The sequence below is a fragment of the Sarcophilus harrisii genome, chromosome 1 (genome assembly GCF_902635505.1).
Source record: "Sarcophilus harrisii chromosome 1, mSarHar1.11, whole genome shotgun sequence".
Taxonomy (NCBI): domain Eukaryota; kingdom Metazoa; phylum Chordata; class Mammalia; order Dasyuromorphia; family Dasyuridae; genus Sarcophilus; species Sarcophilus harrisii.
The window spans coordinates 270,735,566-270,852,624 of record NC_045426.1 but is presented as its reverse complement, the minus strand read 5'-3'; the positions used below and the strand labels follow the sequence as shown (position 1 = coordinate 270,852,624).

Below are 117,059 nucleotides of genomic sequence, written 5' to 3'. Positions count from 1 at the left end.
ATGAACCCTTCTCAGAGTTATGTTTTTTTTTAAATTCATAATTGAAAATACTAAATTTTAGTTAGAGGTTAACAAAAATAAATTTTTACCCAAATTCATAGACGCCTCAAAAATCTATCCACAGACTTGTTGGGGACCGGTAGACCCCAAGTTAAAAACCTCAGTTTAGTTCCAACTTAGCATCCCTGATTTAGACCAGTTTAGTTGCGTCCTATTTGATCCATCCCCTTAACTAAACAACTATTTACCTATTATTACCTATACCTGAAGGATCCTGATATGTCCCCAGTCCAGCATTGCTTAATCTGGTCTTGGCTGCATTCCCAGTTTGACAGGAATTGTGCCCAAAGTCACTTTGGTACCAATTTTTGGTTCTGACTTTTTCATCTGGCTGTAAAAGAATATGTATATAACCATATGTAATATACATGTGTACAGAGAATAAAAATTATACTTCTGCAATCTCAGTGATGACAGTTTGTGGGGATCCACTGATCCTGGACTAAACATGACATTGTGAGCATACACACGGGAGTCTAAAGTCTAGCCTGTGTCCCGGAACTCTCCTCTGAGTATTTAATCCCTGTGCCTCTGTGACAATAAGCAAATGAAGGATGGGTAAAATTTTGAAGGGAGTATAAATATTTCTACCTTATTTGCAAAAGACTGAAATATGTGCAGAGTCTTGGGAGGGCATATAAGAAGTTTGTGTGTGTGTGTGTGTGTTGTCCACATAAGTAATCATACTAAAAAATTACTGAGGATCATAATTTGAAAATTCCACTATAAATAGAGAGAATTTAATCATTGCCAGCCACGTCTCTTTCCTCTATCAATAATCTAATAGAAAGGAAACAGCCATCACTGCTGCTCTCATAGCTGAGCATCAATGGGCACATTAGGTGCCATGTCAAACCCTCATCTCTTTGGCTAATGATGAAAAGGGCAGAAAATAGGGGCACACTCATGGAATCTTCTGAGACCACGAGCACACAGCACTTAGTCATCTTAGTCACCACTGGGGCTGAGCTAGTGTAGCACGTTTTAGTTCTTCCTCTATTCACTACTAGAGTACAGAGAGAGCTAACCTTGAAAGCATGAAGGTTCAAATCTGGATCGAGACCTCACTTCTGACATACAAACTACATAACCCTGACCCTCATCTGACTTAACCTCTCAGGGCTCTAGACCAGGGCTTCTTAAACTTTTTCCACTCATGACCCCTCTTCCTTCGAGAAATTTTTAGGTGACCCTAGGTATATAAGTATGTAGAATAGGTATACAAATGAAACATTTACTGATAATAAATCATAATTTCACTATGAGATCCCATATAGGGTAGCAGACCATAGATTAAGAAGCTGGGCTGTAGGTAATAATCTAAGAATAGAAGGTACTGGGGCACTAGATGGCACAGTGGATAGAGCCCTGGAGGCAGGAGGACCTAAATTCAAACCTGGCTTCAGACTAATGTCTTACAAAAAATAAAAGACAAGATGTTGGTCCTCTATTAGAGGGGGTTCCTCATTTGGGATTCCTATATGCCAGTGAAATTACAGATCTTCTATCCTTTTTTACTGGATTTGGGAATAAACTGTAAGTTTATGAGCGCTAAAAATGAGTTCCCTAACACCCCCACAAAATAGTTAGGGGGTTATTCATTTTTGCTACTTAGGTGATGCAGTATTAGGAGTAATGGATCAAAAAGGATTGGAAAGGAAAATCAAGAGGCTTCACAAGAATAGTATTTGTTCCCTTCTCAACTACAGAATATGAAGGTTGAAGGGTTTCCCAGCTCTGCTCAAGTGCAATAGAGTGAAGATTTCACTTGAGAAGATTTCATGGAGTTATCCCCCAGATGACTTAAGCTTACTACTACATTGTTAGTTTGGCAAGTTACCTCAAATTCTCTGAATCCTTGAAATGTGTAACATTATCAAGTGAGGTTCTGCTTCTTTGGGGTTGGGATCTGGAATAATTAGAGAAGATGCCATGTTTTCTGGTGGCATAAACTTATGTCTAACCAATGTGTTATACCAGATTTGGCAAACTCCTGGTCATAAATTTTGTCCTCAAGGAAAGGATTTCCATTCTGATCTGATGCAACTATATAGAGATAGGGAGAGGAGAGGAAAAACAGCAGCATTTTCTGGGAGTTCTAAGGTAGAACAGGAATAGAGACACGGGCAAAAAGGCAAGGAGTGACCTCTGGGCTAGGCTTCCATTAACATTGTAGGGTTAGAGGTTACATAACCACCTCAAAAAATAGCAACACAAATGTCACTCAAGGAGCAAAGCTACCAGAAGTCTTCACATAACAAGATTTGAGCAGGAATTGTTGATGACTCAAAAGGAAGAAGAAAAAGAAAATAGGATCATTAAAGCACATTTTTAAATGCACAAAAGAGAACAACGATTGAAAAAAAAATCACAAACAAGTTGGATAGTTTGGAAAGTGATGTATTGAATTTATTACATATGTTAAAAGAAAAGCAGGTTATACATAACAGAACTTTGCAATTTCATGCATAATTTAATTTTTCCCATTTTACTATGTACACTGTATATGAAAATGCTTGTTTTATTTGGTATGTGCTAAGTTCAGAATAAAAACAAAGAGAAAGAAAAAAAATCTAATGACTCCATGAATATTTAAAAGGGTTATCCATCTGGTTGTGAATTATATCAGGGCTGTTTTAGGTCTATTCCTGAGAGAGCTGAGAGGAGGGAAGCTTACCTACTTCCCATCCCATCTACCATTCAGCCATGAATGCACATAGCAGATAAAGGCAACCAGAGTGTAAGGTTGGGTCTGCCTTTTTCTGTTTGTTCCTTTCTGATCTTAAAGAGTAAATTAGTCTATCCTGATACGGATGTATCTTGGAATAACCTTGTGAGTTTAAGACATTCAGAGTTAATGGTCAGAGTTCAGGAATCTATCACGCTAACTTCCACTACTTTAAAAGATGACCTTCACCAAGAGGATAGAGCCATAACCAGTGGTTGTTTGAACAGTGCACAACTAAGGTGAAAAGTAACAATCACTTTTCAGCAATCCCAGAAACTACTTTACATTTTGATAATGAGATTTAAGAGCTTCCAGAGAGATGGAAACAGTAATTATACTATACTATATGGGTGATACTATACTATATAGGCTACTGAACACTATTTTTTTTGATCAATGCAGTAATAATGATAATTATTATAATGAGTCTGAATCTTTTATGCTGTTTAGTATTTCCTTTGCATATAGGTAATAAAAATCTGTCCCATACTGAGTACCTTTTTGTTCTACCTTTAGGAGAACCTCTGAACATGAGCCTGAATTTAAGCCTTAAGCAATTTTTCACTGTTAGTATGTGGTATGGAATTGTAATGAGTAAAAAGAATGTGAAAAAAAGAGGAGCACAACCTGTCCTATCAAAAATCAAATTCCTCCAGGACTGAAGCTATTCCAGATTAATGTCTCAGCCCCTTAGGGAAGAATGAGTGCAGCATTCCTGCCTTCCAGGCACAGCAATGATTGTTGTTACCCTAAAACAGCAACATAAATGTCATCAGTAGATCAAACCTGTTGAAAGTCTCACAAAACAGTAAAAAAAAATTAACCAAAAATAATGATATCATAAAAAACTGAGCTTTAGCTTCAGGGTCCAGCCTAGATTGCTGAGTAATAACCCACATTTATGGGTGCTAATGTCCCAGGCCCTGTGCTAATTAGGGCTTTTACAGATATATTCTCATTTGATCCTCACAAATACTCTGGAAATGAGTTGCTGAAGCAAACTGATGTTAAGTTTGCCCAGAATCACAGAACTACCTAAGACAGGCAGGTACTTGCTGATTCAAGGCCCAGTGCTCTATCTACTGCACCATTTAGCTGCCTAAAGATATCAAAGAAGTGGTATTCCACAATTTCTCTCCTTCTTCTAAACAGGGGTCCTCAAACTACAGCCCGTGGGCCAGATGCGGCAGCTGAGGACGTTTGTCCCCCTCACCCAGGGCTATGAAGTTTCTTTATTTAAAGGCCCACAAAAAGTTTTTGTTTTTACTATATAGTCCAGCCCTCCAACAGTCTGAGGGACAGTGAACTGGGCCCCTATTTAAAAACTTTGAGGACCCCTGCAACTTCTATAAAAAGTCTACCCAATGTGGTGGGCAGCCTTCCTCTAGATACTTCACCAATGCAGCATATAGGCCATTTATCCATTATCCTTCACTCTTTTTAGATGACCAGCCCCCTTTCCTATTCTGGCAGTGTGGTGTGATACATTGGGCCTGGAAATAAGCAGACCAAATCCCACCTCAGAAATTTATTGGCTCTGTGATCCTAGGCAAGTTATTTCATTTCTGTCTCAGTTTCCTCAATTGTAAATGGGGAATAATATAGCACCCAATTCAGAGGGCTACTGTGAGAATCACTGTGAATTTTGAGAAGGTAATATTTGCAAAGCACTCTACAAGGTGCCTAGCACATATTAGGTGCTTAATATGTGTGTGTGTGTGTGTGGGTTATGTATGTACATACATATATGTGTATATGTTCAAAACTAATCCACACAGTGGCCTTTTCTAAAAGATGTGCATTTGTATTCAGATAGGAGAAATAGCAAATTCTTCTAACACTTTTTATACTAATATATTATTTTACTGTGATCCAGGTAATCTTCATTTATGATTTCTTAATATACAATATCAAGACTTCTTTTTCACACTTGTTTTTGTTTGGTTTTTGTTTTAATAATATTTTATTTTTCCAAATGCATGTAAAGACAGTTTCCAACATTCATCTTTGTAAAATCTTATGTTCCAAATTTTTCTCCCTCTCCTCCCCCCCAATACAACAAAATTAAACATTTACATTTGTTTTTTAAAACTTTGAGTTCCAGATTTTCTCCCATCTTCTCCACCCTCCACTCCTCACTGAGAAGTCACATGGAAACATTTTCCATACAAGTCAAAAAAATCAGTTTCCGGGGTGAGTTGTTCTTGATATCAAATGTCTTATATTCAATTTTTTCCAATTTTTTGATTATGTTCTAATATTTCTGACTGATAGTTCTTATAGAAACATTGATTTGTTCATCTATTTTTGTTATTAATAAGTCCATTCCTTAGGTAAAGTTTGCCATTTTTTCCCAAGCTATTGTCCTTTGAATTATTTCCTCTTAATTTTTTTTCTTTTATCTCTTGTATTGTTTTAAGGTATTCAGGTAATCCAGGTGGAAAATTCATTTTTTTTTCTTTGAGTCTCTGGTTTCAATTATTATAGAATTACTCACAGGATTCCTAGGCTTACAATTCCACAGGATTTTTTTTATAGTGGTTATAGTGGTCTCTCCAGCTTTAGTTTCAGAATTGGAGCTTTGTAACTACCCTGAGGCATTATTAGAGGGCTTCCTCTCAACCATAGAGTTTTATAGGCTGTAAGCTTCTCTGGCCCTTCACTTTTGCAGAAGGCTCTTTCTTTTTTTTCTTCTCAGGCTGGCTGATCTCTTGTGTAGTTTTAGGCAGAAGTAAATTACAATAGTTTTTCATCATATTTCCTGAGCAGTATTTGGTTTGGTGAGAACTTAAGGGTTTTACCAGACTTGGGCAGGTCATGGCCACAAATCTTCCCTCTTCCTTTCGGAGCCAAATTTCTTGAGGGGAAGGAGGAGAGAAGATGCAAGCAAATTTCTTTTTCTTTTTTAGCATCCTCATTTTTGTATTTTATTTTTCCAAATACATGCAAAAATAGTTTTTAACATTCATTTTTGCAAAATTTTATGTTCCAACTTTTTCTCCCTCTCTCCTCCACATTAAGCAATCCAATATAGATTAAACATGTGCAATTCTTCTAAACACATTTCCAAATTCATCATGTTGTTCAAGAAAAATCAGATCAAAACGAAAAACATAAGAAACAAACTAAAAAAAAAAAAAAAAAACAAGCAAACAAACAACAAAAAGGTGAAAATGCTATGCTCTGATCCATATTCAGTCTCCATAGTTCTGGATGCAGATAGCACTTTCCATCACAATTCTATGGGAATTGCCTTGAATCACCTCATTGTTGAAAAAAAGCCATATCTTGTTGCTGTGTGCAATATTCTCTTGGTTCTATTAAGTCTCTCCATTTTCTAAGAACTCAAGAGTTCCTTTTTAAACTTTGACCCCAATACCTCTCAGAAATTAACTATCATTCACTCATTTAATTCATGTCTGACTCTTTGTGACCCCACTTAGGGTTTTCTTGGCAAAGATTACTGGATCAATTTGCCATTTCCGCCTCTAGCTTATCTCCTATAGGAAGAAACTGGGGCAATCTGGCTAAATGACTTACTTGCTTTGGGTCACATAGTTAGTGTCTAAGGGTGGATTTGAAGTCAGGTCATCCTGACTCCAGTGTTATTTACCTTCCATATTAAGTAGTTTGGTAAGAATGATATAAAAAGGATTTCAAAGCAGGATATTGCTTAGGAACTGATAGTTGAATAAATGAGGCATTAAGGTTTATTATGTATAAAGCCCTGGGAATACAAATAGAAAAGTAAGGAGATATACAAACTCTCAAGAAGCTCATGCTCTAATCAGAGAGCCAATATTTGTGGAAGTTGCACATCAGCTGCAAATCAAATAAAAAGGTCCCATAGTCCCTAGCGGACAGCAGCAAAGCAAATAAGGTTATTTCCAGTTTCTGATGTTGAAATACTTAACAACGCCAAGGACTCTGGTGAGGAGAACTTTCTTTTCTGTGTCTTCGGTGGCTGAGCCTGTAATATCTGCAGGAGCACTTGCCAAGGACATCTCCACAACATCTTCCTAGGATGACGATAACTAGGCTGGTAGCAGTTCTTCCCAAGGCTTTTGGGTTCAGGGTCCTGGGTTGTCTCCAAGACGGTGTGAGAGGAGATCATGGTCAAGGTGGTGGTAATAGTTTAACTTGTCTGGCACATACAGCACCTCTCTGTGTGTGTGTGTCTCTCTGTCTCTGTCTCTCTCAATCTCTCTGTGTGTGTTTCTATCTCTCTCTGTGTGTCTCTGTGTCTCTGTCTCTCTCTGTGTCTCTGTCTCTGTCTCTCAATCTCTCTGTGTGTCTCTGTCTCTCTCTCTGTCTTTCTCTGTGTGTCTCTCTGTCTCTGTCTCTCTCAATCTCTCTGTGTCTCTGTCTGTCTCTCTTTGTGTCTCTCAATCTCTCTGTGTCTCTGTGTGTCTCTCTGTCTCTGTGTGTGTCTCTGTCTCTCTCTGTGTCTCTCTGTCTCTCTCTCTGTCTCTCTCAATCTCTCTGTGTGTGTCTCTGTCTCTCTCTGTGTGTCTCTCTGTCTCTCTCTCTCTGTCTCTCTCAATCTCTCTGTGTGTGTCTCTGTCTCTCTCTGTCTCTCTTTGCTTCACTCAGGTTGACTTCCCTGCCCTGGGAGCTGCAGTTGGTAGACAGTTAAGGAAAAACTACTAAAGCACTCTCCTGACATTTTTTTATTTGTAGCTTAGAGAAAAGAAGAAACCTTCAGTATACTTCCATAATCATCATGTCCTGCCCTCTAAGGGATACCCTCCAGACCTAGACTCTCTGCTCTTTTCCTCCCTCTAAGCAATTCCTTAATGACCTCATCAGTCATTTTTTTTCATTAAATTATAGTCCCTATTCAAATAACTCCCAATTCTATATATCCAGCTCTAACCTTCCTTAGTCCCAATCCTGCTTCACTGTAGGCACACGCACCTACATGTCCCACTGGCATCTCAACACATTAAAACGGAGCTCATTTTCCCCAGGGAATCACTCCTTCCTCAAACTTCTCCATTTCTGCTGAGTGCACCACAATTCTTTCCCTTCACTCCAGATGGTAATCTCTGAATGTCCCCATCGCCCAATTTCAGTCAGTTGCCAAAGCGTGCAAATCCTGCCTCCGCGCTCTCCCTCAGCTGTACTTTCCCACCGTACGCGTCGCTGGCGCTGGGCGGCACATCTTGCCCCAAGTATTGCAACAGCCTGCAAGCCGGCCCCGCAGCTTCGTTTCTCTCTTCGAAGCACCCCCCCCTCCCCCCCAAGCTGCCGGATAACCTTTCTGAGGCGCGGCTCCGCCCGCCGTCTCTTAGGCTCTGGTGATCCCAGCCCTTCATTCGGGCTCGCTTGTTAACGGGCCGCTCCGCATGTCGGTCGTTGCGCTCGGGCGAGCGCAGAACGTTAGCGCCAGCTCCCAGGAGCCACTGAGGAAACTGGGGTTCGAGCCATAGAATTTCCACCCGAGACTTCCTATGAGACTGACAGGAGTTTGTCTCCTCCACTAAGGTCCCTTTAAGGTTTGTTTTGTTAGCTTCCTGTCTCTGCGCTCCCCGCACTCGCAATTTAACAGGTCATCGATGGGGTTGGGTCCCGGTCCTGGCGCGCTCAGCGTCCGGGAGCCTTTCTGACCGTAGCGACAGAAAAAAGATGGGGCCAAAAAGCAGCGTCTGGGGACCCGATGCCTGCATCTCCCGGCCCTACGGTCATCCCTTACCCGATCCCAAGCCCATACAAGTGAGCCTGCAAAGGAAGAGTTAGAGATTTCCGTGCTGCGGGGTTCGCAGGCGTGGAGAGAGGGCAAAGAGGGGAACACTCTCAAGCAGAAAACAGTAAGTGCGCAAGATTGGGGGTTAAGAGATTGCGTTCTCCGCAAAAATCCGGCGAAAAATCTCGGCTTCTGGCAGCGGTGGGATTCGAACCCACGCCATCGAAATGACTGGAGCCTAAATCCAGCGCCTTAGACCACTCGGCCACGCTACCGCCCTCTTAAGAACGCTGCTGTGAAATTATATGAAGATGACGAAGTTCAAGCCACGCCCCCCCCCAGCAGGTAGTCATAGGTCCGTGAATTCCGGGTTGCTTTCTCTTTACCCTGAACCACAAAGGAAGAACCCCGGAAGAAGTCCCCGGAGGCTGTGAACAATTTTGCTCACAGCGGTGACCTCTGTTAATTTTTAACCACTGCTGTAGAAACCACAGGGATAATAGCCCCGAATCACTAAAGAAAATTAAATAAGACATATTAGTACTATAAAGTGTGCGTACGGGGAAACATCGATTTAATCTCAAATGTTCATTTTTTTTTTAATCCTTTCGTGAGCACACTAACTTTGCCTTGGCCAGCAGGTGGCACTGCTGCTTCACTGCTGGCGCGAATGATGGAGGAGCCACGTGGGAGGCGAAATCCTAGAGGGCTTCCAGCGACCCCTCCCTCGCTCGCGCCTGCGCTCTGTGCACCGCCAAAACCCTCATCCAAAACTCTAGAGATGCCGCCACGTGCCGGGGAAGCCACGTGTCGTCACTCCCCTCCCAGGGCGGGAGGAAAGGCGTAATGTGGGACGACCCCCGCACCCTGTAGACCCTCCTCCCGCAGCGTTCCTTACCAAAGAGACCCAGGAGAGGGATTTCCGTGTGAGAGGATTTCCGGGCCTTGACTCCCCAAGGTCTCGTCTCTCTCCGCCTTGCACAGGCCGACCAGCTCACATCTGCTTACATGCGCGCGCGCGCGCGCGCACACGCACGGTCTCCACGTGGCGCCACGGGATTCCCCAGCCTTGTTTGCGGGAGACGCCCATTAACAGCTTTCACATCTGGCTCTCCCACGGGAAGTGGGGTAAAGCGCTCAGGCCCGCCTCTGAGCAAAGATGGAAGCCCCGACACCTCAAAGCGGGGTTTCCCAACAAAACCTAGACTAATTCGCTGTGTTCTTTATCGATCTTTTTTGCGCCCCGGACCCCTTAGGAAATCTGAAGTTTGTTCACCCCCTATCAGAATACTGTTTCTAAAGGATGAAACAGGCTTACAAAGGAAACCAGTCTTTAAATACAGTGATGGAATATGAGATAAACCAGTTTTCTCCAGCTTGAGAACCCCAGTTTTTTTTAATAGCTTTTTATTTACAAGATAGATGCATGAGTAATTTTATAGCATTGAGTTCCAATTTTTCCCCTCCTTCCCCTTCCGTTCCCCCAGATGGCAGGTTGACCAATACATGTTAAATATATTAAAGTATACAATATATGTATACGTGTCCAAACCGTTATTTTGCTGTACAAAAAGAATCGGACTCTGAAATATTGTACAATTAGCCTGTGAAGGAAATCAAAAATGCAGGCGGGCAAAAATTGGGAATTCTATGTAACGACTCAGTCATCTCCCAGAGTTCTTTGCTGGGTGTAGCTGGTTCAGTTCATTACTGCTCCATTGGAACTGATTTGGAGAACCCCAGTTTTAAAGTGGGGTTCTTCTTTAAAGAAGAGACTGACCTTTCCCCAGACAATCTTTATTCTGATCATGTACTAGAACTAAATTTGCTTGCATCAGGAAATTTTCAAGCACCAACATCTGAATGCCCTAAAGCTCAGCAGTCAGTAGTTAGTCTGGTACGTGTGAAGACTTGCCTATTTCGGTTCATCTCTAAGGGGAAACAGGGTGGAGAATGTCTCTCTATTCCCAGGATGGGGTGGCTTCAGAAATCTGACAGTCAGGCATGCCCCTCCCAGGCTAGCAGGTAAATTCCAAAGCCCCACTTTACTTTTTTGGGAGGAAGACCTTCAGCAGGTTCTCTACCCACAGTTTAGTACATTTTGATTTGCAGAAGGCTAAGCTACATAATTTTCTCATCACCAGATTAGACCTACAATGTAGGAATTGTCTGTGCATATTTGTAAACTCCAGAGAAACCAATTTTTTTTTAAATGAAAGAAAAAGCAAATAGACCACTGATTATTACCAACTAAACTAGTATTCTTTTTACTAGAAGGATTCTTTTCTGAAAAGAATGCTTGGCAGTAAAAATGCCACTTCTTGCTAACTTTCAGAGAAAGAAACATGGTAAACTGCTGGACAGGGTCACTGAGCTGTTTGGACAGAAAGCTAAAGGGAGATCTGACCCAGAAAATGGACAGTTATCTTCACCAACATTTCTGAAGCCCACAAGTGTCTGGATCAAAGGGGTAGTATTACTGTATTTATAACCAACAAACAGGTCAGATTTTATGACTTTCCAAGGGTGAGACTTCAGAGACAAATTATTTTCAATCTATCCCAGCCCCAAGCAAAAAGTAAGAAGTACAATATGTCTGCACATATATAATATATGTCAAATCACTTACTTTTTCAGTGGGAGGAGGAAGAAGGGATAACAGGAGAAACAAGAATTTGTAATTCAAAAATTTTAAAAACAAGTGCTACATGTTTGATGTATTGGATTACTACTTGCTGTCAAGGGATGGGTAGAGGGAAGGGAGGGAAAAAAATTAGAACATGATTTTGTAAGGGTGAATGTTGAAAATTATCCATGTATATATTTTGAGAATAAAAATCTTTAATTAAAAAAATTTTAAGTACTAAAATTTTTTATATATGATTGGGGGAGAATTATTTTTAAATTAAAAAAACCAAAAACCAAAACCTGAAAACAGTTGAATTTTAAAAAACAACTTCCTGAGGAAATCAAAGTTAAGACTTTTTAGATAAGGTTCAGGAGTACTGCTGTGCACACGCCTTCCCAACAGTCTGGGATGGGGACCAGATCTGGAATTTAGAGTTCATGGGACATAAAGCAGAAAAAGGGATTGACTCCTACCTGCATATCTAATGATTCTTCATCCTTAAAAGGGAGTAAGTTAATTATCTCAAGTACTAGGAAAAACATCTATACCTTCCCTTCATTTCTTGGGTCCAATTTGTATCTGCAGTAGCTGAAATTCTGGCAAGCCTGGACAGGTATGGATCAAGGGCTGTTGGGGGATGGATGAGGAACAGATTCACTCTATTGGCTAATCCTATTACTCAACGTAGGATGGGTCAGAATTAAAGAAATAGTATTGGGGAGTCTATAGGAAGATTTGAACACTGTGTGGCTCTTGGAAAGGGATAGAATTAAAGCTATCCCAAGGGTATGACAAATGAGACAATTACAAATATAAAAATTACTTCACTACCTCTCATCCCTACTGTGTGTGAGGGCCAGCTAGCTACAAGGTGATGGCAAACTATTAGGGGAAAGAAAAAAAAATCACATAATTTTAGATTTGGAAAATAGCTTAGAGATCTTTGAAAGTTTTCAGTTTCAGCCAAACTCCACAATCTGTAAAGTTTATTAAGCCAAGTACTGTGCTAGATTAAGTCAATAGAAGATTTACTAAGTACTTGCAATGTGTTAGGCACTGTTTTAAGCTTTGGAGATATGAAGGGCAAAAAACTTTTTCCTGCCCTCAAGGAACTCAAAATCTAACTCTCTGATGTGGGGATATAAATCCATTCAATTCCCTTTACAGAGAAGGAAATTGAGCCTCAGAGAGGCAGAATGGCTTGTCCCATGGTACACAGCACAACTTGTACTTAACTCCAGGTCTTCTAAATCCAATTACAACATTCTTTCCATTAAATTTTGTTGCTTCCCTAAGGACTGTCAGGATCACCTAGCTCAGAGGTTCTCAAAGTGTGGTCTGGAAACCCCTGGTGGTCTCTGAGAGGAGAGAGATAATAAAACTCAAAGATTTAAAAACAAATGTAAACAAAATTGTTTTACATGTAATTGGGAAAAATTAAAATATCAAATATTAAACTTATAAAAAAATTCAAAAAAACACATTATCTACTCTGAAGTCAGGGGATCTTAATCAGGAATATGTAAACTTTTTTCATAACATTTCAATAAATGTATTTCAATGTAATAGAAAAGCTAAGTCTATCATAGTTGATCATCACAGTTTTGTGTTACTATGTACAATGTTCTGCTCATTTCACTCAGCATCAGTTCATTTAAGTCTTTACAGGTTTTTTTGAAATCCATCTGCTGGTTATTTCATTATATTCATATGCCACAACTTGTTTAGTAATTTCCCAATTTCTCAATTTCTAATTCTTTGCCACCACACAAATACACAAAAGCTGCTATAAATCTTTTGTACAAAGAAATCATAAAAAATAGAAAAAGGCCCACATTTTTTATTATTTCTTTAGGATACAGAATTAGTAATAGTATTGAGGATCAAAAAGGATATACAGTTTTATAGTCTTATGGACATAGTTCTAAATTGCTCTCCAGATAGGCTGGATCATTCAAAACTCCAATTTTCCAATTTTCCCACATCATAGATAATCATCTTTGAATCAGGTTAATTCTTTCTTCCCAAAGTAACTTGGTAGCCCTTTGCTCCAAGGGCTCATCATATTAATATTAGACTTAATGTAGATACTTAGTCAATTTAGTTAACCAAAACTTCCAAAGTCAAGAGATCCACCAGCCTCAGTCCCTTTAGTAATTAGAATTGCACTCCCCACATTGGACAACTTTTCATTTTAATAAAAGCACCTCTGTGCTTATACCTCACACACAATAGGAAAATGTTATTTAATGAATTTCCTAGAAAAAGAAGAAAAGTTTTTGATTAGTGAAAAAAAATGAACCATTTGCAAAAAAAAAAAAAAAATTCACCCTGTAACTATAAACAGCCATATGGAAGAAATAACTCAAGTTATTAATAATGAAGGAAACACAAAGAACTCTGAGGTGTCTCCTCTATCCATCATATCTATTTTTGAGGATTTGTGATATGACTAATAAATTTTTAGTTGATCTATAAATTGTTCTAAAAAATTTCAGAGTTATCTAAAAAAAAAAAAAAGATATTAACTTGTCCATATCCTTTGATTGTACTACTGGGGGGGGGGGGGTTTAAGACAAAGAAAGGTTTATATATACAAATTTTTCACTGGGAACAAAGTTGGTGTCCATCAGTGAGGAATGTCTGAACAAACTTTGGAATATTATTACACTCTAAGAAATGATGAATAAAGGAATTCAGGGAAACAGGAAGATTTACAAAAATAGATGTAAGATCCAGCCATTCTGGAGAGTAGTTTGGAACTATGTTCAAAAAGTTAACAAACTGTGCATACCCTCTGATCCATCAGTGTTACTACTGGGCTTATATCCCAAAGAGATTTTAAAGAAGGGAAAGGGACCTGTATGTGCAAGAATGTTTGTGGCATTCCTCTTTGTAGTGGCCAGAAACTGGAAACTGAGTGGATGCCCATCAATTGGAGAATGGCTGAATAAATTGTAGTATATGAATATTATGGAATATTACTATTATTCTATAAGAAATGACCAGCAGGATGATTTCAGAAAGGCCAGGAGAGACTTACATGAACTGATGCTGAGTGAAATGAGCAGGACCAGAAGATCATTATATACTTCAACAACAATACTATATTGTAATGGGCTGAGGTTTGAGCTGATGCACTGAGGTCCCAAGTACATGAGGCTAGATAGTAATTGGGCTATACTCTATTAATATACATGATTGGATTAAGAATGGTCCCTGCCCACTCTCCTTGCAAGTCCTGATGTGTTGTATAGGAAATGACGATTTTGGTGGGTGGAGGCAGAGAGGGAAGAAGACAAGCTGGGGGAGATTGGGCTGAGTTCGAGACTCCGAGCTGCTGGTTGTGTGGCTGCTGGTCGAGCTAGCTTCTTGACTCAGTTGCACACATTGCTATCGCCGATTCTCTTCCACCTCCGATCCTTCTTCACTGAGAATAAAGACTGACGATTTTCCCCTAACCTGAATTCCTGTCTCGTGCTGATCTTAAAATATACGATCTTAACATTTGGCGCCCAACGGTGGGAACCAAGGACTGAAGAAGTCTCCGGTGACCAGGAACTTGGGTGAGTATTGTTAATAGACAAATAAGGAACTTATTTTCTTAAAAACTAAACCAGTAATTTTTTTTTTTGGCTAAAATGGGACAAATGCTAGCTAAAGACTCTCCATCCCCCCCCAACCCCACCCAAGAGTGGTGCTATGGAAAGCATGATTAAGCTGACAGAAATACATGGGTTACTTATAACTTGGGAACAGATAGCGAGATTTGTGGGTATATTAAACTGCATCTCCCCTTGGATCGTAGAGGAGGAGCAGACCTTTGAAACAAAGGAGAAGACCCAAGAAATATCGGGTGGTGCTGTTGCTGATTGTGCTCACCATTGAAAGAGCGTGGCAGTTATGGCGTTTGACTCATGGACATCAAAGATTGTCGGATTTCAAAACCCTCAGGAATCATTGGATTCTCTGAGACATAGGACTTGAAAACTCTCAGGAATCATTGGATTCTCTGAGACATAGGACTTGAAAACCCTCAGGAATCATTGGATTCTCTGAGACATAGGACTTGAAAACTCTCAGGAATCATTGGATTCTCTGAGACATAGGACTTGAAAACCCTCAGGAATCATTGGATTCTCTGAGACATAGGACTTGAAAACTCTCAGGAATCATTGGATTCTCTGAGACATAGGACTTGAAAACCCTCAGGAATCACTGGATTCTCTGAGAAATGATAAGACTGTTACAACACTTCAAAATCTGCTGGAATCATTGGATTCCCTAACACATAAAAAGACTTTCAGGACTTCAAAAACTCAGGGGGATCATTGGATTCCCTGACATGTGAAACAATGGACAATAGATTGGTTTTGGACTATCTCTTGGCTGCTGAAGAAGGTGTATGTGTGACTGTTGTTTACATACCCACCTTCTAGGACTTCTGGTGATCTTTTCCAACACCATGTTGATTTATATTGTTTGCTATTCCGCTACTTGTGTGTACAATTCATGTTTGTTACACCACATTGAGCCTGCACTGACTGAGGGGAGGGTCATCCCTAATAGCCTCTGCGTTATTGCTATGTGCTTGTGTAATACCTCCCATGCTGATGGGTTTGTGCATAATAAGACCCTTCAGCCCAGAAACCCGCTTAGCAACCTCCATTTCCCTTTGGTGCTTTTCATCTCCCTTCCTGAGATGTCAGGTAGGAGCGTGATCATCTCCTTTTAGTGCTTTCACCGCCTTTTCTGAGAAGTCAGGAGGCTGTGATCACCTCCTTTCGAGTGCTTTCACCTCCTTCCCTGAGAAGCTAGGGAGGCTGTGATCACCTCCCTTGGGGCTCTGACCTCCCTGAAGAGTCAGGGATGGCATGACCACCGGTGTTCTAAAATAAAAGAAAGCGGGAAATGTAATGGGCTGAGGTTTGAGCTGATGCACTGAGGTCCCAAGTACATGAGGCTAGATAGTAATTGGGCTATACTCTATTAATATACATGATTGGATTAAGAATGGTCCCTGCCCACTCTCCTTGCAAATCCTGATGTGTTGTATAGGAAATGACGATTTTGGTGGGTGGAGGCAGAGAGGGAAGAAGACAAGCTGGGGGAGATTGGGCTGAGTTCGAGACTCCGAGCTGCTGGTTGTGTGGCTGCTGGTCGAGCTAGCTTCTTGACTCAGTTGCACACATTGCTATCGCCGATTCTCTTCCACCTCCGATCCTTCTTCACTGAGAATAAAGACTGACGATTTTCCCCTAACCTGAATTCCTGTCTCGTGCTGATCTTAAAATATACGATCTTAACACTATATGATGACCAATTCTGATGGGCATGGCCTTCTTCAACAATGAGATGAACCAAATCAGTTCCAAGATAGCAGTAATGAACTGAACCAGTTACACCCAGCAAAAGAACTCTGGGAGATGACTAAGAACCATTACATAGAATTCCCAATCCCTCTATTTTTGTCCACCTGCATTTTTGATTTTCTTCACAGGCTAATTGTACACAATTTCAAAGTCCAATTCTTTTTGCACAGCAAAATAACTGTTTGGACGTGTATACATATATTGTATTTAACTTGTAGTTTAATATATTTAACATGTATTGGTCAACCTGCCATCTGGGGGAAGAGGTGGGGGGAAAGAAGAGAAAAGTTGGGACAAAAGGTTTTGCAGTTGTCAATGCTGAAAAATTACCCATGCATATATTTTGTAAATAAAAAGCTATAATAATAATAAAAAAAATAGATGTAAGGTGAAAAAAAGCAGAACTAAGAAAATAACATGTAAGGGTTCAGATAAAGAAATCAAGACATCCCACCTAATAGAGTTGTTGTAAGAATCAAATGAGATAATATATATAATGCACTTCATTTGTCAATCTCAAAGCCTGCATAAAATGCTAGTTATCATGGAGCTAAGATGCTAAGTCCTGATACTTTTATCAGGCAAGAACTCATCTTGATGGTTCACTTGTGATGAACCAGTCCTGGTTACCTCCCCTGACATGAGAAGAAGTCTGTTTGGAATGGAAGATTGATTGGCCAAGAGATTTAGTCCTGCTCTCTGGAGGTGTTAAGTGAGTGGAATCAGAGAGTTGAGAGCATGAGAGAGGAGAAAATGACCCAACTAAACTGCTGGGAAGAAATCAAATCCTGGGCTACAGCAGCGGCATTAGGCTCCACTCCATTGGCTGGAAGAGCTTCACAAATTTCATGAATTCATCAGTGGATTTGAAGGTTTTCCCCCCAGAGTCTTAACAATGTTTCTGGAATAAATGTTTAGCTAAGGACAGAGTAGATTTGATGAAGAAAAGCAGATTCATGACTCTACAAAGAACTTAGTAGAAAAACTATTCTATATCTGATTTGGATGTGGAAAATTCTCTTTGAGAGAAATTCTCTTTAGGTTTTCTTTGAGAATTTGGGGAAAAGGGCTTTTATCCCTTTGTCATATCAGCCCTCTAAGGTTGAGCCGAGTTTTATTTTCAATTATGCAGGTGGGAAAACATGTCAGTCTTTGGTACAGGGAAAAGCTATTTTGTGCTGACTACTTTTACTCTATCACCTTAATAAATATTCGTTTCTAAAAGCTAATTGTCTGAATATTTGATAATCATAACAGGAAACATACTGGTTGGGGTTCATAATCTATAGCAGGGATCATCAAATTATGGCCAGAGAGGTCAAAGGCCAGCAGTTTATTTTTGTCTAGCCTCTGAGCTAAAAACGATTTTTATAGGTTTAAATAAACTATTTTTAAAACCATTCTTAGCTTACCATGCAAAATGTGCAGAGGCTGGATTTGGTCCACAGGCCAAAGTTTGCCTACCTCTGAGCACATACATTAGAGTTATAGCTACCCTAGAAACCTAAAGAGATTTAAGACTCTTGAGACCTGATTTATTAGTGCTTTGGGGAATTGTTTTTTGTAACTATGCATATTTAATGCAATAATTTTGTTTTGGTATTCCTACTCTTCTCTTTCCTGGCCAAATGGCTAGGAAGGAAAATGAATATTTGCTTTATTGTTTCAGTCCTTTCAGACTTTTCACAACTCCATTTGGATTTTTCTTGCCATTTCATTCTCTGGCTCATTTTAGCGATGAGAAAACTGAGATTAATAGGGTTAATTGTCTAGTTTCTCACAGCTAGTAAATGTCTGAGGCCAAATTTCAGCTCAAAAATATGAATTTTCCTGACTTTCCACCTAGCACTATCCGTTGTGCCACCTAATACTTATTAGTGCCCTAATTATTGTGCCCTAAATACTTATTAATGTAACTTTTAAAAATAATAGTAAACTGCACCAAAATTTTGTCACAATTTTAAAAAGAAAATAGAACATAGGCAGTAACCTCTCCCCATTCAGTAGGAACGAAAGAACTTTTTTCCTCTTTTCCTCTATTCATTATAAAACAAAATGGATGTAACAAAAAAATTACGATTTTTCAAACAAAAGGACAAGATTTTCATTAGTCTTGTCTCTCCTTTTTTTAAAGTTTTTTTTTAAACTTTTAATAGCATTTTATTTTTCCAAATACTTACAAAGATAGTTTTCAATATTCACCTTTGCAAAACTTTGCGTTGCAAATTCATTGTGCCACCTAGTTGACCCAAAAGAAAGGGGGAGAAAGAACAGAAGGGAAATGAATCGTTGTCTTATGTCTTTAGTCTAGATGGGTTTCAGAAACACTGTGTCTTCCTTAATACAACTAGTATAAAATTCACCCACACTAACTTGGGTCCAGAGTTGGCATTGATGACCTCATGACTGCAGCTTCTCTGTCACTTCCATGGCAATCAGCCCTCTTCAGACACAATGATTTATAAATCCAAATTAGCCCCTCTGCCAGCATTTGAAGCAAACCTTCAAGAACTAAAGGGTGCTTGGGGATATGTGGGGTAATGGATATTTAAAGATTTCTATCCCAAACCATTAGGCACTCACCTGCTGTCTTGCTTTTGGAAACATCTGGAATTGGCCATATATCAGGATTTCATATACTATAGTGAGCATAGTTAAGCTTTTGTCCCTCTAGTGTAATGATCCTGCCAGAAGAAATTAGCATTTTCTTCAAAGTGTAATCTATTCATTCACTCAACACTAATGCATTAAAGTACTGCTAAGCATCGTGCTAGGTGCAGAGATAAAACAAAACAAACAAAAAGACAGCCCCTAATTCTAAACTCCAAGAAATTTCTATTCTGTTGATTGGAAAACAGTTAGATATGGTAATTACAAACTTTACAAAAAGTGGGGCAAAGTCCTAATTGGTAAGATGCAGAAAGGCCTTTTGTAAAAGGCTACATTTAATTTTATTCTTTTTTTTTTTTAATTAAAGCTTTGCATGGATAATGGATAAAGCTTTTGCATGGATAATTTTTCAACATTAACCCTTGCAAAACCTTGTGTTCCAATTTTTCTCCTCTCCCCCTCCCTCCCCATTCCCTAGATGACAAGTAATCTAATATATGTTAAATATGGTAAATATATATGTTATATCCAATATATGCATACATATTTATGCAATTATCTTTCTGCACAAGAAAAATCAAACCCAAAAGAAAAAAATGAGAAAGAAAATAAAATGCAAATAAACAACAAAAAGTGAAAATGCTGTGTTGTGACCTACACCCAGTTCCCATGGTCCTCTCTCTGGGTGTAGATAGCTCTCTCCATCACAAGATCATTGGAACTGGCCCAAATCATCTTATTGCTGAAAAGAGCTGCGTCCATCAGAATTGATCATTGTATAATCTTGTTGTGGTAGTTTACAATGATCTCCTGGTTCTGCTCATTTCACTGGGCATCAGTTCCTGTAAGTCTTTCCAGGCCTCTCAAATCATCCTCCTGCTTGTTTCTTATAGAATAATAATATTCCATAACATTCATATACTATAACTTATTCAGCCATTCCCCAATTGATGAACATCCATTCAGTTTCCACTTTCTAGCCACTACAAAAAAGGCTGCTACAAACATTTTTGCACATGTGGGTCCCTTTCCCTCCTTTAAGATCTCTTTGAGATAAAAGTCCAATAGAAAGGCTGCTGGATCAAAGGGTATGCATATTTTAATACCCCTTTAGACATAGTTCCAAATTGCTCTCCAGAAAACAATCAGTGTCCCAGTTTTCCCACATCCCCTCCAACATTCATCATTATTTTTTCCTGTCATCTTAGCCAATCTGACAAGTGTGTAGTGGTACCTCAGAGTTGTCTTAATTTGCATTTCTCTGATCAATAATGGTTGAGAACACTTTTTCATATGACTAGAAATGGTTTTAATTTCTTCATCTGAAAATTGTCTGTTCATATCCTTTGACCATTTATCATTTGGAGAATGGCTTGAATTCTTATAAATTAGAGTCAGTTCTCTATATGTTTTGGAAATGAGGCCTTTATCAGAACCTTTGAATGTAAAAATATTTTCCCAGTTTATTGCTTCCCTTCTAATCTTGTCTGCATTAGTTTTGTTTGTACAAAAACTTCTTAATATAATCAAAATTATCTTTGTTCAATAATGATTTCCAGTTCTTCTTTGGCCACATATTCCTTCCTTCTTCACAGATCTGAGAGGTAAACCATTCTTTGTTCTTCTATTTTGCTTATAATATCACTATTTATGTTTAAATCATAAACCCATTTTGACCTTATCTTGGTATATGGTGTTAGATGTGGGTCAATGCCTAGTTTCTGCCATACTAATTTCCAATTTTCCCAGCAGTTTTTGTCAAATAGTGAGTTTTTATCCCAAAAGCTGGAGTCTTTGGATTTGTCCACCACTAGATTACTATGGTCATTGACTATTGTGTCCTGTGAACCTAACTATTCCACTGATTAACTAGTCTATTTCTTAGCCAGTACCAAATGGCTTTGATGACCGCTATTTTGTAATATAGTTTTAGGTCTGGCACAACTAGGCCACTTTCATTTGCAATTTTTTCCATTAATTCTCTTGAAATTTTTGATCTTTTGTTCTTCTGGGTGAATTTTGTTATTATTTTTTCTAGATCTATGCTTAATTTTACTCTTAAAAGAAGCTAGGGATGACAAAACATCAGCTATCAGATGGAAAGCGTTCCAAGTGTGGGGGATTGACGCCTGGTACAAAAGGCTCATAAATGGCAGATAGAATATATTTGAGGTGGTTCAACTATCCCGTGTTGAGAGGGAAGTAGCGTGCAATAAACCTGGAAAAGTTGTCCGGGGCTAGGTTGTCTTATCAAAGGTATAAAAATTCATCAACCAAAAAACAACCCAGAAAAGCAAATATAGCCTTTAGGTTTTTAGCTCTAAGACTTTTACATCAGATAACTCACAGCCTTATCAGGGGACCTAATCTTCAGGGCCCACCTCTAAAGGGCCTAAGTGAATTCAAAGACACAAATTTATTAAGGTTGAGTAAAGAATTGTTTATAATGAGTCATGGCACAGATTCCCCCAGTGGCACTGGGCATTTGTTAATGCAATCTAGTAAACGTTTAGCACCTACTATGTGCCAGGAACAGTTACTAGATACAAAAAAGAGGCAAAAGATAGTCTCTGTCCTCCAGGAGCTTCCAGTCTAATCGGGGAGACAACAAGTAAGCAAATATTTATAAATCGAGCTATAAATAGGATAAACAGGAAATGATTAAAAGAAGGAAAGCGCTGAAATTAGGAGTTGGGGAAGGCTTCCTGGATAAAGCAAGATTTTAGTTGGGACTTAAAACAAGCCGGGGAAGTCGATAGTCGGAGCGGAGAAGCGAGGGAGTTGCATTAAAACAGAAAAAAGCCTGTAATTCCTAAGAAGGGAATGGTGTGCATTTTTGATTTCCTTCACAAGCTAATTGTACAATATTTCAGAGTCTGATTCTTTTTGTACAGCAAAATAACGGTTTGGTCATGTGTACTTATTGTCTATCTAATTTATATTTTAATGCATTTAACATCTACTGGTCATCCTGCCATCTGGGGGAGGGGGTGGGGGGGGGGTAAGAGGTGAAAAATTGGAACAAGAGGTTTGGCAATTGTTAATGCTGTAAAGTTACCCATGCATATAACCTGTAAATAAAAGGCTATTAAATAAAAAAAATAAAATAAAATAAGGAAGGGAATAGTGGAATTTCAGAGTGCCTGGGACAGGTTCCTGGAAGCGATCTTTTTTTTTTTTTTTTTTTTTTTTGCTCATTTATATATATATATATATATATATATATATATATTTTATTATAGTAACTTTTTATTGACAGAATCCATGCCTGGGTAATTTTTTTTAAACATTATCCCTTGCACTCACTTCTGTTCCGATTTTTCCCTCCCACCCTCCACCCCCTCCCCTAGATGGCAAGCAGTCCTATACATGTTGAATATGTGCTAGTATATCCTAGATACAATGTATCTGTGCAGATCCAAACAGTTTTCTTGTTGCACAGGGAGAATTGGATTCAGAAGGTAGAAGTAACCCGGGAAGAAAAACAGAAATGCACACAGTTTACACTGATTTCCCAGTGTTTTTTTTCTTTGGGTGTAGCTGAAGAGATCATTTTTAATAGCCCAAGTTGCATCCCTTTCCATCTTTCCCTCTTCTTCTCACTCAAAGTGCCCCCACACAAGCGAACCGCTGGCCGCTTTTACAATGCAACGTGAGCACCCTGAGGGGTTGAAAGAAACCGCGCCTCGGGGAATTCAGAGCACATTGGGTCGCTTTAGCTCGGGGTGGGGGAGGGGGCGTGAGCGGCATGGCTCCGCCCGGAACCCGTTGGCCCCGCCCCCGGAGGATCGGCCAATCCCGAGGCCGCGGTTCCTGAAGCTAGGCAGAAGAGCGGCGCCGCGGCGATCCCCTCCGAGGGTCCGTGCGCATGTGACAGCTCCCTCCCCGGGCGAGCCTCCCCGCGGTACCGCCCACGCTCCTGCTCCGGGACCAGGCTCGCGGCCAGGCAGTGTCGCTAGTACACCTCCCTCTCTCCCCGGAGCTCTGCACCAGCCGGCTCGGGCTCTCGATTCCAGCTCGGTCGCTGCGGCTTTCTCTCCGCTCCGGGGCTCGCGCCTTCCCGGGAACGCTCCGTCCCGGCCCTCGTGCTCCCCTCGCTCGCCGGCGCGAGCGCCCCGACCTCCCCCCCCCCCAGCTCCGAGACGTTTGGGGGGCCTACCTGCCGTGCACCCTGGAGCGCCCGGGCGAGAGAAGCCACAAACTCCTCTGCTTCCTGGCAGTCGTCCGGGGCTGCGGCGGCTGCTTGCCTGCGGAAGGTGCGTAGGCCTGACGGAAAAAGAGGGGCTCTGGGGGGGCCGGGGTTGCGGGGTGAGACCGAGGCGGTGGGGGACGCGAGACGAGCACCCCCGTGCGTTTCACTAGTGCGGACTCCGAGATTTCCGAGGCTGTCCTGTGCTCGTTTCTCCTCTTCCATAGAAGCCTCCAGCTTGGACCAAACCCGCAGGGGCGCCCTAACCCCCGGTGTGCGCTCCATCACGGAGGACAGACCGTTTCATTGTTCAGGCGCTTTCAGCCCGTTCTCGGCGTGTGCAAAATGCTGGCGTATCTCTCAGCGCTGTGTGTTGCCCATGTTTCAGAATGGAAATGCATTGAATCCGAGCGGAGGGAGGGGGGAGGGAGGGAGGGAGGGGGGAGAGGGGGGGGAAGGGAGGGCTCCTTTTTATCCCATCCTTACTCCCGTTCTCTACTCTTGTTTTGATTGCAGAGGGCTTAGTCGTAGCAATGACAGTGATAAATGAAAGTGTGCTTGGTCCGCTTAGCAGAATCCGGTGTCTGGAAAAAGAGGAATTCCAGGCAGGAACATCTGGCAGATACTAGTCTCCCACCCGTGGTTTCTAGCTTTTGTGGAGCCGCCCAAATCTGATAACAAGCGGACCCCCAAAGTTCCTTGAGTGATTCGGGCCAAAATATTTGTGTTTTTCTGAATGACCTGGGTAATAGACCGCGCATACCCATCATTCACTGCAATATTGGGTTCGGGGTGTTTTTTTTTTTTTTTTTTTTTTTGTATTTGTTATGTTTCCATGGAAATGCATTTTAAAAGGAGAAGGTGTTGGATCTGTGGAGGCGGCTAATGAGGTCATTAACATGCATGCTGGTTACCCAGTGAGAGGAGGATCCTGGGGCTGAGCTGGCATTGTTGCTGAAAATGACTTCCAAGTTGACAGCTGGGGGATTGCACTAGAGTAACGGTAGTCATAAATGGAGGCCTGAGGGAATTCTCTTGCGTCTGATTTGGGAGGGGGAGTTTAATCTTTGTGATGGGATTGATTGGTTTCTTGCCCCTGGAAGGAGACTCAAGGCCCTCACTTTGGTAGGGAAAAGTCCCAGATGCTTCACTTCCCTGAGCTTGAATCTCTTAGAACTGTTTCTATACTTTGGGTGTGAAAAAAGACAGAAGTGTTTGGAGGAGGGAAGATGAGCCCTGTTGCTCAGAACAATAGAGCTTATTCTGGTTGTTGTGAAGAAAGTGTTTTGTAAACTTTGAAAGTGTCACATCAGTGGAGCTTATTTATCAGTAAAATCAGGTTGTTGGAGTATGGACTTTGTCTTAAACATTTTTTTATATCATGCTTGTTAAATTCAAGACCTGGAAGGTTTCAGGGGCAACCAGAAAATGTTTACTGAATTAATCACTAAAGTCTTAGGGGTAGAAAGAGGCACTATCGCAGTGGCTTGCTTCCAGGACCAACAGAACATTCACACAAAGAAAGGCACCTTGGCATTGTGGAATCAGAAAATCTGGGTTGAGATCCAGCCACTGACCATTACTAACTTTTGGTTCATGGAGAGAGCTCTTAAATCTTTTTGCTTGTAGTGTCAGCATCTGTGAAATGGGGATAATCACAAGAGCAGTACCTCCCACACAGCACATGGTGAAGCTCAAACCAGATAATGTATGTAAAACTTTGTGCAAACTTCAAAGGGCTATGTAAGTATCTTATTAACAACAAAAGAAAAGTGCAATAAAAGAAAGACTATGTTAGGTCCCAGGTAACTGGTATTAATGGGATTTTAGAAGCAGCTGGGAATCCTTAGAAATCAATTTATAAAGAAACTGGGGCTTGACTAAGGGAAGATCTTGCCTGGAGTTGCACAAGTAGTAAGTGATAAGACTAAGATTCATTCCTGGAGTTTTTGACTCTTTCCCACTATATTTCATATTGTAAATATTTGACTGAGCTATATTCAGAAGTCCTGAGTGAGCAGGAGTGGGGGAGGGGAGAAAACTGGAAGGAAATGTGGCTGGATTCTAGCTAAATCTGGAAGGATAAGCCAGATCACTGGCTAGTGAGTATTCTTTGTATAAAATTAGGTGTGAAAATGGGAGGGTGTTTAGGGTTTTTAGAGAACTGTTGACTGGTTTGACTGGAGCTGATGGAATGATGTGATACATTGGAAATAATAAAAATTCACAACTACTTAGAAATTTTTAAAGTTTCCCAAATGCTTTCCTTATAACAGTGTTGTCAAGTAGGTAGTATAAATACCATCATCTCTGTTTTACAGATGAGCAAATTTTGTTTTTCACACGTCATATTTTCTTCCCAAACTCTTCTCTCTTCATTGAGCCATCTTATATAATAATTTTTTTTAAAGGAAGAATGGGGTGGGGCAATTGGCAAAAATGATTGATGCCTCAGAAAAGTCTAAAATATATGCACAGTACTAAAATACAAAGGGTTAGGAAAAGGGGTATAAAATAGGGTATTACCTTATTCTGCCACAAAGCAAATCGTTCCATTTTTTTTTCTGTCAAATGGGGAGATCAGGCTATATCTGCTCTAGGAGGAGCCCCTTCCAGCTCTAATTTTCTAAGATTGTTTTTGAAACTTTGTCCTCCTTTGTTGCTTCTTAACTTTCTAGGCTCAGCTCAGATCTCATCTCTTCCAGGAAACCTTTTTTAAAATTTTCTTTTATTATAGCTTTTTGTTAAAAAACATATGCATGGGTAATTTTTCAACATTGACCCTTGCAAAACCTTCTGTTCCAAACTTTCCCCTCGTTCCCTCCACCCTGTCCCCTAGAAGGCAGGTAGTCCAATACATGTTAAATATATTTAAAAATATGTTAAATCCAATATATGTATGCATATTTGCACAGTTATCATGCTGCACAAGACAAATCGGCTCTAGAAAGAATTTAAAATTTAAAAAAAAAACCTGAGAAGGAAAACAAAAATTCAAGCAAACAATAACAGAGTGAAAATGCTATGTTGTAGTCCACATTCAGTTCCCACGGTACTCTCTCTGGATGTAGATAGCTCTCTTCATTACTGAACAATTGGAACTGGTTTGAATCATCTCATTGTTGAAGAGAGCCACGTTCATCAGAATTGGGCCTTATATACTTTTGTTGTTGCCATGTATAATAATGATTTCCTGGTTCTGCTCATTTCACTTAGCATCAGTTCATGTAAGTGTCTCCTACCCTCTCTGAAATCTTTCTGTTGGTCATTTCTTCATTTCTTACAGAACAAAATAATAGGAATCCTTGCTTAATTTCTTATATTATAGATGATGGATTTAGAACTGGAGGAGACCTTAGAGGCCCTTGGGCAAATTTTCATCATTTTATAGATGAGTAAATTGTGGTACAAATGGATTAAGTGGCTTGCCTATGGTTAGACAGTAAATATCTGAGTAGTTCTTCATGTGTCCAGCTCTGGTGTCCCATCCACTATATCAGACTGCTTCCCCTTCCTTTACTTTCTAATTGTCAATGATCCCTCCTCAAATTGCCTATATATGTGTATGTGTGCATATGCATGTATATATACATATTTTTGTATAGTGTAGTGTATATTTATACATAGTCAGTTCCTTGAGTACAGGTGCTATTTTGTTTTTATCTTTGTTAAACACACCATGTAGCACAATGCCTAGCTTTTAACAAATATTTGTGAATTGTATTTGGTGTAGGAGAGTCCAGGAAAGAAGTTTGTGCTGTCATGTGAGTTAGCTTCGAAATTGGAGTGCAAGATGGTGCCTGGGTGGGGTGTGCATAATGAAGTCTGTTCATAGTCTACTTCCACAATCTTCTAAGTAGCTTATTTGCTTTTCTTCATGGTTATTTAACACAAACTGGCCTTTATTAGTCATCATCAAGTTATATAAGAGACTTTGTCCTGTTTACATGGGTATAGGAGAAGAGATCTCTTTGGGTTTTCTTGTCTAGTAGATGATACTCCTTTAGTCTGTTTCTTCTCCCTTTGCCACAACTTTCTGATCCTTTTTAGAAATTTAACCCCTATCAGAGTAGGAAACTTAGCATCGGGGAAGGAATTTTGGTCTCTGATCTTGTGGGCAGCAGAGAAAGACAACTAACAGTGACTGATGTGCAAGTATCATTAGTTACCTATCACCAGTAAAATAATAATAATAATAATAACAATAATAATAAAAAGTAAACTCTGACAACCTGAATGTACCAGTCTCTTCCTTTAAGAATATCAAATCCAAGTCTGGAGATTTTTGCAAACACACAGTTTCTAGGCAAAGAGAAAAAAGAATTCTCTGGAGTTTTCCACTGGAGAAGATCCTAGAAGAAAGATGCTTGCCTATCTTGGAGTAATGACTCACACTTCGATGATGCTTTAAAAATTTCCTGGCTTGAAATAAAATTACAGTCTCATAATCTTTTCTCTACTTCTGGTCTCTTTCGTGCTAGGGAGGATAGTACAGTCTTGGAAACTACTGAATGATTAGAGACTACACAACAAAGACTAGCCACAAATTAAGATGGAGGTGACCTTAGGGAACTGGCACTGGACCCAAGTTTCTGCATTTCAAGAGCATCTTGATTATAACTTTTCTTTCCCTAAAGGTTCCCTTGCATTTTTTTAGACCAATAAGTAACTGTGGTAAATTGAACTTCGATGGCAAAAGTTTATTGCAGCTAATAATAACTGACTTCTGGAGGGGAAAGTTATGTATAAAACAAGAAGTCTGAGATAGAACTTCATAATCCTTCATGTATACAAAAGTTTAAGTTTAAAAAAAATTAATTTTAAATGATGAAAAAGATTCCAAATGATAAAAAAAATTGTTACTGTTTTGTAAAAATGACTTTTTATGATTTAGTTATCTTTTCCTTCATGAATTTGTATTCTGTATTATTTGGTTAATGTATGTTTGTTTTTTATATTAATTCCTTATCTGTGTTTCTTTTAAATATAGTTTCTCTATCTCTCGATACTGTGAATTTTTATTTTTCTATCTGATAGCATTACTATAACTTCTGGTTTTCCTTAGGGGGAAAGGCGTAGGAGGGTTCAGAATCATTTTTAAGTGATTCTTATCTAGCTTTTCTCTATCTTGATACTGTGAATTTTTATTTTTCTGTTTGATAGTATGACTGTGACTTCTGCTTTTCCTTAGGGGGAAAGGAGTAGGAGGGTTCAGAATCATCTGATATATAGACAGCACTTTCTAGTCTCAGCTTCTCATTTCAAATTATACATGAATAAACTGACAATTATATATTATTTTAAAATTTACAAACACTTTACGGGTATTTTCATATGCAATCCTCATAACATCCTTATGAAGGAGTTAATACTACAAATTAGACTTTTAGCTTTGTCTTTCTTAACATCCAAAATACACTAGAAAGATTGAGTGCTTCCATCAATATGACTATTCTCAAAGACCTCCCATGCTTTGCAGTTTCAGTGTTAATGAAACAAATGGTGGTAGCATGTATTTAGTCAAAATTATTGATTGAGCCTATTTTTACTGGGGTTTCTTTGCACTTGGCAATCAGTATTTATTTAGTCCTGTGCCCAGGTGCTATGGAAGATAGGAGAGAAGGCCATCATAGGCTTTAAATAAACAAATATCATTAATCTGTGAGAGAGGCTGTGCTACTTGTATAATAGAAAGAATAGTGGATTCAATGGGGCTGAAGACCTGAGGTCAAATCCCACCTTACCTGAAGGGCTTTTTGGACCATATGCAAATCACATAATCTCTTAGAGCTACAATTTTCTTATCTCTAAAATGGAAATAAAACTACTTTTACTATCTACCTCACAGGCTTTGCAAAAAACTTTGCAATCTTACAATACCACATTTATGTAAAATTATTAATATCTTCCCAGAGGGTACAGAATAAACAAAAATAATTAAATACTAAATGGAAGGGCAGGAAGAATAAAGTAGAAGAAGTGAGACTGAAAGGAAGAGAAGGGTTCTGAGAGACATAAATGAAGAACGAATTTTGAGTCTTGTTTCGATGCCTAGAGCTAGAAGAAGAGAATAGCTGGTAGTCCTTTCAATTTGCTTGGGACAGAGAGTATAGTGCCTGAGGAGGAATGATATAAAATAATACTGGAAAGGTAGGTTGTAGAGGAGTTTAAATACTAAGCTGTAGAGGTTTGGTTTTTTTTTTAATAACTTTTTATTTACAAGATATATGCATGGATAATTTTTCAGCATTGACAATTGCAAAACCTTTTGTTCCAATTTTTCCCCTTCTTCCCCCAATCCCTCCCCCATATGGCAGGTAGACCAATACATGTTAAATATGTTAAAGTGTATGTTAAATACAATATATGTATACATATCCATACAGTTATTTTTAAGCTGTAGAGTTTTGTATTTTGTTCTAGAAGCAATAGGGAGCTACTGAAAATTTTTGAGCAGAGGTGTGACATGATAAAACCTGTGCTTTAGAAAGATCAATTTCACAGTCTCAATTCTGTTCCTAATTCTGGCCCCAACCACATGTTTAACCGTAAGTAAATAATGTCTCCTGGACTTTAATTTCCCCATCTGTCAAATTTGATGAATAATACTTGCCTTTACAGTCTTAAAAGAATGTTTTGAAGATATAATCATAAAATCATGCATGTGAAAGTCCTTTTTAGGAGTACCATGCCAAAGGAGGAGATGGCTTGGGGGGCAGGGAGGAACCAGAAGGAGGCTGATATAATGGGGGAAAGGGCCAAGACTTGGGAAACTTGGGTTGAAATCCCAACTTTGTGGACTTGGGCACGTTTTCACATCTCTCCACGGCTTAGTTTCCTTCTCTTTAACATTGAGAAATTGATAATAGCCTTGGCTATGTATCACAGGACTATGAGTCAATCAATTAGTATTTATTAAGTGCCTACTATGTACCAGGGACTGTGCCTAAACACTGTGAACACAAAGAAAGGTATAAAAGATAATCCATGCTTTCAAAGACCTCACAATTTCATGGATAATGCAGAAAGTCCATGTAACCTCAGAGGACTGTATGAATGTGAGTTATTATTGGTTTGTAAGGCAGCAGACCAGTTTGTGTTTTATGTGTGCACAAGAATGGCAAGGAGGAAAAAGGTAACCTTTGACTGGAGAATCCTGTTGCTTTCCACTAAATTAAACTAGGGTCATACCTGGACCAGCTTTAATTCCTACATTCTTCTGGTCACTCAGGTTCATTTCCTTGGAGTCATTTCTGACTCTTTCCTGTTCCTCTTCCCTCCTATCTAAACAAATGCTAAAACTTTTTTTTTGTTGTTCTTTTCTCTGCAACTTTTTTCATGTCTATCTCTCCCTAGTTTGTCTCTATTCATAAAGACAACATCTTATTTCAAACCCTCATCTTCCCTTGTTTGGTGCTGCAATGGGCATTTAATTAGTTCTTCAGGGAAAAGGACCCATATGTGCAAAAATGTTTGTAGCACCTCTTTGTGGCAACAAAAAATTGGAAAATGAGTAGATGCTCATCAGTTGGGGAATGACTGAATGAGCTGTGGTATATAAAGGTAATGGAATATTATTGCTCTATAAAAATATGATGAACAGGATGATTTTGGAAAGGTCTGCAGAGGTTAACATAGATTGATGCTGAACAAAACAAGCAGAACCAGGAATACATTGTATACAAGGCAAAATTATAAGACTTGGTTCTTCTCAGTGATTCAAGTAAAATATGTCCTCTGCATCCACAAAAAGAACTATGGACATTGAATGTAAATCAACACATGCTTTGTTTACTTCTTTTTTCTCTTTTCCCCCCCCCCCTGTACCATGGTTTTCCCCTTTTGTACTGATTTTTTTCTTCCAACATGATTCATAAAGCAACATGTATTAAAAGTAAATAAAATTTTTTAAAAGATTAAACTCTTAGTAAATAAAGTCCTTCCTCTCTCTAATCCATCTTTCAACCAATTATCAAATTAATATTCCTAAAAAGACACTTCCTGCAACTCAGAAAATTTTTTATTTCAATTTTATGTTCATTTTCAAATTATTTCCTTTCCCTTTATCTAATATTACAAATATTAATAGTTATGCAAAATAAGTTTCTCAAGAAAGAAGGAGAAGAGAGGAAAGAAGAGGGGAGGGGAGGGAAGCCCATCAATTTTTCATCAGGAGTCTGTAGAGATATGGTTGGTCGTCGGCTTACTCAGATCTTCAATGGCTCTTTGTTTCCTCTGGGACAAAGTACAGAATCCTTAGCTTGACATTTAAGGTCCTTCATAGTCTGGCTCCTACCTAACCCTTCAATCAAACTTACATGACATCCAACATGCCTTTGTACAAGTGGTCCCTCATATCTGGAATGCCCTCCTCACCTGCTTTTTTTAAAAGCATAGTTCAGGTCCACCTTCTACTTGAGGCCCTTCTTGATTCTTTCAATTATTAAGGCTTTTTCCCTTTTATTGAAATCACTTTCAATCAAGCTTGGAAAGACTTACATGAACCAATGCAAAGTGAAGTGAGCAGAACCAGGGAAACACTGTATATAGTAAAAACAACATTATATGATGATCAGCAATAAGCAACTTAGCTAGTCTTAGCAATACAGTGATCCAAGACAATTCCAAAGAGCTCATGATGAAAAATACTATTTACTTTCAGAGAAGGAACTGAAGAATCTAAATGCAGATTGAAGCATATTATTTTACTTCCCTTTTTAAAAAATTTTGATCTGTTTTTTTTTACAACATGACTAATATGGAAATATATTTTACATGATTGTACATATATAATATATATCAACTTACTTGCTAACCTCATAGGGAGGTAGGAAGTGAGGATGAGAGGGAAAATATATGGAACTCAATTTTTTAATGAATGCATTAAAATTATCTTTATATGTAATTGGAAAAAAATAAATCGCTATTAAGAAAATAAGAAATGATTTTCAATCAATATATTTTGTACAGACAATTAATTAAACATCCATGTCCACTCCCCTTCCTAGAATGTGAGTTCCTTGAGGGAATAAACTTTTCTTTTTCCTTTTTTTTTTCTTTTGGATAGAATGTGAGGTTTTTGTATTCCCCAGTGTTTCATACAATACCTTGTCCTTCCAGTCACTTGAAAGATGTTTATTGAATTGACTTATCACCAGTTGCTTCTGATACCTATTGACTATGGACCTAAACTGCCTAAAATTTGTTACAATATTTCATTTTTTCTGTGTTTTCGTTGATCTTAATTATCACTAGCATTAGAGACTGGGCAAGAACCATCCCGGGATTTTCAGGATTTAATCATTTAACTCATAGTAGCACTATGTGCAGAGAACTTCCTCACCTCATTCTGAGTCACTCTAATTAGCTTTCTATCTGGTTCTCTGGCTTCTGCAGCAGAGGCTGGGATGCACACCATGGTTTAAGTACCCAGACAATTAAGAAAGGGAAAAAACTGTGATTTATACAGAATCCCAGCTAGTAAGTGCCTGAGATGGGATTTGAAAACAGATTCTTGATTCCAGATCCTGTAGTCACTCCACTGTACCGTACTCTTTTTAAAAATATACTATTTTTATTACAGCTTTTTATTTTCAAAACATATACATGGACATTTTATCAACATTGACCCTTGCAAAACCTTGTGTTCCAAATTTTTCCCTCCTTTCCCCCCACACTTCCCCTAGATGGCAACTAAACTAATATATTAAAAACATATATGTTAAATCATATATATATATATATATATACATGTTTTCACAATTATCATGCTGCACAAGAAAAATCAGATCAAAAAGGGAAAAAAATGAGAAAAACCGCAAAATGGAAGCAAACAACAAAAAAAGTGAAAATGCTATGTTGTGATCCACAGTTCCTCACAGTCCTCTCTCTGGGTGTAGGTAGCTCTCTTCATCACAAGATCACTGGAACTGACTCCAATCATCTCACTATTGAACAAAAGCCATGTCCATCAGAATTGATCATTGTATAATTTTATTGTTGCCGTGTACAATGATCTCCTGGTTCTGCTCATTTCACTCAGCATCAGTTCATGTAAGTCTCTCCAATGCTCTCTGTATTCATCCTGCTGTCATTTCTTACAGAACAATAATATTCCATAACATTTATATACCATAACTTATTCAGCCATTCTCCAATTCATGGGCATCCATTCAGTTTCCAGTTTCTAGCCACTACAAAAAGGGCTACCACAAATATTTTTGCACATGTGGATCCTTTTCTCTTTTTAATGATGTCTTTGGGATGCAGACCCAGTAGAAACACTGCTGGATCAAAAGGTATACACAGTTTCATAATCCTTTGGGCATAGTTCCAAACTGCTCTCCAGAATGTGTATCATAAAAGGGATAAAGAAACAGTCCCTAAAAGTCAGATTTGGGGATAGGGTATAGAGGAACAGCATTTATATTGCCCATTTTCCCAGTCTAGAACATCTATCATTTCTGAATTTTTGCAATTTCAATCATCTGATTGTCATGTCTCAATCTCTTTTCCTTCTAATCCATTCTACACATTGTCACTTTTAATGGGCCAACACATCAAAGGACCAAGCCAGGAGACTGAGAGATTTAACAGCAACTGCCTTTCAGCTTCTTTGTATCATCCTCTCACAAGAGATCCATTCTGCAGGTCTGGGTTGGATCTCCAGCAACCATTGTCAGGTGGCTCCCATGTATTCCAACAGCCACTTGTTTATTCTTCTTAAATATCAACCAGCACTGAACCCTCTCATACTTAACTTCCGTAATTCTAGACCCAACCCTACCCTTCTAAGCCACACTGGTCTCTTCTTTGTTCCCATGGGTTCCATGCAGGCTCCTCATTTTATTCATGTTCTTATGGTATATGTCATCTCCCTCTACTTCCCAACCCCCAATCCATACACAAGAACTTTTCCAGTTACCTAAATCTTGCTTTTTTTTTTTTTTTAAACAAGACTCAGAGCTCCATCTCCATCTCCGCAAAGGGTCTTCCAGGTATCCCAACCTTTAGCAATCTCCTTTCCTAGAATTTCCATGGTTCTTGATGCCTCTATTGTTGTTTTTAAATTTAATTTATTTTTATTTATACATACATGTGATTTCACAATCATTTAAAAATAAAATATATTTTAATTGTATCTATTTTCTGTCTTTTTCATTAAGAAAATAAAAGACAAAGTATAATTTTCAAGTTAATATAGTGATAATAATACAGTGAAAGACTAAATCAGATACGTAAAAATAAAACATTAAATGACTTTTTATCCTTTTCAGAGAAATTAAAACCATTTCTAGTCATATGAAAAATGTTCTGAATCATTGATCAGAGAACTGCAAATTAAGAAAAGATACCATTACACACCTCTCAGATTGCCAAAGATGACAGGAAAAGATAATGACAAATGTTGGAAGGAATGTGAGAAAACTGAGGTGCTGATACGTTGTTGGTGGAATTGTGAATGGATCCAATCATTCTGGAAAGCAATTTGGAACTATGCCCAAAGGGCCATCAAATTGAGCATACCCTTTGATCCAGCAGTGTTACTACTGGTCCTGAATATATCCCAAAGAGATCTTAAAGGAGGGAAAGGGATCTGTATGTGCAAAAATGTTTGTGGCAGCCCTCTTTGTAGTGTCAAGAAACTGGAAACTGAGTGGATGCCCATCAATTGGAGAATGGCTGAATAAATTGTGGTATACAAATGCTATGGAGTATTATTGTTCTGTAAGAAATGACCAGCAGGATGATTTCAGAAAGGCCTGGAGAGACTTACACGAACTGATGCTGAGTGAAATGAGCAGGACCAGGAGATCATTGTACACGGCAACAAGAATATATGATGATCAATTCTGATGGACGTGGCTATTGACAACAATGAGATGATTCAGGCCAGTTCCAATGATCTTGTGATGAAGAGAGCCATCTGCACCCAGAGAGAGAACTGTGGGGATTGAGTGTGGATCACAACATAGTGTTTTCACTTTTTTTTGTTATTTGCTTGCTTTTTGTTTTCTTTCTCATTTTACTCTTTTTGATCTGATTTTTCTTATGCAGCATGATAATTGTAGAAACATGTATAGAAGAATTGCACATGTTTAATATATATTGGATTACTTGCTTCTAGGGGAGGCATGGAGGAAAGAGGGGGAAAAAATGAAACAAGGTTTTGCAAGGGTGAGTGTTGAGAATTATGCATGTATTTTGAAAATAAAAAGCAATATTAAAAAATAATATTGCTGTTATTTTGTACAGTGTTCTTCAGATCCTGCTCATTTCATTTTACATCAGTTAATGTAAGTGTGCCCCAAGTACACTTCTCATAACACAGTAGTATTCTATTACAATCAAATACATGACCTTGTTACCTCTTTGTATCTGTCTGAGTCAGTACCCTATCCCTAAACATTGAGTATATGTTTGAATGACTAAATGACCTATTGCTTTTTGATGGAAGGAACTTGCCTTGGGCAAATGAAATATCCACAGAACTCATTTATTGGTCTCTATCTCAGTCTCCTAGTGAATCCATTGAGGTTAAGGAAAAGCCATTGATGAATACACTGTTTTGTATTCATGCCCCTGGAAAGGAGAAAGTGTTCTTGGAAACCCAAAAATGATCTTTGGGTGGAAGGAGCTGTTTTTATGATTGTGGAGGGGGAAAGTGCTTTTTTTTTTGTGCTAAATGTTTGCTTTTTGGGATAGCTAGGTGGTGCAGTGGATAGAGCACCAGCCCTGAAATCAGGAGAACCTGAGTTCAAATCTAGTCTCAGACCCTTAACAATTCCTAGCTGTGTGACCCTGGGCAAATCACTTAACCCCAATTTCCTCAGGAAAAAAAAAAGTTTGCTTTTCTTAGTTTTAAAATTTCCTAGAATTTAGTGAGTCCTCTCATCCACTTAAGAGTTAGTTAATAGTCTCTAAAGGAACTCTTGTGACTTGGAGGTCCAAAATTCTGATATCATAAATAGCACTGAGTTTGTAATTACTCCTACATAACAGTAAGTGGCAAAAGGAGGGTGGGAATTGGGTTGAAAATCAAGCTGGGAATATTTATTCAATTCTTGCCTTGTGCCAAAGCTTTTATGATTTTATCAGTTTTTGTACTTTAGCTTCCCTAAATGAAAATAAAGCTGTGAGACAGAGATCCAGGGAGTGGTGAGAAGGAACTCCTTTTTTTTAAACAGTCCTCGAATGATATGGTTGAATAATCTGGAGCAGACACATTTTTTCTTTTCCCTTGCCTTCTTGAGTATAAAGAAAATGAGTATTTCAGATTTTTTTTAAAATGCCCCATTGCCTCATAAAATTGATTTATAACTAGGAAGTTGTTTCTGGTTACTGCTGTGGATAGGGAGAAGTGAGGGAAAGATTCCATCCCTTTTCTCCAAACTTGGTCATCAATGGTACCACGGCTACACATGAGAACAAGACCTGTTTTGGGACTGTAGTGAGCTTCGGTTGGCCCACAAGACTCAGTAGTATGCATTTTGAACATAGTTTTCTCTGCTGTGGAGGCAGCCAGATATAGCTGTTTCTACTTGGATGGTGGTGAGTGAAATGGCCCCAGAGACAGATCTGGAAATGGCATGTTCCCTTTGGGCTTTTTTTGGGAAATTTTGTTTGTTTTACTAAACAGATATCCAAGTTACTAACCTTGTCATGACCCCAAATCCCTAACTCTCTATTGGTGTTCTCTCTCATGGCTTCAAACTGTTATACTAGTAAGCTGAAAATTTCAATTCTGCTCCATTTTTTTGTCACCTGTCTCATTCTACCTCTGACAGTGAGTTCCACATTAATCTAAGGTAATCTAAGCCTGAGGAAAACCTCTCTGAAGCTTCTGCCTTTTGGTCGTCTCCAGGACCCAGATCATAAAAATATATTTATATATATAGTTAAATTAGTTTCCTTAAGAAACTCTTGAGGTTAACCTGGGGTCCATAAACTTTTAAAAACTATTTTGTTAATTGTTTAGATATAATTTACTTTGTAATCCTGTATGTTTTAATTTCTATATTTAAAAACATTATTCTGACTTTGGAGAGTGAATGTTGATCTTTTTTACCTTTTTGTTGTTGTTTGCTTGCTTGTTTTTTTCTCTCCTTTTTTTCCCCGTTTTGAACTGACTTTTCTTGTGTAGCATGATAAATGTGGAAATATGTTTAGAAGAATTGCACATGTTTAACCTATATTGAATTTCTTGATGTCTGAGTGAGAGGGAGGGAGAAGGAGAAGAATATGGGACACAAGGTTTTACAAGAGTGAATGTTTGGATCTCTTCTCAGAATAATAATTTTTTCATGTGAAATAATTTATTTTTTAATAGCTTTTTATACATATTTGCATGTATTTTGAAAAATAAAAGGCTATTATTAAAAATAAATTATTTCACATGAAAAAGTTATTCTGAGAATTCCAAAGTTTCACCAGATAGTCAAAGGGATCAATGATATAAAAAAGTTAAGAACCTAATTTAATTTACCCATATTCCCCAAATTGTAAATCTTTTGAAAACAGGGCAGGGGAACTTGGATCCAATTTTGAAACTTGAGACCACTGCTGCTCCTGGAAAATTAAAACAATGCTAATTTCCCCTGCTACTCCCATGTTATTTGCCACATACCTTACTCAATATTTGAAGGGACCATTGGCTAGGAAGTCCATTACTGTGCATCCTGAGGAATACTGGAGAAGGAAAAGACATAATTCTTGCCTTCTATAAATTTAAAGTCCAGTTTAAGGACATAAACTTACATACAAAGAACACTTAGAGAATAGTCTTTACGGATGCTGCAAGATTGATAAGTCCCTTAAGTCTATGAGAGATAAGAAGGATGAAAAACTTCCACTTTTTTTCAGAGAGGGACTTTAAGCTGAAAAACAAACAAACAAAAAAACAGGGAAATGAGCAGGGCTTCTTTTGAAACACCTTAACTATAGCAGCACTCAGTACCTTGTTTGGGTGTATAAGGTTCTTAAAGAGAAATTTTGATGGTTGAGGAGGGAGTGAAAAGTTGGAGGTTACTTCAGATTAGAAACACCTGTTCTTCCTAGAGGATAGGAAGAGCCTCCTGAATGCCAGATTTTGAAAATACCCAGTGGGGCCGTCCGCTTTCCGTGATAAATGAGCTTGGAGAAGGTGAAATCTTCCAGGGGCCTGGGAAGCTGAACCTGGTGTTCTGGGAAGGGAGCCAGAGAACGAAAGGATCAAACAGCAGAGGGGACCCCCTGGTCTCACCCTGGATTTGTGGGTCAAGGCAGATGATCCAGGGCAGCTGACTATGACAAGAATTTAGGGCCAAGTCTTACCTCGGATTGTCCACAGGCCATTAAAGATGATCAGAAGTCTTTAATGATAGATCTCATGACTAGAGTACAGGCCCTTTGGATAAAAATGTTTTCTAGGAAAAGGCAACGTTCAATGTTAATTGAAATTTTAATCTTACATTTTTGTGACTCATGTCCTGGGAAGTTCATGTGGAAAGTGAAAAGAGAAGTATCTATGGAATCAAAGAACCTGGAATCAACTCCGCTTTAGATATTTACTAGTTATTTGATCCTGGGCAAGTCAATGCTTCAGCCAAAAAATAAAGTGCTATATCAGATTGCTTGTGGTCTTGTGGAGGGGAGGGGGAGATGAAGGGAAGGAGAGAGGAAAAAATTGGAACACAAAGTCTTACAAAAATAAATGTTGAAAACTATTTTTACATGTATTTGGAAAAATAAAATACTATTGAGAAAAAAAAATAAAAAGGTTGTGTCTGATGGCCGTTAAGGGTTCTTTTCATTTCTATTGCCAAATGTTCAGCTACACAACAAGCATATAATGGCTTATGTTGCTTCTTGGTTTAAATTTTCCTTTAGTCAGGAACCATTCTGTCCTGGATGAAGTGTCAGCCTGGGGTCAGAATGTCCAAAGTTTCAAAAAAAGATACTCTAGAAATTGGAAACCTACTTCCAGACTAGGATCACATAACTGTAAAGACTGATCATGCTCCCCATAAGGAAACTCCAGAAAATAATTTGAAAATAAAATAAGAAAAGATTGAAACAGTTTCTTCTGAGTCTTAATTGTATCCTCAGTAATAAATAGTTTACGTTTTGTATCATAAAAGTTCAAAGGAATTTCATATGTACTATCTTATTTTCTCCTTAAAAAGAAAAAAAAAAACTAAGACATGGTTGTGTTGAGATAAGATTGTGTTGGGAATATTTTCAGGTAAGAAAACTGGGACAGGAAGGTCAAAATTTGCCCAGATTCACATTGATGATTAGTGACCACCCCAGAACTAAGAATATCAGTTTTTCTAACTCCCAAGCTTGGACAAAACTAGACCTATTTCCTCCTTCCCAGGCCATACCCTTCTTGACCTTACCAGTCACACTGCAGGGCTGATCTCAAGGCACAAAAAATATGATCATATATTTGTTCCCAGCAGAGAGGTATGGCTTTTTAATAAAAATCAATCAATTGATATTTATTAAACACCCATACTATGTGCCAAGTACTGTGCTAAGCACAATTCCTGTCCTTCAATTGCATTGAAATATGTGTGTATAGCATTTCACAAACCCCAAACCCTCCCCCCAATTTCCCTCACTCACCTTAGAGTGTAATAATCATTACATCCTACTAAACTTTCTTTTGTCTACCCTGAACAGTACCCTCATGGTGCCATAGTATAGCACAATCTGTCTGCAAATCCAAACCAGATGAAAATGCAATTGAGAAATATTTAACAAAATGAATAAAAACACAGTAAAACTTAGATAACATCATATTTTAAGATTAATTCATGCAACTTATAGGAATCTTATATATAGATTAGAAGTCCCCATTTCTATTTGGTGTTTCACAACTGTACAAGAAGTATAGTGTGCTGAGGATCTAACTTACAATCAAACTTAGTTTGACTACTTTCAGCTTATTTGCATGGTAGTAGGTGCTTCATTTTGTTTGTTGCAATCTTTTCCTGAATGAAGCTCCTAGAAAATGTGTGTATGATATATTTTTACTATGTTTAGCATATATTGGATTACTTGCCATCTAGTGGAGAAGATGGGGGAGAAAAATTGGAACACAAGGTTTTGCAAGGGTCCATGTTGAAAAATTATCCTTGCATATGTTTTGAAAATAAAAGGCTTTAATAGGAAAAAAAAAAAAAAAGAAAATGTGTAAGTCTTTGACTGAACGGCACTCACTCCTTTGTCTTAATATTTCGGCAGGCATCTCCTCATCAGATTTGCTTTGTCATTCTGGCTGCTTCCGTCACCACGTGGGTAAAACGGGCACCCTACAAACATGGCAGACGAAGATCTTATTTTCCGCCTGGAAGGCATTGACAATAACAGGTCACTTCACTCCCATCATGATGGCTTTTCTGATGATGACAGTGATGGGGAGGATGGCTACTACATCTGCCCCATCACAGACGACCCTCACTCTAACAAGATGGCTAATTCCAAGGTCTCTGACTACTACAGCAACTTAACCAAGAATGAACAATATGGATCCAGTTGCTCTCCTGGAAGTTCCTTCCATTTCAAAGTGAGTATCTTCCTGGGAGTCGATGTGGGAGGCCACTTAGGTTATAGTACTCCTGTTAATTACTACATTAATTAATTAACTGATTCCTTAATTAATTGACCACGATTGGAGATTTAGGGGGACACTCTGTGCTTTGGAACTAAAGCTGTAATTTTAAATAAGTCTTGAAGACAATTAAGGTATTTATTTTTCTAGGTAGGGTTCCTTCTCTTGAACCAATTTAAAATTTCTCGTGAGACCCCATGAAATTCTCTCCTTCCCAACCCTCTCTCAAATTGTTGAAGTAATGGCTTGAACGTGTCGCATGTCGAAATCAAATCTCAGCTTTCCTAAAATTCGAAGGCTGCTTCAGGTGTTGATGTTAAAAATTAAATATAGTTCTGTGGCTGGTTGTTAAATTTGAGAGCCAGCTGGGAAAAAAGCAGCACATAATACAGGTCCCATACATAAAGGCAATCCCAACAAGTAGTCGGCCTGGTCTTTCAACTTGTTTGCCTGAAGACCTCCAAGTGGGAGGAATCCATCATTTCTCAAGGCAAGCCCATTTCACTTTTGGACAAAACTAGTTGTTAGGACATCAAACTTAAATTTGCTTCTTTTCAGTTTGAGCTCATCCTACTCAAACAGATTTTTTTTTTCTTTCCCTTTGATGGTGATGGGCAAAATCATTCTGTAATTATAAGTGTGTTCTAAGTTCCTTTCTAGATGAGATAAATAAAAATGTCTTTATAGAGCCAATTCTTGGTTATGTGGGAAAATAAATGCGTCAATTGTAGACTACCTTGTTTCCTGACCATTGTCCTTGTTGTATTCCTTAGCACATTCCTGAATGAAGAGGATCCTTAGAACCTCTGCTATTTCATGGGTACTATGCAAGGGCAGAGAGGAATTGTAAAATTAATTTCATCTTTAAGTTGCTGTGAATAGAAAAAGATTACATGGAAGGAAAAGATAATATAGCCAAAAGCCCACAAAATTTTTATCCATAGCTCATAGCATATTTTCTCTTCAATTCCGGATCAATTAAATCAATGAGTTAAACAAACAATTATTAAATGAAAAAGAAAAAGGAATACATCTACTGTAAGCCACAATTATGCTGTTCTTTCCCTCTTACCTCCATTTCCCTATCCTTCTGCCATTCACCCTTTCCCTGTTATCATTCATCTTGTATAAAACCAAGGAGACTTATACTTAGTGGGTGGGGGGGGTTATTTCATAAAATTTATTTATTTAGATATTTTACTCTATGATTTTCTTTCAAAGTAATAACGTGGGAATGGGGGCAAGAGGATGACAAAGTAACCTATATTTTGATGCTGCCTCTATTTGGACCATTATCTCAGTTGTGGATAGAAAATAAATTCTTGATAAACTTATTAAATAAAATAATATAGATAAGATAGATGGATTTGATCATGTGAATGCTTAAAAGTTCTCTCTAATGGAAATCCAATATAATCAAAAGAAAGGCAACAGATTAGAGAAAGAAATTTCCATGGTAAATATATTCAAAGCTTGCAATCCAGGAACAGTTCCAAACTCATAAGGACAACACCCAGTCCACAGTAGAATAGTAGTCAAAGAATATAAGCAAACCATCTATAATAGAGGAAGCACAAGTTATAAATAATCACTTCTTGAAAGAATGCTCATTTTCCCTAATAGAGAAATGTATATTTAAGTCACAACTTATAATCACCAAAAAGAATTTTTAAATGGACAGATATTGAAGAGACGTGTTACAAGCTTAAACATATATTGATGATGAAGTTGTAGATTGGTGAATAGCCTTTACCCAGTAATTCTATTAAAATTATTTCTTAACTGAAAGGGAAAACAACTTTTTATATAAAAAAATTATAATTATATTGTTTATAACAGGGAGAAAACTAACAACAACCCAAATTTGTAGTTAAATTAGTTGAAAAAAAGTGGTATTTTCTTATAATTAGTGGGTAGAATCAGAATTATTAAAATGACAAAGTATGTTTTGATGGGTCTATGATTTCATTTAGTATGACCAGTTCAAGGAAATAGGGATGTATTTTTATAGGAAATAATGTGGAGCAAATAAAAGTAGAATTAGCATAACAGGAGTCATACTGGCTATAACTATTAAAAAATTATTCATGCATACTGCTGTGACTATACAAAGAGATTATAATGGGGCACAATGGAATAATTGATAGACTTTTATTAATATGTTACATTATGTTCTGTTTTGTAAATAGTTTTGAATATGTAGTTCAAATTAAACTATGTTATGTTTAGTTCATAATTAAAACTATTTTGAAAAAAATGATGATTGAATGGAAGGAAACTATGTTATGTTTAGTTCATAATTAAAACTATTTTGAAAAAAATGATGATTGAATGGAAGGAGAAAGTTAAACTAATTGCTAGAATGGGAAATTCAGTTGTCCATGAGATTTTCATCCATAATAATAATTAACTTGGTTTAATTTTGTGAATAGAAATTTCACCAACTCCCAATTATCAGTCTGTAGGCAGAAGATTTTCAAATCTATTTGTCTAGCCATAACATCCATTCTGACTTCTATTCTCAAATTTCTGACTGTCTACTGGATGTTCCTTAGACATCTTAAACTCAACATGTCCCAAATTAAAATTATCTACACACACACACACACCTTTTTCTTTATCTAACTTCACTTATTGTTTTTGAAGGTATAACATGCTCCGAGTCAACCAGAAACAAAACTTAGGGGTCATCCTCAACTCTTCCTCCTGCTCCCCATATCCATTCCATTGCCAGGTTTTCTCATTTCTACCTTTGTGACTCTCATCATTTCACATCTAGGCTATAGAAATAACCTTCAGGTTTATCTTGTTATCTCAGCTATTTCTCCACTAAAGCCCATCTTCCATTCGCCTAATAAATTGATTTTCTTAAAATACAGGTCCTACCCTTCTGAATCCAATTCTTCCTGTGCAACAAGAGAACTGTTTGGTTTGCACACATATATTGTATCTAGGATATACTATAACATATTTAACATGTACAAGACTGCCTGCCATCTAGGGAAGGGAGTGGAGGGAGGGAAGGAAAAAGTCAGAACAGAAATGAGTGTAAGGGATAATGTTGTAAAAAAATTACCCATGCATATGTTCTGTCAATAAAAAGTTATAATAAAAAAAAATTAAAGGTCCTATCTATCACTTCCCTATTCAACAAACTCTGCAGGATCAAATATAAAATTCTCTGTTTGGTGTTTAGAACTTTTCATAATCTCTCTATCACCTTTCCTACATTCTCTTATTACTCCCTGCTTTTTATTCTTCAGTCTAAGGATGCCTTGCAGTTGCTCAAATGAACATTTTTCCACTCTGCATTTTTGCTGGGTGACCTCTGTGTTTGGAACTCTCTTTTCTTTACCTTTATCTCCTGGCTTCCTCCAAGACTCAGCTAAAGCCTCTTCAGGGACCTTTCCTGTCACCTTTAATCTCAGTACTTTTTTTCTGCGATTATCTTCAGAGTATCCTATACATGTAGTTGTTTGCATGGGACTATGATCTCCTTAACAACACAGATTATTATTATTATTTACCATTTTTTGTATCTTCAGCCCTTAAGCACATGTCACATAATGGATATTAGATAAATGGTTGTTTGCTGACTTGCTGGCAGATAGTATAACATTTCCATGACCTATCTCACAAGTTGTCTTGGGAAAGTGATTGATAAACCTTAAAGCATTATATAAGTAGAGGTTATTATTATTATTATTACTAAATAATAGCCACAATGGCAAATTGACTTGGGCTCACAGCTGTTAAAATAGATGTTATCTAGGTTAAAACACACTGTTTAAAAACCAGTTTTCCTTTAAAGAAAAGTATTTGTGTTTGTATATGTATATATGTATTTTTGTTGTTCAGTCATGTCAATCATGCCAGACTCTTTGTGATCCCATTTTGTAGTTTTCTTGGCAAAGACTAGAGTGGTTTGCTATTTTCTTCTCTGGTTCATTTTACAGATGAGGAAACTGAAGCAACCAATGTTAAATGATTTGTCACACAACTAGTCAATATTTAAAGCTGGATTTGAACTCTGCTTTTCCTGACTCCAGACCTGGAACTCTATATACTACACTACCTAGTTTTCCTTTTTTGTGTATTTTTGGGTCCCTGTTTATTATAAATTTTACTGCTATAAAGTTTGTATGATGCAATTTAAAAATAATAAAGCATACAGTATTCTTCACTGTAAATTCCAAGCAGTCAGTTGATTTTCCCAGAATCTTTTTATTGACTTTTACCAAATTCTTATACCTTTAGCCAATCAGTGGTTGCAATTCAACCATGATTTAATAAGTGAAGTTAGATCTCAATCACTTAAATTAAGTGAAGTAGGATCTCAATTTGGAAAAAGCTCTTTTCCAGATACATTTATTGTCCTTAAATCTGATATGTGATCTACTATTTAATCTACTTCTTACCTTTATAAAACAGGATACAGTATATAAGAGTTGCTTATATTCATAAACTAAAACCTCTTTCTGCTTTAACATGACCAATTAAAATAGTACTTACTTTTTTTTTGTATATGGTTGCAGGGATTGGAACATTATTTGATCATAGATTATTATATCTGTAAAATTCCCAACATTATTAAAATCAACTTCATGTTTTACAATTTAACATTAGTTCTTTATAAAGCCAAGTGTATTGTTCTAATAAATACCTAAGAAGAACATTACATTTATTGCTTTTATTATATAGAATGTCTTTAAACTTATATGAATTAAAGAATTCGACCAATTTCAAAATTTTCCCAAATGCTCTTCTGGTAATGACTTTGACTTTTGTTTCTTCAGTGTTAGTTGATCTTGACTAGAATGCATTTGAAAGTAATGAAAATTCTTCAAGAATGTCAGTCATTAAAGCAAGGTTTTACAAGAAATTAATTTAGCTAATCTCTTTGCCAAACAAGAATAAAAATGAGAAAAATGCAGGATTTACCTTCATTTAGTCCTAGTATTGAACTAATTTTAATATATTTTTTTTTACTTATAAAGAACTATAAATTTTAAGTTGTTCTTTTTAGCTTGGTTTTATTTTTTTTTTATTAGATTGGTGATAAATAAAATAAACTTTATCCAGAAATATTTTAAAATTGTGAACTTTATTATTTCAGGTAGTGATAATTGTAGTTGATTATTTAAACAGTGCCCAATAATGATTTTAGGAAAATTTTCTAACATTTCTAATTACTAAGATTTTCTTTTCAACACTGTATTAGCACAGTCAGAACAAAATATGATCAGTTTGCTTTCAAATATTCTTAAAATCACATTCATTTAAAGTAGACAGTGTATTGAAAATATATTCTATTCTGTTTGACACCAGTTCTTCTAAGGTAACAAATAGAAAGGCCTTGGTCTCCCATTTCATCCAGGATCATCTCTTGTTGTCTTGATCAATATCTGGCCACTGGACTCAGATGGCTCTGGAGGGGAAAGTGAGGCAGGTGACCCTGTACAGTCTTTCCTCACTTAATTAAATCCAATTCATTTGCACATCATAATAGCATTATCTCCCTGATCCCCTTTCAAGGATCCTCTTCAAGAAAAAGGACAAATTACAGTGAACAAGTGTTTCACTAAATCTGCTTGAAGTTTTTTATTTAATACTGTAACCTTTCAGAGAATTTCATGCCCTAATAGGATAAGCACTATGTTTTTTTCCATGAATTACATGAATTTTTTGTTTTCACTGAAGGCTGTTTTCTTTCATTGTTCTTATACCACTTCTTGAGAAGGAAGTTCAGATTTCAGATTGTATCATTTCCTTCAGAAAAAAAAGCATAGTCAAAATAAAGATTTGAGATTAAAAAAAAAAGAACTAAGGACAAACAGCAACAATAACAGTATTACTCATACAGGAGCTGTTTGAATTGCCTATGTTTAACAACAGCTCTCAAATTAACAATTAGCTCTAGCACACAACTGCACTTGTTGTAATCCCAAGTTCAGTGGCACTAGTGCAAACTGCAAAATAAAGTTCCCTTTTTCCTTAGGACCAAACCCTTTTATTTTCTGCTTTTCTAGTTCAGGAAGTAGCTTCCTTCTGCCTCCCATTCTGCTTTGCTTATTACCACTCCCAAAAGCATGAGATCATTTTATACTGACTTGAATGGGAAGTTCTTTTGATAAAATGAGACCTTAGATTTCAGAATAGAGAGTGAAAGAGTTAGGAAATATTAGGAAAATGATACTATCCATTCAACTGATTTCTTTTTTTCTTAAAAATGGGATCCTAAAATTTAAAGTTAAATAGTAATAGAATTAAAGGTAAATGAGTCAAATTAATGAAAATGAAGAAACTGAAACCCCAAGAATTTATCTGATTTGCCCAAACTCCCACAGGTAATGCCAAAATAGGGTTGGATTTGAATCCAAATCCTCTGGCATCAGATTTTCGTAATACTTCTCATTTGCATGCCTTCATCATGAAACTGAAAAGCTCAGGACTGTTGATTATAATTAAATAGTACATGTATTCCTCAACAATAGTAATGATAATTATAATAGCTCATTTTTGCAGTATAGAAGTCAGACCTAGTAGCAAATCTAAGACACAAACCCAGGTCTTCTGATTTAGGTTGTGTTATTCTTCCATCAAACAGTTTCTCATTTCTAGCTGAGTAGAAGTGTGGTTTCTATCCATGGTTGAGAGAAAAAAAGAGAGAGTATGAAATTCTGAAAAATGAATTTTTATTTACTTTAAATGTATGCTTGTTATAATAGGCTGGGGAGGCAGGGACAAGTTAAATTAAAGAATAAAGTATTTCAGCCCCCTGTGTTTTCCCCCATCCTCCAAATAATGGGAATTATGGAATAGATCTGACTTTTGTCTCTAGTCCTAGCAAGTGGAGGTTTGGCACTTGTGTACTACACTTGGACATGTCTTGGATTTTTTAATCTGTGACTAGAGAAGAAATATAGTAACAAGTACACACCCTGAGGATTTCATTGATCCATTGTGAGCACATGGATTTGTCAGTATTTTCATTGATAAATGGCAGAAATAGTGCATTGGAGGGCAGTTAAATGGTGCAGTAGATAGAGCACCTGGACTGGACTCAGGAAGATCTGAATTCAGATATGGCCTCAGACTTACTAGCCATGTGACAATAGGCAAGTCATTTCACCCCATTTGCCCTAGTTTTCTCATCTATAAAATGAGCTAAACAAGGAAATGGCAGACCACTCCAATATCTTTGCCAAGAATTTGATTTTCAAGACAAAAATCAAATTGTGATTTGAGATTCTTGGTTGAAAGTATTCCAAATATTGAAGAACTTTGGGGAAAAAAGAGGAAGAGGGTTTCTAGTTCCTTCTTGTCTCATACCCTCTGGCCTTTGCTTTAGATTTATCCTGATAAATGAAAAAGAGACTCCAAAAAATGTAATTCATTCCTACCAGAACTACTTTCATTTAATTTTGAGACATTATCTGGACCCTTTCTGGGTTAGTACTTGTTAAAATTAAGAAGCTGGTATTTTGGGGTAGTCAACACTCATTAAAATACTTGTGGGTTCACCTGTGGAGCAAAAACCTATATGGTTTTCCTCAGAGGAGAAGGTGAATTCCTGCCAATAAGTAGGGAGGAAGGAAGAAAAAAGCGAAGAGGGCATTTTAGATTTAAATACTTGGGTATTGTATGCCCTGAAGAGCCAGGAGAGGTGAATAGAGCCATTTAGAACTCTTGTTTTTGTTTTTTGTTTTTTGTTTTTTTGTTTGTTTTGTTTTGTTTTGCTTTTGTTTTTTTTAATTCATCAAGATAATTTTGAAAAATGCCCCTTTCTGGTGGGGGGAGTTATTACTCTGTCTCCCCTCCAGGGTTCCCTTTGTAGAAGCTACAATTGGGACATTACCTCATTGGGAAGCATTTACTTGTTGCCACCTGGCAAAGAACAAAGGGCATGGTCCAGAGACTGGAGAGGAAATGGGTTTTAAGCTGGGGGATCAGAAAAAGCGTAATGGACTAGCAAACGGGAGCAGTGTGTTCTAGCAAGGAAGATTGGGTGGTCAATCAGTTCTCCATTTGTGACTCCAGTCATGTTAATGTGAACTTAGCTCATAGCTAGGTACACCTGAGTCAGTCAATACAGGATGTGTTTGCTGGTTTAGTTATTCTGGAATCTTGCCCGGGCACAAAATGTTCAGAGGCTTAGTAAATTCTTGGGAAGATAAGGGGTTTTGTTTCACTCTATGCCCTTGAATTTGTCCAATTTTTAGAAAGCAGTTTATAGAGAACAATAGCTACTGGCCCTGTTTTTTTTTTTTCTTAATTATTACTTCTTAGTTTTATTTTTATCCTTGTTTCTTTACCACAGTCATTTACTGATACCTCCTTCCTTTTCTAAGAATTCTGCCTTGTAAAAAAAAAAAGAAAGAAAACGAAAGAAAAACAAGTAAAATTAAGAGACAAAAGCCAACTGTACCTAAAAATGTAACATTCTGTACCCATGGTGCTCCTACCCCCACTTCTGTACTGAAAGATGTGTTTCATATTCAGTTTTCCAGAGTCAAGATTGTTTATTGCAGTTCATCTGAATTAGATGCTTTTTAGTGTTATTTTCATTTATGCTATGGTAATTGTTGAGTATATTGTACTTATGCTTCTGTTTTCTTTGCCCTGTATCTGTTTATATAGTTCTCTTCCTTTTTTGAATTCTTTATCCATATCACACTGGTGATTCACCTGGTGATCTTATCAGCTTCTGTACTGTAACATTTATATTATAATTCTCAAATCTGCTTTTCCTAACCTTTCTGTTGACCTCTGATCTCAGATTTCCAATTGCCTTCCAGACATCTCATAATAATCTCTATATGTTTACTCTTTAAAGCTATAATTTGCAGAGAAAGTACTGATCTGTGTTGTGAGAGGAATTCTCCTCACCAGAGTTTACCTATACCAGTGAGGTCCCAGATCCAGTCCCTGACTTATTATCCTTCAAAAATTCAACCTGGGGGAGCCACAGATACGGAATATTGCATGTATTTGCCTAATTCACCTGAAAGTTCATTTCATTTATTTGTTAAAGTTTTTTTTTTTTTTAATTCTTTTATAAGGGATGGATAGGAGAGACATTTGACAATGAAGATGATGTAAAAATCAAACAAATTTTAATTAAGACAGTAGTCCGACAGTAGACTGTAATTTAATTAAGTCTATTGTCATTTAGTGTTATCTGGGCCTCTTCTTGGTTTTAGCAAGATTTCATAAAGACTTTGATTAACTAAACTTGAAGCCTTCACTAACCTTAAAATGGAAAATTGTTTTCACTCTTGGTTGAAGAGACTACAGCAGAAAGGAATTTTATGTTGATATTGATAATATCAGTTTTAGAAAACTTTACATCTTCATTTAAGAGGTAAAGTTTGAATCAAATAATAAATGCTTTAGAGTTAGATTATATTATGTATTCAATTTTTATGATATATGTATTTTATATTAGATTTGCTCTTTTCCAAAGAAGAGAGAGATTATTTGATAATAATGATGGATCCTTAGGTCTATTATCTTTTTCTTTAGAGGCAGGTAGCATATTCATAATCAGTCCTCTGAAATCATGATTGATTTAATTAGAATTAATTGTCTTTAATTAGATCATCCTTTGAAATCAGGGTGATGGCAGGAATTGATAGGATTAAAACTTCATAGGTAGAATTGCTGTGGAAAAGGCACCAGCTCTGGATTTAAATCCAGTCCCTGAGTACTACTCAAAATAGCTCGCGTTTATTTATATAGTTCTTTAAGGCTTACAAAGTACTTCACAAATAATTCATTTTATCTCATAATAATCAGAGATGCAGTAAGTGATATTTTTATTATTGTGTTATTATCATCATTATTATCATACCCATTTTATAGATGGGAAAACTGAAGCAGAATGGGAGTAAGTAATTTGACCAGAATAGCAGTAAGTGCCCAAAAACAGATTTAACTCAGTTCTTTCCATTTCCATGTCTATGCTATTTCATTGCTTTTTTGTGACTTTGGGTGAGGTACATAGCCTTCCGAAGCCACAATTAATTGACTTAGATTTATTGTTTTTTCTTCCTAAGATCAAATACTAATGTTTAGAAAACTGTTATGCTATAAGAAATGATAAAAGGGATGATTTTGGAGAAACTTGGGAAATTTTATATGAGTTGACATAGTGAAATGAATGTAAGATCAATTTTAACATAATGTAAAAACAAAAAATTTTGGAAGACTGTAGAACTCTAATTAAATCAATGACCAACCATGATTCCAGAGAACTGGTTTTGAGACTTGCTACCCAATATCTAAAGAGAAAGATGATGGGCTTTTAGGGTGTAGATTGAGACATACGTTTTTGGACATGAGCAAAAATTTATTTTGCTTGATTTTACATGTTTCTAACAAGGATTTTATTTTATTTTTTTCTCAGTTGGGTGGAGGTGAAAGGGAGAGAAGTCTGATTTTCGTTGATTGAAAAAATAAAATTTAATTTTAAAAAGAGAAGAAAGGCCATCAAACACATTCAGGTTCAATCATTCTTTCTACAACAAAGAAACATTTTAGTTTCTCTGATAATTATAAGGTATGTTGGAGAAGATTGATGATATGTTTGTACTTCTGAATAAATAGGGAAAAGTATTATTGTAGATATGCAGAACACAATGTGATCTTTACCTTGTTTTGTCATCATAATCCCAAAGATTTTGCTTATTTTTTAGTTGAATTTTGTTTTATTTTCAAGATTCAAATTATCTTTCTCCTATTACCTTCTCTTCCTTCTTCTACCCCAAATAAGATAACAAGAGAAATACAGACTCCATTAAAAACACATAGTCAATCAAAACAAAATTCTTTCTTGGCTATGTCAAAAAAAAAAATCTCAATCTATCTTCTGAGCCTACAATGATTAGCATTTTTCCCCTTGAGTCCCCTATAATGGTGATTGGTCATTGTGTTGATTAGAATTTCTAAAATTTAAACTTGTTTATCTTGATAATATTGCTCCTGGTTCTGCTCCCTTTATTCTACATCAGTTCATACATGTCTTCCCAGATTTCTCTCAAACCATCCTATTCATTATTTTCTTACTGCAAAAAAAGTGATCATTTATATGCCAGAAACTTATCCAGTCATTCCAATATTGATAAGCACGATTTCAAATTCCCAATTCTTTGCTACCATTAAACCTAGGAGTATTTTGCATAAAGTGAGAGCTTTAAAAAAATATTGAATTAAAAGATTAATTGATGTTTTATAGCCAGCCCTGGTTGGAGATGGATGGGGAAAATAATTAAAGGGAAATTAGTCTGAAAAAATAATTCCTAGAAGGAATATAAAGGTCTTTTTAAAAACAGAGGCTGAAAGGAGCCTTTGTGGAATGACAGTAGCTGGGATTGTAAGAATGTACCACCCTGCCCAATCTAGTTTTTGTACGTCTGTTTTAAAATGAAGGGAAGTGTTGGTTTCTGGGCTAGGATCACAAGCTGAGGATCTCAGAGACTCAAGCTGGATCAAAAATTGTTATTTATCACAATCTAGGAGATGGCTCTAGAGCTGAAAGGCACTTACCTCCATAGCCATCAACTCCAATTACCTTATATTTTACAGAGAAAAATACTCAGACCCAGGAATATAAAGTGAATTATTCAACTGTTAAAAGGGTGTAAAGGACAAAAGGTCTAAAGAACGCTAAGATAGTACATTGACTATGAGCCAGTGGACATGAAACAGGTTGAATGATATACTAACTAAAAATTTCTCATAAAAAATGATGGTGTGAAAATTATTATACAACTACAGTTGTAGGAAACTTCATTTCTTACCCAAGATTTGGTGAACTGTATTCTTGAAAAGCATAATGAGTGAGATTGTTTTCTTTTCCTGAACTAACACCTGGTCCAGAGAGGGAAGAAATCCAGGGGAATGAGAAGTTCAGGAGGAAGTAAGACTGCTCTAACTAAATTGGGCTGTGGTTTGTTCTTTTCTTCACTTGGTGGTGTATGACTTGTGCAGGAAACTTGGAAACATGCCATTGAGAAAGCCAAACATATGCCTGATCCCTGGGCCGAATTTCATCTCGAAGATATCGAAACTGAGTGTGCTAACCGTCACAGGTCAGTGATGTTCCTGATTTTTTCAAAATGGCTGCAGGTGGGCCCCAGAGGAAGTCTGGGGAAGGGTAGGATTGAGAGACTGGTGCCTTATTTTTCCTTGGTTGAATATCACGTGTTCAAAATAAAGCCAGTCATCTCCAGATGCAGAGCTCAGTGGATTAGCCATTCAAGCTATATAAGTCCTATCTAAACTAGTCAGAATTGGAGTACAAGACAGGTTAGTAAGAAATTTCTGGAGATCCCAGAAACCTGGAGTCTGATCTGGACTCTGCCACTGGCTTACTTTCTGTGTGATTTTGGACCTTTTTTCTCCTAATGTGAACTTCATTTTCTCTTTATAAAAAATGAGTATGAAGGGCAGCTAGGTGGTTCAGTGGCTAGAGCATCAGCCCTGAAGTCAGGAGGACCTGAGTTCAAATTTGGTTTCTCAGACTTAAGACTTTCTATTGTGTGACCCTGGGCAAGTCACTTACCCCCAATTGCCTCAGCCAAAAAAAAAAAAAAAAAAGTGAGCGTGGATCTCCTTTGGCAGTGAGAAAAAAATACTAAATTTGGAGTTAGGAGTTTCTGTTAGCTGTGAGATTTTGATCAAATCTTTTAGTCTCTCTCTACCTTAGTTTTCTGAAGTGTAAATAGAGTATTTGACCTGGAAGGTCCCTTATACTTTAGTTCTTTGAAATATAGAGTATTTGACCTGGGAGGTCCCCTCTATCTTAACCTATTATCCATGAACACTAATATCATTTTCAGCTTGAAAATTCTTTGATTTTGGACATGCCACAGACATCTTAAACTCAGTATATCCAAAGAAAGAATTCAGCATTTTCCTCCCCACACTCTTTCCCTTCCTCCTGAATCTTCCTCTGGATGTCACCCAGAACAACAACCTCAGTATAATCCTGACTCCTCACTCTCACCCAGTCAACTCTTGTCACAGCAGTTCTCATATATGTCACTTTCTTTCCTGCCCTGGTTGAAGCTTTCATTCCCTCTCACCATATGATTTCAGTAATCTCCAAACTGCTCCATTGGTTTCAAGTCTCTCCCAACTTCACCCCATCTTTCCCTCAGTTCAAATGTATTCAGCACTATTCAGATATTAGTTACTATTATGAATAATACTACATAGTTATTTACATGTTGTCTCCTCCACTAGTCTGAGCAATCTGAGAGCAAGAACTGTCTTTTTTTTTTTTTTTTTTTTTTTGGTAACTTCAGTGCTTAGCACAATGATTGGCACATAGTAGATACTTAATATTTGACTGACTTTACTTCAAAATTTCAAGGATCATGACTTCATCAATTAATATTAAAACCCTTCTGTGACTTGTAGATGGCCTTTAAGTGATACTTCATTCTCAGTGCCTACACAAGGGCCTAGTACATAGTAGGCACTTAATAAATACTTGTCATTTGATTAAATGATAAAAAACTCAACTTGCCACAGCCAAACTGGTGATGAACATTTCGTGACTTAGCTAGACTGCCCTTCAAACGACACCAAAGACGGAGAAATCAGTTGCTATCATATGAGTTTGATAAATCAAAGAGCAGATACAGTGAGAGCTTCAAGGAGGGAGAGAGGTGGTTTCTGTCTGGGAGATGGAGGAAGCCTTCCAGAAAGAGATTGCCTAAAAGGTTGGGATAGGAAAGATTTCAGATGTAGAAATTGGAATGAAGGAGTGCAAAGCATCCTGTAAATAGACAGAGGTAACAAAGGATGGCATAGAGCACATTGTGAGCAGGAAAGGAAGTGACAGAGATATAATCAGTAGATTCATGGGACGTAGACTTAAATCTTAGAGCTAGAAGAGACTCCAGGCTATCCTCCGCTCAACTGGAATGATCTTCCTAAATCATAAGTCTGACCGTATCACCTCCTAACTCAGTAAACTTCAGGGGCTCCCTCTTACCTCCAAGGTCAAGTACAACTTTCCGTTTAATATTCAAAGCCCTTTATAACATATCCTCCCCCAGCTTTCTAGTCTTCCTATTACTTATATCACTCCCATTGTAATCTAGTGACTGGTGGTTTTCCTCCTGCAAGAAACTCCATTGTCTGATTTCAGGAATTTTTCATTGATTATTTCCCATCCTTAAGGATGCGATGGATAGTTTTGGGCCTGGAGTCAGAAAGACTTCTCTTTCTGAGTCGAAATCTGGCTTCAGATACTTCCTAGCTATGTCATTTTACTCTATTTGCCTCAGTTTCCTGATCTGTAAAATGAACTGGAGAAGGAAATAGCAAACCACTGCAGTATCTTTCCCAGGAAAACCCCAAATGGGGTCATGAAGAGATGGACATAGCTGAAAAACAATTGAATAATAATTCCCATGCTTGAAATTCTTTCCTTCCTCATCTCTTCTTCCTGGCTTCCTTCCAACCCCAGATAAAATCTTACTTCTACAGAAAGCATTTCCCAATCCTGAATTCTAGTGCTTTCTCTCTATTGATTATATTCAATTTATATATTTTATATATTTCTTGTTTGTATGTAACTTTTATTTTATTTTTCTCAATTACATATAAAAAAATTTGACACTCATTTTAAAAAATTTGTATTCCAAATTCTCTCTCATCTTCCCTCCTTGAGAAGGCAAACAGTTTTACATAAATTTTAATGTGAAGTCATGCAAAATATATTTCCATGTTATCCATGTTCCAAAAGAAAACACAGACCAAAAAAAGTCCCAAGAAAAATAAATTTTCAAACTCCAATCAGTTCTCCATCTCCATCAGTTCTTTCTCTGAAAATGGATGGCATTTTTCCATTATAAGTCCTTCAGAATTCTCTTGCATCATTGTATTGCTGAGCATACAATTACAGTTGATTATCTTACAGTATTGCTGTTACTGTTACACGTAAGCTTTTTGCATGTTGTCTGCTCTAATAGACTGTGAGCAGCTTCCTAAGAGGTTGAATTTTCTTTGTATTCCCAGGGCTTAGCCCAATACCTGGCACATATTTACTTAATATGTATTTATTGACTGACACTTTAATTTTACAGGTCAGGGAACTGAAGTTCCTTCCTAAGGTTAGCCTTTGAGTTTACAACCCAGAATCACATGGGTTGTTAACATTACGGGTGGAATTTGAACTCGGCTCCTCTGACTTCAGAGCTAGGTGTTTCCGTTGTACCCTGAATAGTTCAGTTTGGATTCAGATAGTATCCAAAGTCTGGAAAGGTAGATTCAAGCTATATTCTAGATGGCCTTGGGTTCACTCATCAATTTATCTAATAGTAGAAGTAGTAGGGACATCAGGAAACTTTAGTCAAATTTTTCCATTTCTCAGATAAATAAACTGAAGCTTGGAAACTGCTTGAGAGAAGTACTGACTTTTGTATCCCCAGCACTTGGCACAATGCCTGGCACATAGTAGGTGCTTAATAAATGTTTAGCGATTAATTAATGTTGAAGATCATACAGATAATAAATGATGGAGTTAGGATTGAAACTCAGTTTTCTTTGTTTCCAAACTAACACACTTTCCTATCCTCCCCCCTCCTTTTTTTAGTGTCATGTGTTTTTATTTTATTTTTTATAAAGCTTTTTTTATTTTCAAAACACATGCATAGATAGTTTTCAACATTCACTCTTGCAAAACGTTCCAGATTTTTTTTTCTCCTTCCCTTCCCCTCACCTCCTCTTCTAGACAGCAGATAATCCAATATAGGTTAAACATATACAGTTCTTCTATATATATTCCTGCAATTATGCTGCACAAGAAAAACCAGTCTCTCAAAACTTTTTTTAAAAATTAAAAATCAGTCTATTTCCTTATCTTGGATGATGCAGGGGCGGGGGGGGGGGGGGGAGCGGGAATCTGTTATTCGAGCAAGTTAGCATCGAGACTGGTCCTCTGATTTCCATTGCTGTGTCAGTCCAGTCTCTAAGCCATAAACACAAGAAACACCCTTGGGAGGGGTCAGAGCCCGTTCAGCACAGATTGTGCCTCTTTCTGCCTGAAATAGTCATTCTTTGGCTGAATGGGCAGGGCTTTGGGGCCTAGAAGTTAAGATCCTTGGAGCCAGTTCTTCCAAAAGGTCCGCCTAAGAGAAAATGTGACAGACGTGCCATGGCAGGGCAGTCTGTGTCCTTTCTCTATATAGCACGGTCTCTCCCCTCTGCTGGGCAGACATATGCTGTTTATTTTGTAACATGAGTAAGCTGACCTTCCCTGGGTCTGGGTGTTGCCTCTAAGGATACCCTGGGATTTCTAAATTGAACAGAATTTTCCCTGAAAATAGGTCTAGAAGAAGCGAAAGTCTTTGTCAGCCATGGGTTTCCTCAACCCAGGGCTAAAGTGAAGCTGATTTGGTTCCTGTCCCCTATGACCCTCATCCTTCCTCTCTGCTTTTAGCTTTTTCTTTTTCTGCTCCTTCTATTAAACAGAAATCTCCTCACCCTGGCTTCCATAGGATGTTAACGTTTGAATTAACTTTTTATTTGTAGAAAGCATAGATTTAGAGGAAGGCAAAGAAAGGGAGGATAAAAAAATTTTATCAGAATTCCTTGCATTATTGTCCAATCTTATTTTTTCTTATTTTCTTTCAATTGAGGGAGATAGTTTGGAAAAGCAGAAAGAGCACTCACTGAATTGGGAGTCTAGTCCCTATATTGCCACCAATTAGCTCTCAGTCAAATCATTTCTCTTTTCTTGACCTCAGAAAATGAAGGCTTTAAGACTAGTTCTTTGCATGATTTTCATCCTTGATTATCTCATCATAGCTTCTAGTTTCTTCCAGCTCTAAAATTCTCTGAGCCTGTAAATGATAACCTAAAGCACAGAATTACTCTTAATATGATATCCCAGTACAACTTAAACTGATTTACCTATGTATAAAGTCTTCTTCTTTGAGTATGGTGCTATCCATTTTAAATTTCAAGTATTATTTTTGTTACTGAGCTCTGGAAATTAATTTTATTGTACAGGGTCTTTTTTGTTTCCTTCATTTTTGTGAGGACGTTAGTTCCCTTCCTGTGAAAATGTTGTATCTGATTCTTCAGACCATAGAGTTTTCTTGGTAAACATACCACAATAATTTGCCATTTCATTCACCAGATCACCTTTTATCAGAACTCTCCACTATGAACTGTCCATCTTGGGTAAATAGCATAGTTCACACTGTTATTGAGTTATGCAAATACCTCCACCACAATAAGACAATGATCCAGAATTGGTAAGAGGATATTCTCAGGATTAAAATTTTCATACCTTTTCGTTTTTAAAATTCAGAATGACTAATGGAATCTCAAGGGAATGCTCCAAGTAGCCTAAGTCAAAATAAAAAAAAAATTACTTTAAAAAATCTTCTTGCTAAGACATTCCTTTATGCATAGCATGATTTCATCCTTAATTATCTAATCGTAGCTTCTGTATGTTAGTTATTATATAATAATTTTCCTAAAAAGCAAATCCAATCTTTCATTTTCCTTTTAATCATCAAATTAACTTGCCCAACCTTCTGAATGTGCTCTCCCTTTTGCAGATATCATCCTGTCCTCTACCAAGGGATTCATAATACTTGCACATTAAATAACACCTTCTACTTACATAATGTTTTTTTCTTTTTTCTTTTTTTAAACATGTGCAATTCTTCTACATATATTTCTACAGTTATGCTGCACAAGAAAAATCAGCTCAAAAGGGGGAAAATGAGAAAGAAAACAAAAAGCAAGCTAACAACAACAAAAAAGTGAAAATATTTTGTAGATTTGTTGTTTAAGTTCAGAATGGAACAGCTAGGTAATACAGTGAATAGAGTGACAGGCCCAGACTCAGAAGACTTATCTTCCTGAGTCCAAATCCAGCTTCAGATACTTACTAGCTGTGTGACTCTGAGAAAGTCATTTAATCCTGATTACCTCAGTTTCCTTCTCTGTAAAATAAACCAGAGAAGGAAATGGCAACACTCTGGTACCTTTTCAAATGAGGTCACAAAGAGTCAGACACAAGTGAAAAAAGAGGGAACAAGTTGAAAATGAAAAAAATATATGTATTTTTTTCTTCAAAAGTGATTATGGACTTTGAGAAGCAACAGATATTCTTAAGGTGCTCAAAATTAAGCAATTTTAAAAGGAAAATATCAGAATAATGATAGACTTTTCAGGCAGTGTTGTCTTGTAGGTAAGAGAATGAACTTGTATTTAGGAAGAATTGAAATTGAATTTCACCTCTAATGATAGTAAGCAATGTGACTCTAGGCTTAACTCTCAAAGACCTTTTATGTTTCAGAAAATAATGCTGACCTGCTTTGGCAGGAGTTTTCCTCATTAGAGAGTTCATTATGTCATTGAAATCACAGGCCCATAGGGAAACATTGAGACTTGACCATGGTTACCCTGTTTCTGGGTAAAAATAATCATTTCCATATATTCTATAGAAAAGTAAGAGAGGACAGCTAGGTGATACAAAAGTCAGAGAAGGAAGGCTAGATGGTGCAGTGGATAAAGCACCAGACCTGGAGTCAGGAGGACCTGAATTCAAATCTGACCTTGGATATTTAATACTTCCTAGCTGGGTGACCCTGGGCAAGTCACTTAACCCCATTACCTCAGCAAAGAAAAAAGTAATAGAGAGATCTAGCCATGAAAATGAATCTCTGTTATGGAGAGTTTGTTGTTCTTTTCAAATATACAATAAAATCAATATGTAATTTGAACAAATATCAATTTTCTTTCCTTCCAGCATCTTGTTAAAAAAAGGAAAGAAAAGAAACTCTTGTAACAAATATTCATAATTAAGCAAAACACGTTCCTATTATTGGCCATGAATAATCCCCCCCAAAAAATGTAAGTCTTATGCTGGGTTTATCATTTTTCTATGAGGAGATAGGTGTTGATGAGGTTCTGGATCACTAAAGGGCTTGTCAGAGAGGCTGAAGTAATAATAAAATTACTTCCTGAGGCAAGCAGAGAAGAGCACTGATGGGGATCGGTCAACCTTGCAGTCCCACCCCCATGGAGTCTTGAGTAACCCCACTTTACTGTATCCAGTAGAAAGCCAAGTTAGGTCAAATACAACCCTCCCCAAGGCTTAAATTTCCAAGTCTGTGGTCTATGCCATCTTTGCTGCATCCCTGTTGGAGTTGCCTGCCACAGCATTCTGCCTCAAAATATCTTTCTCCTTACAGCTAATAATGGCTCTTTTAGGGTGCTAGGCTCCTCTGTGTATCTAACCTGCCAATCAGTGGCGTGCTCACACTTCATGACATATTCCTTTAATGGACTCTTCCAAACACTTTTCCTTGGTAAACCTATTGCTCTCCCAGATCTATTTGATATTTATCATTCCTGGTTATTGTTGGATCTCTCTATTTTGTCTCCTAAATAAACCTAGCTTTTTTTTTTTAATAACTTTGTATTGACAGAAGCCAGGGTAATTTTTTACAACATTATCCCTTGCACTCACTTCTGTTCCAATTTTTCCCCTCCCTCTCTCCACTCCCTTCCCCAGATGGCAAGCAGTCCTATACATGTTAAATAAATAAGCCTAGCTTTTGGTAAAGAAAATGGTCATTGCTAATTCTTCACATGACCAAACCCCAACATTTGGTGCTTGTATCAGTCTCATCCCTCGGTGCTGTCCCTCAAACACACCAGTATCAGTCCTCTGGGATCATGGTTTTCATTGTTCCATGTATAACTTTCAAAGCCATACTCCTTGTCAGGAATTCTTTCTGGCCTTCCTTCTGAAAACAGGAATATTTTTTCAAGAGTCCAGGAAGTTCTACCCTGGCTTTTGGTAAAGCTTTTTTTCTGGGCCCTTTGCTTTTCAGTGATTCAGGGGGTTTCTCAATTGTGCATCTAAATATTGTCCTTCAATATAACATTTTGGGCTAAAATGGAGAAGCCTGTATTAGGAAAAAAATATAAAACTCACTACCTCATCCCCACCCTCACAAATTCCTAAAGCTCTAATTGTGGAATTCTCAATAACTACTCTTATTTAAGTGAAAAAAGGAGTGTTTTGGGTCTTCCCTAAAGGAAACAAGGGTGCGATTTTTGTACTAGATTTGAGAACAGTGAGATCCTGGGGTGATGTTGTGAGGTACCTTTTTCCTGCCCAACATGTCTGGATAAAACCCAAATCATGTTCACAGCCAGCGTGAATTAAGATCAGAGGCCTGAAGACTCCCAAAGAATTGAAAGCCCTGAGTCAGTGAGGAGAAGGAAAAATTAAGCTCAGAGGGTGTGTCCTTGTTTGACAGACACATTGATAATGATTTAATGATAATAATAAGGTTTGCAAAGCATTTTTACTTTGACCCTCACAATAAGCTTGTAAGATTAAAAGTACTCCAGTTAAGCACAAGAATGAATATAACTGACATGCCCAGAGTCAAACAGATAGTGAATATCTAGAAATTAATATTTGTTTCTTCTTTGTTCCAAAAGTCTGGAATCTTATTCACTAAATATGCCTCATATGATTTCTTATAAGCTTGTTTCTTTGTAAAGTGCTTAAGCATGGGTAGCAAGAAAAGCTACATTATGCCATCTGCCTCACTATGTATGGAAAGATTTGGTTCCTATCCAAGTAATTACATATATATTTTGCATCTAAGTATTCTTGGATATATATTATATGTTCAGAGATGATTTGTGTATATGTGTGTATGTGTATACATATATGTGTGTGTACATACATATGTTATATGTTCAGAGAGATGATGGAGGCATGCTGACAAGTGTTTTAAAAAAACACCAGGGAAATGGATGCCTGCTGGAAACTTAATTCTGCATTATTTAATTATTTTTGTTATTTATTTATTATTTAATTTTAATTTATATTATTTTTAAATTTTTAATGTAAATTTATATTATGTTATAATATATAATATAACAAATTTAATATAACATTCATTTATTTATTATTTAATTTTGTATTATTAACACTTTCTTAAGTTTAGAGATTCAGCTTACTACACCAAACCCTGAGCTGTAGGTTTACCGATTTTTGAGGTAGAAAGGCTCACACTAAAAATTTCATAGTCAGGTTCTCATCTGAGCTTACTCCAACACACACTAGATTAGTTCCCTTTCTTCAGGGAGATGGATAGCCTGGTTTTGTGAAAGAAGTAAGTAAGTGTTTGGAAGCAGAGGAGCTGAATTCAAAAAAATCTCAGTATTGAATCAATTAGACAAAAACTCCCAAATACAACCTGTACCCAATTGAGAATCCCTTCTGTAGTAATCCCAGCAAGAAGCCATCCCGCCTTTCCTTGGAGATGTCTGATGACATCGACCTCTCACGGCAGCCAATCTTCTGGGGGGAAAGATATCTTTGTTTTGCTGTTTAATTGTTTGGAAATTTTTCTTTATATCGAGCCTAAATCCACCTTTCTTTAGCCTCTACCAGTTATTCCTGATTCTGTCCCCTGGAACAGAGCAGAACAAGTCTAATCCTTTTGATACTTGAACCAACAAGTCAATAAACTAATATTTATTAAGCAGTTCCTTATCTGTAAAATGAGCTGGAGAAGAATTGGCAAACCACTTCAGTATCTCTGCCAAGAAAACCCCAAATGGGGTCACTGACTGAAATTATAATAAAGTGTGCAGACACCGTGCTAGGGCTACAAGTACAAAAAACAAAACAATCCCAAAAGAAGTTTATTTTCATAATGGGAAGATAACACATAAGTATAAAAATTATTCCGCATAAATTTAAAATGATTTTGTGTCTTTATCTTCTTTCCCCTACTTAATTATCTTGTAATCTGATCTCAAGTTGAGATCATCTTGATCTTCTGTTTCTTCTTTCCATCTTATCAATGTCCTTCTTAGAATGTGGAGCCCAGAGCAGGTCTTCCAGGTTCAGGTGGGGTGTCTCCTGGGTTCAGAATATGGCAGGACTGTGTGCGCTTTCTCATGCTTGCTCTGGCCACTTTGCTGTTATTTTTCCTGCCTACCATATTTACTTGTGGGCCAAATTGACCATTAGGATGTTCCCTCTGAGCTGACATTGTCCCGTGAATAGCTACTTTTTGGGGACCTCCACTTATTCAAATGAGTCCCAGATCTTCTCTTTATTTATATGTGACCCCATCTTGGGCAACTCATCTGCCCTACTTGAGCAATAGAGCCTGCATTTATGAATTTTTTTCCTTCTTACTAAATAAAAGATAGTCAGGTGAGCTAGTTCCTACCTTAAAACATATCATTGCTTATATACATACACAAACATTACCCAGTCATTTCGCTTTATCTTATTTGAGACATACACACTTTTATGAGGTGTATATATATATGTAGAGAGAGAGAGAGACAGACAGACAGACACAGACACACACACACACTAGATAGATCTCATTTCTACCATTTTCCAGATAAAGACACTGAGGCTTAGAGAAGACTAGGAGTGGGAACTAATTCTCACTTTGTTGAGGCAGCTGTGAGGTACCACAGTGTTAGACCTGGATTGAGGAAGGCCCGAGTTCATTTTGGCCGCAGATATTAGCTATGACCAGTCACTTAACTCAGTCTGACTTATTTTCCTTATAGGTGAATTGGTGAATTAGAGATAATAACAGCACTTCCCTCACAAGGTTATTGGGAGGATCAAATGAGATAAGATTTGTAAAGCACTTTGCAAAACTTAATATAGAAATATAGACTATATATATATAACCTTAATATAGAAATAATTACATATAAATGTTAGTTATTATTATTGGTGAACCCATATCTGCTGATTTTTAGTCTAGACCATGTTCATCTCTCAAGAATATGCTGAAGATCAGGCACATAAAATAGCTTTTCAGTTTTGATTAAAATTTTTGTATAGTCTGATATATTTTTGGACATGACCAAGTGGGAGAATTTGTTTTGCTTTGATTAAGCACTTGTTACAAGGGCTTTGTCTTCTTTCTGTCATGTGGTGGTGGATTGAGGGGTAAGTAGGAAGAGGAGAAAATAGATTTTTTTCTAATTGAAAAAAAATTTATATAGCTATACATACATACACATATATGTATATATACACATATAGATGGATACAGTCTTATAGCACTTTTCTGAAGAATGATGCACCTTCCTGAAGCTCTTTTAGCAATAGTCATTCTGGGTATGGATTCTGTGTTCACAGGTATAATGCAGTCACTGGGGAATGGGTTGAAGATGAAGTTTTAATCAAAATGGCATCACAGGTAAGAGGTGTCAAGAATTTATTTCTTTATGTGTAGAAGAATTGACGTGTTTAACCTATATCAGATTGCTTGTTGTCTTGGGGAGGGAAAAAAATTTGGAACACAAGGTTGCAAAGATGAATGCTGAAAACTATTTTTGCATGTACTTGGAAAAATAAAAAAGACTATTGAGGAAAAACCAGTTATTTCCTTGGCACCTATGGGAGCAGGACTGGTCCTGGGTATTCATTAGCCTTCCCTTTCTGTTCAACCTTTCACCCCACTTTCTATCTCTCACTACCTTTCTCTCCTCTCCAAACTTCCCCCAAGATTTAATCTTACTGTACACCTTCTCTTTGGAAGAAATGGTCAAATATTCATCATCTTCCTAGGACTTTCAACTGGATTTTTTTGTTTTTCTGGCGTATCATCTTTGCTTTTATTCAATCAGGTCTAAAAATATTAAAAGGCTAAGGGCATTTTCTAAATGCTTTGCTAAAATCTAGGTCAACTGTATATACAACATTCCCCAGACAAACAAGTCTGGATACTTTGATGGGAAAAGTAAGCAAGGTTAACTAATAAGCATTACATATTTTTTATGAAATTATGCTGACTTTTCACCATTTCCTTTTTTACAAGTTCACTGATCATTCCTTTCATAATATGTCTTAAAAACTTTCTAATAATCAAGTCAAAATGACTGATTTATGATGTGCAAATTGTACATTGCCTTTTTTTTTTTTTTTAAACAGGTTATTTGCCTGTCCTATAGTATCTCTCCAGTTAGTTATCTGTGACTAGATTAGTTGGTAATGGTGGCAATGGATAATTTTTTCAATACTAGAGAATGTTCAGGTTGAATCTTTTGACTTGAATTTATCTAGGGTGTCTATATGTTCTTACTATCTCCTTGATTAACTTGGGTATTAATTTCCTATTAGCCATTTCTATAATGACCTTTTTATTTTATACATGCTTCACCTTGGTAGAGAAAACATGCAAAATTATAATTGATTAACTGTCTTTTATTATTATTATCCTAGCTATACTGATATAATACCTTCTCTGATTGACTTTTTTTTTCCATAAAAATATTAAAAAATTGGTCTTTGTTAAATCTGAGCTTTAGCACTCCTCATACAGAATTATCCTATGCCTTTGTATTTATCCTCAGTTATATTCCCTTTTTTTTTCTTCTGTATATAATACTATCCAGAACTTTACCTGGGTCCAGGGAGAATCCATGGATCATGTTTTCCTCTTCAGTAAGGGGCCTTATCAAGCCTAGACCCATATATGTATATTGGATTAATTTTGGAGAAGCCTGACCTCCCAAAAAAACATTCTGAACCTCTCTTTCTATCTTTCTTGGAATCCTGGGATATGAATCATATACATATGTATGACATAGAAAAGTACTCATTGTACATTGTAAATTTGGCATAGAACAGATATTTATTGGATAATCTTTTTATGTGTTTTCTTATTTAAAACTTAAATTCAAAATAGAAAAAAATTGTCATGTGCACAGTAGAACATAATAGAGGATTCAAAATATGTAACAATTTCCATTTCAAAAAAGCATACATAAAAATGTAAACATATTGTATTCAGAATTGTCCTTTTTTTTTTTTTTTTTTTTTTTTGGCTTTTTATTGTAGGTTTTCTAACTTTATTCTTTTGTTCCCCTTTCTTCCCTCTGTGTCCCCCAGGTAGACTACAGTTAAGGATACATTTGTATACATCAGTGTAAGATTGTATTATGCTTATTTGTCCTCTGTTTCTCTGAAAATGAATAACATTGTCCTTCTTAGGTCCAGGTCTTTCCATATTTTTCTAAATTCACCAACTCAGCATTTCCTAAGCCACAGCAGTATTCCAACCTTATACTATCTAGTTGTTTTGAATAGGCTAAAACAGTGTTAATTGACATATTGTAGATTTGGATTAGAATCTTTTTAAACTTTGACTTTGTCTGAGATTAATAATTACTATCCCTCCTTTTTTTCTAACAAATTCTATTCCTGATTATTATTGTGTTTGTATATATCTCTTATTTCTTATTCTTGCTAACTCTTCTACTTCACTTCTACCCTTACTTTTTATTACCTTACTATTACTTAACCCCCCACAAGGATCCCTCCCTTATTTTCTCCCCCCATCCTTTCCTCCCTCTTTATCCCACTCCCATTAATCTGGATGGTATTTAGCCCTTGAAGGAGACAGAATTGACTCAAGTTGGGTAGGGTTTGTGCAATCTAAAGGGTCTTAGATTTGGGTGGAACGGTGCTTGGGGGAGTCTCTTTGATGGGGGGTGGGCACAGATCTCTGGCATGGTACATGATGATGGTTATGCATACAATTAATGATGACCCCTCTCTGTTTTATCTGCAGCCCTTTGGACGCGGAGCAATGCGGGAGTGTTTCAGAACGTAAGTGCTTCAAACCAGATGCTCTGCCGTCAGACCAAAGTTTGTCCTTCCTTTTACTTCACCCTAAAGGGCCTTGCTGTGTACTGGTATCCCAGATTTCTTTCCAGTTGATGAAGACATAAGAGCAGAAAGTTAAGCTAGCCAGACTTCTTTCAGATTGGAGTTCCTTAGTAGAACTTAATCTGGTTAGGAATGAGGATGAGGAGAGGGGAAAGGGAGCAGAGTTTGAAGATATTATCTGATCTTAGACTTTGTCACTTTTGGGGATGAGGTTTGTTATTTTCTTCAGAATGCTTTATAACTAATTCCTGTCCTGTCGTTATAATTTTCTTTTACTTTATTCCCCTGTATAAATTCTACAATCCATCTGCATTGGCCCATTTGTACTCCTCAAATACAGTACTTTGTCTTTTGCCTTTGTATTCCATGTTCCCCTTGAGTGGAATGGCCTATCCCCTCACCTTTTTCTTGATTTCCCCTGACTTCCTTTAAAATTCAACTAAAATCCCATTGTCTATAAGAATCCTCATCCCACCCCCTTTCCCAAGTCACTTTGAAATTTCCTTTCATCTGTTCTGCATATATCATGTATACATTAAGTTATTTTCACGTTTTTTCCTCCATTAGAATGTAAACTCCTAGAGAATAGGAACAGTGTTTATTACCTTTCTTATCTCTTCCACTGAAATGTTTATTGCCTTTCTTATCTCTCCCTTAAAATGTAAGCTCTTTTTATTGCTTTTGTATTTATTGGCAGAATTTAGCACTGGGCTCCTCTACAGTGTTTAATAGATGCTTAGTTAACTGACAGAGTCACCCCCAAAAGTCTGGGAGACTTTAGTTCCTGAGGACAGGGAGATGAACCTTAGGCAGAATTTGCCAACCCCACAGATAGCTCCATAGAAAGAATGGAAGTGGGATTACCTAATCAATTGCCTGTGAAAGGGGGACTGAGCAAAAGGGAGGTCTTCAATTGGGAACTTCGTTCTGAAGAAGGAAACCCTACCCCTCTTCTTTTGCTCCTAGTAGGAGACCCCCAAGTCCACACCATTTGACCTTGAAAATGCAGCCAGCAAGCTGGCTGCTGAAGTTGTCAGTGAAAGGATCTAGGAAATGATCCCTTAGAAAGTCATGGATTTAGCTAAGCCCTGGGGCTCCTGGACACTTCCTTGTCTGTTATTCTCCCTCAGGAAAAAGCTGTCTAATTTCCTGCACACTCAACACTGGAAAGGTGCTTCTAACTACGTGGCAAAGAGGTACATTGAGCCCGTGAACAGAGACGTATACTTTGAGGATGTTCGCCTGCAAATGGAGGCCAAACTCTGGGGCGAGGAATATAACCGGCACAAACCCCCCAAGCAGGTGTGCTAGCTCCCCACCAAGCCATCGCCTCCAATTCTGGGCTAGTGAATAGATTGAAGAATAGGAGGGAATGGGGTGGGGAGATGGTAAAGAACAGGAGTAATAGAAGGTAAGGCAGAAGGAAGCAAGCAGATATTCATTAAGCATTTATTATGTGACTTGTAATACAAAGCACTCTACATCAAATATCTGACCCTTACAACTGTTATGGGAGGTAGATGCTATTACTATTCTCATCTTATAGTTGAGGAAACTGAGACAGGTTAAGAGACTTGGCTAAATTCACTTATCTAACAAGTCTATTCTCATCTTATAGTTGAGGAAACTGAGACAGGTTAAGAGACTTGGCTAAATTCACTTATCTAACAAGTGTCTGAGACTGAATTTGAATTCAGAGCTTGTGGAGTACACAAGCTCCATCCACTTTGTCTTCTAGCTGGACATGGAACCATATGCTGAGGTTTAAGCCAATTACTAACCAAGTGACCTAGAGCAATGTCAGTTTACCTCTCTTTGTGCCTCACTTTTCTTCTCTGGAGAAATAAAGGGAAGGAAGGACTAGATGGTCTCTGAAATCCCTTTCAGCTCTAGACTCATGATCCCTGGCATACTATAATAGAATGCTGGACCTAAAGTCGGGGAGACCCAAGTTCCAATTTAACCTAGCTCTGTGATCAGTCATTTAACTTCTGCCTCAGGTTTCTCATCTATCCATTGGAGATGCAAATAATAAGGTTTATTTTCTTCCTAGGGTTGTAAGGTTCAAATAAGATAATATCTGTAAAGTGCTCTGCAAACTTCAAAATACTTAGTTAATGCTGTTATTAGTATTTTCACATTTTGTGATTATGAATGACTTGTTTTAAAAGAAGTAGGAATAGGTTGTAATAAAAACTTTTTAATTTTCAAAAAGCAAAGATAGTTTTCAACATTCACCCTTGCAAAACCTTGTGTTCCAAATTTTTCTCCTTCCCTTCCCTAGACAGCCAGTAATCCAGTATAGATTAAACATGTGCAATTATTCTAAACATATTTCCACATAGTAGAAATAAATTGAATTAAATATTCATTTGTTTATGGAGAAAGGGAGGCCCCAGAGATGCTGAGCTCATATTTCATCTCAGTGTTGAAGCCAAAACTTGAGAACACAGACTTGGCTCTGACAGATGGGAAGAGGGAAAAATGCTGATTTGCCTTCTTTCTCCACCTTCTGCTAGGTGGATATTATGCAGATGTGCATCATTGAGTTGAAGGATCGAGCAGACAAGCCCCTTTTTCACCTGGAACACTATATTGAGGGCAAATATATCAAATATAATTCCAATTCGGGATTTGTCCGAGATGACAACATTCGCCTAACCCCACAGGTGAGACCAAAACATGTGCTTTGTCCTCCAGGCTCTGGAGATTCCCTTTAGATATTGTTTCTCCAATTTGACATTTGGCCAGGATGTTGTCAGATTTTTGTTTTAAGTGGGGAGGATACTGAGGATGGTGTTTTGTTTTAAATCTAGTTAGTAAACCTGAGCTTTCTTACTCACATAATCCATGTTTATTTGTTCTAATGAAAGAAACTAAACTAGTCTGATACTGACTCATTTTTCAAGGTGAATGAATAGAATCCTCCCAGGGCACTCTTATATGAGATTTCGCATCTAATCATTTTTAATGTAGTGCCTTTGTTCTCCATTTATGTTTTTGACAAGCCATCAGTTTCCTCCAAAGAAGCCCATTAAAGTTGGTGAACCTAACCTCCTGAAATTCAGGGAGAGACCTTTATAGATTAGACATATCAGCAACCCTTATTACATTAAATTGGGCTATTTTAAATGAGCCATTCTCCCAAGAGCAGAGCCAGAGGAAATATCAGAAATGTACCCCAGACAGTTTTTATTTTTAGGTGTCTTTTTTTTTCCTATGCTGTGAGAGAGTGGGGAAAGAGTGAGAATCTAAGCTGCGAAGTGGGGGAAAGAGGGGAACAGCAGAGGGGAGGGGCAGAACCAGCAAGCACCTCTGCCTTCTCAGTGATACAGGAAGCCCCTCAACTTCCCCCTCTGTCCCTGTCTTCCCCTCCACAGAATTAGCATAGGAAGAATAATAGCCAGAATCCTGGGATACAGCTCCCCTCTGTGCTCTGGGATATTTGGTGTATGTGTGTGTGTGTGTATATATATATATATATATATATATATATATATATATATATATGGATTAATTATTTTATTGTTTTTAAAAATGTTTGTTTATAGATAGTTAAATATATATATATAGATGTGCCCCAGAGCCAAACTGCTCCTTACCTTTTGGGTTGAATTCTTGTCCCACTCCCCCAGGCTTTCAGCCACTTCACCTTTGAACGTTCTGGCCATCAGCTGATTGTGGTGGACATTCAGGGAGTGGGGGATCTCTACACTGACCCACAGATTCATACAGAGACGGGCTCAGACTTTGGAGATGGCAATCTAGGTAAGTAAAGGTTAATTCCCACCAAACTTGAAGACTGTGCCCTGGGTTTGTTGTAAAAATCCTAGAATGTGAGAGTGGGACTTTTTAGCACAATTCTTTCATTTTATAGACAACAAAACTAAGGCTAGCAAGTAAACATGCATGGTTCATTCTATTTAAAGCCAGGCCAGACCTCACTTCAGACTCTTCTTCCTCCATTACATCCTTATTTATAATAATAGTTAAATTTTATATATTGAATCATTATGTCATTTTTATATAAAATAAATTTTATATATTGAGTCATTAGGTAGATGGGGCTAACATGGCTGAACACTAGAACTAGACTGTCTGTATCTTGAATCACAAGGAGCCAGAGTGAGACCACAGGACACTAAATTGTCCTGTCCTTCAGAGGAGCAAAGATAACATGGATGTTATTTTTCAGTCCCTGAGAGAGAGAGGAAGTGTCCAGGCCAAATTGGTTAGAGAGAGCTGATGTATATCAGAAGAGTTCACCCTCTGCCCCAGGACTCACTCCAGGTTGGGTCTTTTATGTCCCCATGGTTTGTTGAAAAGAAGGAGAAGGATTGACCTAGATGTGGTGGGGGGGGTAAGGAACGGTCAGGCAGTTATCTCTGATTTTTCTCTGTGGGAATTATGACTGTGGGCTTTCTGCTCATAGGTGTACGGGGTATGGCCTTGTTCTTCCACTCTCACGCCTGCAATCGGATTTGCAAGAGCATGGGTCTTACTCCCTTTGACCTCTCACCAAAGGAAAAGGATGCTGTTAATCAGAATACCAAGTTGTTGGTAGGTGCCTTCTGTTCCACGATTTGGGACACTGTCAGATTGTTGAGCCTGTGTCTCAAACCTGGGACCTCTCTGGTGCTGTTACAAACTGACATTCTCTATTGTTGACCAGTTTTTGGCTGGAGGTCTTGTGGACTCAGAATGATAGGTATTGATCATGGAAGAGAGAGTATGTCTGGGATGTGTTCATGTTGTATGTTTGTAATAGGCATAGGGTGGTCTGATTAACTGGAGAGGTTCATCTGATCTAATGTCTCTGTGTTATTTATAAATATTATATAAAATTGGATCACGTGCTATCTAGGGGAGGGGTTGGGGGATGAGGGGAAAATTTAGAACACAAGGTTTTGCAAGGGTCAATGTTGAAAAATTATCCGTGCATATGTTTTGAAAATAAAAAGCTTTAATAAAAGTAAATAAATAAATATTATATAGACTAGGTAAGGTTGGAGAATCTTGGCTTAACATTCTGTTTTAGGGATAATAAAGGTGATGTACCTCTTTTTCTGAATAAGACAAGGCTATGGTGGTTGAAAAGTATTTGCTATGAAACTCCAAGGAACACACAGAAAATTAGTTTGGAGTCATTTCTAGAAGCAGGAATAAATTGATTTTAGATTTGTCATTTATATCCAGTAACAGGTAACAAAGGGAGATGTCAACAGATAGGGAGTTTAGTGGTATAGGGGAAAGACCTTGAGGGTATTTCCAATTTTATATGTGATATTTATTTTCTTCTTGACATTCTTGACAAGCAATCAGCCCAGACCCTTGTGCGGGGCACAGAGGAAAAGTGTGGCAGTCCAAGGGTGAGGACCTTCTCAGGGAGCCGTCCACCATTGCTTTCCCGCCTTTCAGAGAACTCTGGAGATGAAAATATGAGTGACATGACATTTGATTCCCTCCCTTCCTCTCCTTCATTTACACCACACAGCCAGAGAATAGACCATCTCCGTAAGTCTCACTTCTGACTATGCCTGTGTTTGGGGGGTTTCTAGGCAGTGAGGATGCTTTGGATATGAAGGGCCCAGGACTATTCTAAATGAATCATAAAGACTTTGTTTAATTATTATGTGATCAAATATTTTTAAACTCCTATGAATAAGAATAAGGCTACATTATATTTGTATAATGATAATGTGATATGATAATATATGATAATAATAATAGCTGGTAACCATAGTGTTTTAAGATTTGAAAAAAAAAATTATATTCAAGATCTCAAAAGTGTAAGCTAGGATAGTTTAAAACCACAATAAGAATTTTGGAATGCCCTGAACAGTATCTCATTTGATCTTGCAAAAACCTTGGTGCTGCTATAATTTCCATTTTACATATAGGGAAGCTGAAGTCAAAAGAAAATTAAATGATTCTGTGATCTTCTAAAATCTAAATTCAAATTAGAATTCCCCATGTTGAAATGTTAAGCCAATTTTATTTTTGTCTTATTTTCAAGATAAGATTCAGATATTGGCTAGTCATTACTGGCTATGAAACATTCTTTAACTGTTAAATCCCATTTATTTACCCTTTTTGCAGACATTGAGTTTTCTGTTCTCTGATATTTTCTTCAACTCCTTTAGTTGTCTTAGGACTTGGGAGATGGAATGTTATGGGGAGAGAATAAGAACTGTGATTTCATTGGAGTAAGAACTGGTGTGAAAATTAGCGGAATCACTAATGAAGATTGCCATCTCCTCTGTAACTTAGTTTTAGAGAATTGCTTGAAACACTAAGAGAATGAATGATTTGTCCATGACTCCACAGCTTACTTATATCAGAGGCAGCACTGGAAGCCGATTCTAAAGCCAGCCCTTTCTCTACTACACCAAACTCCCTTTCAGTTTCAATCTTAATCTGTTAAGAATCATCATGGTTTAAAAATTCTTTGGAATCCAAAGCAATCCCAATAGACTTTGGATAGTAAATGCCATCTGCATCCAGAAAAAAAATTATAGAAACTGAATGTAAATAAATCAACACATGCTATGTTCACTTCTTTTCTCTGTTTTTTTTTTTTTTTTAATCTCTCCCATGGTTTTTCCCTTTTGTTCTGATTTTTCTCTCCTAATATGATTCGTAAAGTAATGTATATTTAAAAAATAAATAAGTTATAATTATTAAAAAAAAATTCAAAGTCCAAAAAATAAATAAATTTACTAGGCATGGTAAATAAATGAATGAATAAAGATAAATAAATACAAATTCTTTGGTAGAAAAATGCCTCATTAGGTTTTGCACTTTTTACTTAGTCCCTCACACCTGACTTCATTCTGGTTTAATATCACCACTTCCATTTCTTTGACAAAGAGACCTAACTCAGTTTCAATTGATCAATGATGGACAGAAGCAGCTACACCCAAAGAAAGAACACTGGGAAATGAATGTAAACTGTTTGCATTTTTGTTTTTCTTTCCGGGTTATTTTTACCTTCTGAATCCAATTCTCCCTGAGCAACAAGAGAACTGTTTAGTTCTGTACACATATATTATATCTAGGATATACTGTGACATATTCAACATATATAGGACTGCTTGCCATCTAGGGGAGGGAGTGGAAGGGGAGAGGAGAAAAATTGGAACAGAAGTGAGTACAAGGGATAATGCTGTAAAAAATTACCCTGGCATGAGTTCTGTCAATAAAAAGTTATTATAATAAATAAAATAATAAAAAATTATATTATATAAATGCTTAACTAAAAAAAAAATCACCACTTCCATTATATATGTGATTTCTGTAGGAAGCTTAACTCCAGTTACTTGTCATTGGAAAGACCCCTGGGCTTTTTCTATATAACTTGCAGATGAAATCCTTCTAAATTTTCCCCTTTTGTAATTCCCATGATAGCAATAGAAATTCTCATCTCTATTTGTATATCTATTATTTAGCACAGTGTTTTGCCCATAGAAAACACATAATAAATGCTTTTTCATTCATTCATTCATTCTTCCCTTTTTAGACTGGCCACAATTCAGTGAGGTTGATAACCTGGGACACAAAGATCATGAACATCTGGATAACCGTCGAGTGAGTATGACCACTTGGCAAACAATTAAGTGAATCGAGAACCAGGTTATAACTCTTCAGATGCAAAATTGGTCAACCTAGGACTCCAAACTGAGCCTGAAAAGTCAGCTTTTAATATAAAGCAGTGAACATCCATGTTCTATTAATGTATATGTATATTTGACTTTCTATGTCTGTGTGTGATGGAGGGGGACAGGGATCATAAATGGCAGAAAGGGAGATGGCTCACCTCAAATTCTTGCAGAAATGGTTAAGGAAGGATTTTTATTGTTCTTTTTTTTTCCTGTAAGGCAGATTTATTATATTCTGTATCCAGGAAGGCAGAATTAAGCCATTAGAAAAGGGCTACAGATCCGACTTGGTAATATGATTCAAATTAACAGATTTTTTTAACATATAAGATTCATACATGGTTATTCAGTTATTGTTCAATAATTTTCTCTTTTTCAATTTGTTTGATAATTTTCTTTTTTTTCAAATTTATAATAGCTTTTTATTTTTCAAAATACGTGCAAAGAGTAATTTTCAACATTCACCATTGCAAAACTTTGTGTTCCAAATTTTTCTCCTTTCTTCCCCACCTCCTACATCCCCTAGACAGCAGGTAATCCATTATAGGTTAAATATGTACAATCCTTCTAAACATATTTTGACATTTATCATGCTGCACAGGAAAAATCAGATCAAAAGGGGAAAAAATGAGAAAGAAAACAAATGGCAACTAAAAGAGTAAAAATACCACGCTGTGATCCCACGCTCTGTCTCTATAGTCCTCTCTCTGGATGTGGATGGTTTTTCCTTTGATAATTTTCAACCTCTATGCCTAGTGCTGTAGTGCAGGACTGTCATCAGTATGACTGTCCAGTAACATTTGGAGTACATGGAGTTATCAAGCATACCTACCTACATAGTCCATAATACACACAGACCCCTACAAAACATACAACTATAGGATGGAAGTAATTAAGTTTTCTTTTCAGATCTATATTCTTTCTTTCCCACCTCCTATCTTCCCATCCTTCCCCAATTGAGAAAGAAAAAATAAATACTTGAAACCCCATTACAAAATGTAGTCAAGCTATATCAATAACCAAACTAACAGAAACCATATGATTATATCAATGGATACAGAAAAAGTATTTGACTAAATACATCTATTTCTGTGAAAAACAATAGAGAGCCCAGGAATAAGTGGAATTTCCCTTAAAATGATAAGTAGCATCTATCTAAAACCATCAGCAGGCATCATATGTAATGGGAATAAACTATATATAACTATATAAACAATTAATTAATTAAACTAGAAGCATTCTCAGTAAGATCAGGGGTAAAACAGGATTGCCCACTATCACCATTATTAATTCAATATTGTATTAGAAATGTTAGCTTTAGCAGTAAGAGAAGAAAAAGAAATTGAAGGAATTAGGGTAGATAATGAGGAAACAGAACTATCACTCTTTGCAGATTTTGTGATGATATCATCATAAATGCATATGATAGGATTCTTAGAGAATCCTAGAGAATCAACTAAAAAACTACTAGAAACAATTAACAGCTTTAGCAAAGTTGCAGGATATAAAATAAATCCACATAAATCATCAGTATTTCTGTCATCAAGGGGAGAAAGATGGGGGAACAGGAGGGGGAAAAATTGGAACACAAGGTTTTGCAAATGTGAATGTAAAAGGCTATTATTAAAACAATTTTTAAAAACATTCCTTAGAAATAGAAAGAGAAGATTTTCATACCATATAGGAGCTATACTTAGTTTTTTTAAGGTAACTAACCATAATCTTTCACCTCTGTAAAACTGACCAATTACATGATTTTTGTTTTGTTTTTTTGTTGTAAATTTATAAAAATGAATTGCATCATCAATTCAGGGTCTTCTGGATAGAGGCAGAACCATTTGTTTATTTGTTATATTTTATTATTTATTATCAAGTTGCATGTCCCTATTAATAAATGGTATCTTAGGCAGAGGAAAAAAATATGAAGCAATACAAATTCCCACACTGACCATATTAAAAAACAGATATGTTTTAATGTGTATTCTAAGTCTGTCACTTCTATCTTAGGAAGTGGGTAATATGTTTCATCACGAGTCCTTTGTGGTTGGTCATTGTATTAATCAAAATTCTTAGGTCTTTCAAAATTCATTGTCTTTACAATGTTGCTTTTATGATATAAATTATTCTGATTCCTTTTCACTTCACTCTGTATCAGTTCATATGAGTCCTCCCAGGTTTCTCTGACACATAGTATAAAGTTGAAAATGTTGAACACATTGCCAGGGCTTCCATATTTTTTTTCCACAACTCTTTCTGTATCATGTGATTTGGATAAAGGTAAGAAAGAGTCTTTTGTATCCTTTCTACTTGCCTTGGTTTCTTGATCTGTAAAATGGGCAAAAATACCCTTATTGGATAAAGGCATTATAAAATTCCTTGAATAAACCAAGAGGAGACATAACGCTAAGCCTATTCAAAGCTCTTGGGTACTTCCTGGATTTCCATTCTGAGATTCCCACAAGCATTAGTGCTACCCTGTCTCCACAGGATTCTGAGAATGGTGGGGACAGTGGATATCCAAGTGAAAAGAGGAATGAACTGGAAGACATAGATGCTCGAGACAGGGTAAGGAAGCTTATTGGGAGGGGTGGAATTATAAATACCTGTTGCCCCATGGATTGATATTTCTTTCCTGTCCTATGGATAGACAGGAATAGGTAACTGCTCTCAGAAGTTTTTCCATTTCTTAAAAGATTGGGTAACTCTATTGATGTGCCTTTCTTATCCTAAAAACCCTCCTCCTTTGGAAGAAAAACAACATGAATAGATGGAGGGTATTCCCCCCTTTTTAAAGATGGGATTGTCCTTTTAAAGATGGGATGTCTCCTTCATCATTACTCAGAGCCTCCCTGGATAAGTACTCCTCTCACCAAGCACTAACCCCCTTCTCTCATAGTTATATTTTCTATTAAGCTCTTTTTGGGTAGAGACTAGGAAAGGCACTATTTGTTTGAGAGTTAGTTCTCTGGCCCATTCCCCTCTGAAATCCGTTGCTGACCCAAGTTAAGATACCCAGGAGCTTATGATTTGTGTTTGAAGCATAAGGTCTGAGAAGATGGAGAAGCAGCAGGAAAATAACGAGTTTGAGGGTCAGGAAAACAAACTGCCATTCCATCAGTACACTTCAAGCCAAGCTTTTTAACTTATAAAAATGACTTTGACAGTGGTCTCTGAGATTCTCTTCTGGCCTTAAAAGTATGAGGTTTGAGTCCCAGGAATAAATAAGAATCTGGGAGAAAAGGTAGAGAATGTGTGTGTCTCAATAGAGTTGCTGATATCCTGTCCCTTTATTTTCTAACATCTTTCATTGCTTTCTCTTTTGTCAGGAAATTAAAAAGAGTGAGATCTTATGGAGTGGGGGGAGATGTTTTTGTCCCATGTAAAAGTCAAATTTTATGTTGCAACTAGAGAACAGACTGCAGAAACCAGAAATCACTTATCTTTAGGCCTCAGTTTCCACTTGTAAAATGAAGAAACTGTATTAATTTTTCTTTTACTTTAACATATTCTGAACTTAAACACCACCTAAAACTAGCATCTCCAAGTACATTAATATTACTTTTTGTTAATTTTTTTCATTTATTCAGTATTTATTTTTCTTTCTTTCCCATTTCCCCCCACTTTAATAAAAAAAGAAAAAAACTCATAAAAAATATAAAATCAAGCAAAACAAATTCTTGCCTTGGCCGTGTCCAAAAGTATGTCTCATTCTGTATATTTTGTTATTCACTTCTCCATCAAGAGGTAGGTAGCCTTTTTCATTGTCCTATAGTCCTTTGGCATTATGGTTGATCATTGCATTGATCAGAGTCCTCAAATCTTTAAAAATTGTTGCTTTACATGCATGTGGGGAGGGCACATGTATACATATATGTGTATATCTAAATATGTGTACTTATACCTGTGTTTATATATGCACAAACACACACATATATGCATACATACATGTGAAATTTGGGGGTTTTGAACCTGGACTAGATAATAAGCTCAGAGGTCTAGAGCTAGAAGAGGGACCTTAGAGGTCTCTGTCCCCTTTCTTTTGCAGTTGAGCCCACCCAGAATCAGACAGCAAGGTGCAGTGGAGTCATGGAGTCAAGAAGACTTAGCTTCCTGAGTTCAAATCCATCCTCAGATGCCTAAACATTGGTCAGACCACTTAACCATATTTGCCTCAGTTTCCTCATCTGTAAAATGAGCTGGAGAAGGAAAAGGCAGTTCTCTCCAGATCAAATAGGCAAGCCTAGGTAGGCTCTGCTAGCTTCTCATTACAACTCCAGAGGCATCTTGGTGACTGGGCTTTGTCCAAGAATGCCTGCCATCTTGAAAGCAGTATCATTAGGAGAGTCTGGCTTACAAGATCTGACCTTGGAATTATGGCTGTGACTTAAAACAATAACAGAATGTCATCCCTGGATCAAGTAATAAATGTTGTTTACCCAGGGATCATTTACAAAGAGAACCAGCTAATCTGGTTTCTTTTGGGGGATGGAAAGAACTAAAAGGCATGGTTTTTGGCTCCTATAAATAAGTTTCACTCGTGGATGGTTTATCCATTTCTCGGTCAAGGGAAACATTGAGGGTGGGAGGTAGGTAGAAGAGAAAAAATAAAGCGTTTGAATCATCTAAATCTTTGTCTTTATCTAGGCCCATTCAAATGGCAACCGGAAACAGTATGAATCTGATGAAGATAGTCTGGGCAGTTATGGAAGGGTAAATAACATTATTTCTTCATAAGGCATTGCTTTTTGTCCTGTGTGTAAAAGTGTTTTGTAAAATGGAAGCTGCTAAATGTCATCTGTGGTTATCCACTGGCTATTCCCTTTCACATAACAGGCATTCTCTGATTTACAGGGGCATCTCTCAGTCCATTGGTTTTTTCCCCCCATAGGTTCTTTTTTCTTGATGAAAGGATATTGTAACAAGTATTTATTGAGACCATATGCATGCAGAGCAAGGTTCTGTGAAGAATGCAAATAGTGAAATCTTTGCTGTCTTCAAGGAGCATACAGTCTATTTGGGGAGATTAGATATATGAAAAGATAACAATATTAGACAGTAAATATTTAAGAACTATGGGAGCTGAGAGGAGTTAAAGATGGTTTCCCACTTTGGTAGAAAAGGAAGGAGAGATAGATTTTGAGGAATGGGTAGGATCTGAGTGGGAGTGAGGATAGGAAGGATATTCCAGATGGGGAAAATATTGTGAACAAAGGCATCTTTGAGAGATAGTAAATAGTCCAGTGGAGAGTTTGTGTAGGAGGATAGTGAAAAATAAACTTCCATCTTCCACAAATTATATTTTTAAATCTGCAGGGACTCATTGGTTTAAGTGGATCCCATCCTGAGATTTTAATTTCCTAAGTTGCTTCCTACTTTTTGCACCTCATCCAACACATACTTAGTGGCCTGGTTCCATTCTAAAACTTGGCCTCTCCAGTTTGTTGACTTAAATCATAAACCTCATTTTTCTTTCAAGTGTCCATCTTGGGTTTTGTTTTTTTTTTTTTTTTTTTAATTTAATAGCCTTTAATTTACAGGATATATATACATGGGTAACTTTACAGCATTAACAATTGCCAAACCTCTTGTTCCAATTTTTCACCTCTTACCCCCCCCCACCCCCTCCCCTAAATGGCAGGATGACCAGTAGATGTTAAATATATTAAAATATAACTTAGATACACAATAAGTATACATGACCACAACATTATTTTGCTGTACAAAAAGAATCAGACTCTGAATTATTGTACAATTAGCTTGTGAAGGAAATCAAAGATGCAGGTGTGCATAAATATAGGGACTGGGAATTCAATGTAGTGGTTTTTAGTCATCTTTGGGTTTTTTTTTTTAACCAGTAGGCCAACAGTGGCCAAAAAAATGAGATTAATTTCGATTGAACCCGTTACCTTGAAGACAGATTTAACAATTTTGGTGTTTCATTGCTATTACCTTTTATGGTAGTGGTTTATTTATTATTTTTTTTTTAAAGAAATACAAGAGGAATGACTGAAATTCAACAGTGATTATAGAATTGAGAAAACTTACTTGTTTTTTTTGGAGCTGCTCCCTGATTGGTCTTGTCCCAAGTCTTTTTATACAGTGGCTGCTTTCAGGATTGCCAGGTGTTTTTGTCAGTTGCTAAAATGTTCCATCTTTTTCTGTGTTAGCTAAAGTGGCTGTGCTAAAGGTGATTAGGAATGGAGTGGTGTAAGTCTGCAACAGCCCTATAAACCTAAGCGCTTGCCTTTTCCTAATACTAACCCCAGGGTGTTTGTACAGCAATGTCTTCTGTGCTGAGTTTTCACTAGTGGATGAAGGTGAAATGCATTAACTCCCTAAGCATCTCTCCTCCTTCAAAGGTAAATGTTGTATTATTACATTCTCTTCTTCCAGGTCAGTGTGGAGAAATGGAATCTCTATAACTCTGCCAGGCTTCACCTCCAGCGGCCATCCTGTGTTGCTGTGGAAATGCAGAGACTTAATGATCTGGACCTTGAAAGGAAAATCGGGAAGTCCATTTTGGGGAAGGTATTGGTGATGTGCATTTGAGAGAAAAGGAAAAAAAGGGGGAAAAGTCTTTTGCATCACACCAAAGGGAATTTGCCCATCCAGCACTTCTCTGATCATAAATAATTTCTCTAAAGACTCACACCGCTCCTTTGCTAATCATTTCCTCTTGCAGGTCGCCTTCCATGTGCTCTCTTGGTAGACATGAGTTATCTTATCAGATGCAGCTGTCAAGCTGCCTCCTCACAGGCCCTTTGAATTGACCTTGTGGTCTCTGGCAGGTTCACCTGGCCATGGTGCGTTACCATGAAGGGGGACGCTTTTGTGAGAAGGATCAGCCCTGGGATCAAGAGTCGGCTGTCTTCCATCTGGAGCATGCAGCAGATCTGGGGGAGCTGGAGGCCATTGTGGGGCTCGGGCTCATGTACTCCCAACTCCCCCACCACATCCTGGCTGATGTCTCCTTACAGGTAAGAGGCCCAGGACCAAACAGATGATTCCTGAATGTTGCTGTGGAAACAGTCCCTTTGGATTATGGGTGGCAGGGTCATATCTGTGTGTGTCCTTTTTCTTGATTGTTTTTGGAGATTCAGTCTCCCTATTTGACCCAGACCGGAAGTACAGCAGTCATTCTTCAGCCCAATCCCACCAATTAATAGCATGGTTGCTTTGACCTGTTTTACTTCTATCCTGGGCTAATTTAGCCCTTTTTAGGCATCCAAAGTTTTGTTTTTCTCTCCCTTTCTCCCCTTCCAGGGACTCACTATATTAATGCCAAATGTAGTATAGACACCTGATTGAATCTTCTCACAGCATCTCAGACCTCTAGAGCTCAGGTGACTCACTAACTTCAACTCTCTCCATGCATGGCAGGGTTCAAAGGAGAGCATATACAGCCATATACGCCTGAATATTGATAAGACAATTTCTGATAGGAAACAACAGCAGCAGCAATAATGATAATAGATAACAATTATTTAGCACTTGAAGATTTGCAAAATGCATTATCTCACAACTACACTACGATCCAAATGACGTGGTCCTTATTTTATACATAAGGAAACAGGTTAAAAGGCTGTGATTTGGGGCAGTTAGGTGGCACAGTGGATAGAGCACTAGTCCTGAAGTCAGGAGGACCCGAGTTCAAATCAGACCTCGGACACTTAACACTCCCTAGCTGTGTGACCCTGGGCAAGTCACTTAACCCCAATTGCCTCAAAGGGGGGAAGGGGAAAGGCTGTGACTTGTAAAGCCACAAATATTTTTAAAATTTTCATTATTTTTATTTATTTCACTAAACCTTTCCTAATTACACGCAAAAAAAGCTTTTAACATCCTTTTTTTTTTTTTTAAATTTTCAGTTCCAAATCCTTTCTCCCTTCTATCTCTTCCTCTTTGAGACAATAATTTGCTATTGATTCTACATGTGAAGTCATGCAAAACATATTTCCTTATTAACCCCATTATGAAAGAACACAATAAAACAAAAATAAAATAAAAAGGGTATGCTTCACTCTATATTCAGAGTTCCATCAATTTTCTTTCAGGAGAGGGATAGCATTTTTCATACAGGATCTTTTGGAATTGTCTTTGATTTTTGTATTGATCAGACTAGCTCAGTCTTTCACAGTTCATCCTTTTTACTGTATTGTTATTGTGCATAGTGCTTTCTTGGTTCTGTTCATGTCACTTTATATCAGTTCAGATAAGTGTTTCCAGGTTTTTCTGAAACCATCCTGCTCATCCTTTCTTAAAGCATAATAGTATTCCATCACAATTACATACCAAAATATATTTGGGCATTCCTTCAATTTCCAATTCTTTGCCACCACAAAAAGAGCTACTATAATTAATGATCTTTATACAAATAGGTACTTTCCCCTTTTCTTTGTTCTCTTTGAAATAAGACCTTGTAAGTGGGCTTACTGGATTAAAGAGTATGGACAGTTTTATAGTTCTTTAGGTTAGTTCCAAATTGTTCTTCAGAGTAGTTGGATCCTTTTTGTAGTGTCAAGGAACTGGAAATTGAGTGTATGTCCATCAGTTGGGGAATGGCTGAGTAAATTATGCTATATAATAATAGAATATTACTATTCTATAAGAAATGACAAGCAGACTGATTTCAGAAAAGCCTAGAAAGACTTATATGAACTGATGCTAAGTTCATATAAGAAGTGAGAAGAACCAAGAAAACACTGTACACAGCAACAAGAAAAAATTATGTCATGATCAACTGTGATGGACTTGGCTTTTTTCAGCAGTGAGATGATTCAAAGTAATTCCAATACATTTTTGATGGAAAATGTCATTTGCAAGGAGATTAAAACTAGTCACTGTGTTTCACTGCTTTATGTTAGTTGCCTAAATTATTTTTTTAAAAATTCATTAAGATATTATTCTATCAAAGTCAATAACTTTTTTGGCCAGCATTATATGGTTTCAAAATCAAGCCAGCCTTTAATTTAGACTGGGTACCCCCATCTGTTCTCCATAGTTAGTCAGCCTTATCCATTATTAGGATAGCTTCCTCATTGAAGATCATGAAGTATGCTACTTATCTCTGCTTCAATTTATTTTTTTGATAATCAGTTCAATGACTCATATGTCTTATTTTTTCTCTTGAAATAGATTTGATCAAGTTGTCAGTTCTCATTTTGGCCACTTGAATTTTGGGAATCTTTTATTTAATTCTTTTCCAGGTCAGGAGTTGTTGAACTTTCTCTTATTTTGGTTATATATCCCCTTTCTCAGTCTGTAATTAGTCTTTGTTGTGTAATTAGTCTCAAGTAGTGTAATTAGTCTCAGTGTAATTAGTCTTTGTTGAATTAAAATGAGAAAAAAGTGTTATTCTAGTTACAAAAAAAAGAAAAGAAAAGAAAATGCCATTTAAATCCAAAGAGAGAACTATAGAGGCTAAATGTGGACCAAAGCATAGTATTTTCATCTTTTTATTATTGTTGATTTGCTTGCTTGTTGGTATTTTTTTCCTTTCCTATATTTTTCCCCCTTTTGATCTATATAGGTATATAGCATGATGAATATGAAAATATGATTAAAAGAATTACACGTTTAATCCAAAAAAAAAAAAAAAAAAAAGGAATGGTTGGATCAGCTAACACCTCCATCAACAGTGCATTAGAGTCCCCAATTTCCCACATCTATCATTTTTCTTTTCTTTTTTTTTCCTATCATGTTAGCTAATCTTATAGGTGTGAGATGGTACTTCAGACTTGTTTTAATTTTCATTTATTTAGTAGTGATTTAGAGCATTTTTTTCATTATAGATAACTGATTTCTTCTTCTAAAAACTTTCTATTCATATACTTTGACCATTTATCAGCTGAGGAATTAAAACCACAATTGTTTAAATGTCAGAGGCAGGATCTGAAGCCAGTTTTCTCCTGACTTCTGAGTAGTCCAGCACACTCTCATTTTGCCATTACTTCCTGGGGACATGGAAGATGATTGAATGGGAGGGACTGGTTCTCCTCAAGGATTAGGTGTGTTAAAAACCAAAAGAGATAATAATCACCTCTGTTGGTCTTGCTTCTCAGAAGCCTTTTGCATTGTGCAGCATGCCTGAAAATTTCTTGATTTGCCTGGGGAAAATATAATTTTTACCCAAGGGTAGAGTTGTAAGGAAAAACCTAACTAGTTTATACATCATCAGGTAAGATTTCTAAAGACCAACATGTCTTGGCATACTGATTGGGGAAACACAGTTTACTGTGGTTTGCCTGAAAAATAACTGTGGCACTCATCCAGACAACATCCTAATGAACACATAGAAAAAAATGAATACAATTTCCAGTCTCCCTCACTACTAGTAAGTGCCTTATGAATCAATAAATCATCAAGCATTTATTAAGTATTTACTATGTGCCACGCATTGAGGATTCAAAGGAGGGGAAAAAGGCAAGAACAAGCCCTATCTTTAAGGTGCTTATAATAGGGATACAACACATATGTGAATCACTGTATACAAGATAAATGCAGAATCCAGAGAAAGAACTATGGAGACTGAATGTGGATCAAAGTATAGTACTTTCATCTTTTTTATTTGTTTGTTTCTCATTGTTTTTTCCCTTTGGTCTGATTTTTCTTTTGCAACATAACAAATATGGAAATATGTTTAAAAGGATTGCATATATTTAACCTATATTAGATTGCTTGCTATCTTGGAAAGGAGGGAGGAAGAAAAATTGGGAATACAAAGTCCTACAAAAATGAATTTTAAAAACTATTTTTACATGTATTTGGAAAAATAAAATACTGTTGAGGATAAAAAATGATAAATGCAGAGTAGCTGGAAGGTAGCCTTAGAAGGAAAGGTACTAACAAGTGGGAGGATTTATATTATATTTCTCTCCATGAAGTCATGGAGATTGCCTGGCTTCTGAAGCACTGCATGCAGTTAAATCCTTTTGGCAGAGGAGCTCTAAGTGAGAAAGAGGGATGACAGCTTTGGCAGCATGAGATCATCAGTTTGTCAGCCAAGGTCAGATGCTGGATGTGGAAAATCACTGTTAATTCTGTTTGTGCTGAGGGAAGTCTGATCACTTGAATTTGACAAGTTTCTTCTCAAATATACTCCTCCATTTTCACACCTTATCTTCATATTCTTCCCTTTTTGTCTTAATAACAGGCTGAGATTGCCATGCTCCTTGCCTGATAGAATCACCAAAATAGACATATCACAAGAAGAGGGGTCTTGCTCTTCCAGACATGTATCTGTAATAGCTTTAGCAAGGAAATTATCATCAGTGTTCAGCATTGCACATAGGAGATCATATAATATCATAAATTTATATAAAGAAAGGGTTCTTAGACGCCATTAAACATATCCTCTTTCATTTTATAAATGAAAAAACTGAGACTTATAAAAATAGTTTACTCAGGGCCTATAGCTAGCAACTTCCTGAGGCAAGATTCAAATTCAAGTCTTTCCTACTCCCAAGTCCAGTGCTTAGAATGGCTAATAATGTTTATGGAATTTAATTAAAAAAGAAAAAAAAATGATCTGTAAGATTCCCAGAAGTTCGTTTCTTTTTTTTTTTCTTTCTTTTTTTTGGGGGGGAGGAGAGAGAGGAAAATAATTTTATTTAAAAAAAAATTTTTTTAATGATAGCTTTTGTTCCTTGTGTTCCAAATTTTTTTCCCTCCACCCCTCCCCTAGACAGCACATAATCCAACATAGGTTAAAAATGTACAGTTCTTCTAAACGTTTCCACATTTATCATGCTGCACAAGAAAAATCAGATCAAAAAGGGGAAAAAATCAAACAACAACAAAAAAGGTAAAAATACTGTATTTCAATCCATATTCAGTCTTCACAGTCCTCTCTCTGGGTGTAGGTGGCTCTTTCCATCACAAGTCTATTGCAATTGGCCTGAATCACTTCATTGTGAGAAAGAGCTATGTCCATCAGAAAAGACCTTTGTATAGTCTTGTTGTTTCCATGTATAATGATCTCCTGGTTCTGCTCATTTCACTTAGCATCAGTTCATGTAAGTCTCTCCAGGCCTCTCTGAAATCATCCTGCTGAGCATTCATATGCCATAACTTATTCAGCCATTCTCCAATTGATGGGCATCCATTTTCCAGTTCCTTGACACCACAAAAAGGGCTGCCAGAAACATTTTTGCACATGTGGGTCTTTTTCCCTTTTTTATGATCTCTTTGGGATACAGAACCCGGAAAGAAACTGCTGGATCAAAATGTGTACACAGTTTTATAGCCCTTTGGGAATAGTTCCAAATTGTTCTCCAGAATGGTTGGATCAGTTCACAACTCCAATAACATGCAGTTTTCCCATATTCCCTCCAACATTTATCATTTTCTTTTCCTGTCATCTTAGATAATCTGGGAGGTTTAAGTGATATTAGAAGTTTTGTCTTAAAGCATGATAGATAGTGAGAAGGAAAGATCATAGAGATATACATACACATAAATAACATTTTGGGTGTGTTTAATAGGAGTCGGAGGAAAATAGAACAAAAGGATTTGATTACTTACTGAAGGCTGCAGAAGCAGGTGACCGTCATTCTATGATTCTTGTGGCAAGAGCCTATGACACAGGTCTGAACCTCAGCTCTGACAGGTAATAACAACTTACATTTATTTTTCTGGTTACAAACCCTACAATATAAGTTGTCCAACTAGCCTAATCCCCATGGACTGAGAATTGAGAAACCTGGATTCTAGGTCTGAATTTTCTCTTGAGTTTTTTTCAAAAAGAAAAAAAAAATGAATTTTGCTTTGAAGTCAGTGGGATCTCCTGTTTATGATAATGGAGCCCGGGATATATATATAGTCACTAGGAATTGGTATTATGTTAAGGGGTCTCCTGAATTTGTCTTTTTGAATTGCTACATTTTCCAAAAACACTGGACCCAGAATATGCAGACGATCTTGAAGATGTCAATGACGAAGCCCCCACTGCATTAACATAATATAAGTTTTCATCCCAAGATGGATTCAGGGAATCCATCCCTGGAGTCAAGACAGATGCCAGTCAATCTGTAGGAGCCTGAGAAACTCTTTGTACAGCTAAGACATATACAGATAAACAGACCATTCTATTTTCATAGATTAGCAGTTCCCAAGGGAAAAGAATGAGGTTTTTGCCATACCTTGTTCCTTACCTTCAGAAGGAGTTTTGTCCTTTTATCCCACTTTACTGCACCTTTCCCCTTCATGCTCATTTAGAAGGAAATTTCTGGTATCTCCTCTTTCCTTTGTCCTGCTGTTTCAAAAATGCAAACTTCTGTATAGATTGTGAATTCTTTGGGTTCCACACATGTTCATTCCTCTTGTAATACACCTAGTTTTTATATAACTTTCATAAAGTTGTTATTGTTGACAGAATATTATGCTGTTGTGTACCCATCAGCTGAGCAGATATTCTAAAGTTATATTTGTAGTAATGGTTAATGAATTTGCACTGATACATGTATTCTCTTTCCCTCATTTCCTCTCTTTCCCAAGAATGTGCAGTTATAAAAAACACAGGGATGAGATGTAAACCCATGTATATATACATAAACAGATATGTACATTATAATTATTTTTATTGTAGCTGTATATTCACAGACACTTTTGCCAGGGTATACCGAAGCCAGTTCATACTCAGTCTCAAAAGCCAGTGATTAAATTTTAAGTGTGAGCATTTATATCTTGGAAATCAGTAAAAGCTACAAATCAGGGCTTGATTTATTATACTGTTAACTGTATAGATTTGAGAAAATGATTTAAGTGAATGTTACTAGTGCAGATTAAACTTAAAAGTGTATTATGGATATATTCCTTCCCCTTTTTACCTTTTTTCTCCACCCCCTCTTCTTGTTTTTTAAGCTTTTTATTTTCAAAACATATGCATAGTTTTCAACATTTACCCTTGAAAAACTATGTGGTCAAAATTTGTTTCTCTCTCCCTTCTCCTCACCCCCCCTAGACATCAAGTAATCCAGTAAATGTTAAATATGTACATTTCTTTTATACAGATTTCCATAACTAACAGGCTGCACAAGAAAAATCAGATCAAAAAGGGAAAAAAATGAGAAAGAAAACAAAATGCAAGCAAACAACAACAACAAAAGTGAAAATACATGTTGTGATCCACACTCGGTATCTATAGTCTGGGTGCAGATGGCTCACAAGACTATTGGAACTGGCATGAATCACCTTGCTGTTGAAAAGAGCCATGTGCATCAAAATTGTCCATCCTCTTTTTAAACATTTACTAGCAGACATTTACTGTCTACTACAAAATAACAAAATAAAAAAAAAACTTGAGCCATTTAGGGAATAAAGTTGTAGTCTTAGCTCTTTCTCCTTGTTCTCCTCCCTGCTGAACTAAAGTAGGCAGGAAAGTTATAATATAGGTTCATTTAAATGCCTGAGAGGATGTGGGATGAGAAACTTATTTTCATTAAAATATCTTAGAACTCAAATCAATACATTGACCAATCTTAATTCCAGAGAAATGATAGTGAAATAATGTAATATAAAAATCTCTTTTTGGGGATAAAGGGATGGAAAGCAATTGAGATTAAATGATTTGTCCAAGATCACACAGATACTAAGTATCTAAGTTCACATTTGAACTCAGGCCCTCCTGACTCCAGACCCAGTGCTTTATCTGCTGTACCACCTGGCTGCCCCCATGATGCAAGTTAAACGGAAAGAATCAACTGTATTTCCAGTAAAATGTGCTTAATTGCCACTAAAATTCTTGTAAATTATGTTGGGTTCTAATCAACATGATGTATGGATGGGATGATATCTGTAGTTAGTAGGTTCTTTCATGGCCTCATTTATTTTGGCATCTTTACAGAAAGTTACTAGTTTTGGTAGATGAGTGGTAAACTGTTCAGATTAAGACCTATGCTTTCAGACATGTTAATTTATTTGATTTGCTTAACTGGACTTCTTAGGTACAAGGAATGGTTCTCATTGGCAGGGAAAGCAGTGTTAGAACAACAATAACATGCTTTAAAGTCATCGGTTAAATTTTTAAAAAGAGATTTTTCAAGTATGTGCCTTCAAGATCAGGTTTAAAAAAAGGTAGAGAAAAGTCCAAAGTGTCCTTGATCCCAAATTCTTTTTGGAGCACAGTGAGGACTTTAAGGCAGATAGGGAAGATGAGTAAGTTTGAATGTGTTAAAACTTTTTTTTTTTTACTATTATCTTTTGTTTTTACATAATTTTCATTTCCATATATGCCTCTATCAAACCATCCCTTGTGACAAAGAATAAAAAGATTAAAAAAAAAGTTCAACAAAACTAATTAATCCATCAACAGAGTCTTTTCCCCACTTAATAGGTATTTTATTTTTTCCAATAACATGTAAAGATAGTTTTCAACATTTACTTTTTAAAAAATTTTTGATTTCCAATTTTTTTCTTTCTCTTTATTCCCTCCCAAGGCAGCAAGACATTTGATATAGTTTATACTTGTACAATCATATTAAACATATTTCCACATTAGTCATACATCTAATAATATTTGCAGTCTTCTCTACCAGTAGTCCTTCATCTATTCAAAGTTTAATCCTTATACAATTATACATTATTTATTTTTGTTGTTGTTCTTTTCACTTACATTTTTATAGTCATTGTGTATCTTGTTTTACTAGTTTCATTTATTTCCTCTGTATCAATTCATAGATGTTTTGGAAAGGTGGTCTCCATTTTTAACTTGTTAATGTTAGGGGATGGCTGAGTTTTGGAAGTACAGGGTTATGTATGATAGCTGGCATTTACTGAGCAGCTACTATATATGAATCAGGCACTGTACTAAGCAGAACCCCAAAAATAAATAAATAAAAGGGTCCTTCCTTCCACATAGTTTGAAGGAGGAGACCATGCATATAACTATGTGCTAAGAAGATATGTTCAAGATAAAATGGAGAGTAGTTCTAAAATTAAAATTAAGGAGAAGTGGAACATACTTCTAAGAGAAGGTAGGAATTTATCTGAAACTTGAAGGAAGCTAGGAGACAGAGATAAGGAGAGAGAACATTCCTTCCAGGCTGAGAAACAAATAGCAAGTGAAAATATTTGTGTCTGGAGATGGAATGATATGCTAGCATTCAAAGAGAGCCTTAGAATTTTAGAGTCAAAAAGACTCTAGTCCAAAGTACTCAAATTTGAGAGGGAGAAACAGAAAGGTAAAAATTACTTTCCTAAGATTATACGAATTAGAGTTGTATTCCCTTTGTTCTAGTTTCCCACACTTGAGGGAATGGGTAAAGAGTGGTTTATAAAGTAGTTGAAGCTCTTAATTAGCTCATAAACCACATTTGTAGGTGTGGGGTTTTGATTTTGTATTTTTAAATGATGAGGCAGGCATTCACTGGGAATCGAGCCAAAGGGACAACTGTTTTACCCTTCTGTTGGAGAGTAAGGCATTCTGGAAGCCCAGGAAAGCCACTCTGTCTGCTTAACACCTGGCTTTTCTCTTGTCTTTTCCAGAATGGTCTTGGCTAAATGCCTTTGGAGGCTAACATTTCTCACACACTAAGGAGGAAATCTTTTATTCAGTCAAGTAAGAGTAGACAGTCTTTTTTCCATTGCTAATTAGCATAAAGAATGGAATGGAAGAAATGAGATAGAAGTTGGGGCTTTTGCTGTTCCAGCTTAATTGTTCAACCTTTTTTCCCCAAAAGGTTCCATTAAAGCCCGGAGAGGAGTAGAGGAGTAGAAATGTGGTTTCCTCTACTACCAAACCTAGACTAACTGTTTCTACTACCCATTAGGAGAGACAATTAACCATTCAAGCCTATCAGTAATTCAGGTTTTGTGCTAGGTGTCTCAGAAATAAAAGCCAAAAAAAAGACACAGTGTCTTCCTCCCAGGAAGCTTATATTCTATGAGAGAATATGTAATTATGTATATAATAAGTACAAAGTAATTAGTAAGGGAAGGCACTAGCAGTTCGAGATAAGAAAGGGCAATCTCTAAAACTGTTGTGTCAAATTAAAAAAGAATGGGATTCCTCAGGATTACATATTAACATAGAAAACTACAAATTAATATTATATTGTATTGTTATTTATTTTGTTAAGTATTTCTCAGTTACATTTTATTTGATTCAGGCTACATTCAGTTTGACACCTCTGTTCTAAGAGTGAATTTCAATCCTAGCAATTGAGCTAAGAGGGTAGGGGGAAGGCTGGACAAAGGACAGAGAAATCCATTTTGGCTCAATGGGTAATGTACAGGCAGGGGAGTAATGTGTAATGAATCTGACAAGACAGGATGGGACCAGGTTGTATGAAAGACTTTAGATGCCCAATAGAAAGTTCAAATTTTGTTCTGGAGTCCATAGGGAGGCAGTATTTGGAATTTATTGGAGAGGGAAGTGAAATGGTCACATCTATGCTTTTCTCTTGGTGACCATACACAGGTCCTCAGCTTGAGCTCCAAAAAGTCCTGTGTGTGTATTGAATGTGATGCTGCATAGAAAGATATTAGAATGTGGAGAGACTTGAGTCAAGATGCTATTATTACAATAGTTTTGTCAAAGCCTCTCTCTACTAAGATGGTGGCCATGGGAGCAGTGGGAAGGAGTAGGATGGAAAATATGTTATGGAGCAAAAAAGGAAGATTTGGCACCTGATTGAATAAATGCAACTTCAGATCCATCTGTATAATGATGAAAGCTACATCTGTGGGAGCTGATGAGCTCACTGAGAACAGAGAGAAAGAAATCAAAACAGCCTGGGGATCTATGCACAGTTGTGTGTTTAGTCATTTTTCAACCAGGTCCAAATCTCCATGACTCCATTTAGGATTTTTTTTTTAGCAAAGACATTGGAATGGTTCACCATTTCCTTCTCCATTTTACAGAAGAGGAAGCTGAGGCAAATAGGGTTAAATGACTTGCCTTAGAGTCACACAGCTAGGAAGTGTCTGAGGCTAGATGTGAATTCAGTAAGATGAGTTTTCCTCATTCTAGGCCTAGCACTCTTTTCACTTTACCTATTTACCCTCCTATGCTCCATATATACATACATTTTGTGGGTATTGTGTGTATGTGTATCACCAAGAGTAAGCACAGATTTGACCATGTCACTTCCCTCTCTAATAAATTCCACATACTGCCTCCCTATTGACTCTAGAACAAGAATTGAACCTTTCTATTGGGCATTTAAAGTCTTTCACAACCTGGTCCCATCCTATCTTGTCAAATTCATTACACATTACTCCCCTGCCTGTCCATTTTATTTTATTTACATATTTTTTTAAATTTTATACACACACACACACACACACACACACACACACACGAGATCCAGCATAGGAGACTTAGAAAGAATAATCAGATCAATAGGAGGAGAACCAAGTGATATCATGAAAATTAGAGTAAAAAGAGTATTCAGCAGGAGAGGAGGCTTGGTAACTTAAGAGACAGCAGTTTCAGTGAGTAATGAGGTCAAATCCTAGATTGCAAAGGGTTGATGAGTAAACTAGAAAAAGGAGTGATACTGGGAAATACTCCAGTTCAATGAACAAGTCTCCATCTCAGTCTCTAGCAGAAAGGAGTATGACTGCCCCTTGCTTTCTCTAAAAAAAAAAATACCAGCCAGTTTCCAAAGGAATCAAAGCAAATGGAGTACCAGAGGAATCAGGAGTCTTATGTGCTATTATAATAACAGCTGTTCAATCACAAGATTATTATATGATGATCAATTCTGGTGGGCCAGTTCCAATGGTCTTGTGATGGAGAGAGTCATTTGCACCCAGACTGTAGCCACTGAGTGTGAATCACAACATGCATTTTCATCTTTTATGTTGTTATTTGCTTGCATTTTGTTTTCTTTCTCATTTTTTCCCTTTTTGATCTGATTTTTCTTATGCAGCGTGATAATTGTGAAAATATGTATAGAAGAATTGCACATGTTTAACATATACTGGATTATTTGATCTAGGAAAGGGGGTAGGGAGAAGGGAGAGAGAAAAAAATTTGGAATACAAAGTTTTGCAAGGGAGAATGTCAAACTATGCATATGTTTTGAAAATAAAAAGCTTTAAAAATAAAAAATAACATAATAGTAGTTCATCTTCACTATAACATGTCTTATAAGTAGTCATCCAATCTCTGCTTGAAGACTTCCAAGAAAGACAAAGCTTCCACTTTCTAAGGAAGTTTATGCCGGTTTTTGAACAGCTGTAATTGTTAGGAAGTTTTTCCTGCCACACATAAGTCAGCTTCTTTACAAATTCCATCCATGGCTCCTGGTGCTGCCCTCTGAGGCAAAACTCAAATTGAGGATTAAATTCAAAATGAGTTTAATCCCTTCTCCACATGCCAGCCCTGCCAATACTTGTCAAGACAGCTATCATGTTCTCCCTTGAACATATTAAACATGGCTCATTCCTTCAGCTGAAGATCATATCCTCAAGGCTTTGGCACAGTCCTGGTTAACTACTTCTGGTCATTCTCTATTTTATCTTTCTTAAAGATAAATTTTTTTTAAACCATAGTACCCTGAATGAAACACAATAATCCAGATGAGACTGAATAGGGAGAGAGTACAAGGACACTATCACATCCCTTATTCTGGAAGTTATGCTCTCTTAACATATCCCAAATTTGCCTTAGATTGTTTGACTTACTATATTACACTATTGACTTATATTAAGCTCAAAGTCCACTGAGACTTTTTTCCAGATCTTTTTCAGAATAACTTCTCTGTCTCCAGCTCTCTATCTTGTACTTAGGAAGTTGATTTTGCCAATCCTAGTGCAATATTTCACAATTCTCCATTTTGTATTCCAAAGCCTTAGATTTGGTCCATTGGCTGTAACCTAGAGCTTCTTAAAACAAGGCATTAAGACCCTAGGAATCCCTGAGAACCTTTCAGTGGTCCAGAATGTCAAAACTATTTTCATAATAATACTAAGGTGATTTGCTGGTAAAACACACCTTTCTTTTCCAACTACATATCTCTGTGAACCCAGATTTTCTTTAAATACTTCAACCAAAATAATATATCCCAAAACAATTGAATAAAGCAGAAATGAGAATCAGTCTTCTACTAAGCCAAATATTAGAGAGATTTGCTCCCCCAAAAAAATAAAAATTGCTGCTCTCCTCACTAAATTTATCTATTTTAGAAAATGGGAGGTTTTTTAAAATAAAATATGTCATTTATGATAATATGTAATGAGTTTATTATATTTAAATATTTTAACATTTTAATTTCTAATATATTAAATATACTATATAAAAATATATACTGTATTTTTAAAAAGATAAAACCTATATAAACAAAAAGTGTTTGTAACATTCTCAGAAATTTTAAGAGTATAAAAAGAGCCTGAGACCAAAAAGTATTAGAACTCTTTATTTAGTACCATTTTATCCTCTTGACTCTTGTTCCCATCATCCACCAACTTTGACCTATACCTTCTCTCTTTTTTAATTCTCCCCCTCTACTACTTTGATAAATATTCCTCTTTTGTTCCTATCTCATCCCCTAGAGCACGAGACTGGCAGGAGGCCCTACACTGGTATGACACTGCATTAAACACGACAGATTATGATGAAGGAGGTGAATATGATGGAATACAAGATGATCCGAGGCACACACTCCTGGCAAGAGAGGCTGAAATGCTATTTACAGGTGGCTTCCAGCTAGAGAAAGATCCAAAAAGATCAGGTAGAATGGTTATTTCCCTTATTGGATGGAATTGGGTGTAATTAATCCACCAAGTTTTCTTGAGACTATACTCAGTACTTATTACCTTGTTAATTTTATAGTAGCTATAAACAGAAATATAAGATAAGCTCCCTCTGCCCTTAGGGAGTTTATAATTCTGTTGAAAAGATGTTGTGGTCATTGTTGTTTGTCTTTTTTTCTTGAAGAAGATAGGCTGTGACCAGCTGTGATGTGCAAATGAGTTGTATTTCAATATGGGAAGGCTGTGCAAAGTCACCACCCTCACTTTCTCTCTGGAGCCAGATAGGGTCAGTGGCTGGAGATGACCCTGGATGTAGTGAGAGTCCCTGACCTTTTAAAATTGATTAAAATCTTTAATAGGTCCCCGTCTGACTGAGGCAACACCCAGTCAGTGATTAAGGCTAAGTAAGAAATGAGACAAAGAATTACTTCTTTTACTTGGTCAAAAAAAAAAAAAATTAATCAGTTTGGGAAGGGAAAACATAATTAAAATGCAAAAGAATGCAAGAAATATTATTGAAACCATAGAGGGGGTAAAAATCCTTTTTGGTTGGAATAGTCTTAAAAGATTTCATAGAATAGAATGAGGGGGTAGGATTTTCAGAACTCCTTGTATATATAGTTTTGTGGCTTTTTTTTTTTTTTTTTTTTTTTTTTTTTTTTTTGCAATTATTGCAGGAGAAATTAAAATACTTCCATCAGGAAAAATCGAAAGTTAAAATGATAAACTGTGAAACAAGAAAAGTGTTGCCACTAAAAACAGACCCCAAACAAGGTTGTTCACTAAATTAAAGAGTATTCATTTTTATTATCAATAAATGACATAGTATGAGAAATGCTATCGCTGTGGGGTCATAACCAAGAAACTTAACCTCTCAATGCTCTAAGCCTGTATGATGAAAAGAAAGTGGCATCCTGGAGAGGGATTTTTTATTCAAAAGCTCTGTGGGGCTGCAGTCAATTCAAATCCAACTTTAGACCTAGCTCTATGAACCCAGATAAGTCACTTAACACCTGTGATTGTTTCAGTTCCTTCATCATTAAGGAATAATAGCACTCATCTCCCAGGTTTGTGATGAGTCTCAAATAAGATAATACTTGTAAAATATTTGACACATAATAAGTGCCATACAAATATTACCTTCTATCATCATTGTCGTTATTATCAGTAAAAATCACAAATCGATTTTCTATTTCCAGAAAAAATCCTAGTAATGAGACAAGTAAAAGAAATCAGGGGAATTAACATGGGAATGAAAAGATCAAAATATCATTTTTTGGTAATTAACTTGATGGAACATTTAGAAAATCCAGTGCCTTCAACAGGAAAAACTAGACAAAAATAAAAGGTTGTAGGTTATGCACATGGTTTTTGAACTATCTGGTAATCTTTTTATTTAAACTTTGAAAATTATATAATTTTATTTGTACACTTAAAAAGTTGTATGTCAAAACTTATAATACAGTTCTGTAAAAGCTACTTATTGGTAGAAGAACTGCAAGGCAAAAAGAAGGGTGTTTGTTATCTTTTTCAGTCGATTGTTAGAAAAAGTTAGAGCAATAAATAAAAACAGTAATTTTTTTTAATTTGAGGAACTTTTTTAGGTACAAATTTTGTAAATACAAAATCAAATTCATAAATTTATTTGAATACTAAATAAATAGCTTCTTTCTTAATAAACTCCACTTATTTCCAGCTAGCACTTTTATTGATATGCAAAAAATTACTCTCAGTCATGTCTAGTGTTCAAAGGATGTGTTCATAAACAATTCTTAGTCATTTACACTTTCTAAACTGTGCTAAAGTAGATTTCATTTATATTAATAAATTATATTGATAAATATCTGTATAAATATATTGAAAAGTATAGTGATAAAATCCCTACCATGCCACAGAGTTTAGAAAAAAGTAAAAGATGAAAAACAAATCAGAGATGTAAATCTTCTTACCCAACTTCTTTATTCCAAGAAGCTGTGGTCTCATTCCTTCATTCAATAAATACTTATTTTCATTCTCATATATTACCAATAAAGAAAATGCTGTAAAAACAAGAAACTCCATTCACACATTAAAAAGTGAAATATTAGAGAATTGTTTTAGTAGTCTTAGTACAGTCTTTCTAAAGGAAATTATAAGCCAATATCTTAAGAAATGAAAGAAAAACTAAATATAAATGCTCAAGAGTTAGTCCAATCAGAAAATGACAATCCTCTCCAAATAAATTAACAGATTTAAAATAATATCCATCAAATGGTGAGGTTTTTAAGTAAAATTATCATAATGAAATTTCTGCGAAAGCAAACTGGCAAGAATATTGAGGGGGGAAAAATGCTTGCTGTTTCAGTCTCTAAATCTTTATTACTATTTGAGATTGGACAAAAAACAAATAGAAAAATAAGGCTAACAGAATAGTGATACCTAGAAATGGAAGCAATATTTATTAAGTATTTATGGTCTACAAACATATAGAAAATAAAAAGTAGGGAAAGGAATTTCTTTTGTCTGTTTCTAATATTTTTTTTTTGTTCAACAGTATTTTATTTTTTGAAATACATGTATAGTTTTCAATATTAATTTTTGTAAAATTCTGTGTTCCAAATTTTTTCTCCCTCCCTCCTTTGCCTTCTTCCTCCTCCCCAAAAAGGCAAGCAGTCTGATACAGATTATAGATATGCACTTCTTTTAAACATATTTCCATATTTGTCATGATTAACTTCATTGTGTTCCTAAGTCTTTTAAGTTGTTTATCTTTATAGTATTGTTGTTATTATAGAAATTATTCTCCTGGTTCTGTTCACTTCACTTTGCATCATTTCATATAAAATTTCCCAGGCTTTCTTGATATTATCCCCTTTAGCATTTCTTACACATTTTTGAATTGAATTTTGTATTGAATCACATACATATACCATAACTTATTCAGCCATCCCCAATTTGATGTGCATCTTACCAGTTTCCAATTCTTTGACACCATGGAAAGAGCTGCTATAAATATTGTTGTTTCCCTAGATCCTTTTCCTCACTCTTTGAATTCCTTGGGGTATAGATTAGTAAATGTATCACTAGATCAAAGGGTATGTATAACTTAATAAATGTGTGGGAATAGAACCAAATTCCTTTACAAAATGACTGGACCACTTCACATTAATGTGCTTATTTACAGTCCTCCAACATTTATCATTTTCCTTTTTTGTCAACTTTACCAGTCTGAGGGGTGTGAGGTGGTATTTCAGAGTTGTTTTAATTTGCTTTTCTTTAATTATTAGTATTTAGAGCATTTTATATGACTATTTTTACAGTTTGCATTTCTTCTCCTATGAATTTGGATCAGCTCCCTATGTATCTTAGCAATAAATTCTTTATCAGAGAAACTTGGTGCAAAGATTTTTTTTCTCTCCCCAACTTACTATCTCACCATTAGAATTAAGTCATTGAGCATATCCGGGAATCCTAGAGTTAGAGTTGACAGTATCTTGGAGACAGTCATCACTCTGCTTTATAATGTGCTTGAGCCATTCCTAAATAAATTGGGAACCAGGAGGGAGTAGTTGTTTGTCTTATTGGAGCTTTTCAGGATACTGGACTAAGCACTTTACAATTATCATTTGATCCTCACACATTCCCTATTATTATCCCCATCATACAGAGGAGGAAATGACAGTATTAGGGTTACATAGCTTTTAAGTGTAGGAGACTGCATTTGAACTTGGATCTTCTTGACTTCAGGTCCAGAGCTCTACTAATAGTTCATGGTTCTTCAGGTTCTTTGTCTTAACAATCCTGAAAAAGAGAAATCTTTTTCTGCTCCACCTAACTTAAATCCTTTGCACAGCAAAGCTGTCCCTGGGCGCCTTAAATCTGGTTTACATTTGCCTTGGTAGCCCCATTCAGAGGACAGGTTCCATTCCTTTCATTCATTAAAAGCGTGTTTGCTTTCCCTTTCAGGAGATCTATACACTGCTGCAGCAGAGGCTGCTATGGAAGCCATGAAGGGCCGGCTTGCCAATAAGTATTATGAAAAGGCTGAAGAAGCATGGGCATTGATGGAGGAATAGCCTGCTGAAGCTGTCACTACTGTCCATGTACATATTTGGGGCGAAAAAAATTATTTTTTTTTTTAAAGCTGGAAAAGAGAAAAAGACTTTCTTCATTTGTCCGTAAAAATGCATTATTTAATGTGTAGTGAAACTGACTTTTGTATTTCACATTTTGACTTTAGAATTTTCCTTTGCCACAAGCAAAGAAACATACATGCCTGTGAAGGCAGTATATTTGTTGGGGTGAGGGAGGGAAGAGCTAAACCGAAGTAGCGTCATGAACTTAGGCCTACTTTTTGAGATTATATCATCAATTTTTTAAAAATATTTTTTTATTGTTAGAATTGAATGAGTTGCTTCCTTTTTGTTTTCTGTGAACAATGTGAATATTTTGATCAACAAAACAACGTTGGCCAAATGGAGGAATCCTTAGCTTTTATGGCTCCAAAGACTCTTTCATTTCTTAGGGATAGGAAGAATCTTCAGGTTTGCCTTTTGTGGAATGCAAACTGATAGGGGAAACTGTTAAATTTGGGAATGGTTTGGAATAAAGTTAGAAAGACTCCTCTGAAATTATTCCTCCAGTTTTCCATGAATGACCATGGTCCCATTGTCTCAAGAACCCTTCCTTTCTGAGGAGTGAGAAAGATATCTTCAGGTTGCCTTTTATGGCTAGCAAACTGATTAAGAAAACTATATATTTGGAAATATTTGAAATAAAGTTAGAAAGCCTCCTCATATGGAATTATTCCTCCAGATTTCCATGGGTGCCCAAGTTAGGAGGGAATCTAGCTCACCTAAGCTCTTTCTCCCAAGGAGAGCATTCTGCTGACTTCTCTCCATTCAGCTCAGATGCCTTTATTTTTAGTGGTTTGACTATTACTATTACACAGCAAAAAAAATATATATATATACTATTTTGAATTATATTTCCTTCAACAAGCTTTTAAATAAGAGGTTTGATAACATTGTATGCAAACAACATATTTCTACCTCCAAGTCTTAAATTATCCAGTGGGGAATAAGATAGTTATAAAGCAGGTGTTTGAGAAAGTTATATTGTTGCATGTTTGAGCTTTTTTTTTTTTTTCATCCTAGTGGAAATGTATTTAGAATCTTAATGTAAAAACCAACATACCACAACACTGAAGACAAACTTTGTATGGTATACCATTCTTGCCTTCAACATCCATCAGATTTTCTTCATTGTTACTTTTTGTTTGAATCTCCATTGATCAGAATGTAATTTTCAGCTCTCTAGTTCCAATGATAATCCATTGAGAACTGTATTGCAAGTAAGGGAACAACTCTTTCATTCATACTCAGCTAATTCAGTTTGTTCACACATGGCCAGACTGAAATTTATCTTTGCTTATCCAGTCTTCTCTTCAGAGACTGCAAATTAATAATATAAATAAAATTTTAGGGCAAATGTTTTAAAAACATGGATAAGAACTTATCATTTAGCTTGAAGCACTTTAGTAGCATCCATCTCCATGAAAATAAGTGATAATGCTAATCACAAAGCATTTTTTAATCTGTTCATTGAAGAATGTCCTCCAAGGAATACTACTGGAAAGCACTTTTGTTGGTCTGGTTTGAGTTACTGTATGTTCTTGAAAGTAATAAAAATTCATTTCTTTAAAAAAAAATGAGCAATTCAAATTTTTTCCTAATTAAGCTTACTTCTTTATTTATTATATAGGTGACAAATGTGTTTTCTGGCCACTGGCTTGATGTGACTATTTTCCCTCTCTTTCTGAAACTAGATTTTAAGTTACTAGATTACAAATTGATTTAGAGACAATTTGATGAAGTAGGAAAAGTGTTAGAATTCATGTCATGTTTAAATTCTTTGCCACCAAGTAGTTGAGTGATCATGAACAAATCGTTTATGAGGCAGCTAGGTGGCACTATAGACAGCATTCTGTCTGAGGAATAGCCAAGTTCAAGTGTGGCCTCAAATACTTAGTTGTGTGATGCTAGAGAAGTCATTTTGCTCTCTTTGTCTACTTTCTCATCTGTAAAATAGGGATTATAATAGCACTCATCTCCCAGGTGGTTGTGAGAATCCAATGAGATAATTATAAAGTGATTGCCCTATATAAATTTTAGTTATTTATCTAAACTTCCATTTTCATATCTATAAATTGAGGTTAATAATAGAGGTTAATAATAGCACAGGTGAAATAGGGTTGTTGTGAATATTAAATGGGATTAAAGCACTATATGAATCAGGTATTATTATTTAGGGTAAGGACTGAATTTTTATATTTTCCATATATATATATATATATCATCCAGCTTTGTACAAGGAGGTATCCAATAAATTCCAGTTGAGTGAATGAAGAAAGAAACTTGAGAACCTATATGTCTTCAGTCAGATTTCTTCTCTTACTCTCCTAATCTTAACAGTATCAAATGATTTTGGTTTGGAGATATCTCCTAATCTTAACAGTATCAAATGATTATGGTTTGGAGATATGATTAGGAGGTAAAGTTAAGTAGCCTTTCATTTCCTTGATGTCATAGAGCCCAAGGGAGTTTATGCAAAAGTTTCATTTTTGCAGGTTCTTTAAAAGTCTTTCTGTGTTCAAGAGCTGCCTTTCTTAAAGAGGTAAAAGAATTCACTCTATTTTTTAAGAAAATCCCAATTCTCTGAGGTCAAAAGGCCTGCATTTTCACCAGATAGTTGATTGCAGCCTGGCTATTATAGGAGAAGAAACTAGAAAATATCACCTAATATCAAACTTTTTAGTTTACAGATGAGGGAACTGAGGTCCAGAGTGGTTCTAATGCTAGGTAATGTGATTTGTTTCTTCCAAGGTCAGTTGTTGTTGCTTTTGGTTTTTTGGGGGGTGGGGTTTGTTTTTGCTGAGGCAATTGGGGTTAAGTGACTTGCCCAGGGTCACACACTAGGAAGTGTTAAATATCTGAGATCACATTTGAACTCAGGTCCTCCTGACTAAAGGACTGGTGCTCTATCTAGCTTCACCTAGCTGCCCTTAGGTCAGTTGTTTTGAAGACTAGAAAATGATTTGAGTCTATTTTACTATTTTACAATTGACTTGAGCTAATTACCATTCAGTGAGTGCAGCTGGATGGTGCCATATAATACACCGAGTGCCAAGCCTGGTGTCAGGTACACTCATCTTCCTGAGTTCAAATTTACTGATATTTACCAGCTATGTGACTATGGGCAAGTAAATCATTTCACTCGGGTTCACCTCAGGTATCTCAATTGTAAAATGAGCTGGAAAAGGAAATAGCAAACTAAAATCTTTGCCAAGAAAACTTCCAGTGGAGTGATGAAGAGTCAGAGATAACAACAAAAGCATTCAATGGCCTGGTTTGGCTGAATGCTAAATAAAGAAATGACTAAATAAATAAAGGAGCTATTGAAATACCTCATGAATGACAAAATAAAAATAGTGATTCTGGCCGTTGAAGTCTGCTTGATCTCAGAGGTTGGGGATGGTGGAGGGAGGCAGAGAAAGATACAGGGCTGTGATATTAGCTACCTATTGGAAAGTGCCTTCCACATCTAGAGAGAGAACTGTGGACACTAAAAGTGGGTCAAAACAGTATTTTCACCTTTTTAGTGGTGGTGGTAGTGATATTTGCTTTTTTTTCCTTGTGGTTTTTTTTTTTCCCCTTTTGAGCTGATTTTTCTTTGTGAAGCATGATGAATATGAAATGTGTTTAGAAGAATTGTACATGATTAATCTATATTGGATTGCTTGCTTTTGTGGGGAAGGGAAAGGAAGGGAGAGAGAAAAATTTGGAACACAAGGTTTTGTAAAGATGGATGTTGAAAACTGTCTTTGCATATATTTGGAAAAATAAAAATACGATTAAAAAAAAAAAGAAATTAACTAAGTAAACCAAAGCAAATCAAGATAAGGATTGGCCTTTGTTAATATTTGTTTGCCATTAGGTACTTAATTTCCTCCTGGTAAAGTTTTCTTACATGGATATGGTCTGTTTGGGTTGAGAGTAGTGAAGCATAATAGGCATCTGATAAGGTCAGTACTCTCCAAAAGCCTTCTGACTAAGAATGCATGAACGCTTTGTATTTGGGAAGATGGCTCACATTACTTTGACCCTTTGGCTCTCAGAGTTCTAATTCCTCCCTCTGAATAAAGTCATTTTTTTCAATTCTTTCCTGGTGTTTTCTGAAGACAGTGAGTTATGTGAATAGAAATTTGCTCCATTTTGTTGTTTCCTTTTTGGTTCCCTATAGGATCAGAATCAAGTGAACCAAATAAATTAAAAAGCTGTAATTTTTTTTAATGGAAGTTACCCATTTTATCCAACTTGGAAGCTTCCTTTTGTGTCTGAAATCCAATCCAGAACATTTCTTCCTCCTATTAGCATAAAAGACTTGTCTAGCATGTCAGTTTTCTTTCTTTTTTTTTTTTTTTATTTAATAGCCTTTTATTTACAGGTTATATGCATGGGTAACTTTACAGCATTAACAATTGCCAAACCTCTTGTTCCAATTTTTCACCTCTTACCCCCCCACCTCCTCCCCTAGATGGCAGGATGACCAGTAGATGTTAACTACATTAAAATATAAATTAGATACACAATAAGTATACATGACCAAACTGTTATTTTGCTGTACAAAAAGAATCAGACTTTGAAATATTGTACAATTAGCTTGTGAAGGAAATCAAAAATGCAGGTGGGCATAATAAATATAGGGATTGGGAATTCAATGTAATGGTTTTTAAGTCATCTCCCAGAGTTCTTTCGCTGGGTGTTGGTTCAGTTCATTACTGCTCCATTGGAAATGATTTGGTTGATCTCATTGCTGAGGATGGCCAGGTCCATCAGAACTGGTCATCATATAATATTGTTGTTGAAGTATATAATGATCTCCTGGTTCTGCTCATTTCACTCAGCATCAGTTCATGTAAGTCTCTCCAGGCCTTTCTGAAATCATCCTGTTGGTCATTTCTTACAGAACAATAATATTCCATAACATTCATATACCACAATTTATTCAGGCATTCTCCAACTGATGGACATCCACTCAGTTTCCAGTTTCTAGCCACTACAAAAAGGGCTGCCACAACCATTTTTGCACATATGGGTCCCTTTTCCTCCTTTAAGATTTCTTTTGGATATAAGCTCAGTAGAAGGGTATGCACAGTTTGATAACTTTTTGAGTTTCAAATTGCTCTCCAAAATGGTTGGATTCATTCACAACTCCACCAACAATGCATCAATGTCCCAGTTTTCCCACATCCCCTCCAACAATCATCATTATTTTTTCCTGTCATCTTAGCCAATCTGACAGGTGTGTAGTGGTATCTTAGAGTTGTCTTAATTTAGCATGTCAGTTTTCAAGAACACTCATAAGAGATCATACAGACCACTTATGGTCCTAAGTGATCTGCCTCCAACCGACTTTCCAGCCTCATCTGACCTTGTTTCCCCACAGTAATGGTTCTCAGAGTATAGTCCCTGAAACCCTTTCCAAGGAGACAAAACTATTTTTATAATAATAATGTGTTTCAGTCATGATACAGTAAATATGAATAGATATAATCCACATAATAAAAGTGAAGGGTAAGGGCATTGCAGTGATGGGAAGTCTACAAGTGTTGCAAATGGTGCATATATAATTCAACCACTTAAGCTGATTTCCCTTATATCTATTCATATTTACTTTAAAAAAAAATGTTATTTATTGTATGGTATGGTTCTCAGAGAGGGAGAGGGATACTGGGGAAAACTATAATAAGGCCAAAAAAAATTTTTTTTTTGGAAAAAAAAACTATAGGATGGTTCTGAGACTGAAAAAGTTTGCTGCCTTCTACAAACTCCATATTCAGCCAAACTGGATTACTAGTTATGTTCCCCACATTTGTCCTGCACTCTCCCCCTTCACTACATTCATGCCTTCCTCAGACATTATGTGGCTCTAGACAAGCCACTTGCCTCAGTTTCCTCATCTGTAAAACAAAGTAGTTGGGCTCATTAGCCTTAAAATTCCTCCCAGCTTTTAATTTATGGTGCTATTAATGTATGCTCTTCATACCTCTCTCTCCAATGAAATAATTTGAATAATATGAAGTACCTATTGAAATCTTTAAAGGAAGGCTCACAAACAGACTTCTCCATTCTTAACTGAAAATGAGCTTTCCTCAAATTATCTTACAGTACTCTGTCTGAATTTCCCCTTTGGCCTTATCACATTCCAACTTGTATCCTTTTTCTAGTAATCTTCTCCACTCAGGTCCTCTAGCTCCATTGTAGAGATACTGGAATGGTTTGCCATTTCCTTCTCCCGTTCATTTTACAAATAAGGAAACTGAGGTAAAAGGAGTTAAGTGACTAGTCCAGAGGCACCAACCTAGTGAGTTTCTGAGGCCAGATTTGAGCTTGGGAGCTCCAGGTCCACTATTCTATTGATTCCACCACTTAACTGCCTTTTTTTGTCTTTTAAACCCCTTCATATCTGTCTCTGACCTCTTTTCCAGACTAATCTCACATTACCCCATGCGACACAGTCTCTGTTCCACCCAGACCGGCCTACTTGCTGCTCCCTGTTCAAGACATCCTATCTCTCTTAGCCCTTGCCTTTGGCACAATGTCTCCTGGGCACAAGATGCTCTTCTCACCTGTGCTTTACAGAATCCCTTTATAATCAGATCACAGTCAGGCTTTTCCTAGAGCCTATTAGTTTGCTGTGCTTCATTCTCCAAAAAAATACAATTTTGAATATATTTTGTATGTATTTTATATTTACTTGCCTTTGTACACATTTGTAGAATAGAAAGTCCTTGAAGGCAAAAACTTTTATTTTTGTCTTTGCAAGCCACATTTTGATGTGGCACCTAGTTGGTACTCAAATGCTTACAGAACTGGATATGTGTTCATTTTGTATCCCTCTATTTAGGGATATGTTAGTTGGCTTTTGGCAGCTTTCCTGAGATGATTGTTAAATTTTCAGTCTAAGTAGTATTTACAATGATGGGCAGGATGGTTTCACAAAAACCTGGGAAGATGTAAATGAGCTGATTCAGAGTAAAGTGAGCAGAACCAGGAGAACATTGTACACAGTAACAGCAGTTCTGTACAGTGATCAACTATGAATGACTTTGGTATAAACAATAACACAATGATTATTGTTGTTGTTTGTCCTTTATTCTCGAAGACAACTATGACATCAGAGAGCTGATGCCATGATGTGCAAGTGAATTGGACTTAAGTGAGGGAGGGCTGGGCAAGGGCACCTGCCCCACTTTCCCCTCCGAGCCATCTGGGTCCAATGGCCACATATGGATCAGAATGACTAGAGATGGCCCTGGATGCAATGGGAGACCTTGGTCTTTTTTAAGGTAGGATTTTTAATAGGTCACAGTTTATTAGATTAAACAAGGAATGTTCAGTGGTTAAGGCTAGGTTAGAATTGAGACAAAGAACAGCCTCTTTTACCTAGTCAAAAAAAAAAAAAAAAAATCTCGTCTGGGAGGAGAAGATCCCCTGGTTTTCTGGGTAAAAAAGCAACAGATGGTATTTATATTCACTTTGAAGCAATCAGGGTCAAAATAAAGACCAAGTGGACTAGATCTAACCAATCAGTGAGAGCCAAGAAAGAAAGTATGAGGGAAGGAAGGAAAGAAGGAAGGGAAGAAGGAAGGAAGAAAAGAAGAAAGGGAAGGAGGAAGAAAAAGAAATGGAGGGAAGGTGAGAGGAAGAAAAAAGGAAAAACAGAAGAAAGGAACGAAGGAATGGTTTCAGAAAAAACTTGACAAGATTCACATGAGCTGATGTAAAGTGAAGTGAACAGAACCAGGAGAACCCCACATTCTGGAAAGTGACCATGACATATGACATCTGGGAGATGATGCCATGACATGCAAGTGAATTGGAAGAGAAAGTGAGGCTGGTGACCTTGCACATCCCTCTCTCACTCAAATCTAATACAATGATCCAAGACAATTCCAAACGACTTATTTTGAAAATTGCTATACATCTCCAGAGAAAGAACTAATGGTTTAACATGTATAGGACTACTTGCCATCTAGGGGAGGGGGTGGAGGGTGGGAGGGAAAAATTGGAACAGAAGTGAGTACAAGGGATAATGTTGTAAAAAAAATTACCCTGGCATGGATTCTGTCAATAAAAAGTTACTATAATAATAATTTAAAAAAAAAAAAAGAACTAATGGAATCCAAATGCAAATCAAAGTATACTTTTAAAATTTCCTTTATTTTTCTTGGGTTTCTTGGTCTCTTTTCTTTTACAATATAGCTAATGTAGTATACTTTTAATGACTACAGGTCATTTATAATCTATATTAAATTGCTGATCCTCTCAAGGAGGAGGGAGGAGGAAAGGGAGAGACCTTGGAACTCAAAATATTTTAAAATCTAAGTTAAAAATTGTCATTGAGAAGAAATTGAAACTATTTGTAGTCACATGAAAATATGCTCCAAATAACTATTGATCAGAGAAATGCAAATTAAGATAACTCTGAGATACCACTACACACCTCTCAGATTGTCTAAGATGACAGGAAAAAATAATGACGAATGTTGGAGGGGATGAGGGAAAACTGGGACACTGATGCATTGTTGGTGGAGTTGTGAACGAATCCAACCATTCTGGAGACCAATTTGGAACTATGCTCAAAAAGTTATCAAACTGTGCATATTCTGACCCAGCAGTGTTTCTACTGGGATTATATCCCAAACAGGTCTTAAAGGAGGGAAAGGGACCCACATGTGCAAAAATGTTTGTGGCAAACCTCTTTGTAGTGGCTAGAAACTGGAAATTTGAATGGATGCCCATCAGTTGGAGAATGGCTGAATAAACTGTGGTATATGAATATTATGGAATATTATTGTTCTGTAAGAAATGACCAACAGGATGGTTTCAGAGAGACCTGGAGAGACTTACGTGAACTGATGCTGAGTGAAATGAGCAGGACCAGGAGATCATTATACATGGCAACAACAAAACTATATAATGATCAATCCTGATGGACATGGCCCTCTTTGACAATGAGATGATGATTCAAACCAGTTCTACTTATTCAGTGATGAAGAGAGCCAATTACACCCAGAGAGAAGGCTGTGGGAACTGAGTATGGATCACAATGTAGCATTCTCACTCTCTCTGATGTTATTTGCTTGCATTTTGTTTTATTTTTCCATTTTTTTCCCTTCCTTGATCTGATTTTTCTTGTGCAACAAGATAACTATATAAATATGTATACATAGATTGGATTTAACATGTATTTCAACATATTTAACATGTATTAGACTACCTGCCTTCTAGGGGAAGGGGTGGGAGGAAAGAGGGAAAAATTTGGAACAAAAGGTTTCGCAAGGGTCAATGTTGGAAAAATTACCCATGCATATGCTTTGTAAATAAAAAAAAAAAATTTGTCATCGAGAAAAAAAATCTAATTAATTTTTAAAAAGGAGCCCCTGCTTTTAATTCAATGATCAAAACATTGATTCACTCCCAAAGCTTCAAAGACTTCCCTGGACCTGAGGGTATCTTTAGGTAAGGGCAACCAAGGGGAAAACTTAACTATTGAAGACAGCAGGATTTCTATGAGATTGTCAGAAAAATTAATATCCTACATTCTGAGCCCTTTACTAGCAAAGATAAGCCTGCTTGGGAGAAATCTTCTCTCTTAACTGGCTTTTTGTTTATTTGTGGTTTTGTTTCTTGTTGGGCTTTAAATCACGAATTCAAGGTTTTCAGAGGTGAATCACAGTAATAGTGGTATTTTGTTTGGGCTTCTCGACTTCAGCTTATCTATAGAGACTGTTTATCTCTTTGAGTCTCAGCTTCCTGATGTATGATATAAGGAAGTTGATTGAGACAACCTCTAGGTTCTTCCTGGAGCATCTAGGTGGTATTGTTGAGGGATGAGATAACCTAACAGTATTTGGGGATCCCTAACCCGGTGTTGCAGGTTTTATGAAAGAATTCTCAGTCCCAGTCTTCAATTGAGATTTGGCCAAAAAGAAGAAGGAAAAGGGAAGGGGGTTATTTTCACTGAGCAGTTCTCAATGGGCTCCTGATTAGAAGGTAGAGGCAATTGGGATACAGAATCCAATTTTATTTAGCTTTCTCTGGCTAGGGATCAATCCCTGAAGAATTAAGGGAGTGATTTCCAGATCAATAATGGGTGGTGTTTATGGCAGAGGCCAGGATCTCTAAGTGAATTGAAGGAGGGGATTATTTTAGGAATTTCCCAAGGCCAGGTGGAAAGGATGTGGGGAAGAGTTGTCAGGAGATTCAAAGTTTTCTGACTCAGGCCCCCCACAAAGATCAGGGGATCACAGAGTCCTTATTATATCAGTACAGTGGATAAAGCACCAAACTTGAAGTTAGGAAGACCTAAGTTCAAATCCAGCCTCTGATGGTTATTAGCTATGTGACCCTGGGAAAAGTCACTTAAATCCTATTTGCCTCAGTTCCTCATCTATAAAATGGGGTCGCCCTGGAGAAGGAAATGGCAAACCATTCTATATCTTTGCCAAGAAAACCCCATGGACAAAAGTCTGTAATATCAACTAGAGTAAACTGTCACTGAACAACAATAACAAAGATCCCTTCTAGCTCTGGATCCATGATCTCACACAAAACTAAGTTTTCATACCAGTGTTCTTTCATTTTTTTATCCATTCCAATCTATCTTCTACTCTGCTGCTAAATGATCCATTCCAAAAGCACAGGTCTGCCTCTGTCATTTCCCTCCCATTCCCTCGAATAAATTCCAGTGATTCCCTGTTTTCTCTGGGATTCAATATAAAATAAAATCTTCTCGTTGTCGTGTAAAGCCTTTCACAACCCAGCCTCAAAATCTAACAAAATTGTCCTATTTGCTGAGCCTGGCAGATGACATTCCATCACTTAAATCCATGCCGTCTATTTGTCCTCCAACCTAGAATGCTTTCCTCCTTCTCTTCTGCCTCCTGACTACTTCAAGACTCAGTTCAAATCCCACTGATGAGAATGAGGTCCGATAACTGACTCCAAATGATGAGGTTTGATAGCAATTCACATGTGAAAAATTGACAATGGCTGTCTCCTTGCCCAAAGGTATTTTTATTTGTGAGAAGAGGCTACAGACAAAATGAAGAAGTAAAATAGATACCAGGAGTGGTAAATATGAAATAGATTTGGGAAAACATAAGAGTTAGCAAGGAAAGGGGTTTTAACAATTAACAATGGGACAGACAAGTTCCTTAGGGGAATTTACTATTAACCAGGAGATAAGGAATACTCCAGGAGGTGGGAGTATGTCATTATCTATTTAGCAAGCTAAATCCATAGAGGGGTTTAGTACCCTAGAAGAATTAGTCATTTATAACAAAGAGAAAGACACACTGAGAAATGGAGGAGGTGATGGAAATAAGGCAGAAAACTATGGTGGACTAAATTGAAAGGGATTCAGCAAAGAGGGGTAGACCATGGGCAAATTTATAGGGGAAATTTAACCTCAGGAGCTTGACATCATAACTTGATTTTCTGATTGGATACGGTAAAGTGCCCTTACCTAAGACCTCCACTGGGATAAGACTGTAAGGCTGAGCTGATTCCTATCTGGGCTCTTTCTTGTTTGCCTCAGGAAGTATTATAATCTTATCAATATTTTCAGCTTTTTCTGCCAACCCCACCTAGCTACCAGGAGAGATAGTAAGTCTGGAGCAGGAGAGATAGAGAGTACCATCTAGGTATTTGAAATAAGCCATCTGGAGTTTTATGACTCTTTTGGAATGCCAGAGTGACCAAAGCTCTGAAACCCTAATTACCTCAATCCTAATGGTCAGGAGAGGGGGAGGGGGGAGCCCATAGCATACTAACTCAGGGAAACTGAGATATTATCATTCAGGGAAACTAATGCAGGGAAGCTTAGGGAACTAGGGTATTATAATTCAGGGAAACTTATGGAGGCTGGATGTGGATTTCACCTTTTTGTTTGTTTTTTTTCTTATTTTCTCATTTTTTTTTTCTTTTTGGTCTGATTTTTCTTCAACAGCATAACAAATATGGAAATATGTTTTTAAAAGGATTGCACATATTTAACCTATATCAGATTGTTTGCTGTTTTGGCTGGGGGAGAGTAGAAAAGGGAAGGAAAAAAATTTGGAACACAAAATTTTATAAAAATGAATATTGAAAACTATTTTTACACGTATTTGGAAAAAATTGAGACATGCTGGAAAGAGCTGCTACAAGACATGAGTTGAGCATTGGGCCTGAAGGGTCCAAATTCAGCCTCAGATATTTATTAGCTATGTGATTGATCCTAGGCAAGTCACTTGATCCTATTTACCTCTGTTTCCTCAAGTTTAAAAATGGAGATTAATAGCACTTACTCTTAAGGTTGTTTGTGAGAATCAATTGAGATAATATTTGTATATCATTTAGTATAGTGTCTGACCTTGTAATAGGTGATAAGGTCAGGGTATAAATTACTAGTTTGAAATAAATATGTAACAAATTCACAATGGCCATTCTCTTTGGCAAAAAGTTGAATTATTTAGGAGAATAGATTACAGAAAAAAATGAAAGGATACCACAGACATCAGGAATGGTAAATATGAAATAAAGTGAGAGAGTATATGAATGGCAAGTTCCCCACAAAACTCACAGCTAACCAGGAGAACAGAAATACTCTGTGAGGTGGGAGTATGCCATTGACTGACAGTTTAGATCCATAGAGGAGTTTAGCAGTCTTAGAGAGAATTAGCTAGAGGAAGAAGAAAGACACCATTAAAGGGAAGGCACTATAAGAAAGGAAAGTACCTCATAATGGGTTTAGTCCAGAAAAGAACTTAACAAAGGTCTTCATTATAACATTTTTTTAGGGGAAATACAGCCTTAAGGTATTTCTCTGGGAAGCCAAGGAAGTAAAGGAATTCAAAAGGAGAATCAAAGAGCCAGATGGAATGCCTCTGGCAGACCAGGTCCCAGACCTGTCTAAAGATATGCTAATCAATATCTCAAAGCTTGTTAAAAGATGCCCAGAGGTTTAAGGGATAGAAAAAAAAAAAAAAAAGATCCCATCCTCACAATCACTCTATACAAATAGGTCAATCTGAGAATTTGATTATATCTGATGATAGTTGGTTGGGCTTCTTCCTGACCCGGAAATGAATAAGTTACATCAGTAGATATTTAATAAATGCCTATTTCTTTCCTTCTTAGTGTGTGGGACAGTATGGTGCACAAAAACAATCAGAATAAACGTGGCTTTTCTCAACAAAGAGATGATTCAGGCCAGTTCCAATGATCTTGTGATGATGAGCGCCATCTACACCAGAGAGAGGACTGCGGGAACTGAATATGGACCACAACATAACATTTTCACTTCTTTTGTTGTTGTTTGGTTGAATTTTATTTTCTTTCTCATTTTTCTGATTTTTTCTTGTGTAGCAAGATAATTATATAAATGTGTGTGTCTACATTCAATTTATATATATATATATATATATATATTTACCATGTTTAAGATATATTGGATTACTTGCCATCTAAGGGAAGGGGTGGAGGGAAAAGGGGGAAAATTGCATATGTTTTGAAAATAAAAACCTTCAATTAAAAAAAAGACTCAGAGTAAGAAAAAGCAAAAAGGGGTTTATTATGCTCTCATGAGAAAGGGCATCTCCCATCCGACAAGGTGTTTGTCAGCAAAAAAGTGCAAAGCATAAACTTCTAAACACTAGATTAAATAGCCTGAATGCAGATAGCCCCTCACCTCCCAGCTTGACTTTTTTCTCTCATTGTTTGGGGGAATCCAAGTTTACACTCTAATCCAAGAAATCTAACCCTGAAACAAAAGAATACAAGTAATAATAATAAATTCCTCCAATAAGAGAATTCAAAGCCATCATCACCTTTAAAAGAAGTACTTAAATGCTAATTAAGAAGTGATGGGAAATAGAACATTTTTAGCTATATCTCTATTTGTTGTTGTAAAGTCTCAAGTCACAATTAAAGTATAGTTTAAGACAATGAAGCCTAATTATAGTGATTTGTGCAACTATATGCTAATTCCAAAACAAGTAAATCAGGTCCTTGTCCTCACAAACTTTTAAGCAGCTCAAAAGCAGCCTAAGCTAGAATATAGTGTGAATAGATTCAGAAGACTGGGATAGGAATAGTTGCTTGTGTTATTCCCACAGCTCAAAATCAAAAGGATATGGGCAATCACACCCCCTTGTTAAACATTTAACAATTTGCTCCCTAAAAAAAATATACACAGTTCCGTGAACTGCCAAATCCTATTTGTGTAGAATTATGTCAAGTCAGAGCCTATTGTTAATTGGTTTATCCAGTCTCCAATCTAGTTAGCATTTCTCTCTCTTTTTTTTTATTTTTAAAGCTTTATATTTTCAAAACATAAGCACAGATAATTTTACAACACTGACCCTTGCATAGTCTTATGTTTCAGATTTTCTCCTCCTTCCCCCCACCCCTCCCCTAGATGGCAAGCAATAAATCCAGTATGTATAAACATATTTACACAATTCTCTTGCTGCACCAAAAAAAAAAAAAAAAAAAAATCAGATCAAAAAAAGAAAGTAAATGAGTAAGAAAACAAAATGCAAGCAAACAACAACAAAAAGAGTGAGAATGTTATGTTGTGATCCATATTCAGTTCCCCACAGTCCTTTCTCTGAGTGTAGATGGTGCTCTTCATCACAATATTGATGAGGTGCGGCTCCCCTTGGTTCCTGGTCAGGAAACCAAATGATGGGATTAGTGGTAGGTTCAGGGTTCAGGGATGAAGAAATTTGGCTCCCCTATGTTCCCCTAGCATTCAGCACATGGCAGGGAGTTCTGGGAACCCCCCTTCTGGTGGCGCAGAGGTCCTTTGTAATGTACAAACCCAAAAAGCTAGACTGGTAAAAAGAAGTTTATTATTGGCATACCTTTGCTATGCATGAATAGAAAGACTGAATTCCTTGGTGGCAAGGTCCCAGCAGAGAAGTAAAGTTTCCAGCAGAGAAATCCTGACAGAGAGGTATAAAGTCTTGTTAGGGAAATAGGTGAGAAAGAGATAAAGAGAAGAATATCATTTCAGCGGGCAGAGAATTGCTGCTTATGCCAGAGAGAGAGAGAGAGAAGAAGAAGAAGAAGAAGAAGAAGAAGAAGAAGAAGAAGAAGAAGAAGAAGAAGAAGAAGAAGAAGAAGAAGAAGAAGAAGAAGAAGAAGAAAGAAGAAGAAGAAAGAAGAAGAAGAAGAAGAAGAAGAAGAAGAAGAAGAAGAAGAAGAAGAAGAAGAAGAGAGGTTCCTTGGCATGGCATATTAGGTCCTCTGCAAGGATGGAGCCCCAAATTGGCTCATTTTATAATTGAAACCGCGGCTAGAAGCTGTGGGAAGCTCTTGGTGGGGGCTGGGAGCAGTTTGAACTGAAATCAGAATAGGGAATTTGGAATTGAATGAGTGTCTCTGGACTAATCTCCACATCAATGGGAAATTTAATCAGTAGTGAATGTTATCAATTCGGGTGGTACCCTTCTCTCAGGATAACAGAATGAAGCTGTCCTGTTTCCGTGCAGGGTCTTTTACAGAGACCAGGATTCAAGGAGACTTTCTCCTTGAAGGAATTTCAGAGAGAGAGAATTTTGGGCTTCCCCCTTCAGTTTCAGGCTCCTCTCTTCAAGATCATTGTAACCGGCATCAATCATGTCATTGCTGGAAAGAGTCACATTCATCAGAATTGATCATCATATAATATTAAAGTTGCCATGTACAATGATCTTTTGCTTTTGCTCATTTCACTCAGCATCAGTTCATGTAAGTCTCTCCAGGCCTCTCTGAAATCATCCTGCTGATTGTTTCTTATAGAACAATAATATTCCATAATATTCATATATATACCATAATTTAGCCATTCTCCATCTGATGGGCATCCATTCAGTTTACAATTCTAGCCATTACAAAAATAGCTGCCACAAACATTTTTGCACATGCTTTCCCTCCTTTAAGACCTCTTTGGGATATAAACCTAGTGGAAACACTCCTGGGTCAAAGAGTATGCACAGTTTGATATCTAGTTAGCATCTTTAAAGACATTCACTACAACTTTTGAGACAACCTTGAAGGGAATTTAGCTTTCCCAGACTAGAAAGGAACTGGTTAGCAAACGCTCTTTGTGCATCCCCCATAGTCCATATCCCCTCTGGGTATCTTCAAACAACTTTTTGAAATTAGCATATCTTTAGTCAAGTTTTAGACCTGGTTTACAGACCCTCTAGCTCTCTGACTCTCTCTTCTTAAGTTCCCACCTTTGCGACTGAGAAATCCCTGAGGCTTTATTTCCCGAATAAAAGTTCTGCTTATGATGAATATCTTTGCTAAATTCTCTATGAAGGACTCTCTTTCTCTACCTCATAGTACCTTCCCTTTAATGGTATCTTTCTCCTTAGTCTAGCTATCTCTGGTTAGTTTAATTTGCCAGACAATGGTTTTCTCCTATCTTATAGAGTACTTTTTTTCTCCGGATTAATTGTGAATTCTCCAGGGGAATTTGTGTTTTTCATTTTTAACTACATGCTCTCCCAACTCTATTTCATACTTACCATTCCTGGTGTCTATTTCACCTCTTATTTCATCTGTAACCTCTTTTCCTAAATAAACCTTCCTTTTGGCAAAGAGAATGGCTATTGTGAATTTGTCGCATGTTTATTTTTGAACTAGATATTTCTACCTCAACCTCCTCACACAGGATACATTTTTAAGTTTAATTGTTAGTATTAATATTTTCTCCATCATTTTCTTAAGTCTGGACAATCAATAAAGCAATAGATCAAGACCTAAAATTTAGCATTTGCTTATTTCTGACACATAGATTCTCACACTGAAGATTTAAATTCAAACTTGTCCCAGCACACCTGTGATGATCCCTATCTTCCTCTTCTTCCTGCCTCTGTCACCACAGCTTCCCCTAGATGCTCTTCTTCAATAAAGTCAGTTTAGCAAAGACAGGAATTTTTGCTTTGGCTGGCTTATTGAGCACAAGGAATTCTGCCTTGGATTCACTCATCTTTAACCCAAACTCATTCTATGGAGTGGAGTCACCCTTCCTATATCTTCTAGCCTCTGTTTCATTGGCTTGAGGACATTTCAGTATGATAGTTTTGTTGAGGGGTGAGATATACCCTAACAACAATGGGGGTCCCCAGGACAGTATTGCAGGTTTTTTGAAAGAATTCACAGTCCCAAAATCCAAGCGAGTTCTGCCAAAATGGGTTTATTTTTACTGAGAAACTCTTTTTCTCAGGGGGCCACTTCCTGATTAGGAAGATAGTAAAGTTTGGGATACAGAGTCTTGATTTTATTTAGTCTTTTATGACTTGGGGCTAGGGAGCAATTGAGGGGCTAATTTTCAAATCAATAAGGATGGTGATTGTTTCCCAGACCAAAGTGATAGTTATTTTCAACCTGTTTAAAATATAGGTAAAATATGGGAATCATATATGTATATGTAATTTCATTTTTCAAAAATTTGCAGGCTTGTAAACTCCTTGAGCACAGGAATTTTCTTTTTTGTGCTTGTATATCTAGTATAGTGACTGAAATTTAATAGGAACTTAATACAAACTGATTGGATCAAATTGGAATTGAGCATACACATCAGTGCAGACACACATACACATACATATATGTGTATGTGTATAAACACATGCATATATGTGTATGTGTATAAACACATGCATACAGACATATATTTTATTTACATATTTACATTTACATATATATATAATATGTAAATCCCTTCATAATATTTTGATATATTCAAGCATTTATTGAAGTACCAACCAGAATATGATACCATTGTAATACCTGTGAAGGAATACAGCTTCTAGGGAAGACAGCATTAGGTAGTTCTCTCTCCTCCCCCAACCTTGGAGTACTATTTTTCTGGCAGCCTGTCTGTGAATTATTATAAAAGTCCTCTGGCCTAGGAATATAATATTTTTTTTTCTTTTAGACTTTAAGGAAAATATATTAGTGATCCTGAGATTCTCTAACCTTAGAATACTATTGTTCTGACAATCTTTTTCTGTCAATGATTCTAAAGTCTT

The 117,059-nt window shown here is 36.8% G+C and overlaps 1 protein-coding gene and 1 non-coding gene across 4 annotated transcripts; one reads left to right on the top strand and one right to left on the bottom strand.

The window, feature by feature from the left end:
- Positions 1 to 8,667: 8,667 nt before the first annotated feature.
- TRNAL-UAG lies at positions 8,668 to 8,749 on the bottom strand. The gene has a single exon. It is a non-coding gene; the product is annotated as a tRNA-Leu (tRNA).
- A 14,505-nt stretch (positions 8,750 to 23,254) lies between these two features.
- EEF2K (eukaryotic elongation factor 2 kinase) lies at positions 23,255 to 100,634 on the top strand. Of its 3 annotated transcripts, XM_031942026.1 has the most exons (18): positions 23,255 to 23,341; positions 40,504 to 40,825; positions 52,862 to 52,962; positions 64,056 to 64,116; positions 66,493 to 66,530; positions 67,721 to 67,892; positions 69,110 to 69,259; positions 70,226 to 70,358; positions 71,023 to 71,150; positions 71,906 to 72,104; positions 74,110 to 74,177; positions 76,736 to 76,813; positions 78,893 to 78,958; positions 80,642 to 80,776; positions 81,037 to 81,225; positions 86,731 to 86,855; positions 94,745 to 94,923; positions 98,891 to 100,634. In XM_031942026.1, the coding sequence occupies exons 2-18, from the start codon at positions 40,580 to 40,582 to the stop codon at positions 98,998 to 99,000; spliced, it is 2,178 nt and encodes a 725-aa protein (XP_031797886.1). In that variant the 5' UTR covers positions 23,255 to 23,341; positions 40,504 to 40,579; the 3' UTR covers positions 99,001 to 100,634. The 3 variants fall into 3 exon arrangements, with proteins under 3 accessions (XP_031797886.1, XP_031797888.1, XP_031797897.1); XM_031942028.1 differs by lacking the exon at positions 76,736 to 76,813; XM_031942037.1 differs by lacking the exon at positions 80,642 to 80,776.
- Positions 100,635 to 117,059: the final 16,425 nt, after the last annotated feature.

What these genes read in the sequence shown, in the direction of transcription:
- EEF2K (XM_031942026.1), top strand. Translation starts at nt 40,580, where the DNA reads ATGGCAGACGAAGATCTTATTTTCCGCCTGGAAGGCATTGACAATAAC. An exon ending in GAAGTTCCTTCCATTTCAAA is followed by an intron (nt 40,826 to 52,861) that starts GTGAGTATCTTC and finishes TGACTTGTGCAG; the next exon opens with GAAACTTGGAAACATGCCAT. An exon ending in TAATCAAAATGGCATCACAG is followed by an intron (nt 64,117 to 66,492) that starts GTAAGAGGTGTC and finishes TTTTATCTGCAG; the next exon opens with CCCTTTGGACGCGGAGCAAT.